The 121,930-nt window shown below is 45.5% G+C and overlaps 2 protein-coding genes across 4 annotated transcripts; both read left to right on the forward strand.

Moving 5' to 3' along the window:
• Positions 1 to 11,972: 11,972 nt before the first annotated feature.
• CORO1C (coronin 1C) lies at positions 11,973 to 84,460 on the forward strand. The gene is made up of 11 exons (XM_045791505.2): positions 11,973 to 12,104; positions 39,352 to 39,551; positions 58,107 to 58,229; positions 71,960 to 72,089; positions 74,989 to 75,170; positions 76,372 to 76,491; positions 77,632 to 77,736; positions 79,769 to 79,914; positions 81,515 to 81,572; positions 81,676 to 81,921; positions 83,509 to 84,460. Exons 2-11 carry the CDS (start codon positions 39,357 to 39,359, stop codon positions 83,626 to 83,628), a joined length of 1,425 nt encoding a protein of 474 aa, XP_045647461.1. The 5' UTR covers positions 11,973 to 12,104; positions 39,352 to 39,356; the 3' UTR covers positions 83,629 to 84,460.
• Positions 84,461 to 98,316: 13,856 nt separating this feature from the next.
• On the forward strand, positions 98,317 to 109,283 carry SELPLG (selectin P ligand). 3 transcript variants are annotated; one of them, XM_045791508.2, is made up of 4 exons: positions 98,317 to 99,416; positions 99,835 to 99,979; positions 104,118 to 104,353; positions 106,694 to 109,283. In XM_045791508.2, exon 4 carries the CDS (start codon positions 106,699 to 106,701, stop codon positions 108,019 to 108,021), a length of 1,323 nt encoding a protein of 440 aa, XP_045647464.2. In that variant the 5' UTR covers positions 98,317 to 99,416; positions 99,835 to 99,979; positions 104,118 to 104,353; positions 106,694 to 106,698; the 3' UTR covers positions 108,022 to 109,283. The 3 variants fall into 3 exon arrangements, with proteins under 3 accessions (XP_045647464.2, XP_087713393.1, XP_045647463.2); XM_087857267.1 differs by lacking the exon at positions 104,118 to 104,353 and having other exon boundaries at positions 98,323 to 99,416; XM_045791507.2 differs by lacking the exons at positions 98,317 to 99,416; positions 104,118 to 104,353 and having other exon boundaries at positions 99,651 to 99,979.
• The last annotated feature ends 12,647 nt before the right edge of the window (positions 109,284 to 121,930 follow it).

A 121,930-nucleotide genomic window follows, 5' to 3' on the forward strand; every position in this document is an offset into this window, starting at 1 on the left:
GGAATAGTCAGGCTTCACAAGGGGAAAAGGTTGAGGCCCTGTTCCATGGTTTGTGGCAGACCAGTCCTTCCACAGATGTTACCTGGGCATGTGGGGGCCAGGGACCACAGACCTCATGCAGGAGGAAGGCAGAGGTTGGATTCTGGGAAGTCACATTTGCCTCTAGGATGAGGTACAGACATTTTTGTCTGCTGTTCATTCTTCCCAGTGCCTGACCTCAGCCTGCCTTTCTGGTCATATCCCTCATTTACTGCGTTCCGTCCAATTACTGCACTGGAATGTATTTACCTATCTGCTCTTGTTTCCATCAAGGTTTGTTTCCAGAGCAAACAGCAGTAAACGTCCTTACACTTATACAGTCAATCCTCGTTATCTGCGGACTCCATATTTGCAAATTCAACTATTAAAATGTATTTACAACCCCAGAAGCCACACTTGTAGTGCTTTTTCGTCATTCGTGGCCCGCGCGTACGCAGAGTGGAGAAAAGGTTAGTCATCCGGCACGCACAGTGCCGGCTGAGGTCGAACGAGGCAACGTTCTGCCTTCTTGTTTCGGCTCTCATAATGTAAACAAGCGTCCTTTCATGGTATACTTAGCATTTGTGTGCATTTAGGGCATGAGCTGCTATTGAAAGGCCCCCAAGTGTAGAGCTCAAGTGCGGTCTGGGTTCCTAAGTGGCAAGGAGGCTGCGATGTGCCTTAGGGAGAAAATGCTTGTGTTAGACAAGCTTTGTTCAGACATGAGTTATAGGGCTATTGGCTGTGAGTTCAATGTTAATGAATCAACTATATAAATATACATTAATGAACCATGTATATATTAAATAAGGTGCCTTCAAACAGAAACACACATAAAACAAGGTTATGTATTGATTGGTTGAGGAAAATGCCGTGACCAGCAGCCTGCAGGAACCTAGCCCTAGTATTTCCCCTAGGTGCAAGGATTCAGTGTTCACTAATGAAGTGTTTGTGGTGACTTTATTATAGGGTATTACAACAGTAAATAATGAGCATTGACTGTATCTTTGCATGCAACCATGATTATGGCCTAAGGATAAATTTCTGAGAATGGAGTTACTGAGCCTAAGTAGGATAGCCCTACTGACGTCTTTTGAGTTTGTGTCAGCTCTTATTGTGCAACAAACCTCAGTTTCCCCTGTAAAATGGAGATTTAAAAAAACCATATTAGTGTTCATCAGCTTAGGATGAATATTCCTTGAGCTGGTGCCTGGCAAGTTGGTAACGCTGGGCCTGGTGAGCAGTAGTAAGTGTTTAATAAGTACCAGTTCCATTATAATATTTATTTGTATTAAGGATCTGTGGCAGGTGCTCTCACAAACATAATCTCAAATTAGCATCATTTTTTTTCCCAGTGACAAGATAAGGAAACTGAGGCCCCAAGAGGTGATGTGATTCACCCAAGATCACAAGGTGAGGAGGACTGGTAGCAGGGCCAGTCTTTACACCGGGGCTTCTACCATCAGCGCAATTCATCATGGCCTTCATGCACGGACTCAGCCCCTAGCATGGGCTGGGCCCTGAGCCAACTGTGCTATACCCACATCATGAGGTGGTGTCAGAGGAGGCTGAGTAGGGAGTGGGGACATTCATCCCCACTGGGTGGTCATGAGGCTGTCACCCCATTGGCATCAGTGGAGACCACAGGAGGAGTCTGGATTTCCACCCCTACCTGTTGAAATGATGTGCTTGTCTCTCTCCTCTAGGGTGGCATCAGAAGAGGCTTAATAGAGAGGCAGGACTTTTGCCACCATCTGATATAGTCCCAAATGTATGTAGAGAAAATCTTTAAGACAATTATATTACAAACAAAGGGGACATAAAGGGAAATAAGTTTGCTATACTTTACTTGAATTGGTACAATGACACCAGTAGACTGTGACCATATCTATAGATACGGATACATAGATACAGGCTTATCCTAGCTATCATGTAATACTTAGAGCAACCACTAAAAAAAGCTATACACAGAGATACACTCAAAAATACGAGGGATAAATCAAAATGGAATTCTAAAAAAAAAAATGTTCAGGTAACTCACAAGAAAGCAGGAAAAAGAGAATAAGAATAAGACAAACGAAAAGTACAACAGGCACAAAGCACAAAACAAAATGTCAGATTAAACTTCAATATATCAATGATTACCTTAAATGTAAATGGTCTAAATACACTAATTAAAGACGGAGATTAGATTAAAAAACATGAACTAACATATGCAATCTATAAGAAACTCACTTCAAATATATCAGTGTAGGCAGGTTGAAAGTTAAAGGATAGAGAAAAGACACACTATGGAAACATTAATCAAAAGAATTCAGGAGTGGCCATGTTAATAGTAGATAAAGTATATTTCAGAGCAAAGAAAACTATCAGGCAGAGAGGAACACTCTAATGATAAAAGGGCAATCCACCAAGAAGACCTAACAGTCTTAAATGTGTATACACCAAACAACAGAACTGCCGAATATGTGAAGCAAAAACTGATAGAACTGAAAGGAGACATAGATAAATCCATCCTTATAGTTTAAGATTTCAACACTCCTTTCTTAACAATTGAAAGAACATGGGGCACCTGGGTGGCACAGCGGTTAAGCGTCTGCCTTCGGCTCAGGGCGTGATCCCGGCGTTATGGGATTGAGCCCCACATCAGGCTCCTCCGCTATGAGCCTGCTTCTTCCTCTCCCACTCCCCCTGCTTGTGTTCCCTCTCTCGCTGGCTGCCTCTATCTCTGTCGAATAAATAAATAAAATCTTTAAAAAAAAAAACAATTGAAAGAACAACTTAATAACAACAAAAAAAAAATCAGCAAGGACTCTGTCAACTGACAGGATCTGATTGGCATTTGTAGAACTCTGCTGAACCACAACAGAACACACTTTCTTTTCAAGTACCCACAGAACACATACCAACATAGAATATATCCTGGACCATAAAAAAGAAACTTCAGGAGATGGCAAGTGAAGTGTGTGCATTTTAAATAACTACGTACTTCTGGTGACTGTACAGTTTAAAATACTTTTTTTTATCAAGCTTTATAAAAATGCAAAACCAAAAACGAAACTTTGGGGCACTTGGCTGGCTCAGTTGGTAAAAGCATGCGACTCTTGATGTCAGGGTCATGAGTCAAGCCCCATGTGGGGTGTGAAGCCTACTTAATTAAAATTTAAAAAATTATTTTAAAAAAAAGAAACTTCAAATTTTAAAGAATTAAATAAACCATACAGTGTGTTCTCTGATCATGATGAGATCAAATTAGAAATCAGTAACACAGGGGCGCCTGGGTGGCACAGTGGTTAAGCGTCTGCCTTCGGCTCAGGGCGTGATCCCGGTGTTACAGGATCAAGCCCCACATCAGGCTCCTCTGCTATGAGCCTGCTTCTTCCTCTCCCACTCCCCCTGCTTGTGTTCCCTCTCTCGCTGGTTGTCTCTATCTCTGTTGAATAAATAAATAAATAAAATCTTTAAAAAAAAAAAAAAAAGAAAGAAAGAAATCAGTAACAGAGGGGGCGCCTGGGTGGCTCAGTCTTTAAGCGTCTGCCTTCAGCTTAGGGAGTCCCGCATCGGGCTCCCTGCTCTGCTGGGAGCCTGCTTCTTCCTCTCCTACTCCCCCTGCTTGTGTTCCCTCTCTCGCTGGCTGTCTCTCTCTATCTGTCAAATAGATAAATAAATCTTAAAAAAAAAAATCAGTAACAGAAAGATAACACGATAATCTCCAAACACTTCAAAACTAAACAACACACTTATAAATAATTCATGAGTCCGAGAGGAAGTCTTCAGGGAAATTTAAAATGCATTGAACTGAGTGAAAATGACTACAAATATCAAAATGTGTGGCACACAGCTAAAGCAGTACTAAGAAGCAATTCTACAGTACTAAAAGCATATATTACAAATGAAGTACTAAATACATATATTAAAGTCTCATATCAATAATCTAAGCTCCTACTTCAAAAATCTAAGCAAGAAGAGCAAAATAAACCCAAAGCAAGCAGAAGGAAGGAAATAATAAAGAACACAGATCGATGAGATGGAAAATAGAAAAACAATAGAGAAAATCAATGAAATGATGAGCAGTTCTTTGGAAGTATCAGTAAAATTGACAAATCTGTAAGACTAACCAAGAAAACAAGAAAAAAAGAAGACACAACTTACAAATATCAGGAATGAAACAGGAACTATTACTACAGACCATGCGGACATCAAAAGATAATAACAGTCCATAAACAACTCTACGTGCATAAATTTGACAACTTAAGTGCAGTGGGCCAATACCTTAAAAAACACAAACCACCATAAGTCACCCAATAGGAACAGATCATTTGAATTGCAATATAACTATTAAGGAAATTGAATTTGTCATTTAATAGTTCCCCCTCAAAAAAAAAAAAAAAGTCTAGATCCATATGGCTTCATTGGAAAAGCCTACCAAACATTTAAAGAATTAACAGCAATCTGCACCATCTCTTCCAGAAAACAGAAGAGAAAACACGTCCCACCTCATTTTATTAAGGCAATGTTACTCTGCCTTAACAAAACCAGTCAAAGAGTACAAAAAAGGGTCCGTTATTCCTCATTAGTTTAAAAACAAACATGCTTAAAAACACATTAGCAAATAGAATTCAGCAGCATGTAAAAAGAATTATACAGCCTGACCAAGTAGAATTTATTCCAGGGATACAAGGCCAGGTCAATATTAAAAAATCAATCGGTGTAACCTACCATAGTAATAGGCTAGAACAGAAAAATCATATGATCATATCATTTGATGAAAAGAAAATATTTGACAATATTCAATACCTATTCATGATAAAAGCTCTTTTAAAAAGTCAGAATAAAGGGCAAAATTTCACAACTTGATAAAGAGTATCTACAAAGAAAATCTATAACTAATATCACAGTTAATGATGAAAGACTGATATGGAAAACAGTGTGGAGGTCCCTTAAAAAGTTAAAAATTGAGCTACCCTATGATCCAGCAATTGTACTACTGGGTATTTACCCTAAATATATAGATGTAGTGAAGAGAAAGGCCATATGCACCCCAATGTTCATAGCAGCATTGTCCACAATAGCTAAATCGTGGAAGGAACCCTTCAACAGATGAGTGGATTAAGAAGATGTGGTCCATATATACAATGGAATATTACTCAGCCATCAGAAAGAACGATTACACAACATTTGCAGCAACAAGGACGGGACTGGAGGAGATTATGCTAAGTGAAATAAGTCAAGCAGAGAAACAATTATCATATGGTTTCACTCATTTATGGAACATAAGAAATAGGGAGATCGGTAGGAGAAGGAAGGGAAGAATGAAGGGGGGGTAAACAGAAGGGGGAATGAACCATGAGAGACTGTGGACTCTGGGAAACAAACTGAGGGCTTCAGAGGGGAGGGGGGTGGGGGATTGGGATAGGCCGGTGATGGGTATTAAGGAGGGCACATATTGCATGGTGCACTGGGTGTTACATGCAAATAATGAATCATTGAACATTGCATCAAAACTGAGGATGTACTGTATGGTGACTAATATAACAAAATAAAAATTATTTTAAAAAAAATGATGAAAGACTGAATGCTTCCCCCCTGAAGTCAGGAAGAAGGCAAGGATGTTTGCTCTCACTAGTCAACATAGTACTGGAGGTTCTAGCCAGTGCAATAAGGCAAGAAAGGGGAATAAAGGCATACAGATCAGAAAGGGAAAAATAAAACTATCCCTATTTATGGATGACATGATTGTCTACACAGAAAATCCCAAGGAATCTACAAAACACTTCCTGGAACTAATAAGTGAGTTCAAAAAGGCGGCAGGATACAAGTTAAACATACAAAAAAATCAATTGTATTTCAGTACACTACCAAGGAACTCATAGACACTGAAGTTTAAAAATACAATGCTATTTATAATCGTAAAAAAATAACTTAGGTGTAAATCTCACAAAACATTACAGGATTTATTTACTAAAACCACACAACACAATGAAAGAAGTTGAAGATCTAAGCAGACATATGATGTTATGGATTGGAAAATAGCATCGTAAAGCTGCTGTCACTTCTCCCCAAACTGAGAGGTTTAACAATTCTTATAAAATCTCAAGAGAGATTTTTTTTTGCAGATATAAACAAGATTATTCTAAAACATATGGAAAAGCAGTGAAGTTAGAATAACTAAAACATTTCTTAAAAAGAGTGAAGTGGGCAGAAACAGTATACCCAGTTTCAAGGTTTATTATATAACTATAGTAATCATGATTGTGTGTTAATGGCAGAAGATAGATAAATAGATCAATGTAACAAAGTAGAGAATCTGTAAATAGACCCACATAAATATGCCCAATTGATTTTTGACAAAAATATGAAATTAAAATTCCATAGAGGAAAAAAAAAAATTCCACGGAGGGAAGATAGCATTTTCAACAAATGATACTGGAATGATTGTACAACTGCTGGGGAAAAAAATTAACCTCAACCTAAGTCTCAAACTTTATACAGAAATTAATTCAAGGGCGCCTGGGTGGCTCAGTCAGTTAAGTGTCTACCTTCGGCTCAAGTCATGATCCCAGGGTCCTGGGATCGAGCCCCGCATCAGGCTCGCAGCTCAGCAGAGAGCCTGCTTCTCGCTCTTCCTCTGCCTGCTGCTCCCCCTGCTGTGCTCTCTTTCTGTCAAGTAAATAAATAAAATTAAATAAGAAAAAACAGAAACACCCCAAAATTAATTCAACAAAGCCAACTTGGCTGGCTCAGTCAGAAGAGCATGTGACTTTTGATCTCTGGGTGTTGAGTTTGAGCCCTGCATTGGGTATAAAGTTTACTAAAAAAAAAAAGTAAACTTAAATAATAATTCGACATGGATCATGGACTTCTTAGATTTTAATACCAAAAGTGTGATCCAAAAAGGGAAAATTGACAAATTGAATATCAAAATTAAAAATATTTTCTTCATGAAAGACTACATTAAGGGGATGAAAAAAATACTGGGAGAAAATTTTGGAAACTACATATTCAAAAGAGGAGTAGTATGGAGAACATATAAAGAACTCCCAAACTCAATAGTCAAAACACAAAAGTTTCAATAAAAAAGTGGGCAAAAGGCATGAAGAGACAAACAGATGGTAAATAAGCATATGAAAGGATTTCAGGGGTGCCTGGGCGGCTCAGTCACTTAAGCATCCAACTCTTCATATTGGCTCAGTTCATGATCTCAGGGTCCTGAAATTGAACCCCACATCTGGCTGCGTGCTCAGCAGGGAGTATGCTCTTCTCCCTCTGCTCCTTGTCCCCTTCCCCTGAGCTTGCTCTTTTTCTCTCAAAATAAATAAATAAAATCTTTTTTTTTTTTTTAAAGAATAGATTTCAACATCGTTAGCCATTGGAGAAATGCAAATTAAAACCACAATGAGGGGTGCCTGGGTGGCTCAGATGGTTGAGCGTCTGCCTTTGGCTCGAGTCATGATCCCAGGGTTCTGGGATCGAGCCCCACATCGGGCTCCCTACTCGGTGGGGAGCCTGCTTCTCCCTCTCCTACTGCTCCCCCTGCTTGTGCTCTCTCTCACTCTCTCTGTCAAATAAATAAATAAAATCTTAAAAAAAAAAAACCCGACACAATGAGATACCACTACATATCTATCAGAATGGCTAAAATAAATAATGATGACAACACCAAATGCTGGTGAAGACGAAAGAAACTGGATCGCGTATGGATTTGTTTGATACGGGTATAAAACGGCACAGCCACTCTGGAGAATAGTTGGGCAGTTTCCTAAAATACTAAACACACAATTACCGTATGACCCAGCCAACTATGCGGCAGATTTTCTTTTCACAGAGAAATAAAAATTTATGTTTACACAAAAACCTGAACATGAACGTTTATAATGTTTATAGCAGCTTTTTTGGTAATTATCTGCTCCTAATTGGAAACAACCCAGGTGTCCTTCAAGGGACAAATGGTTAAACTGGGATATAGCCATACCATGGAATAGCACTGAGCAGCAATAAAGAACGAATTACTCATACATGCAACAACCTACGTACATCTCCAGAAATTTATACCGAGTGAAAAGAAACAATCCCCAAAGGTTGCATACTATCTAATTTCATTTGTCATTCTTGAAATGACAGAATTAGAGAAACTGAGAACAGATGAGTGGTTGTCAGGAGTTAAGGAGGAGGCGGGCAGGGAGGAAGTGGGTGTACCTATGAAATGGGCCTGTGATTTTGTGGTTTTGGAAATGTTCTGTATCTTGACTATCAATGTCAACATCTGGGTTATATTGTACTATCATTTTATAAGACGTTACCACTGGGGGAAACTGGGTAAAGGGTACGTATGATCTCTTTGTATTATTTCTTACACTTGCATGTGAATCTACAATTATCTCAAAATAAAAAATTTAGAAAAGGCAAATCCAGGGGCACCTGGGTGGTTCGGTCCATTGGGTGTCTGCCTTCAGCTCTGGTCATGATCCCAGGGTCCTGGGATCGAGCCCCATGCCCGGTTCCTTGCTCAGTGGGGAGCCTGCTTCTCCCTCTCCCTCTGCCTGCCGCTCTCCCTGTTTGTGCTCTCTCTCTCTGTGAAATAAATAAGTAAAATCTTTTTTAAAAAATTTAAAAAGTAAAATAAAATTAAAAAGGCAATCCGTCTGTAGCCAGTCAATCATTTCCAGCTCTTAGTTTGCAGAAAGAGGCACTCAAAGCAGGGAGAATCGAGATTTATCGATATAGCATGAATTTTAATATTCTCTGAGGTTTGTCCTCTTCCGTCACTCAATTAGGGGTCTTGCCTGCTGAGATTACTCTCGGGGTTTCCAGTCTCTCATGTATTTAATATTATTATTATTTGTTAATGCTTCCACAGGGCTAATTCACTCAGCTTCCAGGTTGCCCTGGCAACCCAAGACTAATGTCCCCATTTTGGTGCAAAGAGAAACCAGAAACATCATGTGCAGAGGAGCTCCAAATGCAGGCTTCATAATCCTTTCTTCTTCATATATGAGCTAGCACCTGTAGCGTGTAGCATTTGGAATCACTCTTATTTCTCCTGATCATTCAATTCCTCTTCATCTAGCACGTGTCTTAGGTCACTTCAGAAACCACTGGCAAAAGACTTTACAATCCAGCATCTCACCTGGACCGGAGTCCCTTCCTTTAAGGGCCAGCTTGGGCGGAGCCAAGATCACCTTCAGGCTCATGAAGCCTTTGCTGTGGATTCAAGAACAGGGAGATGCAGGGTTTCCTCCCAGCAAAGGGTTGTGCAATCTTCCTGCTGTTTTCTGGGAGTAGCAGCTCTCAGCCGACCACATTTAGGGCAGGTATGGGGTGGGGTGGGGTGGTGAGGTGGCCTTGTTTCTTGTGCAAGAATCACCACTCCCAACCCAGGAATACAACTAGGAATTGAAACAGGCACCTGGAAAGCAAAGGCCTTGGGAACTTTCTTTCTCAGTATATTCCATGGTTGCTCTGTGGTGGTGTCATCTGGGGGAAATCGGTGTCATGGAAAATTTTACTTCTAATTTCATCATTGAAAAAACTGGGGTAAGTGAATCAAGTTTTGAACATCTGCTGTGTGACAGGCTCTGTGCCGGGTGCTCTGCCGTGCCTTAATTCAATGAGTTAAGATCCAGATCCCTGAATCGTTAAAACCCCACCCCTAAGTAAGCATTTGGATGAACCCCACTGTTTAGATAAAGAGAGTAAGGCCAGAGGGGGGAAATGACTTGCCCAAGGTCACACAGTGGGTAAGTAGAGGAGCTAGAAGGTAAGGCCAAGGCCACCAGGATCCAATTCTTTCTTGCTGCCATTAGAGGCGGTTTAATGGAATGACTAACTGGCAGAGGGTGCAGATTCTGCCTTTAGAGGGATGTGGGTTCTGTCTTTAGCTCTGCCTGGCTCAAGTGACCTTGAGCAATTAATTTAACTTCTTAGATGGGGATTAAGAATCGTTTTTGTAGGGGCACCTTGGTGGCTCAGTCGGATGCATCTGCCTTTGGCTCAGGTCATGATTTAGGGGTCCTGGCCCTGCGTAATCCATCTACCTGATCAGTGGGGGAGTCCGCTTCTCCCTCTGCCCCCCCCCCCCGCTCCTGCGCGCTCGCGCTCTCGCGCTCTCTCTCTCTCATATAAATAACTACAGTCTTAAGAAACAAGAATTGTTTTTGTAGCCATAGGATTGTTGGAGGAATTTCGGGAGATTTTGTGTTCAAATCTCTCAGATAGTGCCTGGCATATATATAAGCGGTGTTAAATGTTAGCAAAAATCCGTTCCCAAAGAGTAAGCCAGTTTGGTTCCCGGTTCCGTCTCAAAGCACTTGCATCAACCCTCATTTTCCCCAAACCACTCAGAGCTCGCTGCTAACAATGCCCTTGCTTCACTAAAAATAGGAATCATAATCATAGCCAATGGTTTTTGTGCATGGCCAGATGCCCGGCGCTGCATTCGGTGCCCCACCAACTCCATCTTGTTTAAATGACGTCGTAGCCAAATCTTTCTGTAGAAGGGGTGCTCAGTCCCTCCTGTCAGTGGCTGCTTGAAGGCAAAACGAAACTCACCCCTCCACTTTGTTGAGGCCCAGCAATAGCAGCATCAGGTACCATTTGTTGAGGGCTCATCACGAGTTAGTCACCCTGCTAAGTGCATTACTAAGCTCCTGGAATCCTTCCAGGAGTGGCTGCTACAGTCCCTATTTTACCGATAAAGAAACTGAGGCTTAGGATAGGTAAGCTACTGTTATAGCTCCTTAGGTTCCGGTGGACCATAATTTACAGAACACATATTTCCGAGGCTAATGCTTAACATGAAAAGCCCCCCCCCCCCCCCCCCCCCCGCCTTAACTGCAAAGATGCCTTGCTTTGGATGGTAACCACCCCTCCGCAGGTCTGCTTTGTTCATTCAGTTCCTCAGGTCATTTCCCCAAATCTTGGTATTTCAGAGCTTGGTATTTCCAAAAGGGGCTCTGGCTAGTAACAGGACGACTTGATGTTAAAGATCAGGAAATTCTGGCCCGAAGAGGTGAAGGGAGCTGACCCAGGACACACAGGCTGACAGCCGCAAAGCTGGAACTCGAATCCGCTGATTTTGGCCTGGGCGGCCCAGCTATTGAACAAACGGGTGAGGGACTTTGGCGAGCAAAAGGAAGGGAAGAACCCTGTTCCTCACCTGTAAAATAGGGTCAAGACGGGACTTCCTTGTGGAGTGGTGTGGCCCAGCCCAAGAGTAGCCACCCTGTGCTAGGAATGCGACAATGGAAAGTGGAGGGAGGGCGGGAGCGCCAGCAGTCCCCAGAGGTAGTGGTGGGAGGGTGTGATGGGACCAGGGGCGGAACTTCGGAAGGCAGAGGCGGGAGTTCGAGAATTCGGGGCGGGGCTTGGAGATTTACGGGTTTACATAGGCAGTGGGCGAGGCTTGTGATGCCGAGAATCGGGTTGGGGTCCGTGGGTGGGGCTTCTAGCAGCAGGGCAGGGTTTTGTGGCGCCGTTTGGCCAATTCGGAAGCATTGGGAGGGGAGGCGGGCTTAGGGAGCCAGGAGGCCGGGTAAGGGTTTGGATGGGGCAGTGGGCGGGCTCAGAGGAGCTGATGTTTCGGTTTTGAGGGCCTCTGTAAGCATCTTTGAGGAGCCGGGGGATACGGCCCTGCGGACCCAAGCGGGTCAGTGGGCGGAGCTCTAAGAACGCCGCTCCCGGTTCTGAGGAGCAGCGGGCGTGGCTCGGGAGCGCCCATGGGCGTGGCCCTCCGGCTAGTGGACTAGTGGGCGGTGCGTGTGCTTGGGTACCGCCTTCCTCCGCAGCCCACCGGCATCCTTCGGCGCGACCAGAGGGGGCGCTAACGAGAGTGGGGCGTGGAACGAGGGGTGGGGAGTGGGCTTCCCCTCCCGGAAGTGGGCGTGGCGCGCCGCAGCCCGAGGGCCCTTTGGTTGGGCGCGGCGCGGCGCGGGGGCGGGGCCTGCGTGCGGCGGCGGCGGCCGCGGCGGCTGCCCGCGCCCCTCCCCCGCGCGGCGCTCAGTGCCAGGCGGGAGGCGGCAGCGGTTAGAGGCTTCGCCGGGTTTTGCAGCGGGGACTTCGGCGGCGGCGCCTCAGGCACCTCGGCCCTGGTGAGCAGCGCGCGCCTGGCGGGACCGCTCGGGAGCGAGCCGGCGGGCCGACCGGTCCTCTCAGCATGTGCCGGCGCCGGCTGACAGGAGCCGGCGGGGCGTGGAGCAGGGCCCGGTGGAGGGGAGTGGGCTGTGGTGGGCGCGCGGGGCGCGGACCCTTGGGCCGAGCCCCCCCCACGCCGGCCGGTGTGCAGCGGGTTGGAGCAGGGGCTGCTGCGGGAGGCTCGGGACGGAACCGCTTGGCCTGGGGAGGGTGAACCGGGGTCCCTGTGGGGAGGAAGCTGCCCAGGGGAGGCTTTTGGGGATTTAGAAGCCTCCCGGCAGGGTGAAGAGCCGCGGGTCGGGTGGGGACGGGGCTGCTGGAGGAAGGGTTTTAGGGGTTGGGGACCCTCCTGGCTGGGTGGGGTCGGGGGTGGGGAAGGGCTGTTCGGGGCTGGGGCGCTGAGCCGCGGGGCGCCGGGCCTGGGGGCGGGGTTTGAGCCGCCCCAGGGAGCGAGTGGGTTGGGGGGGTGGGCAGTGGCCGGGCTCACGTGGGGCCAGGGCGAGCTGGGGCCCTGCGTGGGAGGGGCGAGGGCGGCGGTCCAGCCTGAGGGTGGCTGGCTGTGGGTGCGAAGCCAGCTCCGGGCCCTGAAGATCTAGCTCGGGGGTCGGGAAGGGCGGGGCACGGCTAGAACTGGAGTAATGTGGGCGGGGGCAGCTTGGGAAGAGCGCTGAGCGGGGCGGTGGGAGCGGCGGGCTCGGAGGGCCGGGACTGGCGGGGGGTTGGGAGAGGAAGAACGGAGCCGGAACGCTGGAGGGTCGGGGGCTTGGAGCGTCGGAGTGAACCGGGTGATTCAGAGACGTGTTCCCCTAATAGCGGAACAGCTGGCGAGGGACGCAGTCAAAAGGAGCGAGGTGCAGGTGGGGCTCCGCTGCGCCTGAATGACTGGGGATGAGGTCAGATGGAGAGGGTGGAAATGCAGGAACCCAGCTCTCCCGCCTGTCCACACAGGCGCGCACACACCAGCTAGCCGTCTCTCAAATGATTTGAATGTGTTGGGGGAAGTGGCAGGCTGCAAGGGAGAGCCGAGAAGAAAGGGGCTTCCTCTTGGAGGGAGGCGCTGGCCCTGCCGTCCTTTTTTGGGAGTGTTCAAAGGGTTTTGATCGCTGGAAAAGGAAACGTAGGCTTTACTGCATCGTGGTTTAGAATCACATCCTATATTTGGCCTTAATGTAGGCTGCCCTTGTTTTGTGGTGTCTGAAGTACTTGCTCTACATGTTGCAAACGTGGGATTCGGTGTGAGAAGCAAATTGCAAGTTGTCTCCCCCAGGATAGGAAGATACAAAGGCCTTTCTTCCCTGTAAGACATTTAAACAGAATTGAATGTAGTGCGTGTTTTTAAATTGGCCCCGGGTGGCCAGTGTCTTTACTTTTGGTAATAGTTATCACAAAATATTAGGCCGTTTTCCCGCTGCCTTCCTGCCTGGGATTACGTTCTAAAACAGTACTTGCAGGGCTCTTAGTCACTCTATATAATAATGCATTTCATTGTCCTTATCTGGCAGAACTCTCTCCTGACACCAGGGCCTGGTAGAATAGACAAAAACATGATGAAGTATAAGCAGTTGCTTTGTACCGTCTGTTCATTTGTGAAGGCAAATAGATATCTGCTTGTATAACTTCACTTTCTGCATTCCCTGTAAAACTGAAGAAATGGGAGAAATCTGTTTTGGACTTGATTTTTGTATATTTCAGAAAACAAACTTAAGGAAAGTAATTTTTTATTTTTTTATTTTTGTTTTTATTTTTTTGAGTGGAGGTACATTTCAGAGTCACAGTGTTTGGCTCTGAAGTCTAGTAGTAACCCTTGGGTCTGAGAGGTTGCATAACTACTTGGGAGAGAAGTGAAATAAAACATTCTCTTGAATGTTAGGCCTCCGTGCAGTGCAATGTTTTGTGGTAGGTGATAGTCATATGTACTGAGGATTGAACAAAGATTGGTATAAAGGTCGGGTCCACACCTTTTTGACAAATGTGCCATATTTGTTTTTGATTATTTGTGGAAGGTACATCGAAGCCTGACGAATTTTAATAGACACATAGCAGTGAGCTATCACACTGCATACAGTATTGAATTTTTCATGTTCATTTGTTACTTTGCAGATTGTGCTAATGAGCATTTATGTCTGTTACTTTACACAGTTCAGGATTAGATTCAGGGTGACACACAGTACTTTTTTAAACACTGTTGGATTTTTTGGTTTACATTTTATGTTTAATGCACCTGTCACTTTTGGGATCCACCCCAACCATGATGAGGAGAGTCACTCCAATATCTGTGAAATGGAATGTTCAAAAGGATAAATTACCAGTTCTCAGTTATGTAACTGGGAATGGCAAATTATTTCTTAATACTTTGATTTGTCACAAACTGGTGCTTTAGAAACAGATTTTTTTTTTAAGGTTGTATTTATTTATTTGTCGGAGAGAGAGAGAGAGAGCACACAAGCAGGGGGAGCAGCAGGCAGAGGGAGAAGCAGGCTCCCCACTAAGCAGGAAGCTGGACCTGGGGCTCGATCCCAGAACGCGGGGATCATGACCTGAGCCGAAGGCAGACGCTCAACGGACTGAGCCACCAAGGAGCCCCTAGAAACAGATATGATTAACTGGGCTGTTTCGCCTTTGAGTTTTTCAGAGGTGGAACAGTAATAAATTTGGGTGTCTCTTTCATAGCAGGGTACAAATCCATGTTTGTTTTCCATTTGGTGGCTTCTCTGTGTTATCCTGTTTCTGAGTTATAAAACCTCTTTTTTGACACTTCTCTGTCTTTTCCAACTTAAGGTGTCTTTTCTGTATTAAAACGTGGAAATCCTCATGAATATTTCAGTATGACCTAGTACCTAGAATCTTAAGTAATAGAATCTCTCTGGGTTTTCTTTGCCCTAGTTTGGATCCTTTAAAATGAGTGAACAAGGTTCTATACTCCTTTTTGAGAGCTTATTTATATTTCAGTAATGCATAATGGAATCTTTTTTTTGTTTTATAACTACTTTTTGAGATATAATTCACATACCATACAGTTCACCCATCTAAAGTATACAATTTAGTGGTTTTTATTATATTCACGGAGTTTTGCAGTCATCACCACATTTTTAGAACATTTTCATCAGTCCAAAAAGAAACCCCATACCTGTTAGCGGTCCTTCAACCCCCCTATTCTCCACCCTCCACTGCTCTAGGCAGCCACTAATCTATTTTCTGTCTCTGTGAATTTGCCTATTTTGGACATTTCATACAAATGGGATCATTCAGTATATGGTTTTTCATGTCTTTTATAAGTATAAGTGTTTTCAGGGTTTATTTATGTTGTAGCATGCATCAGTACTATATCCTTTTTTAATGGTCAAATAATATTCCATTGTATGGATATACCATGTTTTGTTTATCCATTCTTCAGCTGATGGACATTTGGGTGTCCTGTACAAGTTTCTGCGTGGACGTGTTTTCATTTCTCTTGGGACTTGCTGGGTCAAATTGGTTACTCTGTGTTTAACTGTTAGAGGAACTGCCAGACTGTTTTCCAAAGCAGCTTCATCATTTTACAATTCCACCAGAATAGTATAAAGGTTTCAGTTTCTCCACATCCTTGTCAACAGTTATTCTCTTACTTTTTGACTCTGGCCATCCTAGTGGGTGTGAAGCAGTATCTCATTGTGGTTTTGATTTGCATTTCCCTGATGGCAGATGATGTCCAGCGTTTTCTGAAGTAATTAGCAGACAGTTGTATATTTTCTCTGAAGAAATCTATTGAGATGCTTTTCTTCTTTTTAAATTGATTATCCTTTTATTGTTATGAGTTACTTATATATTCTAGATTATATAGCATCTTATCAGATGTATCATTTACAAAATTTTTCTCCAATTCTGTGAGTTACTTTTTCACTTTCTTGATGGTATCCTTTGAAGCACAAAAGTTTTTAATTTTGGTGAAGTCCAATTTATGCATAATGAGAGTCAGTTGATAATGGAGTTAGAATTTACTTAGAGCTTGGGTGTCTGGATGGCTCAGTTGGTTAAGCATCTGCCTTTGGCTCAGCTCATGATCTTAGGGTCCTGGGATTGAGCCCCTTCAGGCTCCCTGCTCAGCTGGGAGCCTGCTTCTCCCTCCCCTGTGCCCCTCCTTCTGCTTGTGCTCTTGCTGTCTCTCTCTCAAATAAATAAACAAAACCTTAAAAAAAAAAAAAAAAGTTACTTAGACCTTAAATCACATCCTCATCAATATTTTGGTTCTATAAATTAAAAACCAAACGTGAAAGGGTTAGGGAAAGATTTAAATTAGTTCTAGATCATAAAGGGTTCATGAGGAACATGCCCTTCCCCTTTTTAAATCCTCTGCTGGCTTCCCACCTCCTGTCTGTGGTTAAACTTCAGGCTTCTTCACGTGGTTGTGGATCAAGGTGTCTCTGATTTCAGCTTGCCTCATCTCTCACTACTCTCCTTCCTATGTTTTCATCGCTGTTGCCACTTCCTGAAACTTCCTTGCCTTCAGATCTTCTTAGGATGAACTTACTAGTTACCCCCCCCCCCAATCTGCTGAATCCCACTTGTCCTTTGGAATCCTCCATGAAACCTTCCTCAACCCTGCAGGCCGACATGGTCCCTGTCTTCACACCTCAGACATTCATCACTACTGTCTGCTACAGGGAACTGGACCCGAACTTGAGCTTACTGTCTGAAAGGGCCTTCCATAGAAGGCAGAATGTGAGAGCGAAGTTCCTATGGGAGGCAGACACAGCGTGGTCTCGAGCGCCTTTTGGGTTATTTGCTGAATGAAGGGTTATCGAAGTTAACTGGAAAGATCTTGAGGTCAGTGGGTTTCTCTGATGATTATTGACATCTTTGTTGCCTGTGTGAAAGTAACAGGAAGTACAGGGTTATCCCCCTCTGTCTTTCTGGCACCTAAGTCCAGCTCTTGCCAAAAATTGTTCAGATGTAAAACCGAGCATTTGAAACATTTTCCTGAGGGCAGAACCTTCTCATCCAGGTTCTTTCCCCCTAATGAACAGTGATGACTGGTGCACAGCCTTCTCAGTAGGACAGACGGCCAGGGAACGGTTTTAGTTTGGTGTGAACGCAGCAAGCCAGCCCTGATGGTCCTGAGTCGGTCAGTACTGGAACCTCCCTCCGTACACCTGATGACGGGTGTAAACTGGGTTTTCAGGGCACGCGCCTTCTTGCCTTTCATTCTTTGGTTCATGCTCTCTTGCTTCTCTCAGAGCATCTGACTCTAGTAGTCTTTAGTTATGTTTTGTGCTCCTGTGTTCACTCTTAATAGTTTCATTGAAAATACTTCACTTAGTATCTTTTTGTTTTTTAAGATTTATTTATTTTGGAGAGAGGGAGAGAGAGAAACTAAGGCAGACTCCATGCTGAGCACAGATCCTGATGTGGGGCTCAACCTCACGACCCCAAGATCATGACCTGAGCTGAAAACAAGAATCGGACGCTCAACTGACTGAGCCACCCAGGTGTGCCCCCGGTTAGTATCGTCTTGAGAATTAGGAGAAACCGGTTGGCTGTTTGGGAACATTTCTCTTTTTGTGTTCACTGAAGTCGTTGGATTATGGTTAGGTAGTAAAGAAAAGAAAAATAAATTTCAAATTTCTTCATCCCTTCAGACTTAATGAGCCATCCCTACCTTTTGTAGTTTCTTGCTCTAAGAGAGTCTTATATTTAGAGAAACTGAGGCAATGAAAGGTGCAGGCCTTCAGAGCTAGACTGAGCTGGGTTTCACTCTTGGCTCCACTTCTTAATAGCTGTGACTGCCAGTTATCCCACCTCCCTGAGCCTGTTTTCTGTAGGGATGTTAATGGTGTCTGGCTGGGCTACCTGAGTAGACCATGAGTAAATTTGTATTTCCTCTGTCATCATTCTTAATGTCTGTTAATGAATGGAACTGGGGAGAATCAAATAGGGTAAGTTTAATACATTTTATTTCTGAAATTAAGCTATTAATATGGATTCCCACTCCGACCTCAGCATTTTAGACTTCTAATCAAAGTTGAATTACTGAAGAGAGGGAAAATGTCTAATTTTAGATTAGGAAGGTAATACTAAAGATGAGGCAGGATTTTGTTTTATTTTGTTTTTGCCTTCTATCCGAATTAGAAATGTCTATTTAGACAAGCTTCTCTTATTCAGGCCTCCTTTGTATTCAGTCTGTCTGTCTATCTGACGGAAAAATGTTTAGTTCCTGGAAAAGATGGATATCTTTTTAGCGTTTGGAAGGAGATTGCGCTGTGGTGCCTGAGACCCTCATCTGGTTATAATGTGAATGGCAGTGTTGTGGAAAACTAACATTTGGGAAAGAGCCTCAGTAGCTACATGGGATGTTAAACTGGGCCTGTCATTTGAATTTCACATTAATAACAAAAATGGTTCCTCCTGTTTGCCACAGTAAAGAGAAATTAAGTCAAATTAATGCAAAGGTCAGAGTGAGAGAAAGTGGAATACAGATCGGTATAGGGAGGCTTATATTTTGTATGACTGAAGGCAATAATTTCACAATACATATCCTCCCCCTTTGGCCATGAAATTGCCTACATTAATTTTTTTAAAAAATTATGAAAATGGATCATACATAGCACCAGTATCTCACCTCCTTTTCAAGAATATATCATTGTAGGGTGTTTGGGTGATTATTTCTCAAGTCCAGAGGTCCTCATTCTTTTTTTTTTTTTTTAAGATTTTATTTATTTATTTGTCAGAGCTCAAGAGAGCAGAAGCAGGGGAAGCAGCAGGCAGAGGGAGAGGGAGAGGGAGAAGCAGGCTCTCCGCTGAGCAGAGAGCTCGATGTGGGCTCCATCCCAGGACCTTGGGATCATGACTTGAGCGGAAGGCAGCTGCTTAACCGACTGAGCCACCTAGGTGCCCCCAGAGGTCTTCACTCTTGACTATCCATGAGGATCAGCTATAGACCTTTATAAATACATCTGCTTGGGCTTGTGCTCCCTGGTGATTCTGAATCACAGCCAGAGTGGAAAGTACCTTGTTGGTCTATTCCTCCTCTTACAGTTGAAGGGACTGTTGTCATAGGAGCATGAGAGACTTGCCCAAGATCTGCAACGTAACTGTTCCACCCCCCCTCCCCCAGCTGCCTTCCACCTCCTTAGATGTGTCTTGTGAAATTCATTTTTAGAGTTGGTTGTGTCAATCTGTAGTGTCTTGAATTTTTTTTTTTTTGCAGTGTGAACCTGATGTACTTTCTCTTTTTAGTCCTTGACCGCATGCACCAGTTCCCTCTTAACCTTCCACCACGGTCTTTTGCCAGATCTCACAGAGTTTGCCTCTTCAGTTTATCACCACTATCCGTAGTTTGTACCAATGTTTGTGCGTTTTCTCACATCTTTAGATTGTGCGTGTATTTTACACTATGAAGCTTGGTCCAGATTTTCAGGTTTTTTTAGATGAACTTAAAAATACACTGAATCTCTTGGATAAGCTTTTGGTAGATTCGATTTCTTAGTTTCAATGTAAAAAATTTTTTATTTCCTCAATCTTATAATCTGACCATTAGTAAACAGTGGTTGTAGGTATTTATCTCAAGAGTTTCAAAGACCAATTAGTATTGCAAAGGTGGCTTTGCATTGCGTCTTGCCAGAATAATCGGCACCATTAGGCCGTATGCATATGGAGACGCTAATTTTGATAGGAGCAAGGCTCTGGGGTACTGGAACTACACAGATTGTAACAGGCATAGTGAAAACCCTTTAGGATTAGCAGAAGTTGATCACAGCTTCATAGTGTGGTCATTCTGGTTCCATGGAACCAAGACAGACTGGGAACCTGGGCACAGGGCAGTTTGCTGCAAGAGCCTTTTTTGTGCCATGGTGGGGTCAGATGTGTGTTCCCATTTTCTGAGAACTGCTGAGGTCTTCATCCTGAATGAACAGAGCTGTAGTTTTTCAGTTTTGTGAAAGGCCATAAACACATGTGGGAAAGGAAGTGTTGGGAGAGTGCAGCCTTTGAGGGGGTATTTTCCACTCTTGATATTGTAGGGGTTCTTGACAGAATTCACAAGCACCTCCTTCTTAGGACAAATGCTTAATCACCATTGTTTGCTTACTTCACATGAAAGATACTTAAATTCCTTTTCATAATGGTCAAGCATTCTTTTCTAGTTAAAGATTCTAATTCCTTTCATTCTTAGGAACTTAAAGAATTGAGGCTGACTTACAAATGTAAAAACTCAGATGGTGCATGAGTGTGACTGAAAAACACGTGTAAACTTGAGCTATCTTCTCCCTTAAGCAGAAGGATTTATTGGGAGACCCCTCAGTTTACAAGCTAGGTGGTGAATTAATTTTGTGGTTAGTAGTGTCTTTAGCTTAACATTGTCATCCTAGTTTTTCTTGGCAAGCAAGGGAGGGGTCTCAGCCAACGAGTGCCGGCTGTAGCTCTGAGTGCCGGCCGTAGCTCTTCGGGTGGTATTTAATAAGATGCCTGTTGTCTGTTTTAGAAATAGAGTAATCTTAGGCTTTCTCTCTTATCTGAGCCATTGCTGCTTCAGAGTGCTATTATAGGAAAAGTTAATCTAACTTCTAACCGTTTTTGGTTCTTTTAGTACCCTGAGAGTTTCATTTTGTTCTTAGACCATATAGATATACCTTGCCTGCACTGGGCTGAAATTGTCAAGTGGAACAAATAATGCCTATCGCCTGCAAAGGATGGTTGTGAACCATGTGGTTTTCGAAGCCTGAATGGTTGAGAGCCCAGATACAGTTTCTGTTTTGCAGGCACTGTGTACATTGAGTCCTCAACCCGGGACTGGGTTGTGTTCCAAAGCTGAACTCGGTTATTTGGAACTCAGATGGCATTTGTAGTATAGATTTGGTATTATAAGTAGTGGGTGAGTTCCCAGCCTAGACTGAAGAAATCTGTTTAATTCGCAGCACAGGTTTTTCACCTTTTAATGGTGATAGTGGAGTCCTGTGAAACAGAGGGAAGGAACCATGTTCTACCCCCACCAGTCTGTGCTGGCGTATGGTGGCCTCCTGCCCCGGCAGCCCTCAACGGGCTTCATCCTCCTTTCTTCATTTGAAGCTTCTACTCCCCTGGTTAAGCTGATCTCCTTTAAATAGTAAAGCACATGGTTCAAATTCATTTCTGCTAATGTGTTCCTGGATGGCCACAGTCACTGTTAATCAGTGCTAGGATGACAATGAGCTTTAATTATATTATTTTCCTCACATCCCTTTACCCTCTCAGAGGTACAATATTAATATTTTTATTGTTGTTAATTATTATTATTATTATTTTTTTAGAGACAGAGAGTGCAGAGCGGGGAGAGGGAGAGAGAATCTTAAGCAGGTTCCACACTGAGCTCAGGGCCACACTCGGTGCTTGATCTCATGACCCTGAGATCATGACCTGAGCTGAAATCAAGAGTCAGATGCTTAATCAACTGACCCACCCAGGCACCCCTATATTAATACTTTTAAAAAGGAATATTCCTATTAATAGATCATCTCTCTGAAATTTTGGCATTCGGTCAGCCCAACAAGGTTTCAAGGGGAAAGTTGAACCTAAGGCGTGTGGAATCAGGGAGAGCCCATATAAAGAGGCTAGCTCTGATACCTGGAATAGGGAAGAAGCCTTGCCTGATTTTGAAAGGTTCTTCCTGTTACCTCTAAAACAGTTAATCTGCTAAGTTTTTCGAATATTCATGATCCCTTTTTTTTCTCTTTCCTTTTGGATACCACTCTTGAAAGGGTGTTAAGTTTTAGCAGTGACTTGGTTTCTTTGACCTTTGAGAAGTGGATTAGGGCAGAGTAATGGCTGTAAATTGGGTTGGCTTGTACTGGCCAGAGCTAGGCGCTGATCTCTGTATTTCTATTCCCTTATAAACTCATATCAGAAAGCACCTTCTTCCTTCAAACAATGAGAAATAATTGACCTCTCTTTTTTGTTGTTGCCTCTTTGAAGGGTTTGGATTGTCTGGTTTCCAAGAACTCATTCAAACATTTTTATGTATAAAGTATTTTATTTGCTTTTACAATGTGTAATAGTGGGGCGCCTGGGTGGCACAGTGGTTAAGCGTCTGCCTTCGGCTCAGGGCGTGATCCTGGCGTTGTGGGATTGAGCCCCACATCGGGCTCCTCCGCTGGGAACCTGCTTCTTCCTCTCCCACTCTCCCTGCTTGTGTTCCCTATCTCGCTGGCTGTCTCTATCTCTGTCAAATAAATAAATAAAATCTTTAAAAAAAATGTGTAATAGTATAAAAAATATGTTACAAGCTTCCTCTAGCCTTCAAGTGTACAATTCCTTTTATTTTTTTCAAGTAATATCTACGCCTAATGTGGGGCTCAAACGTATAACCCTGAGATCAAGAGTCATGTCTCTACTGACAGAGCCAGCCAGGTGCCCCTCAAGTGTATAATTCTCGATACTGAATTCTGTGTGGGGACTGAGCTCCATGGGAGTTGAGAGGACAAGGTGTTGGAGAGTCAGTATCTATGGGACATGGGGTTGAGGCCCTAAGGGTGTATAAAATAGCACTTGGCCGATTTGGAACAGGTGTAGTAGAGGAGGAGGAGTGTAAGATGGATAGAGGAAATAGCCCAGATTGTGGGAAGTCATGATAATAGAATATATATTCTATGTATGTAAAATATAAATATAGTTTAGATATGGAGTTATAAAGGTAGATGAAAATGTAATTTGTGGGTGTCACTAGTGTTAATGATTTCTCCGCTAATATGAATTATATTTTGGGTTAAATGAGTAGAAATTTAAAAATAAATATCTGTATGGAATTATTTTTCAGTTTGTGAAAGTGAACACTAATACCGCTATCTTTCACATTCCTTGAAGGCAGAGAATATGGTACATTTTCCGTGCCTCTATCCTCAGCATGCTGCCTGGCACACAGTAGGTGTCCAATAAATGTTAGTTGAATAATTGAACTTCAGTTTTATGTGATACACTTGTGATAGAGATGGTCAGTCTTTCCATTTTACTAGAAGATGAAAGTAACGAAGGGGACTTTTCTGTGTAGAAGGATTACTAATTGTGAACATTTGCTTATGAAATTATTTAGCAGTAATCCAACCCCATAATTTTTATTATAAATACTGTAAACAGTGTGTGCGTTTGTGTACATGTTTAGTTATTGAAACATGTTTTATTTGTAAAGCACATTTTGGAGCTCTGGTTGTTTAAAGCATGAATTCTGATGAAAAACAGGGTGACATTACATATTGGTACTTCATTGCAAATTTACTTAACTGACTTCTTGAATAAGTTGAAAATATTGGTAGCTTGGCGTTTTTAGGTCTTTGTTTTGTAGTTTGGTTAGCAGCTTTGACTTTAGAAGCAATTGAAGTAACATCCCAGTGGAAGCATGCTTTCATCTTGTGAGTTTTTGCTAAAGTGGACAGGAGAAAAACCATAATTTGTATCAAGATGAGGAAAACATTGAGCTTCCCTTTCCTGTCTTTCTCCTCTCAAGTTTCTTATCCTTTAATGCATTGACTGCCTGTTAAGTGTCCCCAGTGGATCCTGAGGGGCCTCCAGGCCAGCCCTAGGGGTATCATGGGACACCTGTCAGCCCTATTCAGGGGCTCCTGGGTTCCAAGGTTTTAATGTGTTTGAATTCATTTGACTTGAGAAATTGACAAGAACTGGGTAAATTAAGATAGGGCAAATTGTGTACTATTCCAGCTGTTGAATCATTTGGGGGTTCATTTGTGTGTTATTAAAATTTGAGAAACCATAGGCTTTGGTTTATATTGTATTAGTGATGCATGATCACAAAAAATGTGTTTTGTAATTGTGATATGTGATCACAAAGAATTGTTTTGTAGTTGTAATAAGTGATCATAAGAATTGTTCTGTAGGGGCACCTGACTGGCTCAGTTGGTAGAGCATGTGACTCTCTCTCTCTCTTTTTTTTTTTTTTTTAATAGAGAAAGGGAGAGCAAGAGAGGGCGCGCCCGCACAGGGAGGTGGGGAGGGAGAGGAAGAGAGAGAATCTTAAGCAGGCTCCACGCCCAGCATGGAGCCCGCTGTGGCTCAGTTTCACAACCCTGAGATCCTGACCTGAGCAGAAATTGGGTCAGACACTCAACTGATCGAGCCGCCTAGGCATCTGGAGCAATCCACTCTTGTTCTCATAGTCACGAGTTCAACAGCACATTGGGCATTGAGCCTACATTTAAAAAAAAAAAAAGTTTTATAATTGCATTTATGTGTGTGTGTATTTCTTGGCAGTTTTTAGAGATTACTACTAACTATAAATGTAGGTTTTTTGCTTGTCTGTTATAAATGCAGTCTTTTAAAAGAGTATTAGGGATAGGAAGCCCCCTGATCCTTATGTTAGTCTTCTAGTCAAAATGCTTTAAAGGGGATTCTTCCTACTTTCTTTTGAGGCATATAGTATTTCTCTTTTGGTTGTATTATGCAGTCCAATTAATTTAACATAAAGAATTGACTGATTGTCTTTGCAATTCTTCATACAGTATGGAAGGAAAATAAATTTGGGGGATTGTGTTACAGTTTTGCCAGCTAAGGCTACTAAAATTTTGCTTCTTGTAATAGAATATTCACTCCCAAAATACTTAGCCCAACTGTTTCCTCCTCAAAGAGGGCTTTATTTGTTTGTCTCACTTCCCTGGAGGTATTTTCATTTTATTGGTGAAATGGTATGTATGATGTTTTTTCCTCAAGAACCGAGGTCTTTGGAAGGTAGTGGGTGGTGGGAAAGTATTTATTTGGTAGTAACTGGATTTTCCTTAGTAAAGTTACATTCTTCCTGTTTCTTGTACTTTGTTGTAGATATTGACATTCTGTGGGTTTTTTGTCCCCTACTCCTTTTGAAGAGAGGTGTGCAGATAAGGAAATAGTTTGTATTTTTACCAGAAAGGATCAGACAAAATGATTTGCCCTAAGGCGGTAAGATTTTAAGAGGTATACTTTTCTATTTCTATAGGATGTCTGAAAATTCTGGAGACATAGATTTATATTTAAACAGTGTTAATTTCGTTTTGAAATCACTTGCTCAATATGTTTACCTTCAAGCTCTGGGTATGTCTGTGGGCAGAGTACCTTAATTTTAAAGCCTTTTTTTAAGCCTCTTTTTTTTTTTTTAAGATTTTATTTATTTATTTGACAGAAAGAGACAGCCAGCGAGAGAGGGAACACAAGCAGGGAGAGTGGGAGAGGAAGAAGCAGCCTTCCCAGTGGAGCAGGGAGCCCGATGCGGGGCTCGATCCCAGGACTCTGGGATCACACGCCCTGAGCCGAAGGCAGACGCTTAACGACTGAGCCACTGAGGCGCGCCCCCCCCCCCTTTTTTTAAGATTTTATTTATTTGTCAGAGAGAGACCGAGAGCATAAGCCGGAGGAGAGGCAGGCAGAGGGAGAAGCAGGCTCCCTGCTGAGCAAGGAGCCCTATGTGGGACTCTATCCCAGGACCCTGGGATCATGACCTGAGCCGAAGGCAGATGCTTAACCGACTGAGCCACCCAGATGTCCCGAGAGAAGGCTCTTTGAAGCTACTACTGAGAGGTGGTTCTTTGCCCTGGCTATTGACTCCCTCTGTGTGCAATTCTGCATCCCAACATTTGTCACAGCAGCACATTAATGTTAGTGTGATTATTTGATTATGATGTGTGTCTTCCAGCAGATTGTAAGCTGCATGAGAGCTAGGGCCAGGTCTCCTTGCTCAGCGTTGTGTCTGCCATGTCTTGGATAATGCCAACCACATGATCAAAGCTCAGTAAATATTTGAATAAATGAATGATGAATGACAAGGATTAAAGACCTACTCAGCATTCATAGTTGAGTGTATGTGTTGTATTTATAACCCTGTGAGTGCTAGTAACTAATGGAGTTCTCAGTGAATTGTGTGTCTTTATAGGGGGTTGTGGACTGGATCCCAATGAAATGAGCATTTCGTATCAAGTTGTAGGCTTCAGATTACAGTAGGATCCCTAGAATAATAACATGGTGGTTGCCCATTTTGTAGATGAAGAAACCAACAACCGTAGGACAAAAATGATTTAGTGGTTGAGTGACTGTGTCAGGGTAAACTTGTGTCTTGCACCTAAGCCAGACTTTTCCCACTCTATCTCACTGTTCCCTTGAAACATTGTCAGGAGCATAGGTTTAGTCACTGCCCAGGGTATAGGGTATTAAAAAGGGAAGACAAATTCTTCAGTGAAAGGTGATTACTTTGTTTTTTTGACATTGCTAGTTTTGCCTATGACTACCTTATGAAGATCTTCATAAAAATGTCTTTAAAAACCCCCCGAAAGATCTGGGAATCCAGTAATTTCATTTCCTGGTACAAGTATATTGGCAAAGAATTATTAAAATTTTATTCCAAGAGTAACTCCATCTGATTAAGTGGTAGAAACAGACTTAGCAAGTTTGAACACTCATACCGTGTGCTTTTTACCGGTTGTTGATAAGACAGTAGGTCATCGGTATAGAGAGAGTATTTTGAAACACATTCATCATTAATTTTTAAGTGAGATTGCTGGGTCAGTCATGTCTGTAAAAGTTCTACAGTTGATATGAGAACTCTTGGGATTAATTTGGCTCTTTGATGAGAAGAGTTTCGGCCTCTGAGACTAGTCTCCTGTGGTACGTTTGAGGGAGATGGTGCAGCCTCTGAATCTGATCCCAGTGTTCCCCGGGCAGGTAGGGCCTGCCTCTCCGTCTCTGTGTTGGAGGTTTCTTACGCAATTCTTCTTCAAAGCTCCAGGGATGGGGAGAGGTGGTTGTGTTTATGAAGATGCTGGCGATAAGCACCAAATTGGGAGAATGCAAGGAATAGCAAACACGTCATCCTTGCACATGATCGCAGGAAAAAAATCTGCTCTTATTTTGATAGTGCAGTAACAAAAATATATTTCTGTCATCGAAGAGCCAGAGATGACCCCTGAAAACTTATAATCTCATGTTTTAACACCTGTAAAATTTCTGTAATGTCATTATTATTTATTATATTTTAAGTGAGTTACAGGCCCTATTAGGGCATCTTTTAGTTGATAAAGGGTTGCTCTTTAATTCAAGTGTGAGAGTTAATTTGAAGATTTTTATTTTTTGCATTTAGGATCTTTATGTTGCTATTTTGCTGTTTATGTGCTGATTTCATTTTTAAAATTTGGGCTTTGTTGAGATGTAGTATGACATGAAATTGTGAGATGTTTGAAGTGTACCTTGTGGTGATTTGATTTACATTCTATAGCTCATTTCATTTCTCATCAGACTTCATTTTTAGCAGTCATTTTCATGGCTTCACATTCTATTCCAAATCATCAGTGAGTGTTGTCACCATCAGGAGTCCCTAGCTTCTCTCTGGAACAGGTTCATAAAATGACAACAAAATTGCAAAAGGTAAAAGTAAGAATTCTTTTTTTGGAAAGCTTTAAAAAGTATAAACCTGTTCATTATACCTCGCCTTTTAGAAATTGTCCTTGATATATACATTTCTAGCTTTTTATGCATGTCCTTTGTGCTATTCTTAAACAAGAGAGAGCATAGTCCTCTGGCATGAAGCCTAAGGGTTTTCAATCAGAAGTAAAGGTTTGCTTCCTTTGGCATGTTTAATGCTGCTTGTCTCTGTCTTTAAATGTTTACAGCCAGTTTCTGTGTTTTATAAAATGTGAGCAAAATGCAATTTCATATTTAAAATGGCACAAACAGGCCAAGTGGAACCATGAACTGTGGAGGCAACACCCCCACAGAAGAGCTCTGAGTGGCATTGTTGGCTGACGTGGGAAAGCCAAATTGTATGTATGATGGGGAGTTTATCATCGAAAAAGTATGAAAGTTCAGGGGGCGGGAAGTGGAACTGCCCTGTACTTTGTGGTTCAAGGTCATTGTGTCTCTCTAGAAGTCTTTTATCTTTGGGCAAGTCCCATAATGTTTCTGTGCGGAAAATGAAGGGCCTGGGATTGATGAGCTTTGGAACCTTTTCCACTCCAGGCTTCTGTGAGGATCGAGCCTGGAGTGGAAAAGGTTCTTGGTGGATCTTACTTGTGTTTTCTTTTTTTTCATTCCTGAAAAGATTTAAAAGCTAAAATGATAATGGGTCATTGAATTGAAACAAAGTACATTTATAATTGATGCTTCCTTGGCATTTTGCCTGTTACCTGGGTGAATAATGGTAATGGGATGAGACTACTTGGAAGGCAGGAATGAGGGTGATTTTCCCCCCTGTGTTCTTACCATTCTCGATGTCATAATAAATTGAACCAACATCAAGGCTGTTCCATACTTGCAGTCAGTTGTCTTAAGTGGTCAGCCATTTTTCAAGGGAAAAAAACCAAACATTTTTTTTCCCAGCACCTCAGCGTCATCAGTGGAGACCGCATCTCTTTTAGCTGTTGCTGCTGTGTAGGAGGTCTGTTGTGTGTCTGTCTGTTGTGCTTTATAAGAAACGTTGCATGTGATCTTTTTTCTTCTTTTTTAAAACAACTTCTATTAAAGTAGGTAAATTAGACATATTTTTTCCTTGGAATGTGTCATATATGAATCTGTTAATTGAGGAATTGGATGCAGTTAAAATGATTTGTTAGATGAATTCGAGTGTCACTGGTAGATTTTAAGAAAATTCATAACAGCTCAGCCATCTCATATCCAGAAATGATGAATGTTGAATTTTTGTATTTAATCGGAGCACCTCCCATATTTGCTTTGGGTGTCTGCTCTCTTGTGAATGTGTATTCTACATAGGCTTACAAATTCCATTTCCAGCTTAAAAGCAATTTTAACTGTCTGTATTGCCATCTAAATAGCTGATTTTAGGGTGTTTGTTTCCTCATCCATGATCTTACTTGTCATTTTCTTTTAAAAAATGCATCCGATCTCTCCCACATTGAAAAGTGCCTGCCATTAAGGCAACAACTTAGAGGGAACACGTTCTTTCCCTGTTGGGACATTCTGGAGTCTTCCTGCGGTTGCTGCTGGCAAGGGAGCACTCTGTGAGCACTGGGGTAATTGATGCTCTGGAATAGTCTCCGTAAATGTGCTGGGCAGGATTTTGCTACTAGTAGGGGTTTTCCTGTATGTGTTCCTAGCAGGATGTGTTTCCTTTCATATGAACCGTAGAAATACATCTGCTGGAATCTTTAAACAGATAACTTCTCAATAAACAGGAAAATGTCAAAATTGTGGTCATTTTTTATGAGATTGATGGAAGTAGAGAGAATAGAGAAAATGTAGTAACATTTACTCAGGTGTTTTTAGTGTATTTTATTTGGTACCATTACAGTATAAACACCCTGTCTTGTCTACATTTTTTCGTCCTAACACCCAACACATTTCTTGTATGGCCTATGAAATAAATTTTCTAGGTATAACTTGGCAGTACCTTAAGACTTGACACTCTCCTTGAGGTTGAAGATTATTAACTGACTGTAAGACGCAAGTTTTATTCTGAGTATGACTTTTTGCAAACTTTCCTCTGACACTTATAAGTTTGGAGCACCTGGCTGGCTCAGTTGATACAGCATGCAACTCTTGATCTCAGGGTTGTGAGTTCAAGCCCCATGTTTGGTATGGAGATTACTTTTAAAAATAAAATCTTTAAAAATAAATCCCTAAACCATAGAGATAGACCTTATTTTTAACAGCTTGTTCTTGTTTAAGATGATCACCCAACATGTAAAGAAAATTTTTTTTTGTTTCCTAAGATGTGCTGTTAAGTATTATCAACTCATTAGAAATCTTTGTGGAAATGTAAATTTGTGCAGCCATTATGGAAAGAAAATGGAATGTAAATTTGCGTAGCCACTAGTATGGAGGCTCCTCAAAAAATTGATATTACCGTATGATCCAGTAATTCCACTTCTCGGTGTTTATCCAAAGGAAATGAAATGACTATCCTGAAAAGATATATTTACCCTCATGTTCAGTATAGCATTATTTATAGGGGTGCCTGGGTGGCTCAGTCGTTAAGCGTCTGCCTTCGGCTCAGGGCATGATCCCGGGGTGCTGGGATCGAGCCCCATATCAGGCTCCTCTGTGGGAGCCTGCTTCTTCCGCTCCCACTCCCCCTGCTTGTGTTCCCTCTCTCGCTGGCTGTCTCTATCTCTGTCAAATAAATAAATAAAATCTTAAAAAAAAAAAGCATTATTTATAATAGCAAGAATTGGAAACAACCTGTGTCCTTCAATAGATGAATTGATAAAGAAGATGTGGTATGTATGCGTATGTGTGTGTGTATATACATATACACACACACATACGCATACCACATCTCTATCAATTCATCTGTTGAATATATATATATACATATATATACACACATATATATATAAAACATGTATGTATGGATATAAATATGCATGTGTATACATATATATACATATATATATGAGAGAATATTGTTCAGTCATAAAAAATTCACCATCTGTGACAACATGGATGGATCTTAAGGGTATTATGCTAAGTGAAATGAGTGAGACAGAGAAAGACAAATACTGTATGATATCACTTACATGTTTTTAAAGATTTATTTATTTTAGAGAGAGTGTACACATGGAGGTGGGAGGAGCAGAGGGACAGGGAGAGAGAGAATCTCAAGCCGACTCCACTGAGCACAGAGCCTGATGTGGGGCTCAATCTCATGACCCTGAGATCTTGAGCTGAGATCAAGAATCAGATGCCTAACTGACTGAGCCACCCAGATGCCCCCACTTATGTGGTTTAAAACAACAACAACAAAACAGAACTCATAGAAACAGAACAGAACTGGGGGAAGGGAGGTGGCTGAAATGGGTGAAGGTGATCAAAATGTACAGACTTCCAATTACAAGATAAATAAGTGCAACCACAGGAAAGATTTAAGAAATTAAAAAAAAATAAATTTATTATGGTAGTCACTAGACAGTCAAGTCCTTGATCTTAATCCTCTTTCCTGGCTTTCAGTATTACCTGGGGACTTACATCATTACAGGTGACTGCCCATGTTGCTGAAGTTTCAGGGATGCCTGGGTGGCTCAGTCGGTTTAGCATGACCTGCCTTTGGCCCAGATCATGATGCCAGGGTGCTGGGATCGAGTCCTGTGTCAGGCTCCCTGCTCAGCAGGGAGTCTGCTTCTCCATCTGTCTACCCCTCCCCCCTGCTTGTGATCTCTCTCTCTCTCTCATGCTCTTTCTCTCTCAAATAAATAAGTAAATCTTTAAAAATAAAATAAAGTAGGTGTTTCAACTAAATCCCAGAGAGAGCATTTCATAGTTGAGCCTCTGCTGTCAACATGTTCTCATGTCTTTCAAAGACATCAGTTTTTATTACAATGAAAACCATTTTAGGATAGTCCCAGTCTTGTTAGAAATGTGGGTAGAATGAGAAGTTTCATACTAAAAGGCCTTAGGTAAGGTTTGTAATTCCTACATTTTGTGGAAATTAAAAACCGTGTTGCATTTTCTCACATCTGAAGTCAATTTATTTTGAAATTTGTAAACATTTCTTTCTTTGATTTGCTTAATGAATGACTTATTGCTGCATCTTCTCGCTCTACTGCTGTTGATGATCCTACAACTGCAAAGAAAAGGCCCTACGCATTTTTAAGAATTTGTACTTGAAAGACCAAAAGAGCAAGCAACTTCTTCAAGGTTGAACTCTGGCAAGAAATTTAAAATTATCCTTAGTACCTCCTTGGACTTTGTCTGTTGTATTAGTTTAGGATTTTTTCATTTATTCTTTTTAATTTAATTGAAAATTAGATTTCTTTATAAAGTGTTTTAGTTTTAGGGGATACTTTAACTGTATAGTTTAGGGTAAGATTATTTAATAGAAGAACTAAGATTGGCTGATAATGACATCTTAATTTGGAAATTCATAGCTTAGCATTTAAAAAAACAGTGAAACACTAATGCCATTTGATAATGCAGGGGAGTTGAGAAGTTGAGATAGATCTTATTTTTTCCTTTGGGGGGAAATTGAAGTGTAATAAATACTGTACTAAGGTAGGAGAACATAAAATTTTGTAAAGGGTCCATGATAACTGATGCTAGTTCTCTTATGTGAAAGTTACACTCTTGGACCATAATCAGTAGGGGATTGATTGGCCCTTTTCCCCTCAGGCAGGGAAACCTATAATGGGACTCTTCAATAATGATTGCTAACATTTATCGAGCAGTGCTTACTATGCTTCAGAGTCTATGCTAGGTACTTTGCGGATATTTTAAAAAACAGCTTTGTTGAGATACACAGTTGATCCTTGAACAACATGGAGGTTAGGGGCACTGATCCCTTGCTCAGTCAGAAATCTGTATATAACTTCTGACTTCCCAAAAACTTAACTACTAATAGCCTACTGTTGACTGGAAGCTTTACTGATAGCATAAGCAGTCAACACATATTTTGTATGTTATATGATATATTCTGTATTCTTACAGTAGAGTAAGCTAGAGAAAAGAAAGTGTTACTAAGAAAATCATAAGGAAGAGGAAATACACTTACAGTCCTGTACTATATTTATTTTAAAAAAATCTGCAAGTGTACCCATGCAGTTGAAACCCATGTTGTTCAAGGGTCAACTGTAATTCACACACCATACTTTTTGCCCATTTAAAGCATACAGTTCAATGGTTTTTAGTATACATATTGATAAATACATGCAGCTATCACCAGTTGATTTTAGAACATTTTCATCACTTCAGAAAGAAACCCTGTACTTGTTAGCTGTAACCTTTTATTCCCCTGTTGTCATCTCCCTTCCCCATCCCCCTCCAAACAATCACTAATTTACTTTATCTGTCAATTTGCCTGTTCTGGACTTTCCTATGAATGGAATCATAATATGTAGAATTTTGTGATTTACTCACCATAATATTTTCAAGGTTCCTCCAAGTTGTAGTGTGTATTACTACTTCATTCCTTTTTATGGCTGAATAATATTTCATTGTATGAGTATGCCACATTTTGTTTTCCCATTCATTTAATGAGTATCCAACCTATGGGTTGTTCCTTCCCTTTGGCTATTGTGAATATGCTGCCAAGAACATTCACATAACAAATATTTGTTTGAATACCTGTTTTCAGTTCTTTGGGGTGTATTTCTGGGAGTGGATTTGTGGGTCATATGGTAACTGTTTAATCACTTAAAAAACTGTGAGACTGCTTTCCAGAATAGCTCTGCCATTTGATACTCTGCTAGTAGTGTATGAGGGTTCTGATTTCTCTGCGACCTCATCAACACCTGTTATTCTCCGACTTTTTGATTCTAGCCATCTTAGTGATCATGAAGTGGTATTTCTTTGTGGTTGTGATTTACATTTCCATAATGACTAATGATGTCCAGTATCTTTTCATGTGCTTATTGGACATTTATTTATTTATTTTTCAAGATTTTATTTATTTATTTGACACAGAGAGAGAGAGACAGCCAGCGAGAGAGGGAACACAAGCAGGGGGAGCAGGAAAGGAAGAAGCAGGCTCCCAGCGGAGGAGCCTGATGTGGGGCTCGATCCCCGCACCCCGGGATCACGCCCTGAGCCGAAGGCAGACGCTTAACGACTGAGCCACCCAGGCGCCCCTACATTTGTATATCTTCTTTGGAAAAATATCTATTCAAGTTCTTTGATTCCGTTTAAATTGGATTATTTGTCTATTATTGAATTGTAGGAATTCATATATAATCTAGACACAGGTGCCTTATCAGATACATGATTTGCAAAAAATTTCTTCCATTCTGGTGGATTGTCTTCACTTTCTTGATGGTATCTTTTGAAGCACAGAGGTTTTTAACTTTGATAAAATCGAGTTTATCTACTTTTATTTTGTTGCTTGTGCTTTTGTTGGTGTCATATTTAAGAATCCTTTGTCAGATTGAAGGTCATGAAGATTTACTTCTGTGTTTTCTTTCAAGCGTTTCATAGTTTTAATTCTTTTACAGTTACGTCTTTGATCTGTTTTGAATTTATTATTTTATATGGTGAAGGTCAGGATCCAACTTCTTTTGTATGTGGCTGTCCAGTGGTCCCAGCACCTTCTGTTGAAGACTGTTCTTTCCCCATTGAATGGTTTTGGCATCCTTGTTGAAAATCACTTGACCAAAGATGTATGAATTTATTTCTGGACTTTGGATTTCGTTCCATTGATGTACATGTCCGTCCTTGTTCTTGTACCACACTGTCTTGATTTTCATTGCAGTAAGTTTTGCAATCAGAAAGTATGGGTCTTCCTAATTTGTTCTTTTTTAAGGTTGTTTTGGTTATTTTTGGTTCCCTTGCAATTCCATCTGAATTTTAGAATCTGTTAATTTCTATAAAGTCAGCTGAGATTCTGATAGGGATTACATTAAATCTGTAGATCAGTTTGTGGAGTGTTGCTTTTTTTTTTTTTTTTTTTTTTTTAAAGTAGGCTCCATGCCCACTGTGGGGGCTTGAACTCACAACTTTGAGATCAGGTGTCCCATGCTCTACCAAGTGAGCCAGCCAGGCTCCCTGGAATATTGTTATCTTAATGTTAAGTCTTCTGATCCATCAACACAGGATGTCTTTCCATTTAATTGTGGTCTTCTTTAATTTCTTTTAGCAGTGTCTTGTCATTTTTAGTGTACAAATCTTTCACCTTCTTGGTTAGGTTTATTCCTATTTTATTCTTTCTGATACTGCTGTGAATGGAGTTGTTTTCTTAATTTCATTTTCAGATTATTAGAGTGTATAGAAATACAGTCGATTCTCGTGTATTGATCTCTTATCCTGCAACCTTGCTGAACTTATTCTGATAGTTTTTAAGTAGATTTCTTAGGATTTTCTCTATGTAAGATCATGTCATCTATGTTCAGAGATGGTTTCACTTCTTCCTTTCCGATCTGAATGCCTTTTATTTCTTTTTCTTGTCTGATTGCGCTGGCTAGAACCTTTAGCACATTGCTGAATAGAAATGGCAAGAGTATACATCCTTGTCTGGTTCTGGATCTTGGAGAGAAAGCATCTTTCATCATTGAATATTGTGTTAGCTGTGGGGCTTTTGTTTTGTTTTGTTGTTTTAATCAGTTTGAGGAAGTTCCTTTGTATTCCTACTTTGTTGAGTGTTTTTATCATATGAAAGTCTTGGATTTTGTCAAATGCTTTATCTGTGTGAGATGATCTTATGATGTTTGTTTTTATTTGATTGATTTGTTACATGATTTGATTTTCAGATGTTGACCCTACCTTGCGTTCCTGACAAGTCCCACTCTTTTTGTAGGTTGCTAGATTTGGTCTGCTAGTATTTTGTTGAGGATTTTTGCATCTGTATTCATAAGAAATACTGATGTAGTTTTCTTGTGATATCTTTCTATAATACTGGCCTCAAAATTAGTTTGGAGGTATTCTCTCCTCTTCTGTTCTTTGCAGGAATTGTTCTTTGTGAAGAATTGGTGTTAATTCCTTAAATGTTTGATAGGCTTCGGTGGTGAAACCATCTGGACTTAGGCTTTGTCAGATGATGTTTTTAATTATTATAGGTATCAGTCCATTCATTTTATAGAAGAGGAAACCGAAGCTCGGAAAGGTTAATAAGTAATTCGCTAGTAAGTGGCAAAACTGGGATCTTAATCCGAATGACTTCTGTTAAGTTCTCGGATAACAATAGCTGACATTTACTGCATAGTTATGTGTCTCTAACCGCAATCCCCACACCAAGTGCTCATTTAATAATAACTTCAATTTCATATGTATTGTACCCATTTTCAGGTAGAGAATCTGATACTGACTTGCCCTATTGAACCTTGCCAGGAAGTAAATGATACAGCTGTGCTTCTTACTCACAAGGCTGTCCGACTGTGGAGCCTGCCCTCTAAATTGCTTTTCTCTATTGTGTGCAGCAAAAGCAGCTGTGCCACATGTGGACGGCTGAGCCCAGGTCAGGTTCGACCTTGTGTAAATGGGCTCACATATGTCACGTTCCACTTGGACATATCTGGCTTCAGTCAGCACAGTGCTCTGGAAGTACTGTCTTTTCTCACTTACTCTGCTATGTGGCTAACACTCTTCTCCATGGTTGTAGCAAAAGAACCTGCATATCATTCTGACTCCATGTGGTTAGGATGAAAGTAAGTTGTCACTATGCGTAATATAGAAATGACTTTTAAAGGTATTTTAGTATGGACGTCAGCCAGCAGATTTACATAATGCGTTTCAATGAGGACATTCAAAGCACTTTACATGTTTATATTCATATTCATATTGTTGGTGAGATTAGATGGTATCTGGTCTATTTGAGTAAAGAGGGAAAATTGTCTCTATTTTTTAAGTTAAAGGCCCTCTTCAAACATTCATTCACATTTCAAAGGAGGCCCAAAAAGCTGACCTGATGCCTTGTGTGGGTGGAGGGGCTGGTTGAGTGGTGGAGCTCACAGAGGGAGGTTAGCTCTCATCTCCTGCACAGTGGGGCGGGTGGTAGCTAGGCTTGGCAGCTAGTGTTCTGGGAGCCCCAGAACAAGGGCTCAAGGCTCCACTGTACAGAAACAGGTTGTCAGTGGTACCTTCTCATACCTGTGCGCGCCTGTGCTTGGTGATGTCTTATCCAGGGCCTGCAGCCTGGCTTCTGCTGAGGCTGGCGTGGGGCAGTGCCCTCATCGTGCAGCACTGGAGGAGGGTATCTGAGTGTCTAGCTGCTCTTAACTTAGGCTTTCAGTCAGTTTTCTCTGCAGCCTGTTTTCCACATCCCTGTCTTTAGAGATACACAGCTTTTCTTCTCAGTGCTCTGGGGTTTCACGATGGGCCTTGGCAGGCATCCTTTTCTGAGCCTCTCCTCCTGAGGCACTCAGCTGAGTGGAGAACATTCACACTTCCGTCAGTTATGTGTGCATGATCGCTTTCTGTCTTTCAGATTTTCTTGTCACGTTTACTTTTTTTTTTTTAAGATTTTGTTTTTTTAAAGAAATCTGTACACCCAATGTGAGGCTTGAACTTTTACAACCCCAAGATTAAGAGTCGCACTGTCCACCCACTGAGCCAGCCAGGCATCCCCACATTTGCTCTTTCGTAGGCTTTTTTCCAGTGTTCTTTCTCTTGTGCTTCGGTGTTATCTACTTTTATTCCTTTTTTGGCATTTTATTAGGATTTCAGGAAGGAGTGGAGATAAATGTCATTTGTATTTCTTTTGTAGATTACCTCTTCATGTCTTTTTTTTTTTTTTTTAAAGCTTTTATTTATTTATTTGACAGAGAGAGAGACAGCCAGCGAGAGAGGGAACACAAGCAGGGGGAGTGGGAGAGGAAGAAGCAGTGGAGGAGCCTGATGCGGGGCTCGATCCCATAACGCTGGGATCACACCCTGAGCTGAAGGCAGACGCTTAACCGCTGTGCCACCCAGGCGCCCCTCTTCATGTCCTTTGTATAACTTTCTATTGGGATTTTTATGTTTTGAATCGGTAAAAAATTCATACATGAACAATAATAACTCTTTGACATATGGTGCAATCCTTCGTTTCTACTCCGTTAACTTACCTTAGAAACACTTGCTGGAAGATACCAGTGGGGATTCCAGTTTTGCTAACTTGTACAGATGGTTGTATAGGGAAATGGATCCAGAGACCAGCTGGCTGTACATTGACTTTTGTATGGATGTGATTTTCTTTTGGTTTTCACTACCCCACGGAAGCTGTCTTATCTATTCATACTTGAGAAATACTCAGGCTGTTTCACAAATGACCGACTCTGGCCAAGTAGAAGCGAATCATTTGCCATCTCCTCTACCAAATACTCTAAGTATATGGTCCTGGTAGTCAGCTGGAAAGGTCTGGCAACAGCTGGGCTGAGGAACACGGGTGCTCAGCTGCCTGCCAAGCGTTTGTTGCCTCAGCCCAGCCACATGCCCCAGGCTTGGAAAGAGGCCACTTTTGCACATGCCTTGGAAGTGTAGAAGGAGGCTCTGGCAAGTATAAATGATCTCCCTCTGCATTTAGCAGTGGGCCCAGAGCCATGAGGAAGAGAATCAGAGGGAAGGAATTAGCAGCAGCCCACCATGTGTCCCATTTGGCATGAGTAGACAGGTGTTCACCTTCCTCTGTGCATGGTGATCAGGAGTACTGGTTTTCAGCTGAGTTGTCAGGTTTGACCATGTTCCATTTCCCATTCTGTTTTCTCCAGGCCCCTTCTATCCTAGCCAATATGAACAGAATGTCCTGCATATTAGCAGACAGGAAAACTATATTGGCTGCGGTGTAGGAAACCTGGATCAGATGAGGCCTGGTGATTCCAAAGCATGAAGCTTTCAGTGCACATGTCCCTGGGATACCTAGTCTGGAGTACTTTGGAGTCTGAAGTGACCCATGAGGAAGCCCAGGAACACCGGCTTGGTGTCACTTCCCCTTACCCAGGTCCCCTGGTCACTTGGGAAGTGGCTGTGGTGAATGGTCAGCTCTGACATGAAAACTCATCCTGGTTTCATTTCCCCCCTGAGTTTTTCCTTTCCTCTGTCTGACTGCTACTGCTATAATCATTCTGGAACTTTCTCAGGCTGGTTTACTGCCACAGTTCAGCCAGCACCTTGCTTATAGCTTCTTCCCATCTGATATGTCCAATATACTACTGTTAGACCTCTTGTCATCCTAAATAACACTTTTATCACATTGCTTTCTATTTAAATCTTTGCTATTCTTTTCTAAGACCTAGCTTTTGACCTGTCTGCTGCCTTAGTCAGACTCCTGTTAGCACCTAGCACCAGAAGTCTTGTTCTAAGTTTCTCTGATATTATTCCTATGTTGGAAGGCTTTTGAAGACAAGGATGGTTGCTTATGTCTCTTGAATTTGCCACTACACGTAGCTGGTCTTAAGGAAACACTCATAAGCAGACACAGTCCTCAGCAAGAGCCGATGTCTGGGGAAAATGCTTAAAAACTGAAAAATTACCTTGGCAGACTGAGGAAAAAGCCACAGTAATATAACGTTTGGGGGGATTTGCTTTAGCTTCAAATTCACCAGATAACTTTACTTTGGATTTTCCTTATCTATGAAAGGAGAAGGTTGGAGTGAATTATCTTTCAATTCCCACTCAGCCCTGAGAGGCTAATTTTCCTTCATTCTTTGCCTTGATCTTTCTCCTGAAATTAAAACTGATGAGCTGTTTCTGGATCTTGAATTAGGAATTTTTCATTTCTTTGTAATTCTTTCCCTGACGCATTTTGTTTTCTCGGGTTATGTGCTGCTAAAGGAAATTTGGGTTTGCCATTTGGCTACTTTTTAGGAGAGCAGACAAAATGCCATATTCTGATTTTTTTTTTCCTGCTTGGATTTTAATGTACTTTTTGCTCTTCCACAGACACAATGAGGCGAGTGGTACGACAGAGCAAGTTTCGGCATGTATTTGGACAAGCGGTGAAAAATGACCAGTGTTACGATGACATCCGGGTTTCTCGAGTGACCTGGGATAGTTCCTTTTGCGCTGTCAATCCCAGATTCGTTGCCATTATCATAGAAGCGAGTGGGGGAGGAGCATTCCTTGTGCTCCCTTTGCACAAGGTAAGTAATCTGACTTTTCTGTTCTCTTAGACACCCTCTGGTAATCTCGATTTATTTCATAATAGATTAACTTTGGGGATTGATAGTTCACTAAGAATTGTGATTGTGGAGACCATTATACTCTGATGTAACGGAGGTTTACTCCACACATTTCACTAACCACATCAGTTTTTCTCTAACAGAATCATTAAACAAAATGGTAAACTCTGTTCTGGGTGTGCCTTCACTGAATGAAGAGTTTTTTTTTTTTTTTTTTAAGATTTTATTTATTTATTTGACAGAGACAGCGAGAGAGGGAACACAAGCAAGGGGAGTGTGAGAGGGAGAAGCAGGTTTCCCGCCGAGCAGGGAGCCTGATGCGGGGCTCGATCCCAGGACCCTGGGATCATGACTTGACCCGAAGGCAGACGCTTAACGGCTGAGGCACCCAGGGGCCCCTGGATGAAGAGATTATTGTAATGATGCTGTGAGCATGGGCGGGCACAGGCATTTTATGATTTGGTTAGTAATCATCCACTTTTCACAAGTTTTTTCAAAGAGTACAATTTTTAAAAGGAGCGGAAATTTTTTTAAAAGATTTTATTTGAGAGCGAACGTGTGTTCAAGCAGGGGGAAGAGCAGAGGGAGGAGGAGGAGAGATTCTCAAGCAAACTACACACCCAGCGTAGAGCCCGTCATGGGGCTCGATCACACAACCCTGAGATCATGACCTGAGCCAAAATCAAGAGTCCAGTGCTCAACTGACTGAGCCACCCAGGCACCCCGAGCAGAAATTTTTAAATTAATCTTCCTCTTCTTCTCCTTCTCCTTTGTTTTCCTTCTCCTCCTTCTCCTGTGAAGTCATGAAGACTGAGACTTTTTGGTTTTTTGAATGGTAAATGGGATGAGACCTTAAGAAAATGTCCCCCAACCAATGCAGGTTTCAAGTCTGGACAAGACTAGGTTTAGCATAGAATCTAGCAGTGCAAATAAGTGGTAGAAATAAAGGATCTTTACTGAAAGTTGTTACATGTGACCTTCAACCTTACTGGGCTTCCCCGTCTCCTGACTTTATCCTTCCAGGGAGCCCGCTCCAGTACGGGGGAGAAGATAGGAGATTTGTGAATTTCTGACTGTTCTTGAATATTGTAGATGAAACTCAGTACTTGCTTTAACAGGAGATCCCAGGATTGCAGATAAGTGGGGGTCGGGAGGTGGGTGTGAAGAGAGAAAGTGAGCCTGGAAAGCATACTTTTCTAGTTGGCTTCTAAGAGGAAAATAAGTTTGGGTGAGTCCTGAGCTCTAATGATAAGGGCTCGGTACCGGTGAGGATGCAGGTGTTGGGTCACATTACAGCTGTTTCCACTCTGCTGAGAACATTGGGTCTCTGTGAGTCTGAGCCATGTATATTACGGGTACATCTCATCATAATGGACTATGTGATTCTGAAAGTGGTTATAGTAGAGTGAATTTCTGTCAAAGTATTGTTTCCCATTATATTTCGATGTTTTTGCCTTGGGAAAATTCTCAGTGGGAAAACTTCCAATTCCCTTGTACTTTACTTTCTCTCAGATGTCATGACTGACTTATTTTAACATCTGATTTTTACTTCAGTGGCCAGATTGCTGTGATATTATACAATAGGACCATCTCACTATAGAAATAGTAGATGGATGCCTTTAGGGAACAAATTTGTTAAGTGTTTCCAAACATACCTTCTTACTGGCAGAGTTGTTGATTATATCTTAAAGGGGACTCTTTTTGTTAAGTTGAATTTTTATTTTCTACTCAGATACTTTTATTTCTGTGGAGAAAATTGCTGTTTAGCAGCAGATAATACATTACAGTATTGTAACTGCTTACCTGATTCTAGAGTGGGAGTTTGACTTTAATGTCAGTTGCATGTGGTGAGTTCTATAATGGCCACCCGAGAGGACACCTCAGTTTGTCAACCAGGATCAGGCACCGGAGTACCATGATGTGTTTCGGAGTTTGAGTTTTTATTCTCTCTTTTATAGACTGAGAGATAGATTTAAGACTGATTTATTTACTTATTTGGCTTCAAAGAAATGGAACAAGCCAATTAAGCCCCAAAGTAAACTTTTTGAATGGTTTATCTTCCTCTGACTTCAGGTAGTTCTCTTCAAGTTCCACATTCACAAAAGGCTCTGTGAATCCATCTTTGCTTCTACAAACCACAGGAAGCTTTGAGTTTCATTTATATCATTTAAGGGAGACCTGTATGCAGTTTCTAAGCCAACTGGATCTTATGATCTGGTTTTCACTTGCATTAGTATTTTGTTCTTTTACCAGTTGTATAGGAATTAAGGTAGAATAAGTTCTTTAAAAAGTGCTGTGTTTGGAAGAAGTGTTAGTTTTTGGAAGAACCTCAAGGGTCATTTTCCCAGACTGTAATATGGTCTGTGTGGCTTTGGTCCTTAAATATTAATTTGTTTTGGAGGAGATGACATTGGCGTAAACTAAGCCCAGCCATTGGAAATAAGGTCAGTACTTGGTGTTAATGACCTTTGTAATTGATGGGTTCACATGTACTGTGTGAGACTTTGTGTATTAAAGTGTCTGTATTTTAGCCCTTAGGGCCAGTGTGGCATAGAGGAAGAACACAGGTCTGGGAATTGGGGAGCTGGGGGTGGTTCAGTCCTGGCTCAGCTACAGACTTGCAGTAGGACATGGATATGTCACTCTGTCCTTCCTACAACTTCAGTCTCTTGACATCTCTGAGATAGTTTTATAATAAGGTGCTGCTTTTGTTCAAAGCTAAGAAAAACCAAATTCTTAAATATAATATGAAGTGATGCTTGAAATGGCAAGAAATGATGCTCCAGATGTGTACTGGGCTCCAGTATGTGTTGTTAGCAGTCTGGGATTACTTTAAACATGAATTGTAGGAGATGGGCATGGTTTTTAATAGCCATCTCAGAGACTTCTATTAATGCTCCCCACCCCCTTTTTTCCTGGTTATAGACAGGCAGGTGAGTTTTGGAGACGCTTTTGGGGCTCTCTGTACAAATTAATACTGAATATGCATGTATCAATCTTGAGATGTATTGTGACTCTTCCGCAAAGGTTCCTTTTTGAAAACATGGCCTTCCATGAGTTTATCTTCAAAGCTAGTTAGTGTCCACAGTAAATAGGGCTTATTATTGCTACTTCGTGAGGTTTGTGGTTAGATTCTGGGAAAATCGTGATCTCTGTGGACTTAAAATAGACACAGTGTTAGGGCAGGTACATTAAAACACATACGTAGCAAGAGGCAAGCTTAGGAATGAATGTGTATTTATTTTAAGTGTATGGTTTATGAGGTTTTCGTTAAGAAGGTTTTATTAGAGAAAGTGGGATTGTAGGAGGTCACTGCTAGAGGACTACAGAAGGTACTGAGCCCTGAGGTGGGGTGATTTAGGTTAGCACACGTGGTTCAGGATCTCTTTTGTAATGCTCCCATCAGGCTGTGGCATGCTGTGCTGTCATGACTTTCAGGGTGTGGCTTAATACATTTTCTTACTATTTGGTCTTTCAGAGGATGAATAATAGCAGTCTTGCAGAACAGAAGTTGGCTTTGTGGTTTTGGCTGTAGGGATTTTTCCCCCCACAGTGACACAAGCTGCCTTGTATCAGCATACAGGTTTGAGCTCCCTGTGTACTGTACCATGTGGGCATGAACAAGCCTCTCCTGTGTGGAGTAGCTGCACTGGTGATGTGGGGTGAGGCATTCCCAGTCCTGTCCTGAACCGTGGTGCTCATACACACCGGTGTTTGAGGGAAGGTGCATGTGTGTGCGTGCACATACACATTAAAGCTTCAGATCACGGTGAACATGTAAATCCTAACTTAAAACAAGCGTGGGGGGGAGTTGGTTAGAATTCTATGCTCTTGATCTCTTAACATTCACTTAGGTGGAGCATGCAAATTGGAGGGCTCCTGTCTTCCCTAATTGCTTTCTCCCTTCCTCCCTTCACTGTTCTTACTTTGGGTTACTGGAGTGATGGCTGATTTCATCCTCCCAGTAATTGCCTCTTAGGCAGCTCTGCTCTGGGCCAGGGTGGGCTGGGTGTGGCCAGGCCTCTTACCCTTTTGGGTAACTATCCCCTCTCCTTCTAGCTTCTCTGGTATAGCTGTGCAGTACTTTCTTGCACACGGTTATGTTTCTCCCATTTGTTTTAGGAACTGTGTGTAGGAATTTGTGACACGGCTTTATTTATGTCTGTGAACTATCTTTTCAGCTCATCTGGTAGTCTTTCTCAACTAGGGTTTTGTGAAAGAATTCAGTCCTACAGAAAATCATTTCAGTAAATATTTTCTTAGTTCTCTCAAGGATGGGACATGCTATTCCTTCTAGATGTATAGGAGGGAAATTAATTCATTACATGAATTTGCTGCCTTAGAGCACTTGGACTTAATTTTCTTATAGAACCTGGGTTGACAAGGGCTGCTTTAGAGTGTTATTCTGTCTTACTTATTGAGGAAGATTATCTTGATTCATTTCAGTCAGAATTCTAAGTACCTCTTCTTACTGTTCAGTATCCAATTCAGACGTAATCTCTGATTCACTGAGTCAGTGAAAATCGTCCTTTGGGTTCCCTTAGCTGCTTGTCCATGTGCTGGTACCACATCCTGCATCATCACAATGTACTATAATTATTTTCTTAGCCACTGAACAGATAAGGGAAGAATGATTGCAATTATAGTCTCTTGATCTCTTGACATTCACTCAGATGGAGGATGCAAACCCGATGGCTGTTTGTGTGGTAGACCTCCGGGATGGCCTCCAGTGATCTCACCTCCTTGTATCCATGCTCTAGTGTGGTTTCCTCCCGCATTAAATTGGGCTGAACTATGTAACCACTGGGATATGGTGGAGTTGATGGCATGTGACTTCTGAGGCTAGGTACTAAAAGCATGTTGGCTTCCGCTTTGTCTCTTTGGGAAGCAGCATGTTTTGAGGAGACTCGAGCAGTTCTGTGGAGAGTTCCACAGGCCCTCCTGCTGATAGTCTGCATCAGCTGACCAACCCTGTGAGTGACCTGTCTTGAAAGTGGATCCTGCAGCCCCGGCTAACACATGACTCATGAGAACCCTGGGCTAGAACCACCCAGATAAGGTGCTTTTGAACTCCTGACCCTCAAACTCTGAGACAATAAATGTTTACTGTCTTAAGCAGCTAAGTTTTAGTGTAACTTATTAAGCAGCAATTGATAAGTGATTCATGTATTCTGAGGATATAGCACTTGATTCATCATGTAAGTCACACAATGCATGAATAGATGAGATACTTACAGTGACCTAAAAGGCCTTCTGGGAGTTTTGGGCACTCTTTCCACATATCTCTTAAACTGTCTATACAGGTAATATTCTTAAATAAATCTTAAATGGATAATTGAGGGGTTCTGTGCAGTAGCAAGAGGAAGTTACGTGGCAAAATTTGGTGATCCTTTGTTCCGTGATACTATCATAGAACCTAAAAAATGTGTTGTGAGGTCATAGCCACTGTCCTATGTATAATTTCAAATTATGTTATTGGTTTTTGGGGAAAAGTCTGGAATGTTAACATTGATGGTGGGATTGAAGGTGATTTTTATTTTCTACTTTATAATTACCTGTACTTTTTTCAAAATGTTTGCAATGAATTTATTACATGTAAAGGTTATTTTTAAAAAATATTATCACTAATATTATCAGAGCATATATAAAGAGCTAATTGTTCTTTAAGCTTTAGTGAAGTCTAAAACAGTACTTTAAAAAAGTCATATTCATTCATTCACATACTCATTCCTTAGACATTTGAGTACTCTGTGCCAGGACCTGTGTTGGGTTCTTGCTCTTAAAAAGCTTTGGTAACAGTTGACCTCGATCTCTCTGATGGGGAAGTTTGTGTGTATATAAAGTTCTCAGACACCTTAATGAGAGATGAGTTCCAACTGAGGCTCATAAGTCAAGGAAGACATCATAGAAAAGGTCCTGTTGGAATTCGGGTTTCTCCTGTGTGTAGGAGCTAGGGATGAAACAGAAGAGGAGCCCAGCCAATTCGCTAAGCCGATGAGTTTGAAGAGGTGCTCAATTCCCAGCAGGACAGAGAACGAAGTGGGAGTCCCATTCCCCTCTCATATTCCAGGATCTCTGGGTGTGGAGATGGGCGTTCAGTGAAACTGGTGAAATTGGATGTTTGATTGGAGAGATTAAGAGGAGGTAAAGGATAGCTTTTTGGTAGAAAAACCATTTCCTTTGTCCTTTTGGTCCCATCACTTCCAGTGTAAATGGTGCAAAATTAGTGTTTTCCTTGATCATTATATGGAGAAGAACCAGAAAATAAGCAGCACTGTTCTCTATTTTAGGATTATTGTCGTAACTGGATCCACATAGCATTTTTCCTACGTCTTCTTCAGGGGAAAAGGCAATGCCTTCATGTCATCTTCATAAAAATACGACTCCAAAATGACCTCAGAATGTGCTTGGAGGGTCCCCTTCATAAATGGTCTTAGCTGTTGCATGGGTGGGGTTGCTGTTCTAGTTGTTTCTGCAGGTGCGGGAATTGAAGCTCAGACTGAGTGATTACCCAGAGCTGTATGGGGTCTTTCATGGATGAGAACCTGGACCTCTGAGTCTTTATTTGATTTGTACATGTATATTTTTGAATAACATTTCTCCCCCTACTGAGTGAAAGATTTTTTTGGTGGGGGGTGTATAGAAACTGTGGGTCTAATTGATACTTAATCCTTTGCATTTTTTCTTTCTCTGGCATTAGAAGGCTTAATAACAAAAACACTAGCTTGTCAGGGCTTTGGTTCTGTCAGCTGGGAGAATTGTCTTTAGGTTTGGAAAGTACTGGGTCTATACCCTGCCTCAAGGAGACAGCCACAGAGATGAAATCGCAGCACTTCACATTATGGAGGGCTTCCTTTAAGCGCCAGGCACCGTGCTGATAAGTGCCGTCTTTCATGGGCTAGTTCAAAAGGAGTGGCAGTCTCCCGATGGCGCTTTTCTCTGTGACCCCCGTCCCTGCCAGCACCTGCTGGATTTGCATTGGCTGCATCTCCCCCTTACTGTACACTGCTGACAGGCAGTTTTCATTCCCACAAATAGCAGTGCTCCAGCTTGGACAAGGGGAGCGGTGCCAGTAGCCCTTTGTACAGATGTGGGCGTTTGGCACATGGTCGCTTTGGTGTTACGGGCAGGGAATTTTATTCATTGCCAGTGTCCTGATGTGTCACGGGATGCCCATTCACTGCCTCCTGAAATAGAGGCTGTCTGATGCACTGAGCACCTTAAACTGTCAATTGTATGGGCGGTGAAAGGCTGCAAGGCGGGGGTGGGGGTGGAGGATGCAGGGGGACGGCACCAGGTGCAGAACAATGACTTCCAAATTATGTCACGAGCTGCCAGCCGCAGGAGCACTGCACGGCCTCATTACCACATGAAGTGCCACAGAAGGGCCCTTTCATTTTCTCCCAGTGACTGTTTTCCACAGTCCTGCTATGGGGGCTTTTAGGGGGCATACCCTGCTCACCCCCAGTTAACAATGGAGCACAAAGTCCTGGCAGAAGGAACCTCACAATGTACCCTGGGGCTATTTTTGATTACAGTGAGTGGCTGTGAGTCAGAGTGTGCCCTGGCAGATGACGGCTTCCACCCTCCCCTCCCCATCCTCCTCCCCTGGAGATGAGCAGGCCGCCTGTCCTTTGTACATTTCCTTGGCCGGCTTCTCCTGCTGCTGCAATTCACTGATATGTCCACAGCAGCCGGCTTGTAGGCCTGACAGGGCTCTGACAGTGGTTTTTACCATATATGGCCATCAGAGCTCTGGGGCTGTCAGCTGGCCAGGATAATTTCCTTCCTTTGCTTTGATTGGCTGCTTGGTGGCTCGGAGAATGGTGGGATCTGGGAGTGTGTGGTGAAGGGAAGCCACTGAGTCAAGTGCAAAGAACGTTTAACTCTTTGCTGGTTTTCTGGAGCGTGAGTCTGTGCTAAGCACACAGGCAAGTGCTGCTAGCGAAAGCCCTCACTGTGTAAACATCATAACCTAAGTCTGGGAAAGCAGCGAAGAAAAGGTTTCCGAACACACATTACTCTGAAATAGACCCAAGGTTTAATGGACAAATATCTACAGTCCTGATTTGTCCAGAAGCCTCCTTTATAACCATATGTAGCAAATTTTCTGCAGCCAAGTTGAATATCTGTACTTGTTAGGGTGGGACCTGAGTTGAGTCCAGGGGAGGCTGAGCTGGGAGGGTGAGTGATGGAGCACATGTTAGCTTTCTTAGAGGACCAGTGACTAGAGTTTCTTTTCTGGCTGAGCTGTAAGTCATGAGTAAATGCTACAGTCTACTGAAGTGGGTCTGTACTCCCATACTCCCGCTTGTTTATAACTGCTGCAAGGTGGGAACTGCCTCTGCCGTGGAGCCCAAGACATTTACCTTTAAAAAAAATTACAGTATTTTTCTGGTTTTCATCTCTACTTCAGGGCGGGTGGTTTTTATTCTGAAGCTTGTGTGTAAGCCACTGCAGAACTTGAACTGAAAGGGGTAGCTCTGGAGTTCGTCGTCATCACAGAAGGTCCTAGGGGAGAAATCCCCAGTGTCATTCGCTGAGTACAGGGAGTTAGGCAACTGATTACTCTCTGATTTGAAATTGAATTATTTGTTTTGGTTTCCTATATTTGCACTTACATCCGTAGTTATTTTGCTTTTCAGCTTTTTCTTTCGAGCCGAATTTTATTTTGACTAGGTTCTACCTCATCTTGGATTCCTAGCTTTTGTTTATTCTCAGACCAGAAGTGTATGGAATTACTTGTCTGTAGTGATGAGGTTTTCACTTTATAAATTGTTAAGTTAGGAAATACAGTGTCTCCTTGAACTATTGCATATTTAGGCGTGGTTGAGCAAGGAAACGTTAACTTCCACTGTTTTGCTTTCTGATCATGAAATCCATAGTTTTACAGTAACTTCCCTCATATCTCTAATGAACTTTAAAATGGTCTATGCAGTATTAGCCCAGGTTTTAAAGAGGACCCATGATGCCAAATAATTTGCTTGGCATGTTTTCTTATGCCCATAAGCCTGTTGTTCTTTGCTCACAGGCAGCTGAGCTCTCTACAGAGCCGCCCTGCCGTTCTCTGGCAGCTCTAGGAGCTCCCTTACTTTACAGGACTGGGTAACCCAACCTGCGTGCTTGATTCCAGGACACCTCCGCTTACCCTCAAGGTTGGTGTTTTCGGTTCCCTTAAAGTAAAACCTCCTCAGAATGTATTAGTCCCGGGTCAGGAGCTGTCACTCTCGGTGGCCAGCTTGTCGACAAGATGTATATTTTGTGCCTCAGTCTTTCCAGTCTGCTGCAGAAGTCCTTGTCATGTTCCCTGTGCCACTCTGCCCTGTCCCATGATCACAGACACTGTAGTGTCTTCATGTGGAGCAATAGGGCCCGAAGAGATTTCAACAGAACATGTATCCACATAAATAATACTGATACAAGAAAAAGGAAGTTGAAAAAAACTTCAATAGACATCCTTTCTGGGTTCCTTTGAACTCTGCACAGTGTGAATGGAGCCCTTATGCCTGGGCTCAAAACTTTTCCTTTGCTTCCGAGCACATGTTTGACTTACATTCTCCTTGCTGAGAGTTCAAGAATTCTCAGTGTATTACTCCGAGGCCAGTAAGGAGTCATTATCAGTGCCTTACAAAAGTTCTTTTAAAGCTTGAACAGAATGATTATGTTATTGAACTTTGGGCATATGAAGTGATTTTGATCAGCAGTTTTTCCTAAAATAGATAAATATAAAGTAGGGATGGACAGTTTGGAAAATCTTTCTCTTGTTCCTTGAGTCAGGATAGGGAGGGGCTTCTTAGGCATTTATATCCGGGGGTGCTGGAGTCAGTCTGGATAATAGGCACAGAATATAAAGCAGCTGGATCAGATGACTGCAGGTCAGAATTTGGAAAGGCTCTGGGAGCTGCCATGCAGGACTAGAGGAGGGGGACGGTGTGGACTGCTGTCAGAAGCCGGCACCCTGGAACAGTGTGGGTCTGCATGCCTGAACTCCGGGATGTCAGCTAGAAAGACGTCGTATGAGGGATACGTGGGGCATCTTAAAGGGGAGTCCTTGATTTGGCTGATAAAATTAACACGTGTCACTTTAACACCATGGAAGTTTATTAACTTTTTGGAAACCTATGTTATTGTGAGAAAGAGTGAGCCTGCTGGGAAAAATGCTGTGTGGCTTTAACAAAATGGTACATTTTGAAGTACCCACTAGGGGCTCCCGTGGCTCCAGTTTGGTAGTATCTTCAGCCTAATATTGAGCAAACTAATGTGTGAATCAGAAACAGTTATCATGTTAGGAGTTGTTACATTAATAAACAGTCATTCTGAATGATCTTTTATATATGCAGAGGGTCATATGGGCAAGCTTCCCAGTGTTGAATTTTGAGAGTTCAGGAGGGTGAAAATGCGTGCGGATTCCTCTGTGATATTCCATCAGCTCCTTTAAAAACACATCGCAGAGTGGAGCTCCTTTATAGAGACAGACTCCTGTACACTTTTGTTCGTGTATATTTAGAGTTTTTGATTGCACAGTACTGCCCTTGGCATGTAGGACGAGTGCACTTCCTAAGTGTGGATTCCTTTTTGACATGAGGTGTGAGAAATAAATAAGACACACTGTGAGTTCTAAGTGGGAGAAGTTATGGTTTCACATCGAAATTGATGGGAAGTGTCTTTAACAACCAGAAATGTCATAAGAGTTACACTGAACTTTGTATGCCTCAGGAGCAATGCGTTTGCAAGGTTATTTAAAATCACAAACATTCCTTCTTAGAGCAGTGATGTAATGTATTTACCGGTGCTTAAAATTTGATTTTTACTTTCCCCTACCCAAAAATGCCTGTTGGAGGAAATCATTGCCTAACTCTGGGTTTAGTTGAAGCATCAGTTTCCAGGAGCTCTGTTGAGTTTTGTGGCTGCTTTGAAATTTTTGAGAACTCTCCCCAAACCCAAAGTAAATGGTAGTGCTAGTGTCTAGGTGGTTTTCTGCCACCATGAGGGTTACAGGCTGGAGCATGTCAAAGCCATCAGCCTCAGCTCGGGCCAGCCACATGGAAATTGTGCTGTCACACCTCTCCCCTGTGCCAGCAAGTACACACACTCTGGAGGCTGAATTTTCCCTGGGGCTCATGTTGCTTGGCCCTGGGCAGGCCGCTGGATCTTTTAGATAATGACAGTCCATAAGCCAGTGCCCTGACCTATTTCACTAATATGCCACAAGTTTATGAGCTAGGCACGGGGCCAGTGCCGTTGGTAACCTTGGTCATGTTGCCACTTGAGTTGACTTGCTGGCAATTCCCACCACTTGGAGTTTTAGCTAGAGAGCTACAATAAGAGCTCTCTTGTGACAAGTGGCTGAGACTAGTTAGTAATTGATAAATTTTTAAACATTACTTAAGGCAGGGAGTCTAAATGGTGGCAGACTGTTCTCAGCTAAACTTTCAATTCCATGCTAGAAAAGGGGTGATGTTCTAGATGATGGAGCTGAGGTGTGACAATTCCTTAATGAGACAGTGACCTGAGGAGTTAGTGAATGAAATTACTCTATATGTGAGCCTTGGAAAACTGATTGATAGTACTTAAAATAAATTACCATTTAGTTAAAAAAAAAAAGGCTGGCATTAAATTCTTGTAACTCTTTTTTCCAGCCTCAGCATTCACTTGTATTTGCTGCTTAGAGGTGCAGGTGAGCTGTGTTTCCCCATGACTGGCAGTGGATGTCTCTTCTGAGTGGTCCTTCACAAGCCAGCAATTAGACATGGATTCCTCGGTCTGTTCACTGCATGATGAATGAGGCTGTGTCATGGGTATGAACGAGAAATGCATTTTCATTAGATCCTCGTGCAAAATGTTTCTCGGAAATGATGCACCCACATCTTTACCATATAAGGCCAGTATTGTATGGTTTCCTCCAGTTTTCATGTACTCGTGCTCTCAGCAGTTCATAATTGCCCAGCTCTGCCCTTTGAATAACGTATACTCATTGGGTAAAATATGTTGTGCTTTTCTTTTGATTGATTTTGTTATGGGTAAGAAGATATTCAGGGGTATAAGCCCTTGAAATCGAGATAGCTGATCCAGGATTGTGTGTGGTGAGCGTCCTGTACGTAAAACAGTCAGTGCACATTTAAAATGCTAGTTCTTCTCGTACTTCTTCCCTTTTTTGTTCCTTTATCACGATCAGACATTTAGTCAATTCCCTTTTTGTTCTGCTGCAATATGATGCTATTTTCCAAAGTTTTATTTATTGTAAGGATCTGTGGTAATGTTAAAACCAGAGGAAACAGCTGTTGGCAGGATATCATTTTTTATTAACTCTGTTTCTGATGACCAGCTGCCAATAATTTTAACATTACTTTCATGCCTTTTTCACAACCCGTGGCCTAGTGGGAATTTTCTTTCTCTACGGAAATCTAGTAAGGCTGGGTGGTCAGTGATGTTTTAGATCTCTGCTTCTTCACTCCATTTCTTTATTTAGAAGATGGGATAATCCAGTTGCTATATCATAAAGCAACTTTGTGAGAATGAAGATCTAAAGGTCTTCATACAGTTCCTGGCATGAATACAAGCATTCTGAAAGTGTTAGCTACTTTTGTAAAAAATTTGTTTGCTTGTTTATTTTAGGGAGAGAGAGAGCACGCAAGCAGCAGGGGGGATGTTGGAGCCAAGGGAGAGGGACAAGCAGATTCCACACTGAGCACCGAGCCTGACTCGGGGCTTGATCTCACCACACTGACCTGAGCCTAAACCAAGAGTCGGATGCTTAACCAACTGTGCCATCTAGGCACCCCAAGTGTTAGCTATTTTTATTATACTTGGTTTTGATAGGAAGGAGGGCAATTGGTGGCAGTTGCCCTTTATTATTTTTTTTTTTTAAGATTTTATTTATTTGACAGAGCGACGGAGGGAACACAAGCAAGGGGAGTGGGAGAGGGAGAAGCAGACTTCCCGCCAAGCAGGGAGCCTCATGCAGGGCTCTGTCCCAGGACCCTGGGATCATGACCTGAGCCGAAGGCAGACCCTTAACGGCTGAGCCACCCAGGCACCCCGGCAGTTGCTCTTTAAATGACATTCAAGTTCCTATGAAAATGTTGGGCTCTTTAGTACTTTGATGCTATGGTGTTGTCAGCACTAAGCTGAGAATGGCAGCTAGGCTTACTATACTGTTCTTAAATGTCTGACTTGACTGAACAACACTGGCCAGTATCTTTAAGCCAGGATCGTATAATTTTCACCTTAAAAAGAAAGCCATTTAGTAAGCTTCTCAGAATTAAGAAGAACTTGTATTAGTACTTCCAGATTGCCTTCAAAATTGTTGTATATCTGAGCAAAAGCTCTTTTTAACCCAGATTGGAAAAAATTATTTTGTGTCCTTGGAAGTTCAGAGCTTAGTGACTATACTCTGCCATCAGAGATGCCAGACGTGGTTTGCTGGGGAGAGTGTAAAGATGCAAAGACCCTGAGATAAAACAGTTCAGATAGAAAAACATTTTTTCCTTGGGAGTGAAGTTTTGATGTAAAGTTAGTTAACAGTACATTGGTGGTGGGGGGGATAACAATACATTGGTGTGTTTCTCAACTTTATTGTATTTTAATTATTTTTTTAAAAATAGGAAACAAAATAATAGGACACTTATGTACTTACCCACAAGATTAAACAGATGTTAATATTTTGCCTTGTTTGTTTCATACCTCCTGTTTTTGAAAAACAATAAAGCATAACAGATGTAGCTAAAATACCATTCCTCTTTCCGCCTCTTCTCCTTCACCAGAGGTAACCATTTCCTTAAAGTTGGGATGTGTACTTTTATTACATGTGTATCTATCTATATATAGGTTATTATTTTATATGTGTTATACTTTTATATAAGTGATATTTATTTCCATACCAAGGACAGTTAAATTGCTTCTGCTTTTTTCACTATTCCCAACGATGCTGCAGTTAATATCCTTCCTGTGTAAAATATGGGAACCTCTCTCTCCTACAGACCACCCAGTGGTGGCACTGGTCAGGGCTGGGCATCTTCACCTCCATCTGTTTGCAGATTGCTCTCAAAAAGTATTGTAGCAGGAGAATCTCCTGTGACAGGTGTCTTTGAGTTCCTCTTTCCTGACAACCTTGGCAACATTGTATTTAGAGTTCTAAATTGTTGCCAATTTTAATAGGTGTAAAATGTTACCTTATCATTTTAATATGTAGTTCTCTGATTACCACTGAGAGCAATATCTTTTCTTACATCTATAGGCTGTTCAGGTTTCCTTCCCTGGGGATTCTGAGCTCATACCATTTGCCATTATTCTGTTAGGTTGTTCATTGACTTTGTCCAGTACGGATGTTGGATATATATTTTCTCTGTCTGCAACTTGTCTTTCCACTCTGCTGTTTTTTGAGAACAACACACACTGCCAGGTTTGGTTTAGTTGTTGTTTTTGAGGGGAGTTTGCATCAATATTTGTCCTATAGGCTTCAATTTCTCTTTCTTATATTGTCCTTTGTGTCAGAGTGGTACATTCTTTATGTAATGAGTTCAGTGGTACTCCTCTTTTCTGTTCTCTGGGAAGTTTTGTCTGAGATGATCTCTTCCTTGAGTGTTTGGTAAAGCTCTCCAGTAAAACCGTCTGGGCCTAGTGGCTTTTGGTATTACGTGATTGATGGGGAGGTGGGTAATAGGTGGACTTTTGTTGCTGGTTCTTTTATGGTTATGGGTCTATTCAGGTTTTTTATTTATTGAAAAAGTTTTGATATGATATTTTTTTTCTAGGAGATTGCCTATTCCATCTCATGTTTTCAAATTTATTACCAGATGTTATTCCTATTATTTTCATGTCATGTAAATTTACACCATATTTGTAAGTATGTCCCTTTTAAATTCCTGGTATTTGTGCTTTCTCTCTTTTCCTAATCTATCCTACTGTGTCAGTTTGGCTTATTATTTATTTCTTGTTAATTTCTTCTCATAATTTTACATTCTTTGCGTGTGTTCTGTGTATGTTCTAACTTCTCAATACGTACTTAGCTCCTTAATTTTCATACTTTCTGTATATATACATTTAAGGCTACTGATTTTCCATTAAGGAGATCTGGTTTAGCTCTGTCCCACAAATTGTGAAATGTCATGGGTTTATTGATCAGTTTTAACCTTTCTCTATTGGCCATTATAATTTTTTGTGTGAAGAATTTAGTAAATTTAAAAATGTTTCAGATGCCTTGGGGATTTAGGGTGTATGTATTTTTCTATTAATTTTTAATTGAATTGCATTGTACTCCGAAAATGGGCTACAGGATATTGATTCCTTGGTATTTTGTGTGAGATTTGCTTTGTGGTATCCTAATTGGTTGTTTTAAAAAGGTAATGTTTAATGTGTGCTTGAAAAAAATGTTTATTTAAAAATATTGGCTCCAAGGCTGGATACATCCATTCGATCAAGCTTGTTACTTGCTAGAGTCTTCTACATTCATGCTAATTTTTGTCTGTTTGCTTGAGAGTAAGTCTTTGTTAACATCTTCTAAGATTATGGCTTTGTCATTTTCTCTTTGCTATAATCTATGTAGTGAGATGTGTTAAAGTTCATAGTGCCTGTAGCGTCCCAGTGAATTGTTTAAATGTTAGGTAGTGACATTAATCTTTAATAATGTGTCTTTAATAATGTATTGCACCTTAAAGTTTGTTTGTTCTAGTGTAGCTGGCTGGTACATATTTTTACACCCTTCCCCTTCTTTAGTGGCCTTTTTAGCTTTTAATTTAGTTGCTTTATTATTTTTTAAACATGTAGCTGGTTTTAATCTAATCAGAGACACGCTGTCTTTTAGCTGGTGGATTTAATATAATGTTCATCTTATCATTTTGTATTCTGTATATCATAATGTATAAAATGGACACCTGTGAGTTCCATTACCACCTGCTTGAGCAGTAGAGTATTACGGGGTGGCAGGTAGTAGCTTCAGGGCTGGGTTACTCACATGGTTTCTGTGGCTAAGGTGTTTAGAAGCAGTTTAGTAGCAGTTCCTTCTTTAAGGAAAGACATGATCAGGGATGTGATAGAGTGGATTCCAGCAGTTGTTCAATTTGGGGTAACGTTTATTGAGCCCTTCAGGTGCTGGGAAAGTACCAAGTCCTTTACTTTGATTGTTTCCAGTTAATCCTCTGATCAGCTCTTATAGAAGGAGTTGTAACATTCTTGTTTTACAGATGAGGAAATGAGGTTGGAAGATAAAGTCATTTGGCTAGGGCCTCAGAGCTGGAAAAGGACAGAGCCACGACGCCAGCCCCAGGCAGTCTGGTTCCCAGCCACTTGTGCTTTGCTGCCTGTGAATGACCCATATGGCCCCTCCTTATAACAAACACCCACATTCTATATAATGTGTTAGTTGGCATTTTCTTCTAGGATTCCTTTTTTGGAATTTATCAGGGTTGAATCAGATTTGCAAGGGAAAATGAGTATGTGAAAAACCCAGGCTTTAGGTCTATGGACAGGGCCATCTCCACACCTCAGTTTAGAGTTCTTCTTTCTCAGCAGAAAACCTTCCCAAAGACTGTGACCCCACAGGCCTGGTTGAATGTCCCCCTCTGTGTCCCTGCCACCCGTGCCTTTCCTGGTTGGAGCATGTCTCACGCTGCACTGGAATTCGTGGTTTAATTGGACTCCACATTCAGCCAGGCCGGAGCTGCCCTGTTCACTTTTGTATCTCCAGTACTCAGCACAGTGTCTGGCCCCTAAAAATTCATAAAGGACACATATTTGTAGTTCTTAATGATGGAGTAAATTAATATATTATACTAATATATACTTATATATAGAACTAATAATAAGTGACTGTAGTTTTTTATTAAGTAATTACTATATTCCAGGCATTATACAGGCTTACCTCATTTACCGCACTTCCCATATACTTTTTTTTTTTTTTTTTTTTTTTTTACAAACTGAAGGTCTGTGGCAATCCTCTGTGGAGCAAGTCTGTCGATGCCATTCTCCCAACAGCATTTGCTCACTTCACGTCTCTTTGTCACATTTTGTTTATTCTTGGAATACTTCAAACTATTCCGTAACTATTATATTTGTTACGGCTTGATGATGGTTAGCATTCTTTAGCAAGAAAGTACTTTTTAATTAAGGTCTATACATTGTACTTTTTTAGACAGAATGCTGTCGCATGCTTCATAGATTACAGTACGGTGTAACTGTGACTTTTATGTGCACTGGGAAGTCAAAAACTTCATTTGATTGACTTTAATTGCGGTGATATGGACCAGAACCTGCAATATCTCTGAGGTAGACCTGAAATTAAATTTTTCGCATATCTTACACAGATAATTGTCATACTAAGTTATGGTTTGCCAAAAAACTTTATTTTACCTAATCCTTACAGTAATCTTGGAAGATAAGTATTCTTGTCACTCATTTCACAGGTGATGAGATGACGCTCAGAGAGATTGTGTCCCTTGCCCAAGGTCCGTTTGCTGTTGGAACAGTAGCGTCTGCACTTGAACCCGTATCTGTCTGACTGGATACTGTGGTCTTTGCGTGTAGCTTACGCTTCTCTGGAGATTTCCACGGTTGAGTCCAAGTGGAGAAATCATAGAATTTCTTGATCTTGAAAAATGTCCATAAAGCCTTGCCTCAGTGTTTTGAGGCCTCGCATCACAGGAGAACGACGACAACAAACAATGGGTTCAGTTCTGCTTGGCAGTGGTTCTGTGTTGCACGCCTGCTTTAGAGCATATAGGACCTCGGCACGGACCGGCATTAACCTGTTTAAAAAGGGAATAGCTTTTACATACCTGTTGTTAACAATAGCGTTTGTTCTGGTTTATGCAAAATTGGCTTGATAAGCCAAATTAACTTGTTAGATTCAAATGTATACCGTGAGCATACTGTGGTGGCTCTTTAGCCAACATTGAAAATTGTATTCTTAATGAGATGTGGACCAGATAACGGCTGAGATCCAAGCTGGTGTTAATTAGATAATCTAGCTGCCTCTTTGTTGATTGAAGACAGTGAAGAGACTGAGACATTAAAATAAAGTATGTTCTTTAGCCCCTGCGTAATAGCTAAAGCTTTTCTTTTTATTATCCTAACTTAGCATGCTCACAATCCCATTCATTTCCAGACTGGTTATTTTTTATATTCAAGGGTATTAGTTAATATATTAAAAGTTATATTTAACATTTTGAATAATACCATGGTTTCTTTTAATAGTAAAAACACACCTATAGTTTACAGATTGTATTTTGGTGAAAAGATTTTGTGTTTTTGTTTGCTGTATCTGTTAATGCAGTTGATTAAATAATACCTTTGTGGTTCTAGAAATTTGGATCCTTATAATTTGGTGGAGTGTCCTTTGCAGTAGCTATTTCTAGAAATGCAAGCTGACAGTTCCTGCTAGTTGACACTGACCGATGTGAATGTCATCGTATGTAGACACTGGAGAGTTTGGGGTGGAAGTAACAAAAGAAAAATGGGTTTGAGAAAACACACAAACTCTGTGGTGTTGGTGTTACTCAGGAATTTGTTTCTCTCTTTCAGACTGGTCGAATCGACAAATCTTACCCTACAGTATGTGGCCACACAGGACCGGTGCTCGACATAGACTGGTGCCCACATAATGATCAGGTCATTGCCAGTGGCTCAGAGGACTGCACGGTTATGGTAAGCTCCCAGGGTGTGGCATACACACAGACCAGTGAGACTCCACGGACTGCTTCCAAAGAGAGGAAGTCACAGCAGTTTCGATTGTCCGTTGGATTATACACTGGTTGAGTGACATGAAGGCGTATCTGTAGATAAGCCTCTTGTAAGCCCTGGTATCAGAGACGTTGTACTCTGTTGTCTGTCTTCTTCTTTTGTATGGGTGTGCGTGTGTACCTGCTTATTGATGGTTGTCACATCTGCTCTGTGGCATTCTGTGAATGCCATTGACCCACGAGTCCTCTCCCTCCTCCAGCAGGAGAAACAAACCTGCTATCATGAATGGCATATTATAGTGAAAGGTAATACATTAAAAATGCCAACGGTTATACATAAAAAGTGGGATATGTAACAGGTATTGGGAAATAGTTAAGTTTCGCGATAAGTAAAGTGCTTATTTCCAGGCTGACGTCAGAATGTGTGTTCTCTCTCGTTGGACCCTCTTAAGAAAGTCCTTTTTATGCAGATACACAAACAACATGAAAGATACTTAAAGTAAGTTCTTTATGTTCCCTCATTTAGATTCCAAAAGTAGATGATGTGTGAAACCAGGCTTTGGGATACTTTTTAATGTAAAGCTTCTTATTCTTGATTATGTTCTTCTTAGCCTTAAAATGTAATTATTGGTTTGGATCAGTTCTTAGTCTTAGCCCAAAATATATTGAAAAGCTACCGTAAGTACAGATGGGGAGTATAATGCACTAAGAGCAGAAATAAGTGAAGGGGCTCCCTCTGTCAGTTGTAGGCAGTCTCACGCATGTCAGGTGCAGAGCTTGGACGCCCGCACTGCTGTTTCCCTCTTCATTTTCTGTGGACTGAGCCAGACTTAGAAACATTGTTTGGAAAGTTTTATTAATTAAAATTGTTTTACGTAAACACAAATTAATTCCTGAGCTGTGTCATTTAAACATTTACCCGTTTTTCCTAATGGACTTTTGGCTGAGGATAATTCCTCCTGTGATCTCATAATTTTGGCAGCCAAGTCATATTATAATGAAATATGCTGCTGTTAAAAGGAATTGTTCCGCTTAGTGCGCCTTGCTAAATTGATCATTTTCATGGCTGCAGACACATTTTACTAAGGGAAAGGAACATTATTTAGACCACTGATGCCAAAATCTTAAACTTGACTTCTCTTGAAGAAGCAGGTTTGATTCATCTTAAAAAACCCTTTTTTATTATAAAACGTGCTAAACAGGGAAGGAAGTTTGGTGACGTGAATACCCTCTAACCACCACCCAGGTCAGGAAATAGAACTTTGCCAGCCTTCTCAGACTCTCTTCCCTGTGCAGCATCCCTGTCCTAACCCCTCCCTCTCTCCCAAAGTAACCACTACGCCCGCTCTTGGAATACTTACTTCCTTGGTGTTCTTCATGGTTTTAATCACCCCAGGATGCCTTTCTAGACACTATAGCTTAGTATCGCTGCCTTAAAGAACTTGATATGTCTTCTAAGTTTTTCGTAATCTGTAGATTCCTCCTCCATTGTTTTCTTGTCCTTAACAATGAAGAAGCCTGACCTTTGACCTGCATCTTTCGGCTATCTGGTGTTTGGTGATCGCATGCTAATGGTGCAGTTCAGCATGCTCCTCTGTCCTCTGAATTCCCTGCAAATTGCTAGCTAGATCCTGAAGTGTGATCAGATTCAGGTTCAATCCTTTCAGCAATACTATAGCCGGTGTTACGTTCTTCCATCAAGAGGCCCGTGATACCAAGATGTCTGGTCTTTGTTCTTTTTTGATTTGTGCAGCTATTGATGCTTACCACTCAGATCCTGCAAATCCTTAGGGGTCACAAAATGTTAAATTCTGTTATTTTGTTTTCAATTTTTAGCTGGTAAAGATCGTAAGATGATGCCCCCTCTTAGGTACTACTTGGTTGCTGTTCATATAGGAAAGTAGGATAGATGCTAGTTTCTTTCATTTACCCAGTTTTCAAGATAATGAATTGGTTCTCTGTCTTTCTCAGAGGGTGACCAGTTAGGTTCTCCCCCCCCCCCCCCGCCACTTCCATTTCATTTTGAGCTCGCGGATTTGAACATATTTCATGGGTTTTGATTCATTACAATTCTTATCTCAAAGCTCAGGTCATCCAGTCTTTGTTAATGGGGACTTCTTCAGGTTTCCCGAGTTCTTTTGACATACCCTGGTTGTTTTTGATAGCTTCCCTGCTGTTTGGTACGTTAAGATGTTCCAGGCTCAGTGTGGACATCTCTTCGCCCACACTTCATACCCGCCATTTCTCCCACAAGCTCTGGCTTCTTTTAATGGAAAATGGAATTTCTAGATCAGTCGGGATGCTAGGAATGCTCATTGTTACCATGGTGATCATTTGTTTTTAAAGATTTTATTTATTTATTTGAGAGAGAGAAAGTGAGAGCAAGAGAAAGCACGAGTAGGAGGAGGGGCAGGGGGAGAGGGAGAAGCAGGCTCTCCGCCTGAGCAGGGAGCCCGATGCGGTACGTGATCCTAGGACTCCGGGATCATGACCTGAGTGGAAGGCAGATTCTTAACCGACTGAGCCACCCAGCCACCCCTTTGGTGATCAATTTTTTTAAGACTTTGCAGTAAATGGGGCAAGAATATACATATATTTTTTTTTTAAAGATTTTTTATTTATTTACCTGACAGAGATAGACAGCCAGCGAGAGAGGGAACACAAGCAGGGGGAGTGGGAGAGGAAGAAGCAGGCTCACAGCAGAGGAGCCCGATGTGGGGCTCGATCCCAGAACGCCAGAATCATGCCCTGAGCCCAAGGCAGACGCCCAACGACTGAGCCACCCAGACGCCCCAAGAATATACATATATATTTAAGGATAAAATACCTTATGACTTCATCTTAATATTCCCTGTTCAAATTCTGGACTGTCTAGTTTTAACCTAATCTCTTGAATGTTGCATCTTTATCTCTCTTCTTCTACAGTGAGAATCTGGGTTCTCAAGGGCTCAGAGGGTGAATTAGAGAGCCCTGTCTGTCTCATGTGCTTTATCATATTATAGATAGGACAGACTCAGAGCAAAAATACTGTTATGACCACCAGCTGATGATTACTAACAATAGTTTTAAAAAGCCACAACTTTTTCATCTATGCTATCTGTTTTCCCTCTTTAAAAATGATATACTCTGTAATTCCAAGATGACATAGCCATTACATTTAACAGCCTCTCCTTAGTTCTGTAAGTCATTATATTTAGTGCTCTCTGTAGGTCCTACGTCCACCTCTCTCTCGTCATTTAGATCCTCTGAAGCTCCTTCCCTGGTAGATTCTAGACCCCGGTATGCTAGAACCCAACCAGAGAGTGCTCCCTTCTGGGACAGGCCCCGCACTGAGGAGAGATTGCAAAGAATGGATTCAAATAGAAAAGGCTCATGGGATCAGTACTTTTTTAAGTTCTTCTATATAGATAGTAGCTCGTCTGTGACCTTTCTCGATTTGGAGGTGAGTTTTTCTGAATATAAAATCCTTGGCTCACAGTTTTTCCTCAGGTATCTAAATGTATTATTCCATTTTCTTTTGGCATAAAGTATTGCTCTCAAAAAAAAAAAAATCAGATAATCCAGTTCTCTTTCCCTTATAAACCGTATGTTCTTTTCGCCTAGATGTTCGTAGGATTTTTTTTTTTCTTAGAATGTACTAATCTTGCTAGAATATTTTTGTTATTCTGACTTGGAATTCCTAGGTTGGTGGTATGTTCTTTCAGTAATAGGGTTTCAGGTGTCTTTTTTCTCCCTCCCAGGAATGTTTTCTCAACTATAGTCCTTAGTATTTGTTCTGTTTTCTTGCCTTGGTTTTCTTCTTCAGGGACTCCTCCTGTTAATCCACATGCTTTGTCTTCTTTACCTATCTTCAATATTGGTGAGTTTCTCACCCAGCTTTTTTCTTGTTCATTTATTTTATTTTATTTTTTTAATTAAAAATTTTTTTTTTTAATTTTTAAAAGATTTTATTTATTTATTTGAGAGTGACAGAGAGAAGCAAACACCCCTTGAGCAGGGAGGCCGGCGCAAGGATCGATCCCAGGACCCTGAGATCATTACCTAAGCAGAAGGCAGACGCTCAACTGACTGAGCCGCCCAGGGTGCCCCTAAAGATTTTTTTAATTTAAGTATAATTGACACATAGTGTTTGTCACAGTAGCTTCAGAACTTTAATCTTTTTTCTGCTTTTTACCTTTTATTTCTTTGAGGGCATTATTATGCTTTTGATAATATGTTCTTTCTTGGTTAGTCTTCACTTCTAAAGTGATTTTTCTTTTTCTAATTTTGAAAAGTTTTTGCTACCTTTTGAGTTTTTCAAGTTCTGGTTTTATTTTGTTTTGAAATAGTGATTGTTTTTCTTTTTGAACACACCTTCTTAGCATTCTTCTCTTGTCTATAGGACACTATTCTATGCCTTGTTCTATTTGTTTCTTATAGTAATTTGGGGAGCCTTGGCTTTTTTTTCTTATTTTTATAAGTGTCTAGTTGATCCGAAGGTGTCTCAGTTCATATAGCCTACCTAACTGCACAGAGCTCCCCCTTCTGTCCTTTTCGGGTAGTGTTCAGAAATGTGGTGACTTGCTTTCTGGGATTTCCTGGCCTGCTTTTATTTGGCCTTTCTCATTCTTTTGTCCCTCTTATTTCTATCCTTGTCAGATTTGATTCCATTCCTTGAAATTTCTCCTCATTGTGGGTCCTGTCTCAGAAAGGAGCCCTTTCTGGTTCGCTTCTCCAGTATGGGGCCTAAACTGAGATCTAGATTGCTCCAGCCCCTTCAGACCTTTCTATTTCAGGTCCCTGTCCTCTCCTGCTGTGGGAGAGGGCAAAACCCTTCCCAGTTTCCACTGCTTCTCTCACATTGGCCTAGTACTCTCAGGTTTGTGAAGCACCCCATTGCTGCCCCATGGTTTTTCCACACAGAAACCCATAATACGCCGGTCATATGGCTGTTGGTTTTCCTCCTCCCACTTGCATTTGAGGGTTATCACCTAGTTCTGGGTTTTTGTTTTGTTTCCTGTTTGTTCTGTGTTTTTACGGAGACACTTGAGAAGATCCCAGAACTGTGCTTGCCACTGATGCCACCATCCTTCCAGAATTTTCTAATGTTCCCTTTTATTGGTATTGCCAAAGTGAACATTCTATAAACTAAATAATGCTTTGAGATAAATCCTCCTCCTAGTTTGTTTTCTTAAGCCCTTAAGTATTAGGCACTGATATTTTAATCATTTAATATCCCCCAAAATCATTTGTTATTATTATTGGGGCAATTACAAGAAGCTTTTACAGCTTAGCATTGGAATGAAATTTTAAAGAAATAGTTGATTTTCTCTTACCCTACCTTCTCAATACCTCATTTTCCACTTTGCTCTCCTGAAGGTAAAAGTACACTGTATGATAGACCAATCCATTTCAAACACAACACCATGTTTAAGTTTTATTTTTATTTTATTATTATTATTTTAGTAGTCTCCATGCCCACCATGGCGCTCAAACTCATGACCCTGAGATCAGGGGCCACCTGCTTTACTAATGGAGCCAGCCAGGTGCCCCAACACCTATCTATCTATCTATCTATCTATCTATCTATCTATCTATCTATCTATCTAAACAGAGATGCTTTCAGTAGCTTCCCAAGCCTAGGCTATTGGTAGTAACCCAGGAGCTACAAATAGATAGTGTAACAAGGCCTCATTCTAGTAGGAGAAGGCCCAAAATGGGGGGCTCAGAGCGCGTGCAGGCCACTTAACATGCCCTCAATCTCAGTTGCCTTACAGGTAAATAATAATAACAACAACAGGAAGGAATCTATAAATATAAAACGAGTTAGTGGTTTTTACAGTATACCTATAGTGGATTCATAGCAGTAAGAATATCTTTAGCAAATATTCAGTCAAAAAATACAATAAAACCACTTTGTCAAATGAACTGTAAAAGAATTAAGAGTTATTTATTTATTTATTTATTTATTTATTTATTTTATTTATTTTTAAGAAAGAGCATGTGCGCATAGCAGGGCTGGAGCAGGGTGGGAGGTGTGTGGTGAGGAGGGGCAGAGGAAGAGAATCTTAGCCTGTCACAAGTGCTCCATCACACAACCCTGAGATTATAACCTGAGCTGAAATCAGGAGTTGGACACTCAACAGTTGTGCCACCCAGGTGCCCCTAAATTTATTTTTAAAACTTTCTGTATTTATAGTTCTAATTCCATTAAGTGCTAAACATTTAAGAATTGATTTGTTAATTTTGCAATCATTGATTCAGTGACAGTTATGTCCTTTTGATTGTAGGTTTAGGCTAATGGTACATTCCTTCGTCTTTTACAGATGACTTTTTTTAAATTTAGAAAAAAATTAGCTGTATTTCTTGTTATGAATAAGAACAGACAGCACTACACAGTAGACTAAGATTTTCTAAGTAAATTAATTTTTTAAATTATTAACGTATAATGTGCTATTTGTTTTGGGGGTACAGGTTTGTGATTCATCAGTCTTACACAATACACAGCGCTCACCACAACACATACCTCCCCAGTGTCCATCACCCAGCCACCCCATTACTCCTCCAGCAGCCCTGTTTGTTTCCTGAGATTAAGAGTCTCTTAAGGTTTGTCTCCCTCTCTGGTTTTGTCTTGTTTCATTTTTCCCTCTCTTCCCCTGTGATCCTCTGCCTTTTTCTCAAATTTCACATACCAGTGAGATCGTATGATAATTGTCTTTCTCTGATTGACTTATTTCACTTAGCACAATACCCTCTAGCTCCATCCACGTCCTTGCAAATGGCAAGATCTCATTTTTTGATGGCTGCGTAGTATTCCAGTGTGTGTGTGTGTGTGTGTGTGTGTGTGTGTGTGTGCGCGCGCGTGCGCGCGCACGTGCGCGCATCACATCTTCTTTATCATTCATACAGATGACTTCTTTAAGCAATCTGAAAGTAAATTACATTGGTGTAGCTTACCATTAATGTACTACTTTTTGGAACAGTGTCTTATACTGGCAGAAAGCAATTGTATAAATCCTCCTCCCGGAAATTATACTCTGTTTCTAGGGTTTTCAGACTTTTCATACTGTGAGTTCTTTTCTTCAACAATATTTTCTCATAGTTTTAAAGATTGTGTCTACTAAGTATTTTACTTGGGAGAAGTCTAGCTCCAAGAAAATATTACTGTTTTAAATAATACAAAGAGCAGCCAAGTTAAGCTTAGTGATGGTGTTGACTCACGGTTGTTCCTTATCTGCAGGGAGTAATCAAATACAAATTTAAGAAATGGCTGATTCAAACAGTGGGTTGCAATCATTGTTTCTTCCAGAATCTGGGTGAGGAAAAGATCTTGGAAACAGAGTATTTGTCTTATTTGTCTCTGGCTAGATGTTCTGACCAGTCCCAAATGAAGTTCAAATGGATACTTTTCCATTCTCCCAAATCGGTCTTACACTAGAAGTCAACAGAGTAAACTCCCTATTTTGCACATCATTTTTTTCTGTGACAGATTCTCCTAATACAGTTTTTGCCTTGAAATAAAAATGGAAGTAGGGGCGCCTGGGTGGCTCAGTCGTTAAGCGTCTGCCTTCGGCTCAGGGCGTGATCCCGGCGTTATGGGATCGAGCCCCACATCGGGCTCCTCCGCTATGAGCCTGCTTCTTCCTCTCCCACTCCCCCTGCTTGTGTTCCCTCTCTCGCTGGCTGTCTCTCTCTCTCTGTCAAATAAATAAATAAATCTTAAAAAAAAAAATGGAAGTGATGTAGTTGGTGATGAGAGTGAATTCCTCAGTCATTCTGCAGGGCTTCGTGTTATTTCCATTTTGTGCAGATTGCATCTGGGCTGTTTGCCAGTGGGTATTGTAACCTGGGCACATCAGAAACGAGCTCTCAGTTCTTGACTTTCCCCAAACTAATGTCATTCCCAGCGACCTGGTTCGTTCAGGCGGCTTCTGTGGGGGTTCTGCTGCGCTGCGGCTGCCGCGGCGGCTGTAAGCCTATTCCTGTCTCTCAAGATCATCTCTTTTCTTCATTTTCCCTTTGGAAGTGGTTTCCTTAGCATTTAAAAAATACGGCCTTTGAGGGGGAGTAGCCCTTTTTATGGCTGTAACTCTAGTGCCGAGACCAGTAGCAAGGTCAAGGGGGGTGACTAAAGTAGGGAAGCGGTGTTTGGAAACGCTTTGCGTGTGCTTTAAATTTGCACTGTGTTTTAAACAAAACCATCAGTGATTTGCACTTCAGAATGACTCTTCGAAAAAACCCAAGTTTCTTAATTTTCATCACTTTTTTTTTTTTTTTAAGATTTTATTTTTAAGTACTCTCTGTACCCTGTGTGGGGCTCGAATTCACAACCCCGAGATCAAGAGTCACGTGCTCTCCTGACTGAACCAGCCAGGTGCCCCATTCACCACTTTTTTCTTATTGGAACTGTTCTCTCAAACTGTCCTTTTTCCATTTTCAGAATTTCACATGTTGAAAAGGATTCCAGTGATACATTAGTTCCTGAACATGTGCTTCAAGTATTTTTTTCCAGAACCATGATGAGTTTTTACTGATTGATTTGCTTTTTCATCTGGAAGCCCTTGGGACTGATTACGTGTTTTGTTTTGGTTTTTTTTAAACAAAACATTGCCATAGCAATGTCTAGTCCAAATAGACAATTTCAGGAATACACAGTATTATTTAAAAAACAAAACAAAGCAAAAAATCAAGTGGAGGAGAGAGATAGCTTATTATCCCTGCCGTGCTGAGATGCTCAGTCTGGGCTCAGCGGAGGATGGTTGATTCCTGTTTTCCTCTCTACTCACTGACACGGTTTTGAAAAAGCTGATTGGTTTGAGAGTAGTGGCTTGAGCAGCTAAACATGGAACAGAGAAAAGCTAATAGACCTGCGTAGAAATCAGAGCTGTTCTCATTTGTGCTGATGGGTCTAGGCATGTCCTAGAGCTTTCACACACAATATCTTGGACGTAAATTAAATAGTTGGGTACAGGGCTGAATTAATTTGAAGTAAGGCTCATGAAAGAAATCCTGGTGTTCACATCTTAAAAATATATGCGGGGACATAGTAAACAGCAAGAAAAATAATCGTGAACATGGTAAGCATTTTTTTTGGACCGATCTGTGTTTTATAAGCCCTTATGTGCATGATCACATTTAATCATCATAACAACACAGTAAGGCCAAGAGTACGTCACATTTTACAGCGTAGGAAACACCGGCCCAGGCAATAACTGGTTTGTCGGAGGTCACTCTGCAGTACGTCACAACCAGGGAGTGCTTCGGGTATGTGGAATGTTTTAGCTCTTTTGATGCGTCCTTTAACGCCTGTATGTAGAGCCGATGCTGGCCCCATATCAAACAAGGAAACTGAAGCTCCCAGAAGTGAAGTCCCTTCTTAATGTTAACCCAGCCAGTTAGAGTCCTGGCTCTGTTGGGAGCCCGTGTCTTCTGGCATCCAGGCCAGCGTCCTTTCTGCCACACCAGGCTGCGTCCCAGATTACGCACAGGAAGGCTAAACATGTACCAAGTAGGGGTTCTGCTTTGTTGTCCCTGCGCTTCAGGAGGCAAGACCTCTTCAGTCCAAACAGGAAGGCCATTGCCTGGAAGCCTCAGACAGCCCTGCAAAGGGCAGAGAGCCACATAACGACAGACCTGTGAGTAGGGCCAGTGGGCACCAGCCAAGCGGCGTGCATGCTTTGTGTGGAAAAGTTTCCTGGTATTCCAGCCCTTTCCACTGTCCACAGTGCAGACCACCACCACCATTATTTACAAGCAAAGGGAAGCGTTCCATCATCTTTTCATTTAGTTTTACAGACTTTTCCAGTCACTGACACCTTCCGCTGTAAATCCTCAGGTCTGTGTTACTCCTTCCTTCTTTCCTCTTCTTCCTGTCACCTAACTCCTGTTCGTTGTTAGAGGTCATCCCCTCAGCCTTCCTGGATGCACCAGACTGGATAACAAGAAGGTAACTTCATGACACTTGCCTTTTCGTGCAGCCCTTGGCTTATACCAGCATAGCTTCGGTTACATACGCTGTGGGGTTTCCTGGCACGTAATACAGGCAGTGGCGATGGCTAACACTTAGGAAGAGCTTGCCTTACGACAGGCGTTACTCTAAATACTTTAGATTCATATTACCACATTGCTTCTCAAATGAACCTGTAATGAAAGCAGGTTTGTTATTCCCATTTTATAGATGAGGAAATCTTAAGGGTCAGAAAGTTTAGGTCAATGTCTCCAAGGTTATGCAGCTGATATGGGGCAGAATCAGGAAATGGGCAGTCTGTTCTAACCACTCCACTGTTCTTAACCAGTGCACTGTTCTGTCTCTGCGTTTGGGGGGCACTAACTGTATGCCAGGCACTGTTCTAGAGCTTACAAACTCGTGTAATCCTCACAGCAGCCCTAGAAAGTATAAGTACTAATGTTTCCTCTGTGCACAGTGCTGTGGAGTTGTTTGCCCAGGACCATGACTATACGTGTCCCAGGCAGGATTTGAACCAGGGTCTGTTTGGCTCTGGAGCCCATGCCCCAAGCCTCTACATCATACCACTTGTCTTTGATTTTTGGTCTCTTAGAAGTCTCTGTTTGCTGTTAGACTGTAAACCCCTTGACAGCAGAGCCTGGGTGTAGTCACCCTTTTCCCTCTTGCCTGCTAATAGGCCTTCCTTAGAGGCTACGCGAGAGATGTGTTGTGTGAATGAGCGACCAAGTTGCTAAAATGGGTTAGGAACCATTGAATCTGCTAAGGTGAGATAAGAAAGGAACAGTTTCCTCATTAAAAAATTACATAATAAATGTTTTGCTCCATCATTAAATTTTCCTTGCACCCCAAGGAAAACATGGATGAGGGAGAAGCTAGAAACAGGAAAAGGTGAAGTCCCATTAGGGGCTCTGCTTCCACCCTCATATTTAAGATTGGAAATGCTGGCTGTAAACAAAGCCCTCCATCACTCCACGCCTCATTAGGGATCTAGAAAACACAGTATTTAATTGTGATCAGAGTGGATTACAGGGTGCAGAGGTTTCCAGACCTTGTAAGAGAAGCCAGCAGCCCGTGGTTGTGGTGCCATCTGCAGGTGGTGTTACTGCTCCTTCAGTTCTAAACCTGGGTCAGAATTCAGTTTGGAAAATGCATTTCCTGTTGAGTCACTAAAGTCCCATTTTGTAATTGTTTCTCTGAGACTTTAGGCTTTGATTGAATCAGTTTTCCATTCCTTCTGTTAAAAAAAAAACCCAAGACCTGCTCTATGTTCAGATAGTTAAGTTCAGTTTGGAGGTGTTTCACGAATCATAAACCCTTCACTAAAAATAGTGTGTATCAGGATGAAAGCAAACCTGTAATGCTGGGGGTGGTAAGCAGATGGCCACACCCCCAGGGCAGAGAGGCGCGGGTTAGAGTGTCTGGTGGAGAGAGGCAAGGTAGGTTTTCTTTTGCCATCTATGCTTGTTCACAACTGCAGTTTTAGTTTAAAATTTGCTGAATGAGGAGGGTTCAGGGGAAATCAGGTGACGTCCTGAACTTGGGCCCTCAGAAGGCATGTTTGTTTTGCCATGATTGACGTAAGGGGTTATAGTTAGCCTGGGCAGAATTTAGCTGTAAGAATGAATGATCACTTAATTCGTGATTTTTTCCCGTTCTTCAGGATGGCAAACTTTTTCTTCTAATTTTTTGCAGGACAACAGAACTGAGCTGAACCTTAAACACTCATCTAATCCAGATCTCTGCCTTCCACTAAGCAGTTGAAAACAGACAGTTGTTTGTCTCCTTAAAAATCCCCAACAAAGGAAAATTCTGTTTCTCACTTGTTCCACTGTTGAGCATGATTTTTCACTGGCAAGTTCTAAATTTTTCATGAACTAGTTCCTTAAAATCTTTTTTGGTGGTAAATTTACGTATTTTAACATATTACTTAATACATTTGAATTGTTTAATATATTTTAAATACATATATATTTAAAATATATTAACTTATTTAATGCGTTTTAATCTCTGTATATACGAAGATAATTATTTCAAACTTTAGCCTTTTCACAAACTTAAATATTACTTAATGTCTGGTTTTCTACAGGATTCTTAGTGCTACTCAGCTTTGTGGTGAATCGGTTCTTTCTTCTTAGAGGGTGTCTCTTAACCTGTTAAAACTCTGGTCTAACACTGTCATAGTCTCTTGTCCCTTCCATCTAATGCTTTTTCCATTCCCATCCCCCTCTGCCACCCAGGCATGTCCCCAGTTAAGATATGATGAATCTTCTGTGTGTCTTCATGAGTCAAGAAGATTTTTTAAAACCACTTCATTGAGCTATAATTCACCTACAGTTCACCCATTTCAAGTGTACAATTTAATGGTCTTAATTTATTCACAGATACGTAAAACCATCACCAGAGACAATTTTAGCACATTTTATCACCTCAGAAAGAAATCCTGTATCCATTAGCTATCACTGCCCCCACGTCCCCAGCACTAAGCAACCACTAGTCTACTCTCTGTCTCTCTGTATTTTTCTGTCCTGGACATTTCATGTACACAGAGTCCTGCAATATGTGGTCTTTGGGAACTAGCTTTTTTAACTTAGCGTAGTATTTTCAAGCTTCATCCATGTTTTAGCATGAACCAGTACTTAATTTTTTTTGTGGGTAAATATACTACCTTGTGTAGATACATCCCATTTTGTTTATCCGTTTCTCAGTTGCTGGACTTCTGGGTTGTTTCCACATTTTGGCTTTTATGAATAATGCTGCTGTGAACATTCACGTACAAGTTTTTGTGTGGACACGTATTTTCGTTTCTCTTGGGTTACCTTAGGAGTGATCTTGCTGGGCCATATAGTAACTCCGTGTTTAACCATTTGAGAACTACCAGACTTTTCCAAAGCGGCTGCCCCAGTTTACGTGCTCACCAGCAGTGTGGAGGCTCCGATTCCCCCATCCACCAGCATTCACTGTCTGTCTTTTGATTATAGCCTCCCAATGGGTGTGAACTGGTGTTTTATTGTGGTTTAGATTTGCGTTTCCCTAATGACTGTAACTATCTATCTTTCTGAAGAAATGTTCTATTTAAATTCCTTGCTCATTTTAAAAATTGGGTTATTTTCCTTTTATTATTGATTCAAGAGTTCTTTATATGTTCTTTTTCACTGTCTTGATTGTGTTCTTTGAAAGGCAAAGTTTTTAATTTTGGTGAGGTCTGGTTTATCTTTTTTTTCTTTGTAAGATATTTCTATGGTAGATGTTACAAAACTATTATGTGTATTTTTATTTTCCAAATAAATCACAGAAAACACGATGGTTTAAAAACTGCACCATCCCCCACAAGCCCTGGTGGGTGGAGTTTGCTCTCCCCTCCAGAACCGAGGGCTCGGCTGGGGGCTGTCACCCCAGTGCTACTTATCCCGGGTGCTTCAGTTGTTCCCTGTTCCTCTTCCAATTTTTTTTTTTTTTTTTGCACACTTTTAACTGGAGAGTTTTGAACTTAACAGGGAATTTAAAATAAAATCTTAACTATTAAGTAAAAGTGGAGCGGCAACATTTTGTAGGCCTGACGGATGTTCTGATCTTTAATATCCTACTCCATTTTTTAAAAAACTGCATAGAGTAGTTGTACAATATTCTGCCTTTCATCCAAAAACCAGTATGTGTTCTGTTTATACAGGTCAGCAAACTGGATGGTCACAGGAGAGGTGACAGTGAAAGGTCATCCCTCATATGGTCCCTCTTGCTTCCTTTCCCAACAGGTGTGGCAGATCCCAGAAAACGGACTTACCCTTTCCCTGACCGAACCTGTGGTGATTTTAGAAGGCCACTCGAAGAGAGTTGGCATCGTGGCCTGGCATCCGACTGCCCGCAATGTACTTCTTAGCGCAGGTAGGAGCTAAGCAGTGGGGGAGGGGAGAGTAGCCAGTGCGTTTCAATGTGTGCTGTGCACATCTGAAGCAGCTCACTAGGAGTCGACGGTGAGGGGCCAAGGTGTGGTGGCTGACAGCCCCCCTGCCCACATGCACACGTCTGTGTGTGAAGGCCACTTGGGCAGTCTGACTCAAGACTTCTCACCTAGAGAAATGAACAGATACATTCTTACCTAGAATTCCAGCAGACTCATGGCTCCTGCTGGGGCCCTTCCTGGACCACAGTTCTAGTTATTCCTGATATAGCAGGAGGATCCCTGGTAGGAGCCCTGGGTGCCAGCTCTGAATGTTATTGGCAACTTTGGGGTGATCCTCTTAGGCAAATCTCCTTCTTTTAAAAAGATACTTTGGTTTTTCTCCTTATACAAGTAGAACATGTATGTTATAGAAAATATATAAACAAGAGGGGAAGATAAAATCATACGTAATCCTGCCACCCACCCAGAGGGAGTATCATCATTGACGTTTCTTTCCAGAAGATACTTTTGTGCACATACATAAGTGATTTTACTCACGAAGATGGGTTCAGAAACCTTACATGTGACTTGCTTTCTGTGCTTAGTGGTGCCCTGTGGTCCTGTCCATGTGCCGTTAAATGTTGTTCCTGTGATTTTTTTTTTTTTTAAGATTTTATTTATTAGGGAGAGAGAGAGCATGAGAGCAGGGTGAGGGGCAGAGGAAGAATCAGACTCCCCACTGAGCAGGGAGCCCAACGTGGGGCTCAGTCCTAGGAATCTGGGATCATGACCTGAGCTGAAGGCAGATGCTTAACCGGGAGACACCCAGGCGCCCCATGCCTGTGATATTTTTAACACCGCCGTAACAGTCCGTTGTCTGGGTACCTTCATTTATTTGATCAGGCCCCTATTTGGGGACATTGAGGTTTTCTGGGGTTTGTTTTTTTTTTTTTTTTTTTTTTTTTTTTGTTTGTTTGTTTTAAGAGTGTTAAACAGCACTGCAGAACCCTCGAACCAAGATTTAGTGTTCTCGGTTTGCCACTTGAGTAAAGTATTATCCTATAGAAATCTTGTCCTCTGTCTACAATTTGAGATTTTATCTTTTATAGAAGCAATACAAAGGTCACAGGGAGCCTCATGGGATGGTGGAAATGTTCTATATCTTGATTGTGATGGTGGCTACATGAATATATACATTTGTCAAAATTTAGCAAATGTATACTTAAAATGGTGCGTTAGAGTGTAAATTATACCTTAATAAAATTGATTTGTTGACAAAGTAATGCTAATGTTAGTAGTAGAATTTTAAAGATCTTTCCCCTCACCAGTAAAAAGAAAGGGGGCAGTTGAGTTTTTAACTAGGAATAGAGGGTGTTTGTGATATTGTTAGGTAAATTTAAAAACTTAACACCAGGTACCTATTGAAACCAAGGACTACTTTTCAAAAAAGATGCTGTATAGAATTCTCTCTTTTAGTTAAAATCACCAGTAACTATGCCTGGGAACCCTCCTCATGTTCTACTCAGCCTGATACGGAGAGAAAACAGTTCCAGAGGTGGAATTCCTCATCATGGAAATTTTCCTGCCATCCCTTTTCATCAAGGTCGAACGTAGGGCATCATCAGCTGACTGACCCCCAGTCTGCCTTTTACAAGCAAAGGAGAGCAGTTGATGGCGGCGTTGTGCATATTTTAAGAGCGCATGATCCATCCATGGTGGCTGAAGTTACCTGTTTGCCTGTGGGACACAAGGCAGAGGAAGGGTCGGGGCTCACCCCAGGGTTCAGCTGCCACCTTACTGTTGTGCATGCTTTTTTTCCAGTCTCCTGTTTCTAGCCCATAGACAACTTAGGTGTCTGGATATCAGTGGCTAAGTTTTTTGAAGTGCTTACAAAATTGGCTTATTGGGAAGAATTTGTCTTCAGGATAGCCATCCCTTATTTTGCTTTATCCTTGAACTAATGTCCTGGAAGCAATGAATGGCACCTGCTTTTTAAAGGAGTCTTGGGTGGGGTGCCTGGGTGACTCAGTTGAGCATCTATCTGCCTTCGGCTCAGGTCATGATCTCAGGGTCCTGGGATCGAGTCCCTCAGCAGGGAGCCTGCTTGGGATTCTCTCTCCCCCTCGGCCCTTCCCCACCCGCCCCCTCTAAAATAAATAAATCTTTAAAAAAAATAAAATAAAAAAGAGGTCCTGGGCCTGATGAAGCAAGGTGCAGTCGATGAGCAGAGGGGTGTGGCTGCATCAGCGTTGTGTCCTCTTCAGGGATCAGCTTCTGAATCCACATGCCTACTTGATTACAGTTTTGGTGTCTTAGATCAGCCCAGTCTTGACCTATTTTTCTCCCCTTTTAAAGATAAAGATCTGTTCTGAGCACATGCATTTCCCTTCCGCTTACTTGATTTACCATTCTTTAATGTAAGACCATGTTTTACAGCATTATTGATTTGAATAACTTGCTGTCCCACATTTTTGTTGAGTGTTCTAAACAGTTATTTAAACTCTTTATTTTTAGTTCTGCTGGAGAAGAAACAAACTGTATTCATTCTGATGTTGGTTTTACTAGAAAAGGAAGCTTAATAAGATCACATGGGGTCCACCAGCCCCAGTTAACTCAAAAAACATAGGATTTTGTTTTCTTAGAGTTCTTTGGTCTTTGCTTTTTGTTTGTTTCATATGAACCCAAGCTTAGCAAGCCGTATTTTTCCTTTAACACATTTCTTTTATACAGATGTCTTTTTTCTTTGCCACTTGAGTTTTTAACTCCCAACAAATAAGTAGAGCCACTTATAATCAGCGTCTTTCTTTCCGTGCATATGTCTCCTCACTGTATTTGTAGCTTTCAAGTGTTGTTGCACAGGTGTTTCTAATCTCTGAGGGATGTGGCTTTGCTTGCTTTCAGGCTGTGATAATGCCATCATCATCTGGAATGTGGGGACGGGGGAAGCCCTTATAAACTTGGACGATATGCATTCAGACATGATTTACAACGTAAGCTGGAACCGGAACGGCAGTCTGATCTGCACAGCTTCCAAAGACAAGAAAGTGAGAGTAATCGATCCTAGGAAACAAGAGATTGTTGCTGTGAGTATGCTTAGGACAAAACCCCCTGTCTTTGTAGCACTCAGTGAGTGTGAACTTTGCTTGTGAAGGCAGGCTGTAGAGGCCTCGCTCCTGGTCAGTGGAGCCTCATTGTCTGCAGATGCTGGACCGTGACTCCGCAGAGCCTTGTACAGGCTTCTGCCTCCCAGCCACCCTTCAGAGCTGTGCATTCCAGCACTTACACAAATCTTATCTCTCACTTGGTGACCATTTTTCACAAAGAAACAAAGTTCTCATCAGTTCACCAGAGTCCTTGAGAATTTACAAGTCTAGATCAGCTAACCTAAACAGTTAACTGCATTCCTGGCTTAGTGCTGAGTATTGATTAATTGATCCCTGCCCCTTCCTGCAACCATCGTCGGAGTACCTCACAGAGAAGCCGTAGGTTGTCTCTTCAGCTCAGTGGCTTGGTTTCTGCCACTCAGAGTAGGCCTCACCAGGTCACCCATTATGACAGAAGATGGGCATTTGGAGCTGGAGCTGGGGTTGAAACGGTAGGTGCTGGATCCCAGAATGTCTTGCATCAGCCCTGCTCTCTGGTCCTCACATGCCTCTCTCTGGGGTGTGCTGGTTCTTTGGCAGTTTTACTTCTTCAGAGTTGGGTAGCGGTCATGACTAGTGCTTATTGAGCACTGGGGACTTGCCCGGCCCTGCACAAAGTGCTTTCAACACTAGAATCTTCCAGGCCTCACTGTATTAGTGCACTCTCAATGAGCAAATGAGATTAAGGAAGGGGTTAACTGAACTAGACTTCCTTCTGTCCAGTGAATTTGGTAGAAACCATAGGGTACATCCAACTTTCAGGTTATCCTCTTGAGAAACAGACATCTGGCAGAGTCCTTTCATGTTTTTTATTTTTGCAGAGCATGGACTTGGGTTGGCAGCAGGACATGGTAGAAAGGATTGAGGCTTTTGAGTTAACTCCTGGCATTCCTGCTTGCTAACTAGCTGAGGGACCTTGGCCAGATTACATTGTCTCTTTGTTTTCTCATCTTGGGAGGAGACACACACACACAAACACAGACACACACACACACACGTGTGCACACCTGGTAATTTGAATGGCATGGGGGACATGGGTTGGATTCAGTGTATGAGCCCCCCCACTTTCGCACCTCACCCCACCCCACCTCACCTTTTTTGCAGTTTGAATATAATATGCCTATTGTTCTTGGTCCCCCAGGAGAAGGAGAAAGCACATGAAGGAGCAAGACCCATGAGAGCCATCTTTCTGGCTGACGGAAATGTCTTTACCACTGGTTTCAGCCGCATGAGTGAGCGGCAGCTGGCTCTCTGGAACCCGGTATGCCCCTCGCAGCCTTTCCATTGGCTTACACTTGAGCTTTCTCCCTTTTCTGAGCAGGTCCTTGGGTGGGTAAATGGATTATAGGATTCTTAGTGTAGTTTTCTGAACCCCTACTGGTCTTAAATCGGATGTGACATTCTCATCCTCACTGGAGACTTATTGCCTAAATGTATTATAAAAATGCATTCTTAATACTCTCAAGTAGTCTATGTTGACTAGGTTTTTTTAAAAAGAAAGTATGAAGAAGCCAGTGTTTGGGACTTGGGAAACAAGTTCTGAACTTTATTTTATGAAGAATATGATCAAATGTTTAAATCAAAATAGTCATGTTTAGGAAAATGTTAAGAGTAGCATAAGAAAAAAATAACAAAACTGAATATACGCTATGATCTCAGTGTGTGTGTTGGGGGGGGGGAAGTAGACAAAAATGGTCATTGTTTTTGCCACCCACCGGGCTGTGGGATTATGGAATATGGGATGATTTTTATAGTCTTTCTGTAACTTTAGCTGAAGAATGTATATTTACAATAAGAAAAATTTCTTTTAAAAAAGAAAATAGGGTGCCTGCCTGGCTCAGTCAGTAGTGTGTGACTCTTGATCTCAGGGTCATGAGTTCAAGCCCTGCATTGGGCATGGAGCCTACTTTAAATAAATACATTTTTTTAAAAAGAAAAAAAGTCGGGGCGCCTGGGTGGCACAGTGGTTAAGCGTCTGCCTTCGGCTCAGGGCGTGGTCCCGGCGTTCTGGGATCGAGCCCCACATCAGGCTCCTCTGCTGTGAGCCTGCTTCTTCCTCTCCCACTCCCCCTGCTTGTGTTCCCTCTCTCGCTGGCTGTCTCTATCTCTGTCGAATAAATAAATAAAATCTTTAAAAAAAAAAAAAAAAAGAAAGTCACAAAGGAGAAGGGTTGTCTTTCTTATCTTCATCATGGAATCACACTGATATGTACATTGATGAGGTTTTCAAACTGACACAGTTTTCAGTGGGTTGGGAAATTGGTATTTACATGTATGAATGTTATATGTGCATTGTTCAACCTTTCATTATTCTAGGAGATTGCTCACATAATTTAGGGATAAAAGAATGATTCACCTTGTGAAAAAGTGTGTGTATATATATTTGTATTTTTTTTCCCAGAAAAATATGCAGGAACCAATCGCTCTTCATGAAATGGACACTAGCAATGGGGTGTTGCTGCCCTTCTATGACCCTGACACCAGTATCATCTACTTATGTGGAAAGGTAAACAGTCATTTTAATGTTTCATATTGAAGTTAATCTTGTAAGAGGAAAAGTATCCTTCAGAGATTTAGTAGATGGGCAATGCATTACATCATTTTAATATTTTAATTTATCTGGTTTGTGTGTGTGTCTTAAGCTAAAATAAGGACTGATGATTTTGGTGTGTTTTCCGTCTTGAGACTGGACCCTTTGAACTTGTCATTTGTGTGGTAATAACACGCTGTGTTCAGGACTTCCGACTGCAGCAGGGTTGGGGCTCTGGTGTTGGGGCAAATGTTGACAGGGATATCTTTGCTCAGGCTTTCTAGTGAGAAAAAGAAGGCACACTGATGTCCTTTCACCTCTGGTGCCAGGTGTTCCGGGACTTTAGATCGCTCTATAACGGTCTGATGAATGAGTAAGGAGGTTGCCACATCTAGTGCTGAAACCCACCGGGTAGCCCTATACGGACACGTAGGTGCTTACCACCACATGCCATGGACTTGCAGAGAGAAGAGTGCTTTGTAGATAGGAGCTTTTGAAGGCCTCAGAGAGTCTCCAGGGGCTCCTGGAGCTCAGCATTAGGGCCCTGGGCTTGAAAGTATGTGGTGCCTAGTTTCAGGAGGTGACAGTTGTTACAGGAAGACCCCACACTAAAATCAGAAAGCCTGCCTTCCTGCGTTATCATCTCCGTAACTACAGTGTCGCTAGCTTGATGATGATGGTTTCTTTTTAGTGGACAGTAACCGTAATGTTCCTTATTCTTTTGTAGGTTCAATTTCCCTTAGAATTTTTGTAGTTGAAATAAATGAATTAATGCAACTGGAGCTGTTGATGTATTTCCCCCAAACCCGTTAGCTAGCCCCTCGCTAGGTAAAGCCGGAGAGGTTTCGCTTCGCGTAGTTGACCGAGCATGCTTTACACGGTCGTAGATCAGCCGCTTAGAAACTGGGATCTTGTCTGTTTCCTTGAAAGTCATTTTACTTCAGATGTTCACAGCTGCCATGGAGTACATCAAAACAAATAACAGGAGCGGTTACCCAGATATTATTAACATGAGGTGGAAGGTTATTTTGAGTATGCAGGAAATAAATGTATTTGTCCGTGTTTAGCTTTTTTACCGTTGCTTTAGATATTTACATCATTGAAACAAGTGGAAACCATGCAAAATGAGAGACTTGTAGACAAGGGCATAATACTGCCTGGTTATTTAGATCACTCCCTCTCCCTCCCTCTCTCTCTCTCTCTCTCTCTCTCTCTCTCTCTCTCACACACACACACACACACACAGACACACACACACACACACTGCTTCCAGCAGGCAGCCCGCCTTGGTGGTTCATGTTGGTATAACTGTGTGACAGTTAGTTATACTTGGAGAGACTAGCATATGCTTCAGATTTCCAAAAACATCTGACCTTTCTAAGCAAAATTATCATAGAATTTGACACACTGCAACGAGATAGCACTATTTTCTCAAGTTAAAGGATACTATGTTTTAATGAGTTTCTTAATTAAGAATTACTATGAGTTAAGGATACTGAATTAAGAATAATTAAGAACTATTTATTCTTAATTTTCTTAATTATAAAAATCTTACCTCTTATTATCATCTGGTTGTCCGACGTTAGTGCCCTCAGGTCTGTGAACACCACCATTCCATTGCCCCTGAGAATCAGTCATTGCCTTCTCCACAGTCCTACTAGACTTCTGTTTGTTTTTTCACATTGAATTGCCGTTGCAGTTTCTTGGCCAGAGGTGTTAGCGTTTTGCCGTGACTCCGCCGTGGGGTCTCGGCTCAGAGGGGTACAGTTTGCGCCTTCGTTCGTAGGAGGCAGAGGAGACCGTGTAGAGGACATGCTAGCATCTCGTGAGAGAGGGCTTGCTTTGCCAGGAAGAGAAACCATCATATCCTCTTCCTCCGAAGAGAAACCAGAGGTTGGCCAGTGAGGCAAAGTCCCAGTTAATGCTGGCCTCAGAGGGGAGAGAGACCCCACTTCAACCAGATGCTGCAGGTAACATTCAGCTCAAACTTGTCTCCGATTTCTTGTAGGGTGACAGCAGTATCCGCTATTTCGAGATCACAGATGAATCCCCGTACGTCCACTACCTCAACACATTCAGCAGCAAGGAGCCTCAGAGAGGGATGGGCTACATGCCCAAGAGGGGACTCGATGTTAACAAATGTGAGATTGCCAGGTAAAGAATCGGTCCTGCGAAGTCTTCACATTGTCTGTGCCGTATGCGCTACGCAAGAGCAGTGCGTCTACCAGTCGTGCCTGGAGCCGGGCTGTGTGCCCTTTGTTGTGGTGTAGAATTGCTGTCTCGTTTCCTGCCTGCACTTAGGAACATGGAGTTTTATTTACTTTTTAAAAAGATTTTATTTATTCATTTGAGAGAGAGAGAGAGACAAGAGAGAGCACAAGCAGGGGGAGCGGCAGAGGGGGAAGGAGAAGCAGGCTCCGCAGGGAGCCCGATGTGGGGCTGGATCTCACGATCCTGAGATCATGACCTGAGCCAAAATCAAGAGTTGGGCACTTAAGCGACTGAGCCACCCACGTGCCCCACAACACTACATTTCTGAGGACATCTGCCTAACTATGCTGTCCTGGTCACACAAGTAATGAACACATCTTTAAAAAGAAAAATAATTTTTAAAAGCCCCTTTTTATATTGATTACTAGAAGTTTCTTTTTAAAATACATTTAATTCTCTCTGCCTGGAATAGCGAAGGAAAGCTGTCACAGATAATTCAAAATTATGGTGTAAGTCAATCTCATCAAAATGTGGTTCAAAGTAGACTGAATCCGAACTGAAGATTGCCTCCACTATTCGGGAAAGCCTTTATTTTACTGTCATCTAAAAGTTTAAAAGACTATAAGCATAATCGATTATTCAGGATACCTCCTACGTGTTCAGTATCTCCTGGGCATTTGTTAGATGCTGGGCCCTGTGCTGATCGTGCCGCCGCACACAGTACTTGAGCTGGCTGTCAATCCTAGGGCAGTGTTTTTTACTGCCAAGCGGACTACAGAGGTTCCCACTCTTTCCACCCTTTGGATAATTTCAGATTTTTCTTAAGTGTTAGACATGATGTGGTTTACTTGGATGTCAAAATTTTAAGCTTAGGATTGTTTCCTTTTCCTTTTTAAAAATCCTGGAGCGCCTGGGTGGCTCAGTCGTTAAGCGTCTGCCTTCGGCTCAGGGCGTGATCCCGGCGTTCTGGGATCGAGTCCCACCTCAGGCTCCTCCGCTGGGAGCCTGCTTCTTCCTCTCCCACTCCCCCTGCTTGTGTTCCCTCTCTCTCTGGCTGTCTCTCTGTCAAATAAATAAAATCTTTAAAAAAATAAAAATCCCATTTATGCTGACGAATGTTCAGACACCTCTAGTTGACAGAACACCCGTCATCCAGGTCATCAGTGCTATCTAATACTAGGTGTTCGTTCTCTCCTGCCTGCTGACTTGGTCACTTTTATATAAGTGAATCATCGTGGTGGTGGTGTTTCCACCACGGCTGGTCAGCCCCCAGAGGACTGGAGTTGGACCATCCCCAGAAGCACAGACTTCTGTTCCTGGTTCTTGTTTCCAGTCTGCCATTTCCTGGCATAGTTACTCTTGGCTTCTCCTTTCTCATCTGGAAAATGGGAACGCAATTGTTCCTGCTCCCCAGGGTAGATGAGCTAGGTGATAGAGCATTTCATATCCCATACAGCAGTGGAGACTAGTTGTCAGTCATGAAGCCTGTTACCTGGACTCCTGTTTCACTTAATACAACTTTGCCTTTATGTCCCCTTTGAAGATTCTTCAAACTTCATGAGAGAAAGTGTGAGCCTATTATCATGACTGTTCCCAGGAAGGTAAGTGCCCAGTTCCCTAGGCAATCCACGTTTAAAAAGATTGTTAAAATTCCAGGTCTGTCTTCTTCTTTATCTAAGGATTTCCCCAAAATGTCTCTTGCAGTCCGACCTTTTCCAAGATGACCTGTATCCTGACACAGCAGGGCCTGAAGCAGCACTGGAGGCAGAGGAGTGGTTTGAGGGGAAAAGTGCAGATCCAGTCCTCATCTCCTTAAAGCATGGATACATTCCTGGCAAAAACAGGGATCTCAAGGTGGTCAAGAAGAACATTCTGGATAGCAAGCCCACTGCAAATAAGAAGTGCGACCTGATCAATGTCCCCAAGAAAACCCCAGACACGGCCAGTGTGGTAAGGACTGCAGGAGGGCGGGGAGGGTGTGCTTGGCTGGCTCAGGGCTTGTATTTATTTTTTTTTAAGATTTTTTTTTTTTTTTTAATTTATTGAGAGAGAGGGAGAGCAGGGGCAGGGGCAGAGGGAGAAGCAAACTTCCCACTGAGCAGGGAGCTGACGCGGGGCTCGATCCCAGGACTCTGGGATCATGATCTGAGCTGAAGGCAGCCACTTAACTGACAGAGCCACCCAGGTGCCCCAGGCTCAGGGCTTTTAGTGAATGAGAACGTGTAAGAACCTCCTTGGTCACATGACATTTATGAGCTTGTGACATTTATGAGCTTGTGGCCACTTCTGGCTCCTTTAGCTGTATTTTTTATAATGACCAGGGTAGAAGTCAGTCTATTACCATCTTTGAGAGAGTACACAGGAGCTGCTTAGGTGGGGTTTTTTTGGTTTTTAAGGTTTTATTTATTAGAGTGAGCAAGAGAGAGAACACAAGCCGGGGCAGAGGGAGAGGGAGAAGCAGACTCCCCGCTGAGCAGGGGGCCCATTGCAGGCTTGATCCCAGGACCCCGGGATCGTGACCTGAGCCGAAGGCAGACACTTAACTGACTGAGCCGCCCAGGTGTCCCTGTTGGGTGTTTTCTTAACTGCCTCTCCCCAGTGTTTACATTCATGTCTGACTGGGGTAGAAATGAAACAGGAGAGCATGGGGCTATAGGTTCTGGGAAGAGAGGGTCCCAGGAAGGGGAAAGAATGGTGAGAGGGTTCAGGTGTTGCAGGAGTGTTCCAGAGACAAGCATCTGGTGGTGAGTGAGACTTAGCAGCAAAGATGATCTTGGGCCTCCTGGCAAGAACCATTTCAGTGGAGTGGTGGGAACCAAAGCCTGATGGAGACCCGCATGGCCCCCGCTGGGAGAGCAGGGTCTAGCTAGGGAGGACAGGGCATGGGGAGTTGGCGGGAGTGGGGCAGGATCCCAGGGAGCCAGAGGAAAGACAGTGAGTTGTCAGTGAGAAGGTGAGTGGAATGAAGAGCCAAGGTACCTGGAGGAGCTGGTGCTTTGGCCATGACTGAGGAAGCCACGTGAGGCGCCGTGGCCTGCAGGGTTTCCAAAAGAATCAGCTCCACCTGGGAGAGACTGTGGCCTCTTCGGAAAAGTTAGCAAGCAGGGCAAGGGGTTTAGCTCCTAAGAAGGACCCTCCCTGGGAGATGATAGGAGCTCTGTAGCCTCTGGAAGTTCACCCCTGACCCAGGTCACATAGAAGTTACTCCTGATGGCATTGCATGGGGTGGCTGGGCTGTGGGGCAGCCTTGAAAGGATCGGTCCTGTCCCACAGTTTGTGTCCTGAGTCTCAGTCCAGGTAAGTGCACAGGCACAGGGAGTGGGAGCAGCGCTTCGGGGCCCTAGTTCTGCTGTGGGCGGCAGGTGGACTGACCATGCAGTACTTACTCGAAAGGCCCAATCTGGGGGCTGTGGCTTGCCACTTCCAAAGTAGAAAATTAGATTGTATGCCTTATAAATTCTCAACTGTGGTAAGCTTTGTTTACTGCGTTTTAGTAACGTCTTCCCTCTCTACCTCCCCCCTGTCTGGTTTCCTTAGCAAAACGAAGCCAAGTTGGATGAGATTTTAAAAGAGATCAAATCTATAAAAGACACAATCTGCAATCAAGATGAGCGCATTTCCAAGTTAGAACAGCAGATGGCGAAGATCGCGGCCTGAAGGTTCACCCCCACCCCCAAATGGGAGCAGGAACTTGTGCTTGGTAGCTGGTTGTTGGCGTGGTCCCAGGGAGGGCGAAAGGGAGGCACTGCCATTCGGAGACATTCCGTGTCACATTTGTCAACCAGCGATAGGCCACATTCCAGTAAGAACTCAATTCGTCTCCCAGATTTGCAGAAACAAAATGTGATTGAAAAGCTGAGCTTTTTATCAGAAAGCTTTTTTGATGTTTTAAGTGTTATGTGACTTGAACTTTTAAAAGACAAAAGTGCTACTTTTAAAATCCCAGATATTCTGAATTTTAGAAAACCAACCAATTCTGATTCAGTGTCATGCCCAAGTACCTTTTTTTTATAAACAGGGACCAATGCCACATTGCTTTTTATATTTCTTTTTTTTTATTGTTGCCAAAACCAAAAGTAGCTTTTCCCCCCCTTGTATTTTGCTACTTTGCAGTATTTGTGTGTGGTTTTTTTTTTTTCCTTAATTTGAAAGGGACAGCACTGTGTATGTTTATAAACTAAATGAAGATAAGATATTATTTTGTATACACGTTCATCCGAGAACAATCAGAGCAGTAGCCACACGGTGCTGGCTCGTTTGCAGCACAAACCTGGTCATCCTCATGACTGTACAGAAGGAAGACTTGAAAAATCACGTGGGTTCGCATCACCACCCTCTCCTTTCATGGAGTCTTCTGATCAAAAAAGCTCCTATTGTATTGTTTCCTTTCTTTCCTTTCTCTTTTCTAGAAACTGGGTGGTTGTACCAGAATGGAATTTCACTTCTTGGTTATCCTGTGCTTCAGATGATTATAATCTAACCTAAACTAGCATGTGTTTCTGCAGTTTTGTTATACACATAGAATCTATTGCATTGATCACTTTAAACATCATGTTTCAGGTTTCGGTCAATACTTGACAAGGGTACCCGGGACAAGAAGCCACAGAGGCCACTGTGGGGTGCGCCTTCTTGCCCACTTCAGCAGCCTGCCTAGCTCTTGAGTACAGTAGGGGACTAAGACCTAGGGAACCTGGAGGGGAGTGCGTGCCCCCACATGACCCTCTGCTCTTCCCGCACATCCCCTGCCGTCCCTGTGCTGTGCTGGAGGCAGCAGTGGCTCTCCCCGCACCACCAGAGCCCCTGCCCTTCCCACAGTCTCATGTGTGCAGCCGCCTCTCTCAGGGCTCCCCCAGCCAGTCCTGTCCTCCCTGCCTTTCAGCCCTCCCCACATTCAGCTAAGAGGAGGCCAGAGGGTGCTACTGAATATTGAGAGTGAGGAGAACGGTCTAGCAGGAGCCAGACCAGGTGCACAGGCCTCTGCTGTAGCTTTAATGTGTACCAGCTCGTCCCTTTGCGCCCTCCACACAAAGCAACCTGCTGTGCCCCTGCAGCTCACACGGAGGTTCCCCAGACGCAGGGGCCGGCGACTGAGCTCTGATGCCTGTTCCCTTCCTAGGTGAGCTCGGACTTCTCTCCCATTTCCATGTTCTCATTTTGCATGCTTGAGGAGCAAGATTTAGGGAATCTCTGGGAAGGGCCGAGTGAGTGTCTGTGGTTGAACATGAAACGTATAGTGCCAGTGGGCCCACCCAGGGGCTCTCATGCCTGTTCCTGCCAGAGCCTGGTTGGAGGTGGAGTGTGGCGACAGTGGGTTGGAATGCACAGCCGAGCTGGGGCTAATGTCCGTGTGGGAAAGGTACCATGTTTTTACCCAGTATTGGGATTGCTGCCTCCACAACTTCCAGGCACCTCAATGTTTGGTGTGGCTTTGTGTGTGTATGTGTGTGTGTTTAATATTGGAGTGGATAATGACATGTGAGGAAAACAATAATCACAGTGACTTATATTCAAAACTTGTACATGTTTCTTTTTCAACATAATCTGTTGAGGACCTTCATTTTGAAGATTCGGAAATGTTTTAAGGTTCTGATATCAAATTAAGTAAACTGTTGATGGTGGTGGAACACCATCGAGAATGTGGTTCAAAGAGAAGACAGAGGGCAGGGAGAAATTACCCTGATCTTAGCATGTAGTTTATGACTTATTTAATGAACGGATGCCCAGCCAGGCTCAAAGGTGGCGCCTGAAGCTTTGTGGATTATTCTTCCTGTTGTGTCTTTCTTTTGTTTTTTTTTTCCTTCTTTTTCTTTTTAAAGCCGTGCTATCCCAGAGGAAAACCAGTGAATTACTCCTAGATCGGCTCTTATAGAGCGGCCATAGTTTTCTGTCAAAACACTTGCTTCCATTTTCAAAGATAAAAAATCATTGATTACAAAATGGTGTCCGTGTTTATTTCACACCTCAGCTGTCTTTAAGGCAGCCCACAGCCTCTCTGACTCAGTGGAACCAGCTGGGCGACTGTTCCTCTCTGAGGGTGAGTACAGGGGTAGTGTGGGTGGGCCGCTGCGCTCCAGCACAAGGGGAGGCCGGGCGGGGTATAGCGGAGCGAGGGCTGCTGCCGGGTTCCAGCAGGCCGCCAGCCTTTACCAGGGGTGGGGTTTGGGGCAGATCTGCTAATCTTGAGGCATCCTTTCCCTGCTTTGAAGGAGGGATACGAATCCTATGTCGTTCATAAGAGAGAGACCCGCACCTGGCCACACACACAGCCCTTGCCACTGCCGCGTGGCTGACATTGTGACTACGACCAGCTGAGTCCCTGGCTGCGCCTCCGAAAGTACTGTTTTCTTCAGTACAAGTACAGCCGTCTCGGCTTAGCTGTGATTTTTATTTTAACAGAGGGTTTTCAGGGTCATTCGAACTTCATGGCCTTTTTAGCTTCCGTTTTTTACACCCAAATACTGTCTCATGACATTTCAGTGATTGTAGCAAAGAATCCCCCACCGTTTGGTTTTTCCAAAGGTTTGTAGACATGATGAATAACTGGCACAAAGCTCTCCCTCCTCAAGTACATTCTGCTGAAGTTGCTGTAGTCCGTGATCGTGGTCGGTCCATGCGTGGTCAGCCGGGTTCGTGGTCAGCCCATGCGTGGCTGCAGGAAGTACAGTGGTCAGACGCTGTCTGTGCCCCTCCGGGATGCCCCCGGTCAGGGGGCAGACGCATGTGTGAGGTGTTGACGACCGGCTTTCTCTCACTTGGCTGCCTTGCTTCTATGCCAGAAAACCTAAAGGTCACCATGTCAGCCCCAGACGGCCAGCCAGGCCCCACTGAGGGAGGACTTCCGTTTTTTTTTTTTTTTTTTTTAAGGCTACTTCCCTTGCTGTTCTTATTCTGTGTCCAGAAAAACTTTTTGTTGGCTCTTAAGAATCTGTTAACTCTAAGAGGCCCTTCTCTTTCGGCTAGCACATTAGAATGTCCTGAAGCCATCAGTGGGCTTGAACGTGAGTCATGGCCAACACCCCTTTTCCTCCTTCAGACAGGCAATACTGGACAGTGCCCCTTTCCTGTTAGAGTCCTTTCCTGCGAGGCTGGAGCGGGTTTATGCTTATTGGCACAGCTTTCCAAGAGGGCAGTGCGACAAGGTAGATCTCAAGTCTTCAACGTTCCTACCTTTTGGCCCAGGGTTTTCACCTCTGGGAATTTTGCCCCAAGGAAACTAGTGGGAGAGCTATTCAGGAATTAGCAGAGGAAAAATTCGTGGAGCAGGGTTGGTTAATTAAGCAGCCCAGGACAGATTGCTTTTGACAAGCCCTCTTAAGGATACATACATGTATGACGTATATTTACGTGTTGAATCAACAAAGTTTTGTTGTTGCTATGTGGAGGTACCAGCTGTGGATAATTTTTATTTAATTAGATTTTACTTAATTTTATATTTCTCGTAAATGCCCTTATTCCCGGAAAGAAGTTATTAAAATAATGTATGAACGATGAATTAGTGAGGCGTTGAAACAAGCGTCTTAAATCAGTGGGGGAGGGAAGTGGTACAGCAACGACAAGTAGCTCTGGGGGGCAGGGACTCCTAAGAGCCGCCCAGCGACACCAGCGTCTGTTCCTGATGGAGTCAGTAGTTAAATGGAAGGAAACTTTATTTTCAAGTTTAGAAAAAAAAATACAACCTTAACTTGACAATAGCAAGACCTCCCATATCTTGGTATCTTGTAGGTCTTCCTTAGCATACGAAAATCCTTTTGAAACCTCCCTTTTCCTCCCCTCCCCCAACCCCATAGTGTGTAATCAGCCACCCCTCACCACCCTGGGGCAGCAGCTCACTCTGCCCACGGGTCCTTTCCTCGTGCTTTAATAAACCACCATTTTGCAGCCAAAAAAAAAAAAAAAGTCCTTTTCTATCTAGACTTTGGGGAAAACCTTTTAAATCGCAAAGGAAAAGCTAGATTGGCTCCATAAAAATCAAATTACATAAGACTTTAAAATGTCAAAAAAGGTGAAGGTCATGGAAGCTGGGAAATAGATTTTCAACCAATATGATATGAAGCAATATACTTTAATATGCTTAATCTCTGTCCCAGCTGCCTGCTCTACATGAGGGGGAGGTGATCTCACCTCCCTGGTGGGGTGTGTCCAGTGGTGAGGCCGAGAGGGCTGATGTGCCAGCAGTGGCCTTCCTTCCTGCCCCCCCCCCAAGGGTTCAGTCTTATCAGCGGGTGGTTTATCACGAACAGGTGGAAGGAGGTTGCTAGGCGACACTAGTCAGATGAGCTTTGCTCCCCGATGGCAAGTTTCTGGAAAAGGTGGAATGGAGAAGTGGGGAGGGAGGAACCGCCCCAGATCCAAAAGTACCCAAGGATAAGGTGGCTGCTAAGTTGGTTAGGTTGGCTGGAATGTGGAGAAAGGGGAGTTTAGAGAAGCTGCTGGAATCTGCAGTTCATTGCAGCTTTATTGTACGGAAATGCAGCCAGGTAAAAAAACAGATTTTAAGGGCCCGAGTTAGTAAGTGGGTGGTGGGGGGTGTGTTTGGGTGAGGAGCACAGCTCAGGTGACCGGAAAGCCCTGCCAGCCCTGCTGCCCAGGGAGCCTGGGCTCGGGAGACAAGTGAATCACTGCGGTGTGCCCCACTCAGGAGGGCGGATAACAAGATCTCTTCTGTTACCAAAACCACAGGGTGCTAAGTTTTTTGTCTGTTTTTCAGTGGAGAAGCTTTCTCACACTGGCCTCAGACTACATGGCTATTTCTGGAAAGGATGACAGCAGTGGGTTCGCAGCAGCGCCAGAGAGAGAGGATTCAGACGAAGGTCTAGCAGGCACTTGGCAGCTGTCGGGAAAGCTTTGGGTTGAACGGGACCAGCAGTCCTCAGTGTTGCAAAGGGAAAGAGAAGGAGCTTGTGTGGTGCCCGGTGCTGTGTGAGCTAGGACTTCAGACACGGATCAAGTACCTTCGCTGCTAACTAGTCCAGGTGATGCAAAGAGGTTACGGTGTGAAGAGGTCACACACAGGGTGCCTGGGGGCCCTGAGGGGCTGCAGGAGCTGAGGGGGTGGGTTGCCAGATGAGTTGAGCCTCACCTCCGCTGAGTGCCACTCTGGTCCCGAGCAACCGGCCTTACCTTCATTATAGCCTTGCTTTCTTATTACTTCTCTCCAGCCCCACCCCCACCACACACACTAGTCGTGATTCTGTTGTCTTGGCATTCAGTGGGTAAGTACTTATTTTTCTGGTGAGGATGTGAAAGTCCTGGAGAAAATTGTAGTTGAGCAAGTGACCAAGTGGTCCAGCTGTGTTTGGTGTTCAGACTGAAGCTAGCTGTGTGCCCTGACGGTCGGGAAATCAACCATCAGTATTTTAGCAACAAAATCCAAGCTTGTGGGCTGCACGGAGAGGTCTGAGAACTGGGAAGTTGCCCCATAAATAACAGGAAGTTGTTGCAGGTTTGTTTCCGTGCCAAGATGATGCTTGGGTTCTAGAAGGTAGAGAAGGCACCTCGTGGTTAAACTGGGACTGCATACGGCCACCCTCCGCTGCAGTTCCTTGAAACAGTAAAATGAGTTACCACCCTGGCCTGTTTCTACTAAGGGCAGTGGATGAAAATGCCACAAAAGTTGGCAAGGTAGAGAATCAGGCATCTGGGCACCTGCCAGAAACTTCCCCTTGTAGAGAGAACAGACCATTGTCTGAACAGCCTTGTGACTGGTTCCTCTACCACCGCCCACCTGTTCCCTTTTTTGCTTCCAGAGTCATGGTTTCTAGAACAGAATCTGTCAAGATCTCTGAGGGGGACACAAGTGGTTCCCCTTGTCTCCAGGAAGAAGTCCATGCTTTTCAGCCTCCTCTTTGAGAGCCCCCTTGACTTGCTCCCTGCCTGCTACCTTACCTGATTCCCATCTCCTTTCTCATATCCCACCATGGGCTGTCAGCCACTCATGTTGGCTGTAGCTTCAGATTATGTGCATATTCCAGATGCTTCTCACACTGCCACTGTTAACCCACTAGTCCACATCCCTGTCTTCTCCGGTGTGTACTGAGCTTCTATGTTAGGGTTCTCCGGAGAGACAGAACCAGTAGGATGTGTACATATGTAGAGAGAAAGAGATTCATTGTAAGGAACTGGCTCACAGTTATGGAGACTGACATGTCCCAAGGTCTGTCAGCAAGCTGGAGACCCGGGAGACCTGATGTTTCCGTTTGAGTCCAGAGGCAGCGAAAAAAACCAATGCTCAAGGATGGTCAGGCAAGGAGTTCCCTCTTATCTCCCCCTTTTTGTTCTTTTCTGGCCTTCCCTGATTGGGTGAGGCCCACCCACACTGTGGAGGGCAATCTGCTTTCCTCAGTCTAGGGATTCAAATGTTAGTATCTGGAAACACCCTCACAGAAACACACCGAATATTTGCCCAAATAATCATGGCCCAATCAAATTGACATAAAATGTACTACCACATCTTCTAAACCAAGCTTCCTGCTTCCTGCTTTAATCTGCTCTCAACACAGTGGCCAGAGTGACCATTAATGGTATTAAGGCAGATGTGGGCAAACTGAGGCCCACAGGCCAAATCCACCCTGCTGGAAGTTTCTGTAGAGCCCACAAGTTAAGGATGGTTTTTTTACATTTTAAATGGGGGGAAAAACTTCAAAAAGAATAGTGACAAGTAAAAAAAATATGAAATTCAAATTTTAGTGAGCTTGAAGTATTCAACAGTATTCCTGTTTGTTTAAACAACATCAGTGGCTGCTTTTCCTTTATACCTTCAGAGTTGAGTTGCAACAGAGACTCTATGACCACAAACCCTAACATATTTACAATTTGGCCTACTTAGGAAAAGCTTGCTGACCCCCATATTTAGAGTCAAAACCCCCTATGGTTTCTCCTCCCACTAAGCTGGCCTCCTCACGTTTGGCTGGCCCAGCTGCCTCCCTGCCCGCCTCTCCTGATGTCCCCTTGTTTTCGGGAGGCCTCCTACCTTTGGTATTTACGTGCACGGCTCTTTCCAGACCACCCATCCTTCCTCCACCCCGGTATCTGCAAGGCTTACCACGTCATTCTCTCTCCCCTGCCATCTTCCCCATAACACCTTATTCCCACCAGATCTATCAACTTCAATTGAGATTTTGACTGTCTCCCCTGAATTCAATATAAACTCCGCAAGGACAGGAATTCATTTCATGCACTATTATCCCCAGGGTCTGGCAGATTGTTTTTAAAAATACTTGCTAGAGTGAAACTTCTTGTAAGACACGTCTCTAAAGGCAAGGGAAACAAAAGGAAAAATGAACTATTGGGTCTTCATCAAGATAAAAAGGAAACCTATGGAATGAGAGAAGATATTTGCAAATGACATTACAGATAAAGGGCTGGTATCCAAGACCTATAAAAAAATCAAACTCAACACCCAAAAACCAAATAATCCAGTCAAGAAATGGGCAGAAGACATGAACAGACATTTCTCCAAAGAAGACATCCAGATGGCCAACAGACACATGAAAAAATGCTCCACATCACTTGGTATCAGGTAAATACAAACCAAAACCACAATGAGATACCACCTCACACCAATCAGAATGGCTAAAATTAACAAGACAGGAAAGAAATGTTGGCGAGGATGTGAAGAAAGGGGAACCCTCTTACACTGTTGGTGGGAATGCAAGCTGGTGCAGCCATTCTGGAAAACAGTATGGAGGTTCCTCAAGAAGTTAAAAATAGAGCTACCCTATGACCCAGCAATTGCACTACTGGGTATTTACTCCAAAGATACAAATGTAGTGATCCAAAGAGGCACCTGCACCCCAATGTTCATAGCAGCAATGTCCACAATAGCCAAACTGGAAGGAGCCGAGATGTCCTTCAACAGATGAATGGATAAAGAAGACGTGGTTCATATATACAATGGAATATTACTCAGCCATTGGAAAGGATGAATACCTACTATTTATATTGATGTGGATGGAACTGGAAGGTATTATGCTAAGTGAAATAAGTCAATCAGAGAAAGACAATTACACAGTTTCACACAAGTGGAATATAAGAAATGGTGCAGAAGATCATAGGGGAAGGAAGGGAAAACTGGGAAGAAATCAGAGAAGGAGACAAACCATGAGAGACTCCTGACTCTGGGAAACAAACTGAGGGCTGCAGAAGGGGAGGTGGGTGAGTGGGGGGATGGTGTGACTGGGTGACGGGCATTAAGGAGGGCACATGATGTCATGAGAACTGGGTGTTATATGCAACTGATGAATCATTGAACCCTACATCTGAAACTACATCTGTACTATATATTGGCTAATTGAATTTAAATTAAAAAAAAAGAAATAAAGATATTTGCGAGGGGGCCTGGGTGGCTCGGTTGGTGAAGCGTCTGCCTTCGGCTCAGGTCATGATCCCAGGGTGCTGGGATTGAGCCCCACATCGGGCTCCCTGCTCAGTGGGGAGCCAGCTTCTCCCTCTCCCTCTGCCTGTTGCTCCCTCTGCCTGTGCTCACTCTGTCTCTGTCAAATAAAATTGAAAAAAAAAATCTTAAGAAAAATAGTAAAAAATAAAAATATTTGCTAAATAAATGAATGAAAACAGACATTTTGGGGACGGGGATGCTGTTGGATTGTCTGTGTGGCAGTACTTTGCTTCCAGAATGTGACCCTCACCGGGCTGGGCCAGTGTGCCCCTTGGAGCCACCTTGTGTGGTACCGAATCTGAGTTTCCCTTTACAGAGGCCTGGGATTTGGGGACAGTCAGGAGCAAGCAGGCAGAGCAAGTGTGCAGTGATGGAGAAAAAGCTGCTGGTCCCTTCAGTTCCCTGAATCCATGCATAAGATCCAGCTACGTGTCTAGCCTCAAATCCCATGGGCTACTTCAGGAATCCTATTGCTGCTAAAGCCAGTTTGAGATAAGTTTGCAACCAAGACTCCTTCCTCCTGGCGGTATTTCTCCTTCATCAGAGCCCCTTGAGGTCTGAGATCCAGAGTTCTCCATCACTGTACCACCAGACCCAGTGCTCGGGGTGTCCATTGGAGGCATTGATATCTTCACCTGCTACTGTAGGAAAAACCTGAGTTGAGCACATTTCTATATTTGATTACCCTCTGGCCTTCCAGGTCTGGGACCAGCCCCTGCGTTGGCCACTCTCCAGCATCCACGCTGACGTGGTGAGACCCTGGGGAGCCCCTGTTCTCCATTACTCTGGAGGAGCACCTTCACTCTGCAGACCTTCATCCCAGAAGCCGCTCCTGGGCTGCCCAGAGTGACAGCCAGAATCCAGGGCTCCCCAAGGTTCTGTTCCCATTTGAGAAGGGGAATTGCGTCGCATCTGTGGTGGGCCCCAAAGTGTCCATTTCCCCTTTAGATGTTTCATATTGGCAAATCACAGCCTGTGAGCCCTCCCTTCAATCAAAGAGTATGTGTGTGTTGGGGAAGGGGGGAGGGCAGGCCCTTGGGTATGACCCCTCCCCCAACACCTCCCGGTCATTAAAGCAACTTTGTTCTCTATGAGATCGCTGCTTTCGTTTGAACAAGGGATACCCATGGTGGGTCATTTTCCAATGCTGCCACAGAGAAACGAAGCTGTAGGTTTTGTGGTCTGGTCTGGCCAACCTAGACTGAAATCCACCTGGGCCCTTCCCTGAGCCTCAGCTTCCTAGGAGGCAGATTGGCCACTTTAGAAGGCAGGCATGATTCTAGATGTGACCCCATTTTCCCCTCTGTTTTCCCCATTTTCAGGGAAATGGGCATCTTAGGGGGGTGGGGAGGAACCACAATGAGTTCCCAGCAAATTACAAATAGATGTTCAGGTCTCAGCTGTATACCTGGCCTGTCAGGTGCAGTCCTTGCCCATGTACAAAATTTCAGGATTCCACAAGTGTTTAATTTTTTTCTCTCTCTCATTTTCCTCACTAGCTGAATGCACGGTTGACCTGCTTATGCCTGGTAAATACCAGGTCGAAGGTAAGCTTTGCTGGCTTTCCTCTGTCTCTACATGGCAGCTATACTGGTCAGTGGTGTGAACAGTTCCCTACTCCACTCCCCACCCAGAAACAACAGAGGAGCGAAATGCAACCAGACAGGCCCCCGCCCAGCTGGGGTGAACACCATCACGTGGCAGCTACAAGCATTGTCACCCATCGGCTAATGTAAGCAAAACTTCATTTAGTGTGTGGACGACCACTTAGGGGTGCCCAGGTGTAAGGAGGTGGTGGATTGCTCGGATGTCAGATCTTTGCTTGTCCAAGTGGGGGGCCCAGTGAGCTTTAAAATGGGGCTGCTCCAGCAGTAACGGGTTAGTGAACCCCCTCGGAGCACATGTTTGCCAAAAGGCCCATAAGTGGCCCTTGGTTCCCAGGCTAGCCCCACCACTGGGGTCCGAATGGAGAGGAACCTAATACTCACTGGCTTTGCTGATTGTGGTTCCCGCGCCATACATCAGCAGTTCACATCCTGTTGGAGAGTGGTGGGGAGCATTGCATCCCCTTGGACCAATTGTAATGGGCAGGGTCTGCCAGGAGAAGCAGTGACAGTTTGTATATCTATTCAACAAACATCTACCATGATTGAATTTAGTCTCTGTAATCAGAGAGCTTGGGTTTAAATCCTGGCTCTCCCACTTACTAGCTGTGTGACCTCAGGTAAGTTACTTAACCTCTCTGGGCCTTGGTTTTTTTCCCCCCATCCAAAAACAAGAATACTAATAATACCTCGAAGGGCGGTTGTGACATATTAAATTACGTTTGTTTAATTGTGACAAATGTGTCAAGAGCCTAGGACAGTGCCTGGCTTGAGGAAGCACCTGATAAGTGTTAGCCATTATTTTTCTTATATGCCAGGCACTGTGCTTGGCCCAGGAGATGCAATGGTGGGCAGTGGGTTTCTTCTGGAGCTTCCAGGGAGAGAGATTTGTATCAAGGAATGACATGCATGTTGGAGAGGGGCGCAGTGTTCTGAGATCTCAGAGTAGGGTCGGGGGTCAGGAAAGGCTTTTCCTGAGGAGATAGATGGCACATGAACTGGGTCTAAATTGTGAGTAGGAGTTACACAGGTGATGAGCAGTAAGCAATGCTCCAAGCAGAAGGAACTGTATGTGCAAAGGTCCTGTGTCAGGAGGAAACATAAGAGTTGCTGAAAGAAGGCACTGGAGCAGAGAACAAGGGGGCATGTGAGTGAGATGAGGCTGGAGGGGAAGAGGGGTCAAGTCATTGGCTGCCATGTCAGGGATTTGAGTCTTTATTCTAAAAGCCACAGGGAGGGACGCCTGGGTGGCTCAGTCAGTTGAGTATCTGTCTTGGACTCAGGCTGTGATCTCTGGGTCCTGGGATTGGCCCCAAGTTGGGCTTCCTGCTCAGGGAGTCTGCTTCTCTCTCTCTCTCTCTCATTCCCTCTTTCTCTCTCTCTCTCTCTCTCTTTTTTTTTTAAAGATTTTATTTATTTATTCGACAGAGATAGAGACAGCCAGCGAGAGAGGGAACACAAGCAGGGGGAGTGGGAGAGGAAGAAGCAGGCTCATAGCGGAGGAGCCTGATGTGGGGCTCGATCCCAGAACGCCGGGATCACGCCCTGAGCCGAAGGCAGACGCTCAACCGCTGTGCCACCCAGGCGCCCCTCTCTCTCTTTTTCTGTCTCTCTCCCCCCTTCTTTTTCTCCTCCCCTCTACCCCTCCCCACTGCTCATTCTCTCAAATAAATAAATATATAAATACATAAATAAATAAATAAAATCTTCAAAAAACAAAAAAAAAAGCAATGGGGAGCCATTGAATCCTGCATAGGGAGAGAGTTCCTGCACTTGGAGCAAGGATTATACATTGAGGGCTAGGGACCTGAGACTCATTGTGGGTTTTGCTCTTAAGATTTAGGATAGATGGACTCAAGGGAGTCAGGTGAGGTGACTGGGCTCTGCCTACAACTGCAGCCCAACCTACTCTTGGACTTTTATTTTTCCTTGCATTGTTTTGCACTAAGCATTCATGCCTCCATTTTCCAGATGAGACAATCCCAGAGAGGTCAAGTGAATTCCCTAAAGCCACACAGCAAGCTTGAGGCAAGGATTCAATTCTCCTCATTCTCAGACCCCTGTTTTTCCACCTGGCTATATCCAGTGGCCCTGGATGGTGGCTTTTGACCTGGCCACTAATCTGTAGGCCCGCAGAGGGCAAGGACAGTAGGTGTCTTGTGTGCAGCTCATCCCAGTATCTGGCACTCAGGGCTCAATGCATGTGTCCTGCCCTGAGAAAGCCAGCGGCATAGTCTTAAGGGGACCCGTGTTTCATTCTGTCCATTCGCGGGGACCCATTCATTTCTTATTCCGGTTTGGTTCTCCCCATAGCCAATGTCTCTCATTTTTCTAGGTCAGGGGTCAGTAAACTGCAGCCTATAGGACAAATCAGTTCCTCCGCCCGTTTTTTTTACAAAGAAAGCGTTATTGGCTCACAGCCACACCCACTTATTACATATGGACCCTGGCTGTTTCCATGTTACCACCACGGAGTTGAATATTTGGGACAGATCCACAAAGCTGAGAAGATTCTATCTCTGGCCTTTTACAGGAAAAGCTCCTTGATCCTATTCTAGGGAAGGAGTTGCCCCCTTGGGGGGGTTAGTCTACGATGTCTGAGTAGGTTCCTAAACCCCTCCAGACACTCCTCCAGAGTCAGGCTGAGGAACGTTTGAGGAAGTGATGTGACTGGCCCCCATCGCTGTGGCCAAGGGCCTTGGGAAACCATAGCTGGGAGCCCTGAGAAACACAGGGCTGGGGCGTGGGAGGGACCGTCCCCCAAACACCCCAGGAGGGTGGAGACAGACGGTGGTAAATGTCAAGTCATCCTGAAATCTGGGTATCTATCAAGTCCTTGCGCTGCTTAAAGTCTCTGTTTCCTGATAATAAAGCTGACATATATGTCGTTATCTACATTTTTCTGTCTAAAAATATAGGGCAGGAAGATGTATGGGAAAGAGAAGGGCCCCCCATCACTGGGCCACCCAGAGATGATTGCTGTGAGCATTTCCATCAGTGCCTCCTCAGAGCACCCACCCACAGCTAAAAGTACCCTATTTATACATCTTTACACCTGCTTTTCCACTAACGAGGCGTGAGGGCTCGGTATGCATTCAGCATACGTGCAGCTGTCACACCCGTGTCACGCTCGGAGGGGCAGGTTTCCGTTAGGATGGGACTTGCACGTTTTTTCCAGTGTTTCTTTCACGTTAAGGATCATCGCTTTGCTCTCTGAAGGCATTTGTGGAGGCCTTTTTTGGGCTTCGCCTGTGGAAGTGGAAACCTGCTCACTTTGAATGCTTGAATCATGAGATGTGGTTTTTCTGGTCTTCACACAGACGACACGAGCCGGAATCCTCGTAGCGATATTTGCTCCTCGGCAAGGCACATTTAGCTGCTCAAGTCTTACCTTGAGGTAACTTCCCGGCCCCTAAGTTACTCCCTTCCTTACGCAGAGGACTTGCTGCTCTACAGACAGAACTCCCTGCATGCGGATCCCGAGCCAGCACCCTCACAGGCCACGGGGTGCGATAGGGGGCTTTTCCCTCCGGCTGCCTGGACTTGGCTCTGCCCCCTACTGTGTGGGACCTTGAGCAAGGCACGGCCTCGCTTTGAGCCTCAGTTTCCCCCAAAAGACTGCTCTGAGCCTTCTATGAGCTGCTATGATGCACGGTGTCTGGTGAGTGACAGAGGCCAAGGAAATGTTAAGCATTTGTATTACAAGGCTTTGCAGGGGAGGAAGCCGAGGCTCGAGAGAAGAGACTTGCCCAGGGTCACGCAGCTCGTAGGAGGCCAGTTATCAGCCCCCTGGCCTTGAGTGTTTTCCCCTGTATGGCCCTGCTCCTGGATGGTTTTCAAAGCTCACAGATGGCATAAAGAACCAGGGGCGGGTCTGTGGTATGGTTTCCTTTTCCCCGGGTTGTGCCCGACCCTCCTGAGAAGCGGCTTGTGGCTGCATCTGGGACAGGGAGGAAGGGATGCATCTGGGGGATGTGGGACCTGCATCCGCTTGCTCCGGAACAACCCCCCCCCCCAAGTTCTTCCACCCCAGTGCTGAAGGTGGGGGTCAAAGTCTCTGATGCCACCCCATTCAGAACTTAGCAAATGACCAGCTGCCCTGGCCCCATGGCCTGGACGGGGCTGGTCCCTGCTCTAGGGTGACCAAGTCCTTTTGGTTTGCCAGGGACTTACCCAGTTTTAAGCCTGAAAGTCCCACATCCCCAGAGCCCCTTCAGTCCCAGGCAGACTGGGAAGGTAGGTCACCCTCCCTTGTCCTCTGTATCTTTAGGACCTCACCGTTGGTTTCACAGCTGTGGATCTGGTGATGGGCTCTGGTTCAGGATGAGCTGGGTTGAAGGGTGAGGGGTGGGGGCCCAAGGCAGTCCCCAGCAGGGGGACTGTCCTGTTTCTGATGTGCTCATGGACTCAGGCTAAAACATCTGCCTGGAATGCCTGTAACCTGAGAGTGGCCTCCAGGCCCGGCGTGGGTCTGTTCAGAGTTTCTCAGTCCCTGCTCCTGAGGGCTGGCTATTTCTAAACCTACTGGGGGAGAGTGGGAAGTTCTAACATTATTCTCACCTCCCCTTTGGGGGTCTTAGAGTTCCTGTCTCTATACAGACTGGGGGAGTTTTTGGCCACTTCAAGAACAGAGGTTCTTTTTTTTTTATTTTTTTATTTTATTCATCTATTTATTTGAGAGAGAAAGCGTGCACGAGTTGAGGGGAGGGGCAGGGGGAGTGGGAGAGGCAGACTCCCCACTGAGCAGGAAGTCCGCCACAGGGCTGGATCCCAGAGCCCTGGGATCATGACCTGAGCCAAAGGCAGATGCTTAACCAACTGAGCCACCCAGGCGCGCCTGGAATGGAGGTTCTGTCGTGGTGAACACCCACTGGGTCTCCCGTTATCATTTTAAAACAACCCACCTGTGCGTAAGGTTTCCATTACCCTGTCTGCATATGTTCATACCCCTGTCTGCATATGCTCCGTATCCCACCTGGTGCGGAGCCACAGGCCGGACCCTGGGAGAGGACGCTTTCCTTCACCGCCTTGAGAGTTCGGTGCTTTCTTATGTCTCCGGGCCTTTGGCCACTCTGTGCCCTCTGCCTGGGATGCCTTTGCTTTCCTCCTGGGCTGCCCACCCAGCCCACCCCTACTTGTCATTCCCCGTGCCACTTCTTGGAAGATTCTCCTGACACCCCCCTCCCCTGCCCGGGGGGGGGGAGGGGTAGGGGCCCCTCCTTAGTTCACCGCATGGTGACATTCCTGTCTGTAATGGTCTGTTCACTTGTTCACCTGCTGGCTTCCCCACCAGATGAAGAGCTATGGGAGGACCAGAGCCTGGAATTGCTTGCATGTCAGAGCACCCAGCCTGGGGTGCCAGAATTGACGGAGCAACGAGTCAGGATGGAGAGTAAAATAGGCAGGTCTCGCACCGGTGGAATTTGCCACGTAGCGACTCAGAGCAGGTACGGCTTGTGCACCTGTGCACCTAGAGAAGGATCCTGAAAGAATGGCTGCGTCATATTTGCAAATCTCAGGAAGGTCTATGTTCCGTGGCTTCTCCCACCCTGAGTCCCTCCTTGGACAAGAATCTAGAACCATCCTTATTTGCATCTGGTCACTCCCTTCCTTCCAGGGTGGGGCCCCCCTCACCCCTACTTCCCATCACCGTGGGGTCATACCTCTCAACCAGCCCTCCCCAGGAAGCTTCCATGTGGTTTTCGGCATGTGTGTGGTTACCAGAACCCAAGAGGACACAGCAGGTCCCAGTCTCCCACCCAGTCTCAATCCACACTGCCACCAAAGCTGTCACAAACAAGGGGGTGTGGGCCGTCACGTGGCCCTGTCTGAGTAACCACATTCTCGCTTCCTTCTTTCGCACAGGCTGCTGAGGGTTGGCGGGGTCCAGGACCACGGCTGGGGTGCCACGGCAGTGCTCTGGCAGCGTGGGCTCTGTCCCAGTGGCGAAGGCAGAGAAGCCGCTTCTCCTGGGCCCACGAGGCACCTGTCCCATGCTCTGCTGAGCACGGTAAGTGCTGGCTCGCAAAACCGCAGGGAGCAGCTGAGGGGGGGGGCTGCGACCAGGAGGCCCGCCTGACAGCAGAGAGCAGGCCCCGGGACAGGACCCGAGCTCCAAACCAGAGCCCCGGCGGCTCGGGATCAAGGTCATGGCCTTATTCCACTGTCTCTTCTGGATCCTGCTCCCTCAACTTCCACCCTACCCTCCCCGTCAGGCTTGCCAGCAGCTGCTGGCTTAAAGGAGGGGGAGGGGCTCTAAAGTTGAAAAAAATCAGAGAAATTGGGAACATTTCCCTAAAAATCATGCTGCCTCTCTTTTCATGCGAGGAACAGGGGGTGAATGGGTTTGCTCGGAGCAGAGCTGGGGTTTGATGGGTGATTGCAGAGAGGGAGAGCAGGTGCAAGCTGTGTCTTGAAGCCTCTTAGGCTATGGCTCCAAGACAGTATTGTCCCCAAAGTCATGTTCTTCCTGCTTTTTATAAAGTTGAGAAAATGACACTGGTACGTAGCAAATTAGGAAAATACCAGAATTAGGATACTAATATTGCTAGCAAAAGAGAAAATAATCATAATAATTAGAATACTCTTAATAATTTGTATTTGAGGTGCTTTAGGGGCATAAAGGAGAATAAGAATGGCTGGCAGGGGTGGTACCTAAAGCGGTGACCCCCCAACACACACACACACACACACACACACACACACACACACGTGCGCACAAACACCCATAGACAATGATCAATGCTCCAGTCGCCTAGAATTCTCTTCCTCCTTCTTGGACCCTCTTGTTTTCTTCTTTTCCCATCTCTGACTTCGAGCCCCCCGAGACCAGGCCTCTGGGTCAGCAGGGAACTCAGGAGGTGACTCTCCTGGCCCCAGACCCCTCAGCGGCTTCCTCCAGGGCTGGCCTGGCCACACCCGAAGTGGTAGATGCCTCCCTCACCAGGCTTGGCCAGAGGCCAGGGGAGATTGAAGCCCGGATGGCGGAAGCGGCTGGCCTGCCAGGCTGAGCGCCTCCCGGGAAGCTTGGCCAGGCAGGAGCAGGGCCTTCCGAGGGGCTGGGAATCATCCAGGAATGCTGTGCCCCCCTTGTGCAGATGAGAAAATCGAGGCTCAGAGAGGAGAAGCAGCTACCCATCGTGGCCTGGCTGGGAGGTGGCTGGCTTGGACTTGCTGCCCCCCCCCCCATCTGGCTGCAGGACCCTCATGGAGCCCAGAGTGACCCCAGCTGTGGTCTCTGGGTTTCCTTTGCTGAGAGTGAGCAAGAGGATGATGGTAGGACGTGGGGTTCAGGCTAGGAGATAGGGTGGCTGGAGTGTGTCTGTCTGTCTCTGCGCTGGTCCACCTGCCTGTCTACACAGACAATTCTTCAGACAATCCTCAGTTGTTAAACTGAAACTAGGTGTAGGTCTCTTTGAATTCATTTGTGCTAAATATCTTGCCTCCTCTGTACCAGGCTAGCAAATTCAGGGTCCAGAAGGCGAAAGTTGGTTTTGTTTTGTTTTGTTTTGTTTTGGGGGGCTGGGCAGGGGGCAGAAAAAGTCTTAGTGGTCACTGGGGCTTGTGTTCCTGCAAAGAGCTATGGAACAGTAACAGGTGTATCTGCGGTATTACAGTTTATGGGGACAGGTGGTAATTAGGTAAAAAACCCGTCTGAAAGGGCTCCTTGATAGGGGCTCGGGGGCGATGCAGAGAAAAGGTCAGGAAGGGCAGGACAAGAACCTGAGTGCTGGTTGCCTCTGTCTGTTCACGAGTCCCCTCCTGCAACGGGCCTTTAATGAACCCCCAGGAGGCCAGGCCTGTCGGTGCTGGGGACCCAGTGGAGACTCTGCCCTGCAAAAGCTTGCAGTCTGGTGGAGGCGGTGGTGGGGCTGCCACCGTGCCTGCGCCCCACCGGGCAAATGTCACAAGGCCTGTGAAGTGCCTGTCTGTCTGCTAAGCCCTGAGCATGGGGTGTGAGCAGCAAGACATCTGTGGTTCCTGTCCTCTTGACGTTTATGGGCCAATGGGAATGGAGTTTTAGACAGTAAACAGTATTTTAAACGGTTTCAACAATGGGAGTGACTAATTGTGCCTGAGCAATCCAGGATGGCTTCTTGGAGAAGGCACCATTTGCTCAGCTCCAGAGAATGGACGATAGGAGACTGTGACTGTGAGTTGGATCTGGAACGAGAACACCCAAGTTGCTGAGCGCTCTCTTACTGGGTATGTGACTCTAGGTGCCAAGTGGGTCTCGGTTTCCCCATTTTCACATGCGGTTAGTAGAGGAGGTGTTAGGGCCTGAGTGAGCTAGTGATTCATATGTGGCTCTTAGATCAGTCCCTGGAACATGGTCTACACCTGAAAACTGTGATTTGCAAACCAGGGGTAGCCCAGGGCTTGCCGTGGAGACAGTTTTCTAGGGCTCCTTATCCCGGCCCTCTCTGACTGACAAGATCGGAGGTATGTCAAAGCTATTCTGGGGTTGGGGATCTTTCCGGGATATGGCCCTGAATGCAGAATGACAGAGACAACAGCTGGCCGTTATTGAGCATTTACTGTGTGCCAAACACTCAACCTGAACCGGCTCACTTCAACCCACAACAACCCCACAAGTGCACATGCTAGCATTGTCCTTGTATTCCACATGTGGCACCTGTGGCTCAGAGAGGTGAGTTCAGTTGCCCAAGGTCACACAGCTTGTGCATGCAGAGCTGGGCCCTCAATTGGTTCGATGCTGGACCTGATCTCGAGTTGGGCCAGGGCCTGTCCTGGCTGCCAGGACTGAGAACTGCCCTGGGGTCTGGGGAAGCGCGGGAGAGGGACATCTGGGCCTCGGTTTGACCTACTTACTGACTTGGAGCCTCCCCTTCTCTTGGCCAGTGCTCGACCCACACCCTGAGATGCTTAGTCTTTCCAGTCCTAAGCTTCCAAACTCTTGAGTGCTGGGATTCCCGGGATGCCAGATTCTGACTGTGAAGTCCCAAGCTTCTTGGAGTTGCCACGGTGTCTTTCCCGAGCAGCCCAGGATAGCCGCACACAGCCGTGTCTGGAGCAGGGTGTGGGCCCCCGGCAACCGCTTGCCCCTCCACAGCCTGGGTGGGGCCCCGGCAGAGCAACCTGGTTTTAGGGTAAGACAGGAAACGGGTCCTATCTGACCTACTCCGTTAGGCAAGCAGGAAGACAGATAGGATGTGGCAGCTCTCTGCCCCTCTCTCAGAGCCCCTCTCCTGTGATAAGTGACCGTTTTCCTGCCTCCGGGGGGGAGAAAGGTGTAAGGTGGGGCTTCACCGCTCTGAGGAATTGCCTTCGCTCTTCTGAGCCCTGCTGTCCTCATCTGTATAATGGGACTCGTAGCTCCCAGTGCTGTGTGGAATGGTCCAGCCGCAGTGGGGGCCTTCTGGTAAGCCATTCTCATTGTATTACAATATATTTATCTTAGCAAATATTAAAGTCGGTATCCTACCTGCCAGACACAGCGCTCACACTCCGCCCCTCTCCTTGCCACCTGCACGGCCCCCTCAGAGCCACAGAATGCCCAGGAGCTGGATTTTCTTCCTGTCAAATGGGCCGATGTCTGCCCAGCCACAACCCGTCTCGTGGCTGGGGTGTCTGTGGTCCCTCTCCCTTGAAGGCCGTGGGGTGACAGGCACCAGGCTGGGGTGACCAGCCAGCCCAGCTTGCCTGGGACTGAGGCAACAGGGGGTGAGAGATTTTCAGCACTAAGAGCTATCTCCACAAACACGGGGGTCTCTGCTCTCGCGCCGGACCCCACAGAGTCCCTCACTGCCCCTGGGGGTGGTAGGGAGGCGGCCGCGTCCGTACCTTCCCTGACTCTGAGCTTTCTCTTTCCTCTGCATCTCTGTCCACAGCCCCGAAGAGGGTCCCCCAGTAAAACACCCCTGCTGGATGCCAGATATCAGGGACCTTCCCTGCAGCATGCTATTTGATTCTCAGCTCCATTCTTTGAAGCAAGGTCGCCCATTTTACAGATAGGGAAACTGAGGTTACACAGCTGCTGAGTGGTTTCTCCTCCAGGTGGCCTCTGCATGCAGGGGATGGTGGGGATGGTCACAGGGAGAGGGCAGCCGCCCCTTCCATACCTTCCTCCCCACCTCTGGGCTGCAGAAAGTCAGGTCCTGACTCATCAAAGTGCCTCCTCCATGCAGGAACCTACGTGTGGGGCTTTTTGTTCTTGCCCCCACCCTGTCTGCTTCCAGGAAGTGGCTGAGGGCTCTGCCTTCCAGGAACCGAGAACTGCCCAAGCGGGGGTGCTGGGTACAAGTCTTCGTAATTTTGAAATACGGATCCTGAAGTCCACACCCCCCACCACCAGGAAAGCAAGGCCAAGGCTACGCCCAAGCAGGAACTCCACCCCTGTGCAAAGATACTCTGCCTCCTAAAGGCAAGTTGGGAGGCAAAAAATGTGTATGTGTGTGTGTGTGTGTGTGTGTGTGTGTGTGTGATACATATATTAAGCATCTACTGTGAGCCTGGAACTTTTGAGTCCATCATCTTGTTGCATTCCCTTAACAGCTTGATGAGATAGATGCAGATTGGTATCCCCATTTTACAGATGAGAAAACTGAGGCTCAGAAATTCAAGGTCATACAGCTTATAAGGGACAGAGCTGGGACCTGAACATCTTTTTGTCTGACCCCATAGTCTGTGTTCTCAATCCTGTGCCCCGCATAGCACCTGGTACATATGGGGCTGACCTTTCTGGATGAGATGGCCCTCAAGGTTGTTGTTGTTGTTCTTCTTCTTCTTCCTTCTTCCTTCTTCTTCTTCCTTCTTCTTCTTCCTTCTTCTTCCTTCTTCTTCTTTCTTCTTCTTTAAAAGATTTATTTGTTTATTGAGGCGGGAGAGGCAGAGGGAAAGGGGGAGAGAGAACCTCAAGCAGACTCCATGCTGAGCACTGAGCTAAAGGGGAGCTTAATCCCATGACCCTGAGATCATGACCTGAGCCAAAATCAAGAGTCAGACGTATAACCAGCTAAGCCACCCAGGAGCTCCAAGGTCCTTCTTATTCTTACTCTGCCTTCCTTCTCTCAACTGGGTCCCCAACCCCAGCCACAGACACAGCAAGCTAAGGTCTCTTCCAAGACTTTGCTCCTTCTACCCCCTCAGGTTTCTCCACAAAGCCTTCCTGAATCTTCAGTGGGCTCCAGTCAGATCTCTGCCGCTTGCCAGCTGTGTGCCTTTGGGCAAGTTGCTTTACCTGTCTGAGCCTTATCCCTCCTTAGTGAAATGAAGATAATTGTGAAGGCCTGATGTGTCTGGTGCAAATCTCATAAAGTTTGGTTTGAGAAATTATATTTAAAGACATGATCACACTGGCATTTTAGAAACCAACATGAACTAACAGGTGAAGGAGGTCAGGTTGAGCCTAGAAGCTAAGGGGCCTATGAGTAAGTGACAGTCACTCAAGGAAGGATGGGCAACTGGTCTCTGCTCTAAATTATGTGAAGAACAAGGAAAAGTATTGGAAATGATCCAGGCTCTGCCCCAGACACAGTGCCTGGGATTGCATCCCGCTGAGGGTATTATGTCCAAGAAAACCAGGAATACCTGAATCCTGGCCCAGGACACAGCTGTCACTCCCCACGGGGTCCTCAAGTGCATGATTCTGAATCCCGCAAACAACCAGCCACTGCCAGGGGGAGCGTAAGGGGAGAGCCATCAAGAAAGCATAGGTGTTCACAAGGCCAGGAAGAAAGACCAAGGAGTTGGCTGAAAGGAGAGACTCTGCCCTTTCTGGCTACTGGTCAGGGGGCTGGTTGAAGGGTCACAGAAGAATGGGCCCCCAGGCAAGTGAGGTGACTCTCAGCTCCCCAACGGCAGGGCTGTTCTGAAGAGATGGGAGTTTTCTCCTGGCCCCAGATAGTACAGTTGATGGCTCTGGGCCCTTGAGCACTTACAGGAAAGGCTTACTGATGGAGCCAAATAGCCGCCCTTTGCTAGAGCTTGTGATGTGAACAAAGTGCTAAGGGCTTTGTAGACATTCCCTATTTCAACCTCACAATAAACTACTAGGTAGGTACTGTCATCCCGGTTGTGGAAGTGAGGACAAAATCAAGCCGAGACACCAAGAGAGGTTGGGAAAAAGTGAGAATCTGAGGGACAGTCTGCACTGTGTAGGGTGGGAGCCAAGACAAAGGAAAGTAGAACAGAGGGACATGGAGAGATGGGTCAGGAACAGACTCCAAAAGGCCTCAAAGGCCCAAACAAGCGGCTTTATCCTGTAGACCCGTCGTCTCCAGACTCTCTGGCTCATGGATGCCGTTGGTAGATAATATGTGTACGTTGATCTGTCTGTGAACTGGAAGCAGGTACTACGGGGCTCATGATATTTTTGTGTGCGAATCAGAAATCACAAAGGAGCGAGAGTCTAACTAGAAGCTCTGATAGTTTCTTTCTATACCCCAGTGGACATCTTGCCCACAACTTTGAAGTCTTAATCACAAAGGGTAGGGAGGCACATAGAACTTCTATGCACCATATAAGGAGAGTTGCAGGGCCCTCCAGGTGGACCTATTGATATTGATAAGTAATAACAATTGCTATTTGCTGGGGAGCTACCATGTACTGGGTGTGCCCTGGGTCGTGAAGATGCTTGACGCCAAGTGCCTGCCCCAGATCAGACATACTCCTGTCTGTGGCTGTCCATGATTGCAGTCGAGGGGGCTTGGCAGGCCCAGGGGTGAAGCTGTCCTGATGTCCCTCTGTCCGTGTCTCCCTCCAGGTGCCATGCCTCTGCAAGTCCTGCTTCTGATTTTGCTGGGCCCTGGCAGCAGCCTCCAGCTGGGGGAGATAGGGGGGAATGGAACCAAGGTGGCCCCAGATGCCCTGCTTGCCCGGCGCCCGAGACAAGTGGATGAGGACCAAGACGTGGACTCGTATGACTACCCTACGGAAGGCACAGAGCCCCCGGAAATGCTTACCGATAACCCCGGCTCTTTGGCCCTGACCCCTCAACTTCTGGCTGAGTTGGCAACATTGGGGCATGGAACTCCTGAGCCAGCCACTCTGCAGGTGGCCCCAGGGGACTCTGCTGGCCTGGACGTGGAAAGGGTGGCCATGCGGAATCTGAGCATGGAAGTGGCCACACAGGGGATTCCTGTCATACGGGACCCACTCACCAAAGAACCGGCCACGACATTACCTCCCATCACAGAGGCTCCATCCACAGAGGGGGCTCCATCCACAGAGCTGGCCACCACTGAGGCCCTGTCCACAGAGCCAGCAGCCACAGAGGCACCGACCACACAACCTGCAGCCACAGAGGCCCCATCCATGGAGTCTACTGTCATGGAGACTCTGTCCACGGGGCCAGAAGCCACGGATGCCCTATCCACGGAGCCCACTGCCACAGAGGCCCTGACCATGGAGTCAACTGTCATGGAGACCCTGTCCACGGAGCCAGAAGCCACGGATGCCCTGTCCACGGAGCCCACTGCCACAGAGGCCCTGACCATGGAGTCTACTGTCATGGAGACCCTGTCCACGGGGCCAGAAGCCACAGACGCCCTGTCCACGGAGCCCGCTGCCACAGAGGCCCCGTCTACAGATCCAGCAACCACAAAGGCCCCATCCACAGGACCTGCCACCATATGGCGCCTAACCACGGTCCCTCTTGTGACCTCTGATCCTCACAACAGCACCACTGCGGCAGTAGGCAATTTGTCTGATGCCCTCACCAACCAATGGAAAAATAGGCAGCGTCTCTCCCCACAGAGCTCTGTGGCCCCCAACCCTACAGCAGCCCCGGACCACATCCCCGTGAAGCAGTGTCTGCTGGCCATCCTCATCCTGGCCCTGGTAGCCACGACTTTTCTTGTGTGCACAGTGGTGCTGGCTGTCCGCCTCTCTCGCAAGAATCATATGTACCCGGTGCGCAATTATTCCCCCACCGAGATGGTCTGCATCTCGTCCCTGCTACCTGAGGGGGGCGACGTGCCCACTGCCACAGCCAATGGGGGCCTGCCCAATGCCAAGAGCCAGGGCCTAAAGGCGGAGCCTGGCGAGGGCCGAGATGGGGATGACCTCACCTTGCAGAGCTTCCTCCCATAACGCCTCCGGCTTGTCCACCTGAGCAGGACCCAGGCTCCTCGCTCCCTCCAAGGCCCACCGGGCCACAACCGAGCACCCCGGCTCTGTTCCACAGGTCTGGGCTTCCTTGGGGCCCCCGGGGATGGGGATCTTTAGGACGGGGCCCCTGGTTGCCCCACAGGCCCAAAAGCGACTGAACTCCTGCAGCCAAAGCAGGACTGGTGAGGGAGCCGCTTTGTCTTCCACCTCCAGGGAAGACCGGGGTCATCCCTCCACCTCCCTGCCTCCCACCGTTGAGGTCTCATATCCCTGTGCCCAGGGAAGACCCAGAGTCTTCTGGTTGCTCTGGTCACCGTACAGGAAGGGGACGCTGGGGGGAGGAGTGCCGGGATCCTGAGGCGATTCCTGGTCAACCCCGACTTGGGGGCAGCTTGGGTTTTCTTGGGCATCTCCCCAGGGAGCCCAGGGTGAGATCCTGGCCTGCGAAGTCTGGGGCATACTTGGCGAGCCCAGGGGTATACCCTTCTTCGGGGCTGTGTGGACCAGTGAGTACCCCCATCCTGCCCTCTCTCGTCTGCCCCTGTGCCTGCGTTTTAGGGAGGGCTCTGTCTTGTTCACTGAAGTATCCCACCCTCCAGCCTAGGGCCTGGTACAGAACAGGCCTTTAATAAATATTTGATGAACAAATGATGGCTGAATGTTTCAGGGTATCAGGGTGCCTCCTTCTGGTGGGGCGTTGGTCCTTTGCTATTTACCCCCAGCCCCCTCCAGGAAGCCCCCTGTATGGGCCTAAAGTTGACTTCAGTGTTGTCTCTTGGACACTGGGAGTATCTTGGTACATCCTTGGGCAGCTGGGGAAGGTTTTAGGCTGTTGGGGGGACAGGGAGGCTAGTCCCCGAATCCACTTTTTTCAACTCCCCCCTTGACCCAGTTCTGGCCTCCCCCCAACTGCCCCACACCAAATCTCAGACAAATATGCCTTTCAATGTCAAGGCCATCCTCCCTGGAAACCCACCCTGACCTCTGCCTTCTACAAGGGGGCCTGTCTCCCATTTAATACCCACTCACAGGGCTGAGCACAGCTGCAGCCTACAAGGTTTGGGGCCGGCAAACATTTTCTTAAATGGCGAGACCAAAAATATTTTACGTTTCACAGACCACGTGGTCTCCGCTGCACCTTCTCAACCCCATCCTCAGTCCTCAGAGATCGAATGCGTCATGGACAGCGTGTCCCAAATGAATGGGGTCGGCTGGGTTCTAATAAAACTTCATTTACAAACAGGCGTCAGGCTCTGTTTGCTGACCCCTGATTTAAGCATTGGATGAGCCAACGGCCCGGTTTGTGTGGGACTTTGAGAATTTAGCACTAGGAGCCCCATATTGGGGGAAACTCCGCAGCCCCAACAAATCAGGACTGTCGGTCGCCCTATTCACGCTGCGTTCGCCGTGTGCCTACATTACCGCATTTGGACCCACACGGACCCCGAGGGTCGGATCAGAAAGCCAAAGCTTCGACAGTGGCTGAGCCCGGATTCAGACCTGGAATCTTCTGCCTCCTGATGCTTTTCTGTCCCTTCGATATCGGGGGAAGGAACTGCTGCTTCACGTTGTTCTACCTCTGGGAGAGCAGTACAGCTCCTCTTGGTGGACTTTTTCTCTTCTAGAAAAATACCTCCAGCAGCCTCTTTGGGAGCCACGGATCCCTTCACTTCAGGGTGTGGTCCGCAGAGAGTTCAAAGACAAGGTTGAATCTGGGTAGGTATTGGCTGCAGCTGGAGAGGGGGGTGAGAGACAAGGGACAGGCAGGAGGGAACGTGGCAGGCCATGGGGGCAGTCAGTGAGAAGTGGAGGAATGTCGGCCCTGCCCCCTGACTCTCTGGAACAAGTGTGACACACGAGGAAGGTGTTCAGGGCGCTTTGGTGGGAGACGAGTGTCCACCCTGGGCCGGGGCAGCTGACCCTGGAAGAGGTGGGATTGTGCGTTAGGAGAAACGTGATTTACTTGCCCTTTGGAAATGATGAGAAAAATCACGTGGGGGACTCAACGTCCTGGACCTGGGGACCCAGAGGCCGAAGGACTTGGGGGACATCTGAGCAGTCTCTGTGGGGCCTTGTCACCCCGTCCTTCTGGACAGGGAGTAGGTCCCCACGTCCCCCCCCCCCCCTCCGCTGGAGGACACTGTGACCCCACAGGTCTCCCCTTGGCGGCTCTCTCCCAGGCTCTGGACTGAAGTGGGCGTCAAGGGATGACAGGTGCTCGAAGCAGCCACCAGGGGGCGCCCGCCGCCAGCTCTTGGGAGCTTCCCAGTGTTCGAGGAGCAGGGATTGCGGAGCCAGGAGCCAGGGACGGGCTGCAGACCCAGAACACGGGCTCCTTGGCTGGATTTGTACCCAAGCGGTGATCTGTGGTGCTTGCCGATGTCCTTGGTGTAAATGCTCCCATGGCTGTTTTTGAGCCACCAACTATGTATAAAATAAATGATACAACAAATGTAAATCATCTCAAGGACATAGATAAAAGCGGAATGTAGCAAAATAATTAGGAGGTGATGACTGTTGAGCATTGGAGGCCTTTTATAATTTAACTTATGAAACAACTGGCTTACAAAATTCTAAAAATCTAACAGTCGGCCCTCGGAGATGGCTATAGGCTGGGTCCTGCGCACCCCTGTGCCCTCCTCCTGCCCCGACCTCCCCTCGACCTTGAACATCACTGTCTGAATCACCCATTCATCCATTCGGCACATATATTCTGAGCACGAACATCTGCAACATCTCCACGAATCCCCTCAAACAACCTGGGAAGGAGGACTCATATTCTCCTCATTTTACAGAAGAAGAAACGGAGGTGAAGTCACCTGTCTTGGGTCACACATAGGATCTGGGACGGGAACCCAGGCCTGAATCAGAAAACCCTGTTCCTACCTCAATGTCGTGCTGTCCTTCGTGTCACAGTGGGGTTCTGGGGGTCATGCCATGCCCCAAACTTTCCCCGATGCTGACCTGTCCTGGCATCTGGAAGTTCCTATCAGTCACCCTTGCAGCTCCTGGTGGCCGAGGGAAAGCAATGGTACCTGGGAAGGTGACAGGGTCGAAGCCAGCACTCTCCTTGCAGAGAGGATCCAGTAATGCTGGGGTCTAGGACAAAGAGAGATGGCGGGGGGCGGGGGGCCAGCGTGTCCTGGGCATTTAGTGCACATCCAGCCCCATGCCGAACACTTCATCGGCGTGATCTACTCAGGCCTCACAGCCACCTGAGACGTGAGCATAATTGTTATCCCATTTTACTGCTGGGGAAACAGAGGCTCAGGAGGCTGGATCACTTGCACCAGCAGGTTGCATTGCTAAGAAAGCACACTCTGCTGACTTCAGCTCTGGCGGCAGGGAAGGAAGGAGGGTAGACAGGAAATCAGGAAATGGGGGTGAGAGCGGGGGACGCAGACTAAGTTTACTCTAGGTCTCTTGCGTCTTCCGTCTTCCGGGCTGGGGTTGCCAGCCCTGCAGTGGTTCATCCGGCAGCTGATCTGGGGAGAGGCTCCTCAAGCTTGCCCTCTATACCCCGCCCCATCTGCCACTCAGCCGGGCCACATAACGCGAATGTCATGGTGTGTCCACGCTGTGCCAGGCACCATGCTAGGTCCTGGCGATGCCATGTGGGCGAGACAGGCCTGGGGATGCCTTTTGGGGCTCCTGGCCTGGAGGGAGAGTGAGAGATTCATGAAATGATCACCCTTTTGTCCTGGAGCCCAAAAAGGAGGAGTGCTGGGGGCTGTGAGCATGTGCGATGTGGCTGGACCTTGGGGGATGGGGTGGGGAGAGGTCAGAACAATGTTTGAGGCTGGACAGGTGCAGAGTTGTGGAGGGTAGGGGTAGAGAGGAGAATGTTCCAGGCACTGAGGACAGTGTAGAGTACAGGCTGGGGGGCACTGGGAGAATGGATGAGGCTGGGGCAGCGGGAAGGAGCCAGAGTGGCTGCAGGGAGGCAGGCAAGGCTGTGTGAGGTTAAGAGGCCCTGAGCCAGGGTGGGGGGTGCGAGAGGTGAGGAATCGAGAGATAACTGGGAAGCTAGTTGGGTGGTGGGTTGGGCTTCGGCCCTGAAGAGTCTCCAGGGTCTGGTCGTCTCCAGGCGGAAGTGTCAAGAAGGCTACTGGAAAGGGTGCTCAACGTCATTAGCCACCGGGGGAATGCAAATGACAGCCTCTGTGAGATGTCACCTCGTGCCACCAGGAGGACTCCCATTCAAGCCCCACAGTACCATGTGAGGACGTGGAGAAGCCAGAATGCAGCCAGTGTGGCGGTGTCTTACAAGGTCAGACGCGCATTCACCGTATTGCGTATTTGCACCTAGTTGCACGCCCGGGCAACCGCGAAATCCCTTTCCTAGGTCTTTCTGCAAGAGGACGAAGACGTGCATCCGCCCAGAGACCTGTGTGCAGTGTTTATGGCAGCTTTACTCACCACAGCCAAAAAGCGGGAGGCAATCCAAAGGTCCACCATCTGGCGAGTGGATAAATGAACAATGGGGCACTACGCGGGATAAAAAGGAGCACGCGCTTGATACACGCACCAAAGTGCACGAATCTCAAACACACGCTGAGTTAAGGAGGCTAGACATCAAGGGCTATTTGCAAACTATGTGGCTTCAATGATAAAACGTCCAAGAACAGGCAAAGCCAATCCAGAGTGGTAGAAATCAGCTCAGTGGCTACCCTCGCGGGGGACGGTTTAGGAGGGGCTGGACGGAGGCTTCTGGGGTGATGGGAACGTGCTCGATCTTGGTCTGGGTGGGGGGGGATCATCCTTTACTGAAGCTCACTCAACTCTTCTCGCATGACTGGTGCATCTGACGAGCAAGCAGGCGGGCAGTGGGTTTCTGAGCCTGGGCGCGCCTGCGGTCTGCTCAGGTGAAGAGCATGTGTGAGCGTGGCGGGCTTGGCCATCCGCCCCAGGGAGGCCGGAAGAGGCCACAGCTCCTGGGGCCACCCCACCCATGCCCTGCCTAGCACGCTCCTTTCCTTCAGTGGCTGCTCCTGTGCTCAGACACCATCACTGACTCCCTGGTGCCCGAGGACAAAAGAAGTTTCCAACCTTGCCATTTGCTGGCCATTGACCTAAATGTTTCATGGTCCGTACAGACTGACCTTGTCACTCGTCACTCCTACTCACACAAGCCTCCTGCCTCTGATCCATCACCCCCTTCCACTGCCTCTGCCTGGGGCTTACCTCCCCCAGGGCCCGAGTACTGTCTGAGCTCAGGGTTCATCCAGCCATGCCTCTGGGCTCCCTGTTTGTTTGTCCCTCCTCTTCCTGGTTCTTCGCCCCGAGCCCCAGGCACAGAGACCGGCCTGGCTGGCCAAAAGGTAACTCCAGGTTGTTCTCCTCCACTCCGGGCCTCCATCTCTCCGTCTGTGAAATGGGTGTCCGCGTGTCTGCTCATGCCACTGAGTGGCCACTGTTCACTCACCTGTTCCTCTCACTCCAATGGGAGCCGCACGAAGCAGGGTCTTGTGGGTCTTTCATGCCGTAGAAGGCTCAGGAAGGATACAGAGGTCAAGAGGATGCTTGGTCCGGGCCTGGCCACATAACCTCTCTGAGCCTCCGGGTCCTCATCTGTAACACAGGCACGGTCGAGTGCCTCAAGCCCCGTGAACAATAAGGGTTCCATCAACCTTCACAGCAGCAGGAGAAGTGACAGCGACTGCTCGCTCCCGGGTGCCAACCGTGAGTTTACTCTGTGCTGGATTTGTTGTCTGTGTTTTCTCGTTTCATCCTCTCCCTGTGAGGTAGGTTCTGTCTGTAGCCCCGTTTTACAGATGGACACACTGAGGTTCAGAGAGGTTCGATGACTTGCCTGAAAAATCACAGATCTGGGATCAAACTCTGAGACCTGCTCAGGGGGCAGGCGGACGCTGGCTCCTTGAGGAAGGGCTGGGAATTCCCCCCAAATCTCCAGAGCTCAAAGCCACACCCTTGATCTGACCTCCCCTCGGCCACAGAGCCGAGTCCACCCCGCAAGCCGCTCTGCGCCCACACCGGCCCACAGTGGAGGGCGGGAGGAGCTGGGAAGCAGCCACGGGGCTCTGCCCATCCTTGGTGCCCATGCCGTGCTGGGGGCTGCGAAGGGGCGGTGGGACCTGAAGCCATGGGCGGGAGTGGGATTGCCCAGAAGAGAGTGTGGCCCTTTTCCGACAGGACACCGCTTACTAATGGCCAGGATGCTCTCAGTCCCCACAGAGGGGGCAGAAGACAGGGTGACAAACAGCTCCTGGGGGAATGACCCTTCCCCATGCATTTCCCCGTGGGTAGCTCACCTGCAGCTCCAGGCAGCTCACAAAAGTTCAATCCACGGTGTGCGAGGCGGTGTGTGGATTCAGGGTCAAACGCGGTTGGCCTTGAGGATGGGCGTGCTCCTCCTTCGGCTCTGCCCACCCGCCCCGCCACCTGACTGCCAGCCTCGGCCTCTGACTCCTGCGCTCCCTCCACACGCAGCCCCCCAGCCCGGGATGCGGCATGCTTGTGGACAGGGATCGCAACTCAGCCTCTAGCACGACCCCAGCACAAAGCAGGGGACTGGGCAGAGTTCGTGGAATATTCCAACAGCTGGGCCTGGGCGTGCAAGTGTTCTCGAAAGACAGCAGTGAAAAATGCCCGTGATGTAACATCACGTGGACTTGGCCTCGGTCTCCTCCTCTGGGAAATGGGATAATAGCAGTATCGCCCCGCGGGGGTCAGGAGGCAGGAGGAGACAAGGCTGGAAGCGAGGAAGTGCTCGATAAGTCACAGCCATTAGGATGATTGAGAGTGGAAAGAATTCGAGAAGGAAGTCCCCCAAAACATTGAGAGGTTAGCCACCCAGTGTGCAATGATAGGTGAGCTTTCTTGGCTTCTTTCAGATTTTTCTGTGTTTTCTTCGTATTTCTCAACAAATAGAATTAAACCCTAAGTGCTGGGAACTCCGGGGGTCCCATCGACTTACTGCTACCCACACAGGGAGGCTCTGAGCCCGTGGGTCTCAGCTGGGGGCGACTTCGCCCTCCCCAGGGACATTGGCCCTGTCTGTGGATACTTTGGTTGTACTCCTGGCATCGAACACATGGTTGGGGCTGCTGCTGACGCCGCCGGCAGCGCCCAGGACAGCCCCCCACAGCAAAGAAGTGTCTGGTCCAAAAGGCCAGTAGTGCCGAAGTAGACACACCCTGCTATCCCCACTCGGCAGCGAGAGACCCACAGAGAGCCCTTTCCCAGAGGTTTCTGGAAACCCAGAGGGGCTTCTGTGTGCTAGCAACCTTGAGTAGCCTCCTGCTGGCTGAAGGCTGGAGCTACAGCTGCTCCCACTCTTGCCACCCAGGAGCCCGCAGAGCTGCACCCCCATGCCTGAAGTCGGCAGAGCGAGAACGCCGTCACTGAACCTTGTGACGGGACGGGCTCGGGGCTGCTTTTCCCAAGAAAGAAGAGCGAAATGGGCCCCCAGACAGGAAACTGGGGTGCCAAAGTGGCACAGACACAGGCCCCTTTCCAAGGCACATGAACTCTGCCAGGGAAGTCATGTGCACATGAACCACCCTCCCCTCCAGCCTCAGCACTGGTTGCGGGCTGCCCCCCTGCTCCCTTGGGGTGGTTCTTTCCTGAGACCCTGTTGTCCAGCCGCTGGGCCCCCCAGGAGGGAGAGGCTTCATGAGATTTCCTGCAGAGTTTCGGCAGTGCCTCAGGAAATCGCTGGGTACACATGAACACGTAGGACGATATTTTCCTCTCACTGTGCTCTGGCCACATGAGCCTTCTTGCTCTTTCTTCTTCATGTGCCCCTGCCTCAGGACCTTTGCACTTGCTGTTTCCTCTACCTGATGTTCTCTTCCCAGATGTCTGCATGGCTGGCATTGTCCCATCCTTTTGGTCTCAGCTTGACATCACCTCTTCAGAGAGGCCTTCTCTGCGGCCCTGCCCATAGGTCTTCGTTCCAACAACCCCCTTTTGCCTTCAAGGCACTGATGACTTCTGCAGTAATGTTGAGATACCAATTTTTGCTGTGCAAGGGCGGGGGCCCCTGCCCCTCACGTTCACTCTCCTCTCGTCACTGCCCAAGGCTTGGCTCGCAGTAGAGGTTCAGGGGACATTTACTGAATCAACGCATGAGCAAGGGAGGCTTGGCAAGGGTGTGGCAACGGGACTGCCAAAAAAATGAGCACCAGGGGTAGAGACCCAGGGAGCCTTCAGTGTAGGGCTTAGAGTCAGGCAGTCCTGGTTCGAATCCTGGTTCCACTGCTTACCAGTTGCAGAACAGTGGGCAACTCTGTAACCTCTGGGGGCCTCAGCTTCCACACCTGTGAAATGGGGAGCCGAGTCCTTGCTAACCCGAAGGCCAAGAGAGGTGCCCACGCATGTGGCTGGCACATTATCAGTGCCCAGTTATGGCCCATCTGGGGAGAGACGATCCCTGCCTTCGGGGCAGACCTGGACCACCTGAGCCGCACCGTGGAGGCCTCCCTGTCCCCCTAAACCTCGAAGCCCCGCCCTGTGGTTTGGGGAGCAAACCCCCACCCTGCTGAGCTCTCTGTCTTTTGGCCTAAAATTAGCTCACAAATTCCTTGGCTGCCTGGCCAGGGCTTCTAACCGACAATTCAAACCAGATGTTTCCAGCTGTCGGGGCCCATCCCCCCTGGCCAGCGCCCCCTGGGTCCCTGCTCAGGGAGGTCTGAATTAACCCTGGAGGAGAGCAGCCCGCTGCCTGCACCAGGAGCCCTGGCTGCGTGGCAGGGGCAGGGGTGTGGAGGGGAGCCCCTGGCCTGCATGCACACCCCTCTAAGGATGGGGGCACCCCTTGCCAACTGACCTGCTGGTGGGTGGGGGTGGGGGCGGGGCTAATTGCTCTGCCCCTTTCCCTCCAGTAGCCTTACGGAGTGCCTGCTGTATGCCAGGCTTCAGTGTTCACTGCTGTCCAGATGTGTGATGCACGTTCTCCGTCCCTCGTGTCACTTGGTTGCTGTTGTTATTATTATTATTAGCGTATTTATTTAGTGCCAGGTGCCAAGGCTCATTGATCTCTCATAATAACCCTGGGGATGAGGATGTCACTATTACTCCCATTTTACAGCTGAGGAAACTGAGGCCCAGAGGAGTTGAGTAACCTAGCCCCAGGTCGCCCAGCTTCCAAGCAGCAGATCCCGGAGGTCCCTGAAGAACAGGTCATCTTGGGTTTTACCCCCGTGTGGCCCTTTCCCACATGGGGGCGGATCTGGATGTTGTGGAAGGACCCTGTCTGCGAGGATGTCCCTGGGCCCGGCTGCAGAAGACGAACTCGTGGCAGCTGCCAGGAGGAGGTGGCTCAGTGGGAGCCCCCACCAGCCCAGTTTCCGGTCCCAGCTGAGTCAGAAGCTGGTGGTCAGGGTGGAAGGAGCCACAGGGAAGGCTGGGGATCTGTGTGACTTTCATGGGGGCCTCATAGGGAGCCCCCTTCTCCTCCCCAGAGATGAGACCTAGAGCCATCTCAGAGTCCGTGTGTGTGTGTGTGTGTGTGTGTGTGTGTGTGTGTGTGTGTGTGTTGGGGTGGGTGAAGAGAAGAAGGGCTTGATGCAAGGAGAGAAGTGGTGGAAGGTTTTGCACACGTAGGGACCCATGGTTGGGCCTTCATCTACAGTAAAAGCCCAACCCGCTGCCAGTGCCCGCAGAGGCCCTGCCTGATCTGGCCCTGGTGCCCTCTGACCTTACTTCCTCCCGCTGTGCCCCCACTCACTCTGTTCTGGCCACACCGGACACTTTTTTTCCCCACTCCTCGAAAATGCAAGGCACCCTACCTCAGGACCTTTGCTCTTCCTGGAATGCTCTTCCTCTGATCATCTCTGACTCAGTCTCTGTCACCCTCAGAGCTTTGCTGGAACGTCACCCTTTCCCTGACTTTTCTCCAGACCAGGCCATATAGACATTACTAAGTTACCGCTTTAATTGTCTTCCTTGTCCCACTAGAATGTCAGCTCCACGAGAACGGGGATTTTTATCTGCATTGTTCTCTGCTGTAGCCCTAGGGCTTGGGAAGTGTCTGGCATGTAGTGTGTGCCCAGTAAGTACTGAGAGAGAGAGAAAGAAGGAAGGAGGGAGGGAAGGAGGGAGGAAAAGAGGAAAGACAAGAGAGAAGGAAGATGGGACAGAAGGTCCTAGTGTACAGCAAGGGGGGAGAAAGAAAGCAGGAGGAATGTGGGCTGATGTACTGGTGTTCGGGTGACTTAGGACCCCCTGAAGTTCAGCCCCAAGCCTCCCCACTTCTCCCTCTCAGCCAGCCTCCTTCTGCTCAAAGTCGGGCAGCCCCCGCCCCCCATTTCCAGCAGTGCTACAGAGGAATTCAGAAGCATCTTCTCGATTCCTTCTCTGATGGGGTAGCAGGTGGGGCGGGGGTGGCAGGAACTCCTGGGGACAACTTCCTGGAGGGCACCCAGTGGGCAGTCTGCGGATGGGGAGCGTGAGGCCAGCCGGCAGCCCCTGCTTACATTCCTGCCCTCAACGGCTTCCCTGCGGGGCTAACAGCTAAGGCACTGGTCCTTACCGAGCGGGGAAATGTAAATGTTTACAAGGCAGCCTGCAGCTGGCCCGGCCACCACGGCCCCAGGAAGCCAGAGATCCCACAGGCTCCCCCTGCCCCCGTCAAAAGAAGAGAGGGATGCAGAGGTCTTTTTTTTTTTTTTTTTAAGAAAACTTCTAATTGAGTCATAACCTACGTAAACCACACCAAACTGAAGCACGCACCTTGATTTTTCCATACACGTGCACCCTCGCAACCACCACCCGGGTCTAGATACTGCACATTTCCAGCCCCGGGAGGTCCCTTTGTGCCTCTTTCCAGTGGACAGCCCCCCAAGGGTAACTGCTCCTCTGACGTCTGTTCCCGTAGCTGAGTTTTGTGTTTGTTCCAGAACTTCATGTAAATGGCATCACCCAGAGTGTGTTCTTTTGGTCTAGGTCTTTCGCTCAGCGTGTGTATGGGACTTCTCCAACCTGTACGTCTCCTGCCTCTTCCCTGCACTGCGGAGAAGCGCGCCCCTGTATGGACATCTCGCTGTCTGTACATCCATTTTTCTCCTGGTGGACATTGGGGTTGTTTCCAGATTTTTTGCTTTTACGAATTGAGCAATTATGGGCATTTTTGTCTTTGTGTGGATATGTGTTTTTATTTCTTTTGAGTAGATACCTACAAAAGAGAGGCTGGGCCACCCGGAAGTGGACGGCTAACTTTGTAGAAAGTGCCAGACTGTTTTTCAAAGAGGCTGTGCTATTTTTCTCTCCCATCCATAGTGGGTGAGCATCTGATCGTTGGCTGGGGGTGGGCAAACAAAGTGGAGATTTTACTTAAAACCACTGAACGACAGAGCTTGGAGGAGCCTCCCCTGACCCTTCCTGATGCAGGAAGGGAAACTGAGGCTCGGGTCATACAGTGTGTGAGGACAGAGCCAGGAACTAATGCAGGTCCCCCCATTTCCAAGCTCTAACTAGTCCCTGGTCTTATCAGATCGGCACCCAGTCTTGTTTTCTTGGAAGAGGCCTCATGCCAAGCCTTTTCCACCTCAGGGCCTTTGCACTTCCTGTTCCCTTGGCCCAGGGAGCTCTTCCTCCTGGTCCTCGAGTGCCTAGCTTCTCTTTATCCTGCAGGCCTCAGTTCAGAAACCTCTTCTGAGGGGCTGTGCCTGACCACAGTTGCTAAAATAGCTGCCCAGGCCCCTTCCCCCACCTGCTTCTAAGCTACTCTGTATCCTTTTTGTCTCCTTGATAGTACTCTGCAGTGTTGGGTTATCTTCCTGATTTGCCAGTTGACTTGTGGCTCCCATGTACCCCCTACTGAGAGTTCCCTGAGGCAGGGGCTGGGTCTGTCTTTTTCCCATGCAGGAGCTGGTGCCGAGCAAAGTTGTCAGTGTCTCCCCTCCCTGAGCCTCATTTTCCCATCTGTAACATGGGCAGATTGGGCTGACGTCATTCAGCCAGCGGATGGCATTTTTTGAGTGCCTGCTGTGTCCAGGCACTGGTATTGGAGATTGCTTAACAGAAAAGGCCTTGATGCTGGACCCGAGAAACTGACTGTCTAGAGTCCTATGTCAACAGGGCCATGATGGCCCAGTGTGTTCAGTGTTCCCAGTGGGAGCCTAGTGGTACGAGAGCCTGGAGGAGGCTGCTGATCTCCCTCTCCAGAGGATGGGGTCAGGGAGGGCTTCCTGGAGGTGGTGATGACTGAGTTAGAAGATATGCAGTGGTGTGGTCAGGCAAGGGGGGCATGGAGGACAGTGCATCGTGGCTCTCTGTGCCTGGCACAGGTCCTGGCACCCGCAGGCGCTCAGCAAATAGCTGGGGAGTGAGTGAACCTCTCTGATTTATGGGTGAGGAAACTGAGGCCCAGGGAGGTTTCACGGCACACCTGGAGCTCTGGCCTGCCCAGACAAGGCCCATTCTGCCTCCTTGGAGCACCCCCCAGGAGACCACGCCATGGGTGTCCCTCTGAAGGCCAGAACTATGCTGTGATGGGGCCACAGCCCAGGCGTCTCCAGCCACATGAAAGACTTGGGATATTTTTGCCAGGAGGGCAGGCCCCAGTGGCCTGAGGGCTGTGTAATTAGAAGTGACTCCAAGCCCACCAGAGGCTAGATCTGGGGGCTGTGGTGGGCCAGACTGCCCTGGGCTCCACTGGGGAGGACCGTGGCAGAAACTTGGGGTGTGGGGGGTTTCCTCCCCTTCCCTGCCTCCTTGGCCATGGCTGTTCAGCAGGGCGGGGGTGCAGCTGTTAATTGTACGGCGGGCACAGGGTGGGGTCTCTGAATTGCTTCAAGGCTGGAATTATAGGTTGCAAACGAGTGGCCTGGCCTATTCCGTGCCACAAGCCTGCCCGCACCCCTTGGAGCCGTGGCGGTGGGGGCCGTAGGGATCATCTGGCCTGGACCCCACAGCAGGTCCTGGGACTGGACTGTGTAGAATGTGAGACCCTCGGATAGACAAAGAGCGGCTGGAGCAAACTCTCAGAGCATGAGGTTGCCAAAACCTGGGAATGCAAGAGGGGAGGTCAGAGTGGTCATGCACACATCAATAAGTATTTATTGAGCACCTACTGTGTGCCAGGCACTGTCCTAGATGCTGGCATTATGGCAGTGCACAAAACAGACCCCGCAGACCTGGCTCATCTACTTTTAATCGATAATAACCCTCAGGAGCTGTTCTGAAGGTACTGGGTGCCATCTACCTCAGGGCCTTTGCACACGCTATCCTCGCTGCTGGGAATCCTCTTGCACCCTTGCCCTCCTGAATACCTCCTCCTCATCTTCATGAGCAGCTCTATCATTACTTCCTCACGGAGGCTCCCATGAGCCTGGGTCCAGACCAGCGCCCTACAGCGCCAGAACTGCCCCAGCCCAGCTCTTAGCGCAGTGTGCAGTTAGATATTCATTTGTTTGTTTACTTGCTTATTGCAGGTCTCCTTCCACTCTGTAAGCTCTGTGCCCGTGTTTGCTCATCATTGTCTCCCAGAGCCCAACACTGGCTGGGGATAAAGTAAATGTTAAGAGAAATTTGTAGAATGAAGGAAGGGCAGAATGCTAGAGCATTGGAACCTCAGTGTCGGCAGGCTTGTGGCAGACATCTAGTCCAACCCCACATTTAGCTGCACCCCAGAGAGGGGCAGGGATTTGCCCAGCACCCCCACACTTGGGCCATGAGCTGGGGCTGGAACTCAGGGATCCTTCTTTCCTTGCAGGGGTGACTGACATGTCTGCTGTGCTCACACTGTGGCTTGGGATGTCTGGCTTCAGGAGAGCATGTGTTGACATGGTCTGATTTTTCGCCCACGGGGCAGATGGAGGTAGTACAGGGGCCCCACTGTGGGGAATGGGCCCCTTGGCGGTGGGGCGGTCACTGGCCTGGCAGTTTCATTTCCAAGTAAGGCACAGGAGCTGGTGAAAAGAAAGGG

Source organism: Ursus americanus, chromosome 30 (genome assembly GCF_024610735.1).
Source record: "Ursus americanus isolate L20-20 chromosome 30, mUrsAme1.1.p, whole genome shotgun sequence".
In the NCBI taxonomy this organism is placed as follows: Eukaryota; Metazoa; Chordata; class Mammalia; order Carnivora; family Ursidae; genus Ursus; species Ursus americanus.

What these genes read in the sequence shown, in the direction of transcription:
- CORO1C (XM_045791505.2), top strand. Translation starts at nt 39,357, where the DNA reads ATGAGGCGAGTGGTACGACAGAGCAAGTTTCGGCATGTATTTGGACAA. An exon ending in AGCTGGCTCTCTGGAACCCG is followed by an intron (nt 76,492 to 77,631) that starts GTATGCCCCTCG and finishes TTTTTTTCCCAG; the next exon opens with AAAAATATGCAGGAACCAAT. An exon ending in AACAAATGTGAGATTGCCAG is followed by an intron (nt 79,915 to 81,514) that starts GTAAAGAATCGG and finishes TCCCCTTTGAAG; the next exon opens with ATTCTTCAAACTTCATGAGA.
- SELPLG (XM_045791508.2), top strand. Translation starts at nt 106,699, where the DNA reads ATGCCTCTGCAAGTCCTGCTTCTGATTTTGCTGGGCCCTGGCAGCAGC.